This window comes from Rattus norvegicus, chromosome X (genome assembly GCF_021556685.1).
Source record: "Rattus norvegicus strain SHRSP/BbbUtx chromosome X, alternate assembly SHRSP_T2T, whole genome shotgun sequence".
Taxonomy (NCBI): domain Eukaryota; kingdom Metazoa; phylum Chordata; class Mammalia; order Rodentia; family Muridae; genus Rattus; species Rattus norvegicus.
In genome coordinates, this window is record NC_141554.1 from 63,375,621 (window position 1) to 63,519,799 (window position 144,179).

A 144,179-nucleotide genomic window follows, 5' to 3' on the forward strand; every position below is an offset into this window, starting at 1 on the left:
TACAATATTGGTTGGTTTATTGTTACAAATATACTCTAGTAGTGTAAGATGTTAATAGGAAAAATTGGGGATAGGAGATATGGAAAGCCTGTACAATCTTTGTAATTTTGTCTAACCTTTAAAGTGCTTTAAATTAAATATTTACATGAAAAATATCAGAAATATATATTTATATATACTGAATATATATATATATATACATATACACTGAATATTACATATACACTGAATATTACATATACACTGAATACATTTAATTGGATATAGTCTAGGTCCTTCAAGTAAATATTGATTCATATCTATTATTCACTTACCTTTCATATACTGAATGTGCCCTTAATTAAATATAAAGTATTACTCATATATTTTTGTTGGGGACCAGACGTCCAAACTAAACAAAGCTAGAGCCCTGCCATGAGCACAGATTCCTGAGAAGGGCTTGACCTTTTCAAAGAACTTGTCCCTGGAAGACTGTTGCCTCAGTGTCTAAGGAGGATATCTTGCATTTTAGTGATTTACCTTATATCCTTGGGCACTTCCCAGTACTTCCCCCGCCCTAAGCTTCAGTTCCTGCTTCAATTCCTGCTTCAGAGCTTTAAATGCTGTACATTCCTCTCAATAAACAGACCTTGACAAGGACACTGCTTGGTCTCGCTCCTCTTTCTCGCCCGTTCTCCCGAAGGTATGGGTCCCCCTCGACCCCCACAAATACCTGGGTCCCCGCTGGTGGGGGCATATTTTTTCTTTCATTTTCTTGGCCATTTGAGACAGAATACCATATATCCTAGACTGGCCTTGGATTCACTATGAAGTGGAAGACAATTTTCAACTCTTACCACTGAGTCCTTTTTGCTGTGATTACAGGCATGTACTTTTACTCAAGTATTTTTTAATAGTTTTATAATGTGTGAAATAATATTGGAAATATTTTATTATATTATGGTATATTATGTTTTGTATACTCTATGTTGTATACTGTTACTACAGATTATGTAATATATTATGATTTATATGTCATATATTATATATGTACATGTGTATATATATATGTGTCTGTGTGTGTAATGTATATATAATTATAATTAGTTGATATAGCGTCTCATTCTAGCACTTTCTATCTGGAACTTGCTATATGTGAGGCTGACCTCACACATGCAGAGGTCCTTATGATTCAAATTCATTAGAGCTGAGAACAGGGGTGTATGTCCCCATACCTGCGAAGTAATGTCATAAAGATACTGTCTTAAAGATATAAAGTGGAAAGCATTATAGGAAGCTACCCAACATCTATTTCTGGTCTTCATAAGCTCCTAGAGGTGTAAAGGCACATGAACTCAAACATATATCATATACACACCACCAACACCATCACTATCATCACACAAGTTACCCAACTACTGACTTTATTGTAGGAATTTTTCCTTCTCCTTTGGATACATAACAGATCACTATTTCTAGATTCTTCTGGCCTATAAAGCAATCTATTTAATGTAAAACAAAGAAGAACATTGTGCTAGTATATCTTACTAAGTTTGTATAATACTTCAAAAATACTCAAAATCAATGATGCTTTTCTATTTTATTGTTAAAGGCACAGAAAACAGGAATGTATTTTTGTTTTCAGACAATGAAAGCTTTTGTTTTGTTACAAATTACTGCTGACTGGCTGAGGAGAAAGGACTTCAAAATCACCTTTTCACTACTGCTAATCACCTTTTGAAGTAAATGTCAGTTAGGATGATAATTATTAAACCACTTTCATTAATTGGTCAAAGTAAGGGACATTTCTTTCACCAAAGACAATTAAAATTATACCTTCTTAAAAGCTGTCTACAGATTAGTTTCCTTAAGGAAACACCTACTTGTGACTTGTGATTATCTTGCAGAACACATTATTAGAACCTGCAAACATTAAAGAGTAGGAAGTTTTCTGTTTCTTCAAGGTATTTTTTACATTGAATGAAATTAACAAGAAGCATAACGCTCAAGCTCTAATATCTTTAAAGTTTCTGCTGAGAATCATTTTGATCAACGTGACTTTGTATGTGACCTGAGCCTTTTCCTTTGCAGCTTTTCTTTTAATACCCTTTATTAATTATGGATATTTAGTGTTTTAACCATAATATAATGCAGAATGTTTCTTTTCTGATCCTACTTATTTTATTTTCTACAGGCTTCCTGTACTGAAATGGGTATCTCCTTCTTTATATTTGAGAAATTATCTCCTATGACTTTCTTGAAAATATTATCTATGCCTTTGTGCGACAGGGCAAAACAGCGCAAAGGTTCCTGCATTTTGGACTTATGCTTGAAGCCTTTTTAAGTTTGACTAGAATTTGATCGCCTTGATAGAAAGTCCTTTGGAAAAGGACTAATCTAGGAACCTGAGGTAAAGATGTCCCAGCTAATTTATGTCAGCTTCTGTTAAACTGCCTGCTCCTGCAAAACCTCTCCCTCCAGCTAGCTACAATGGTTTTGCTAATCTGCTTGCTTTCTTTTTTTCCTTTTTTCCATCTTTATTAACTTGGGAATTTCTTATTTACATTTCGATTGTTATTCCCTTTCCCAGTTTCTGGGCCAACATCCCCCTAACCCCTCCCCCTCCCCTTCTATATCAATGTTGCCCTCCCCATCCTCCCCCCATTACTGCCCTCCCATCAACAATCACGTTCACTGGGGGTTCAGTCTTGGCAGGACCAAGGGCTTCCCCTTCCACTGGTGCTCTTACTAGGATATTCATTGCTATGCAGTTGGAGTCCAGGGTCAGTCCATGTATAGTCTTTGGGTAGTGGCTTAGTCCCTGGAAGCTCTGGTTGTTTGGCATTGTTGTTCATATGGGGTCTCAAGCACCTTCAAGCTCTTTCAGTCCTTTCTATGATTCCTTCAACGAGGGTCCCGTTCTCAGTTCAGTGGTTTGCTGCTGGCATTCGCCTATGTATTTGCTGTATTCTGGCTGATCTCTCAGGAGAGATCTACATCCAGTTCCTGCTGGCCTGCACTTCTTTGCTTCATCCATCTTATCTAGTTTGGTGGCTGTATATGTATGTGCCACATGTGGGGCAGGCACTGAATGGGTGTTCCTTCTGCCTCTGTTCTAAACTTTGCCTCCCTATTTCCTCCCAAGGGTATTCTTTTTCCCCTTTTAAAGAAGGAGTGAAGCATTTGTATTTTGATCATCTGTCTTGAGTTTCATGTGTTCTAGGCATCTAGGGTAATTCAAGCATTTGGGCTAATAGCCACTTATCAATGAGTGCATACCATGTGTGTTTTTCTGTGATTGGGTTACCTTACTCAGGATGATATTTTCCAGTTCCATCCATTTGCCTACGAACTTCATAAAGTCATTGTTTTTGATAGCTGAGTAATATTCCATTGTTTAGATGTACCACATTTTCTGTATGCATTCCTCTGTTGAAGGTCATCAGGGTTCTTTCCAGCTTCTGGCTATTATAAATAAGGCAGCTATGAACATAGTGGAGCATGTGGCTTTGTTATATGCTGAATGGCTGAGAAACACCTAAAGAAATGTTCAACATGTTTAGTTATAAGGGAAATACAAATCAAAACAACCCTGAGATTTCACCTCATGCCAGTGAGAATGGCTAAGATCAAAAACTCAGGTGACAGCAAATGCTGGGGAGGATGTAGAGAAAGAGGAACACTCCTCCATTGTTGGTGGGATTGCAGATTGGTACAACCATTCTGGAAATCAGTCTGTAGGGTCCTCAGAAAATTGGATATTGAACTACCTGAGGACCTAGCTATACCTCTCTTGGGCATATCTGCTTGCTTTCTTAAAAGCTTCCCCTTCAGCTGGTGAGATAGCAGGATGTGGTTTTTGCCTTTAAAATTTCTTCCTCTAAACACTCAGTGCTGTATTTTGGTCCTAAATACCTGAGTTGGAGTTGGGTAAAATAAGACTTTTAATTGGCTATAGTCTGTATCTGAGTGGTGGGCTTCCTATAACATCTGGCCTAGAATTCTTTTCCTTTGTTCCCAATTTCCAAGTCTGAACTTTTCATAAAGCCCCACAAATCTGTCCTGTTTCATTCATATGCTTTAAAAATTGTCATTGACTATAATTAAATGATCTAAATTCTTTTACATTATTCTCAAGCCCTGATAAACTGTCCTTTCAAGGCTTGATTTTATTGGATGAAATTTTATGCTGAAATTTTTACTTGGCTTATTATTTTTTCATTTCTAATTTCATTTCAGTTTGTATTTTCTTTGATATTTTTGTCTCTTGTTGAACTCTGAAGGATTCATAACCTAAAAGCCTCAGGTGGGCTGAGAAACTCCTGAAAGGAGAGTTAACTTAGCTGATAATACTGTGTGGGCTGTTAGGATCCAGGCTTAGCATAAGAACTTCTTCTGTCTACTACTTTGAGACTGCAGGGCAATTGATCATCAGATGGAATCTCCCATCCCCAAATTCTCCCTTTCATTCCTATAAAACATCAAACCCCCTATCCTACATGAGCACAGACTACCCTCCTCCTGACAGACTAGGGTCCTTCATTGTTCTGACTAAAGACAATCTGCTTCTGGAGATGAATGTATCCTTTATTTTATTTTCATGTTTTCCTCCACTTGTCTGAATCTTACAAAGTTCATTTTCTTTTTTTTTTTTTTTTTTTTTTTTTTTTTTTTTTGGTTCTTTTTTTCGGAGCTGGGGACCGAACCCCGGGCCTTGCGCTTCCTAGGTAAGCGCTCTACCACTGAGCTAAATCCCCAGCCCCTACAAAGTTCATTTTCATATCGAGAATTGGCTTTTCTATACCATTAAGCTGCTGGTATTTTCTGAGAATTCAATACAGCTATTAATTGTATCCTCTTTGAACATATTCACATGCTACTTTACATGTCCTCTTTGTGATGCAAGATGTGCAGGATCTTTGTTGTATTTATGATTATTCCTTTGATTTCTTTTTTCTAAAATCTCAGCTACATCATTGGTGTTAGCAGAAGTTATTAAATAAGAACGTACATTTTTGGAAGACACATCTTGCTTTGACTTTTCATATTACTTCAATTGACCTAGCAGATATCAAGATATAATTTAAAAAACAATGTCTCCAACTCTGACTAGACTAGCAGACTATTAAAACAATGTGTCTCGAAGAAATCAGAAATTCTCCTGGAATTTCTTACTGAGAGAAGAAAAAGTGCCTACCAAGAGAGAGAACTTGTCTCATACAAAGAGATTCCACATAGTTCTAACAATGTGTAAGGCCATCTTGCAGGATGAGACTGGAGCCTAGAAAATGTGGGTAGGAATATAACTTGACTGAAACTGCGTAGATATTTATATTATTGGTCCTTTATTTAAATTATAATCTCACTTCAGAATCCCTATGGACTTTGCAGTGTAGGTGGACTTCTCTGGCCCTCTTTGTACCACGAAACATTGAATAAATTTCCTTTTTCTGCTTTCCACCATTAGTTTGGTTTCTTTTAATAGCTTATTGAGGATGAGTGACAACTCCATAATATTATTAGTTGTTTTACATTGGAATTTGCCCTTTTTGAGTTAGATAACACTTTCTGGTATACTTAAGTTTCTCATGAAAGTTGTGTGTCACTTTTTCTTGTCATCTATCCTCAATAAGGCAATTAAAAGAGCCAAGCTGAATGTATTTCGTATGCTTTTACTTTGAATTCTTTCCCTTTGTTCTATCCTATTCTGCTTTGTTTATTTTTATCTTATTGTATGATTGTCCCTTAGTTGAGTCTCTGTTTACTAATGTGAGACAAAAAAGGTATGGAATCTTATGGGCGGGAAGATGGGAAGGATCTCAGAGAGGTTGGAAAAGGGATAACAATAATCAGAATATATGTTTGGAAAATAATCTACTTTTGTTGAAAAAAGAATTATAAAACCCCACAATGTTCAATTTTAAAAAGTACGAAGCAGAGGCTGAAGTGGTGGCTCAAAGGTTAAAAGGAATGGCTGCCCTTCTAGAGGACCTAGGTTTGATCCCCAACATCCGCACAACTCACAACTGACTTTAACTGCAGTTGCAGGGTGTCCAGTATCCTCTTATGGCCTCTATAAGCACTAGGCACTCACCAGGTACACAGACATACACGCAGGCAAAAGAGCCACATGCATAATCAAAACTAATAAAGGAGAAAACAGAAAAACGGTGAATTATTTAGTGAGGACACATTGGGAAGGGGAATAAAAAAAAATACAAACTCCTCATGTAGTACTGAAGTGAGATTCAAGTTTAAATAGAGATGGTGAAGAATATTCACATCCAAGCAGTCCAGTGTCAAATTGTGCTCCCCACCTTTTAACCACACCCTTTTTTGTATGTGTGTACTTATCATTGCCTGTTCTATGTATGTCCCAATCCTCTATTACTTACCCAACAACTTAATAATACTAATCACTCATCTCACTGTAATTTTTGCTTTCTTTCTCTTGAATATTTTACATTTAACTACAATAACTATTTTTTGAGACCACAATGTATTATTGGTATGCTTTCATTCTCTAAAACTGGAAAAAGTGGCTGTTTTGTAGCAAAATGCTATTATTTATTTCAGCTATGAAATTTTAAAAATCAGATATTTTATTTATTTACATTTCAAATGTTATCCCTTTTCCAAGTTTCTGCTCTAGAAATTCCCTATCCAATCCCCCTCTCCCTGCTTCTATGAAGACACTCCCCCACACACCCAAACACTCCTGCTTCCCTGTCATGGCACCTCCCTACACTGGGGCATCTAACCGTCATAGTACCAAGTACCTGTCCTCTCACTGATGCCCAACAAGGCCATCCTCTGCTACATATGCAGCTGGAGCCATGGGTCACCCCATGTGTACTCTTTGGTTGGTGTTTTAGTCCCTGGGAGCTCTGGTGTGTCTGGTTGGTTGATATTGTTGTTCTTCCTTTGGGATTGCAAACCCCTTCATCTCCTTCAGTCCTTTCTCTAACTCCTCCATTGGGGTATCCATGCTCAATCCAATGGTTGGCTGCATGCATCTGCCACTGTATTTTTCAGGATCTGGCAAAACCTCTCAAGAAAGAGCTATATCAGTCTCCTGTCAGCAAGCACTTCTTGGCATCCACAATAGTGTCTGGTTTTGCTGTCTGTATATGGGATGGATCCCCAGGTGGGGCTGGCTCTGGATGGCCTTTCCTTAAGTCTCTGCTCCATACTTTGTTTCTGTATTTCCTTTATACAGGAGCAATTCTGGGTTAAAAATTTGGAGATAAGTGAGTGGTCTTCCAACCAGGAACCATGCCTAACCACTGGATATGGTCTCTATAGGTTTGCCCTTCCCTTTCTTGGGCATTTCGGCTAATGTCATCCCCACTGGGCGCTGCGAGCTTACTGCTTTCCTAGCATCTGGAACTTGTTGGTAGCTTCCCTCAGTTCCCCATCCCCCATTGCTACACACCTCTTTCAAATTCCTGACCCTCTGTATAGCATTCCAGTCTCCTCCCATACCTGATCCTGCCCCCCTTTTCCAACTTCCCATCCTCTCTTACTCCAAAGTCCCTCACACCCTCTATTTCCCACAGGTATTTTGTTCCCCCTTCTAAGAAAGTTTGAAGCATCTACACTTTGGTCTTCTTTCTTCTTGAGATTCATATGGTCTATGAACTATATCTTGGGTATTCCAAGCTTTGGTGCTAATATTCATTTATCAGTGAGTACATACCATGTGTTTTCTTTTTTGACTGAGCTATCTCACTTAGGATGACATTTTCCAGTTCCATCATTTGTCTAAGAATTTCATGTAGTTATTGTTCTTAATAACTGAGTAGTACTCCATTATGTAAATGTACCACATTTTCTGTATCCATTCCTCTGTTGAAGGACATCTGGATTCTTTACAGTCACTGGCTATGATAAATAAGACTGCAATGAACATAGTGGAGCATGTTCCTTGTTATGTGTTACAGCATCTTTTTGGGTATATGCCCAGGAATGGTATAGCTGGGTTCCCAGGTAATACGATATCCAATTTTTCTGAGGAAACACTAGACTGATTTCCAGAGTAGTTATGACAGCTTGCAATCTCATCAAAAATAGAGGAGTGTTCCTCTTTCTCCACATCCTCACCAGCATCTATTCTCACCTGAGTTTTTGATCTTAGCCATTCTCACTGGTGTGAGGTGAAATCTCAGGGTTGTTTTGATTTGCATTTCCCTTATGACTAAAGATGTTGAACATTTATTTAGGTGTTTCTCAGCAATTCGGCATTCCTCGGCTGTGAATTGTTTGTTTAGCTCTGAACCCCATTTTTTAATAGGGTTATTTGTCTCCCTGCGATTTAACTTCTTGAGTTCTTTGTATATTTTAGATATAAGGCCTCTATCTGTTGTAGGATTGGTAAAGATCTTTTCCCAATCTGTTGGTTGCCATTTTGTCCTAACCACAATGTCCTTTGCCTTACAGAAGCTTTGCAGTTTTATGAGATCCCATTTGTCGATTCTTGATCCTAGAGCATAAGATATTGGTGTTTTGTTCAGGAAATTTTTTCCAGTGCCCATGTGTTCCAGATGCTTCCCTAGTTTTTCTTCTATTAGTTTGAGTGTGTCTGGTTTGATGTGGAGGTCCTTGATCCACTTGGACTTAAGCATTGTACAGGGTGATAAGCATGGATCGATCTGCATTCTTCTACATTTTGACCTCCAGTTGAACCAGCACCATTTGCTGAAAATGCTATCTTTTTTCCATTTGATGGTTTTGGCTCCTTTGTCAAAAATCAAGTGCCCATAGGTGTGTGGGTTCATTTCTGGGTCTTCAATTCTGTTCCCTTGGTCTATCTGTCTCTGTACCAATACCATACAGTTTTTATCACTATTGCTCTGTAATACTGCTTGAGTTCAAGGAGAGTGATTCCCCCTGAAGTACTTTTATTGTTGAGGATAGTTTTAGCTATCCTGGGTTTTTTGTTATTCCAGATGAATTTGCAAATTGTTCTGTCTACTCTTTGAAGAATTGGATTGGTATTTTGATGGGGATTGCATTGAATCTGTAGATCGCTTTTGGTAAAATGGCCATTTTTACTATATTGATCCTGCCAATCCATGAGCATGGGAGATCTTTCCATCTTCTGAGGTCTTCTTCAATTTCTTTCTTCAGAGTTTGGAAGTTGTTATTGAATAAATCTCTTACTTGCTTGGTTAAAGTCACACCGAGGTACTTTATATTATTTGGGTCTATTATGAAGGGTGTTGTTTCCCTAATTTCTTTCTCAGCTTGTTTCTCTTTTGTGTAGAGGAAGCCTAGTGATTTATTTGAGTTAATTTTATACCCAGCCACTTTGCTGAAGTTGTTTATCACCTTTAGTAGTTCTCCAGTGGAACTTTTGGGATCACTTAAATATACTATCATATCATCTTCAAATAGTGATATTTTGACTTCTTCTTTTCCGATCTGTATCCCCTTGACCTCCTTTTGTTGTCTGATTACTCTGGCTAGAACTTCAAGAACTATATTGAATAAGTAGGGAGAGAGTGAGCAGCCTTGTCTAGTCCCTGATTTTAGTGGGATTGCTTCAAGTTTCTCTCCATTTGATTTAATGTTAGCAACTGGTTTGCTGTATATGGCTTTTACTATGTTTAGGTATGGGCCTTGAATTCCTATTCTTTCCAGGCCTTTTATCATGAAGGGGTGTTGAATTTTGTCAAATGTTTTCTCAGCATCTAAGGAAATGATCATGTGGTTTTGTTCTTTCAGTTTGTTTATATAATGGATCACGTTGATGGTTTTCCATATATTAAACCATCCCTGCATGCCTGGGATGAAGCCGACATGATCATGTTGGATGATTGTTTTGATGTGCTCTTGGATTCGGTTTGCCAGAATTTTATTGAGTATTTTTGCGTTGATATTCATAAGGGAAATTGTTCTGAAGTTCTCTTTCTTTGTTGGGTTTTTGTGTGGTTTAGGTATAAGAGTAATTTTGGCTTCATAGAAGGAATTCGTTAGTGCTCCATCTGTTTCAATTTTGTGGAATATTTTGGATAATATTGGTATGAGGTCTTCTATGAAGGTCTGACAGAATTGTGCACTAAACCTGTCTGGACCTGGGCTCTTTTTGGTTGGGAGACCTTTAATGACTGCTTCTATATCCTTAGGAGTTATGGAGTTGCTTAACTGGTTTATCTGTTCCTGATTTAACTTCGGTACCTGGTATCTCTCTAGGAAATTGTCCATTTCCTGCAGATTTTCAAGTTTTGTTGAATATAGGCTTTTGTAGTAGGATCTGATGATTTTTTTGAATTTCCTCTGAATCTGTAGTTATGTCTCTCTTTTCATTTCTGATTTTGTTAATTTGGACGCACTCTCTGTGTCCTCTCGTTAGTCTGGCTAAGGGTTTATCTATCTTGTTGATTTTCTCAAAGAACCAACTTTTGGTTCTGTTGATTCTTTCTATGGTCCTTTTTGTTTCTACTTGGTTGATTTCAGCTCTGAGTTTGATTATTTCCTGCCTTCTACTCCTCCTGGGTGTATTTGCTTCTTTTTGTTCTAGAGATTTTAGGTGTGCTGTCAAGCTGCTGACATATGCTTTTCCTATTTCTTTCTGCAGGCACTCAGCTCTATGAGTTTTCCTCCTAGCACAGCTTTCATTGTGTCCCATAAGTTTGGGTATGTTGTACCTTCATTTTCATTAAATTCTAAAAAGTCTTTAATTTCTTTCTTTATTTCTTCCTTGACCAGGTTATCATTGAGTAGAGCATTCTTCAATTTCCACGTACGTTTGGGCATTCTTCCCTTATTGTTATTGAAGACCAGTTTTAGGCCGTGGTGTTCCGATAGCACGCATGGGATTATTTCTCCCTGGGATCATTTCTACCTTTCTGTACCTGTTGAGGCCCGTTTTTTGACCAATTATATGGTCAATTGTTGAGAAAGTACCATGAGGAGCTGAGAAGAAGGTATATCCTTTTGCTTTAGGGTAGAATGTTCTATAAATATCTGTTAAGTCCATTTGGCTCATGACTTCTCTTAGTCTGTCTACATCTCTGTTTAATTTCTGTTTCCATGATCTGTCAATTGATGAGAGTGGGGTGTTGAAGTCTTCTACTATTATTGTGTGAGGTTCAATGTGTGTTTTGAGCTTTAGTAAGGTTTCTTTTACGTATGTAGGTGCCCTTCTATTTGCAGCATAGATATTTAGGATTGAGAGTTCATCTTGGTGGATTTTTCCTTTGATGAATATGAAGTGTCCTTCCTTATATTTTGATGACTTTTAGTTGAAAATTGATTTTATTTGATATTAGAATGGCTACTCCAGCTTGCTTCTTCTGACCATATGCTTGGAAAGTTGTTTTCCAGCCTTTCACTCTGAGGTAGTGTCTGTCTTTGTCTCTGAGGTGTGTTTCCTGTAGGCAGCAGAATGCAGGGTCCTCGTTGCATATACAGTTTGTTAATCTATGTCTTTTTATTGGGGAGTTGAGGCCATTGATGTTGAGAGATATTAACGAATAGTGATTATTGCTTCCCTTTATATTCATATTTGGATGTGAGGTTATGTTTGTGTGCTTTCATTCTCTTTGTTTTGTTGCCAAGACGATTAGTTTCTTGCTTCTTCTAGGGTATAGCTTGCCTCCTTATGTTGGGCTTTACCATTTATTATCCTTTCTAGTGCTGCATTTGTAGAAAGATATTGTGTAAATTTGTTTTTGTCATGGAATATCTTGGTTTCTCCATCTATGTTAATTGAGAGGTTTGCAGGATACAGTAACCTGGGCTGGCATTTGTGTTCTCTTAGGGTCTGTATGACATCTGTCCAGGATCTTCTGGCTTTCTCAGTCTCTAGTGAGAAGTCCGTTGTAATTCTGATAGGTATGCCCTTATATGTTACTTGACCTTTTTCCCTTACTGCTTTTAATATTCTTTCTTTATTTTGTGCATTTGGTGTTTTGACTATTATGTGACGGGAGGTGTTTCTTTTCTGGTCCAATCTATTTGGAGTTCTGTAGGCTTCTTGTATGCCTATAGGTATCTCTTTTTTAGGTTAGGGAAGTTTTCTTCTATGATTTTGTTGAAGATATTTACTGCTCCTTTGAGCTGGGAGTCTTCACTCTCTTCTATACCTATTATCCTTAGGTTTGATCTTCTCAATGAGTCCTGGATTTCCTCTATGTTTTGGACCAGTAGCTTTTTCCGCTTTACATTATCTTTGACAGCTGAGTCAACGATTTCTATGGAATCTTCTGCTCCTGAGATTCTCTCTTCCATCTCTTGTATTCTGTTGGTGAAGCTCGTATCTACAGCTCCTTGTCTCTTCTTTTGGTTTTCTATATCCAGGGATGTTTCTATGTGTTCTTTCTTGATTGCTTCTATTTCCATTTTTAATCCCTTCAACTGTTTGTTTGTGTTTTCCTGGAATTCTTTCAGGGATTTTTGGGATTCCTCTCTGTAGGCTTCTACTTGTTCTCTAAGGGAGTTCTTCATGTCTTTCTTGAAGTCCTCCAGCATCCTGATCAAATATGATTTTGAAACTAGATCTTGCTTTTCTGGTTTGTTTGGATATTCCGTGTTTGCTTTGGTGGGAGAATTGGGGTCCGATGATGCCATGTAGTCTTGGTTTCTGTTGCTTGGGTTCCTGTGCTTGCCTCTCGCCATCAGATTGTCTCTGGTGTTACTTTGTTCTGCTATTTCTGACAGTGGCTAGACTGTCCCTATAAGCCTGTTTGTCAGGAGTGCTGTAGACCTGTTTTCCTGCTTTCTTTCACCCAGTTATGGGCACAGAGTGTTCTGCTTTCGGGCGTGTAGTTTTTCCTATCTACAGGCCTTCAGCTGTTCCTGTGGGCCTGTGTCTGGTGTTCACCAGGCAGGTTACTTTCAGCAGAAAAGTTGGTCTTACCTGTGGTCCCGAGGTTCAAGTTTGCTTGTGGGGTGCTGCCTACGAGCTCTCCGGGGCGGCAGCAACCAGGAAGATCTGCGCCACCCTTTCCGGGAGCTTCCGTGCACCAGGGTTCCAGATGGCGTTTGGTATTTTCCTCTGGCGTCAGAGATGTGTGCAGAGTGCAGTCTCTTCTGGTTTCCCAGGCGTGTCTGCCTCTCTGTAGGTTTAGCTCTCCCTCCCATGGGATTTGGGTGCAGAGAACTGTTTATCTGGTCTGTCCCTTCAGGTTCCGGCGGTGTCTCAGGCGCAGGGGTCCTGCCGCTCCTGGGTCCTCCCTCACGGGAACCCAGAGGCCGTATACAGTTTCCTCTTGGGCCAGTCATGTGGGCAGGGGTGGGCAGTGTTGGTGGTCTCTTCCGCTCTGCAGCCTCAGGAGTGCCCAGCTGACCAGGCGGTGAGGTCTCTCTCCCATGGGGTTTGGGAGCAGAGAACTGCTGCGGGCCGGGATCTGCGGGTTTGAGAATATCTATTTATTTTGAGGTAGGTTCTTCTTATATAATTTTGGATTAGTTTCAAACTTGCTACATCCCTGCCTCTGCTTGATGAATGTTAGAATTATAGACCCGCTCTAACGTGGCTCTCTTAAATTTTATTCTCAATTGAAGAAAATAACATTTAGAATAAATTAATTTTTTCTTTTAAATTTAAGTTGCTTTTGTTTTCATGTGTATGGTTTGGGTACAGAAGTCAGAAAACAACTCACCTCACTGGATCTCGATTTTCCTAGTGCTATGACCCTTTCATATAGTTCCTAAAGTTATGGTGACCTCCATCAATAAAATTATTTTTGATTTTACTTCACAACTGTAATTTTCCTTTTGTTATGAATCATAATGTAAATGTCTCATATATAAGATATATAATACGTGACACCTGAAGAGGTTGTGACACACAGATTGAGGACCACTGACTTATTCTCTTTCTACCATGTGAGTTCTGAGGACTGAACTCATGTATTCAGACTTAGTCACATGTGCTTTTACTCTCTAAACCACCTTGCCATACTTTTATCCATTTTAAACCACAGGCATTAGACCTTTCCTATTCTGATCTACCTTATATAGACCTTACCTGTGAGTATTCCAAATTTTAATTATCCGGAAAACTAATATAATTATTTGAGATACTGGCTTATTTCAATATTTTCTGGCATTCTAACCAGAATAACATAACAAAAATGAGTCATACAAAATTGTATCTGAAGGCGAGCAAACTCATTTAGCTATTTTTCCTCCCAGGCACAAGCTGAACAGATATTCACATAGTAAACAACCTTCTGAATATTTAAGAAAATCTTAGTACTTTTGTTTAGTATATCAAATTAAATATCTTACTAAGGAAGACAAGAAGGAAAGAGATATTGCAGCACTCAATTTCAAATAGTCCAAAAAAAAGAGAGAATCAAATCCAGGTTTTAGATATAAACCTGGTGCTGGCCAATGGGTCATTGCTCTTGATATGAGAAAACAACAAAGTAAGCGAGTAAACTTCTAAGCCAGGTAGGTTGCAGAGGAGAAAGTAGAACTCTACTCAGTTGGTAGTAGGGTATGAAAAAATTCATGAGGCTTTGCCTGCCCTGTCTTTCTGAAACATCACATCCAGTAGAAGTAAAGATCCTGCATACAGCTTGGAGCTCACAAAGGAGCCTCGTCTTGGAGTGGGTATGGAAGACAAATGACCTCTTTCTGAGAATGCAGCCTCTATACTAGCACTAGTTTTGAGGCCAGAGGACTATCTTTACTACCTATCCCCCAATTCACTTCATGGCTATGAAGGGTGCTATGACCCTTTCATATAGTTCCTAAAGTTATGGTGACCTCCATCAATAAAATTATTTTTGATTTTACTTCACAACTGTAATTTTCCTTTTGTTATGAATCATAATGTAAATGTCTCATATATAAGATATATAATACGTGACACCTGAAGAGGTTGTGACACACAGATTGAGGACCACTGACTTATTCTCTTTCTACCATGTGAGTTCTGAGGACTGAACTCATGTATTCAGACTTAGTCACATGTGCTTTTACTCTCTAAACCACCTTGCCATACTTTTATCCATTTTAAACCACAGGCATTAGACCTTTCCTATTCTGATCTACCTTATATAGACCTTACCTGTGAGTATTCCAAATTTTAATTATCCGGAAAACTAATATAATTATTTGAGATACTGGCTTATTTCAATATTTTCTGGCATTCTAACCAGAATAACATAACAAAAATGAGTCATACAAAATTGTATCTGAAGGCGAGCAAACTCATTTAGCTATTTTTCCTCCCAGGCACAAGCTGAACAGATATTCACATAGTAAACAACCTTCTGAATATTTAAGAAAATCTTAGTACTTTTGTTTAGTATATCAAATTAAATATCTTACTAAGGAAGACAAGAAGGAAAGAGATATTGCAGCACTCAATTTCAAATAGTCCAAAAAAAAGAGAGAATCAAATCCAGGTTTTAGATATAAACCTGGTGCTGGCCAATGGGTCATTGCTCTTGATATGAGAAAACAACAAAGTAAGCGAGTAAACTTCTAAGCCAGGTAGGTTGCAGAGGAGAAAGTAGAACTCTACTCAGTTGGTAGTAGGGTATGAAAAAATTCATGAGGCTTTGCCTGCCCTGTCTTTCTGAAACATCACATCCAGTAGAAGTAAAGATCCTGCATACAGCTTGGAGCTCACAAAGGAGCCTCGTCTTGGAGTGGGTATGGAAGACAAATGACCTCTTTCTGAGAATGCAGCCTCTATACTAGCACTAGTTTTGAGGCCAGAGGACTATCTTTACTACCTATCCCCCAATTCACTTCATGGCTACTTTTTTTTTCTTTTTTTCGGAGCTGGGGACTGAACCCAGGGCTTTGCGGTTGCTAGGCAAGTGCTCTACCACTGAGCCAAATCCCCAACCCCTGATGGCTACTTCTTACAGAGACATTTTCTTTGCTCTAAGGAGATAATAACATGTTTCTGCATCAATTTATCCTTTCCTTGAACAGAAAATATGGCTTAGTCAGTAATAAAGTTTGCAAGACAAATTCTCTAAACATATAAATAACAATAAAATCATGCAAAATAAGTACAGTGGAATCATTAACAGTAAATCATGCTGGGAAAAATTAAGGTGTTTTTGAGAGGTTATGAAATTATCATATGAAGGAAATACTACAGATGATAAAATGTATAAGCTTCAATAAGGTGTTTAGTGGTGCAAGTACATGTATAAAAATTATCAAATAAGTTTTGATAAGATTAAAAAACCTTTTGTTAAAAACAAACTGAGATATAAATGCGGAGAATGAAAGATGAAAACGAGCCCCTTGAAATACCACAAAATGATTCTCGTCTCTATTAAATATATTTCTGACCATAAATAGAGGACAAATAGGGCTTGAATTAAACTGGCAGATTTTATCAGTTCATAATGCACCATAAATGTGCCTTGGAAAGAGAAATTTATAGCTGATTTTAAATAAGTATGTGGGCAAAAGAGAATATATGAGATTCAGTTTATAAAAGAGCAAGCAGGAGAAATATTATGAAACAGCTCTATAAGGATATCATCTTTTACTAATAAAAGTGATAATAAAATTTTGCAGTATATAGCATGGGCAGTAAATGCTTATTTTTATAAGCTTATTGTGTAGCTAGTGTAAGTGAATACATTATGTTCTGGAATAATGTTGATTATCCAAAGGTAGTTGTTAAGTTTTACTCAGACTGCACACTCATACTAGTGTACTTTGCAAGTGGAACAGATGCATATATAGCTAAGACCTCCATCTGCCTCTTTCTGATTCTTACAGTCTTTTCTGTGAGTTATAAAATAGGCTGCAAATATTATTTTAGTAGAGTAACATTCCCTCTGATATTCAGACAGATTTTATGTTATATATTATGTCTTAATATATAGTCAATATACCACAATCATAATATCAGATTATGATTTTATAGAAAAAATACACAATGTTTTTCCTACTCTATACTCTGAAGGAGAAATAAAAGACAAACAGAATGTCCTCTTTTTTGTGGATTGGGTACCATTGATATTATTAAGAAATGCTACTGTGGTAGGTATATTTCCTCCATGTAAAATCATGTTTGTAGGGTTGTGGGTCCCCATGTGGGGCAGTGAGAGGTAGCCTGTTCCATCGTTGAGCTAAAGGCTTTAAAACCCCAGAGACCCTGAAGGGACAGTAGGAGCTTCGCCTGCTACTGGGCACCAGTTTCCAGCACAGGGCAGGGCCACTTGGGGAAACAGGATGCAGGGAGTTTAACCATGTTTATCCCATGTCACGGGTGGGGGGGCTAGGTGGGGGTGCGTGAGGGTAGGGGATTGTTGAACTGTAGGGAAGAAGGCACCTCTTGGTGGGGAAGCCTGGTATCTCTGAAGCTGGTTCAGGGGACCAACAGCATTCAACAAGACTGGAGCACTCTGGTTTTCAGACTCTTGGACATTCAGTCGCCACTGAGAACCATTGGAAGGGCTGAGTACAGAGTTTGGGCCCAAGGGCTGTGTGTCTTGCCTAGGGCAGGGCGGGGAGGGGAGCTCAGGCTAGTCCCATGGTGAGAGTCTTTGGCTTGACTGTAACCAGACTTGGTGGTGATTGTGACTAAAGTACAGAGAGGCTGTCTGCAGGAGACTAGACTGCAGCTCTCTTAGGCAAAGGCCTTCTCCATGGCTCCCCATGGCAGATCTCAATGAAGAGAGACAATCATTATTCTTTTTTTTTTCTTTTTTTTTCATCCTCCTCCACCCTCCCCTTCCTTATGGGTGTTCCCCTCCCAACCCTCCCCCCATTGCCGCCCTCCCCCCACCAGTCTAGTTCGACAGTCATTATTCTAAGGCATTTATTGTCATGGCAGAAAGTAGATACTTAAAACCATACCCCACTTCTCAGGTTGGGCCTGAGATTACATACCTTTACAGTGAGGAATATATGGGAAGGGAAGTTTATTGGCTATGTCCTACAGGCCTCTGTATACCTTGTTGTAATGGAGATCTGTCTTGAGCCTACATGACCACAAGTCATGTCTCTTTTCCTATTGTCTTGGTTTGAGATGTTAGGGATGCCTTATCTACATGTAGAAGGTCTTGGGGCATTGCCCTTAAGTGACTGGTGGCCATAAATCTATTGGGGGCTGTGGCTAGTGACAGAGGCCTGGTGCCAGGGAGCAGGTAAAGCTTCTGTTATCCATTCAGAGTTACCAGAGCTTCAAAGCCTTTAGCTCAACTGAGGAGCAGTCTCTCACTACCCCACAAATGTTATTTTTTTTCATTAAAAAGAAAAAGAACCTAAAGCTGGAGTGATACCTAGCAATCACAAGGTGACTCAAAATATCACTAAATCCAGTCCCAGAGAATCTCATACCCTCTTTTGTCCTCTGTGGTTACTGATTGCATATAGTATATGGACATGCATGCAGACAAAACACTTATATACAGAAAAAAAACAAAATTAAGGAAAATATCTTTAAAAAATAAGAAAAATTTAAAGTAAGAAAATATAAGAAAACCTATACTATTGAAAGGAAAGCATGTGTTATGTCGGAAATTAAGCTTTACTGTCCCAAGGCACAAAAGCATGACTTTATATACAGGAAACATAAAGGTAAATAAGCAAAGCAATTTCCTGCTTTTCATAGAAAAATATGATTTATTAGCTAAAACCTTTGTGGGATAAAGCTTTTACATAGCTTTTTTAAATTTCTCTGTAAATGTCAAAATGTAGCACATTTCTTTACATATGCTTATCAAAATTATTAGTTCACGGTCCTCCCCTAATTACTTCTTTTTGTTTTTCAACGAATCAATTACTTAGCTGTTAAAAATGACATCATGAGATATTCAGAGAAATGAATCTAGTGCATGACAATAGACAAAAATCATCTTGAACAAAGTAACCCATAGCCCCCCAAACATAGTATACATTCACTTACAATTGCATATTAGCTATTAATTAAATGATAATCAAGCTACAATCCTTAGACTCACAGAAGTAGAGAGGCCTAGGGAGACTGCATGGATCTCCCTGGAAGGGGGAAATAGAACAGAATTTGTAGGCAAACTGGTTTGAGATATTTACAGGAATGGAGGATAAGTTGGGGGGAAAGGGTGGAAGGAAAGAGACAGGGTGATGTCAAAGCCTACTGCAGTGGAAACTTCCTGGAATCTATTAAGGTGATCCTAATGAGGACTCTTAGTAATGGGCAATACTAAGTCTCAGCTGGACATCTCTTGTAGCCAGGCAAAGTTTCCAGTGGTGGGACTAGGGTACATTCATCTATGTTGTTAGCCAAGTGGTCCCATGAAAATCTCTAAACAACCCAGGCTGATGCTAAGACAAATGGTTGTTCCTGACAGTAGGCTTCCATTGCTGAGGAAAATACCACATAACAGATTGAACGTGCAAAAGTCAAGCCTAAATGGAATCTTCAGACCTATATTCTTGTCTTTGGTGTGGAAGGGTACTCTGAGGCTACAACAAGAGAAGCATGGAACCAAACTAGCCACAAAACCTTTGATTTACAATCTGTTCTGTCTGCAAAATATGTGAGGGCAATTGTGGCACAGAACTTGTGGGAATAGGCAACTACTGTATGATTTGACATATGTTAAACTGCATAATAACCCAGAGCCAGAGACGAGAGAATCCACAGAACTAGTATAAAACCAAACACTGCTGGTGTTAAAAAAAAAAGAAGAGTATCAATAAAATGACTACTTATGATATGCTGCTAGAAACACAGATCAATGCCTTATTTAATCATCCGAGTCATCAGAGAGGCTTTCTCCTACAGTAGGTTGGAACACATGTAGAGATCCACATACAGAGAGAGAGTCTAAATGGGATGTCACCATCATTTCCTGTTGGGATGTCATGTCCAACTTCTGTATGATTTTTTTTGCTTCATCTTAATTATATTTTATTTTGTAATGTTAGGCTTTTATGTCTTACTAGTCCATCTCTTAGTAGTCTGGGAGACAGAAAGGGAGTGGAGAGGAACTGAGGTGAGTAGAGGAATGGGAAACTATAATCACGACATATCGTATAAGAAAAAAAATGATTTTCAATAAAAGGAAAAATGGAAAACTAAAGAAAGGAGAGATGACGTTTATGTCTTGGAATGCCAGTTGACAACAAAGAAAAATGCTTATAGAAATAGTTAACAGGACCATATGTAAAGTGTTACATGGGAATTGAGTAACAAAGAAGAGTAGTCATTAAGTCTGATAAAATCAATTTGTATTTACAAAGATGGTAAACAATTCCCACAGAGAGAACACCATGCAGAAACATTATGAATACAAACTTCTTTTTCCCACGTCTGAACTGATGGTAATTGTTGGACTTTAGAAGTATTCAGAGCTCATGAATGAATACTAGAGAGGACCCAAATATGATTCCTAGAACCCATACCAGTTGGTTGACAATCTTCTGTAACTCTAGCTATAGGTATTCCAATGCCACTGGATTGCATAGGCACACATATATGTATGTTCTCTCTCTCTCTCTCTCTCTCTCTCTCTCTCTCTCTCTCTCTCTCTCTCTCTCTCTCTTCCCCCCTCTCTCATATATACCACCACAAAATTAGTTTCTACATGAAATAAATCTTAAAAAATAAAGAAAAATTTAAAGGGTGGTATGTGACAAATTTCAATGCTCTTTTTGTTTGTTTCTTATACAAGATAATTTAAACATCTTTAGAGTTTTTGCAATATTTTGAGTATTTGCAAATCACCTTTGGCATCAGATTGGAAAAATATCTTAAGGGAAGACTGGAGGCCAGATAAATGGAGTTAAGCATTCCAGTGTCAGTTAAGAATAGGGATTGGCAATTTTAGTTAGGATATAATTTCTTACAAAGCTGTATTTGTCAAGAAGAAATGAGAATATTCAGCCATCCAAAATTTGCATTCAGATTCTCTGTTGGCCAAAATTGTTATGAAAAGTCATGAATAATGAGATTGAAAGATCACAGTTTGAATAATAATTGTCAACCCCAACAGAAAATAATAAAATCAGGGATAGACAACTCTCACATGACCAAATGAAACATTCAGTATTGATGACATAATTCTAGTTCATTTTCATACCATTCTGTTAACTGATCTTCGACAGTGGGAGGAGATAATCATACTTTAGACAAGAATTAAAAATGGTTTACAGAGTATAGTTTAGTGGGTTAAGCATCAATATATTACTACCTGTAATTAGGGCAATTCACCGAAGGAGAATAAAGATGTCTCCATTTTGGACATAGACTTTTTAATTTAAAGTAAGTTTCTTTAATTGTAGTATCCTGGCAATTATACATAGCATATGAACAAGAGCGTTACAGATTGTCTTACATACAGTTCTGGGAAGTTACCATGAGTCATGGTGCACCTAATTTCTAGTTATGCATCAATCTTATGAAAATGAAGACCTTAGAAATAACAGCAAGCCTGGTTGACCAAAATTGGTTCTTGGTCAAAGGTTCTGGTCACAGAATAAGGTTGTAAGTCTGTGTTGTTAGGTTATAGCATTCTGAAGGAGGCAATTTTGGGTTTCAGGATCATGCTTGTGAAAATTACCTAATTCTGGCAATGCTCCATTGTTTGATTTAATCCATCTCTGTCTTTGTCTCTCTGTTCCTGCATCTCTTTGACTCTATGTTTCTGTTTCTCTCTTTCTATCTCTCTTCATATGATGCTTGTATATTTTCTGTTTGGGGTACGTGTGTGTGTGTGTGTGTGTGTGTGTGTGTGTGTGTGTGTGTGTGTGCGTGTGTATAGGCAAGAGAATGACTCCGGTGTCTTCCTTTATTTTTTCTACCCCTTAGTCCCTTTAGGTAGACTATTGGCAAATCCAGATCATCCCTTTTTCTGTCTCTTAGATTATTACAGAAAAGCTCGATATATGAAAATAAAGATGAGAATTCTTTGAATTGACCACAGATGAATAATAAAGGATGAATGAAGATACCTCACCAAGACCAAAGAAAAGGCTCATTTTTCTCTGTGCCAGTTTTGTATTATTCTCATTAGTTTGTTCAGCTTAATTTTCTCTTTTAGAAATTAAGAAAAGGTGGTATTCAGAATTTTTCTATTTCAGTTTTTATTCTGTTTCCAGTACTACTCATGGCCATCTAAAATAGAAACTTCAGAGTTAAAACTGAACAGGCATTATAGTATGAGAGAATTTGTGTTCATCATTGTTACAAGATGTACTGTTTCTCAAACCTGGATAGTGCTATTCAGCTCTGATTCCTGAAAGCAGGTCTTTTCTGTTTGGCCCATTCACATCAGATTTTCTCTTTCTCGTAGGTCAGTTAACAAATGGAATTTCTTAACAGGTAATTTGTCTGATACCATGGACAATCTTATGTAAGTTTACCTTTACAAACTCATTCCTTTTTATTATTGCTTATATAAAAACTCTTCTATTCATTATTCTATGTAAATGTACTGAATGTCATGTATGTGCTGGGTGGTCTTTGAATAAATAATATAGTAAATAATAAGTCTTAAAATTAGTATCTTCCCAGAATTTACATTCTAAAAAGAAAACAAAAAAAATCACTTAGGTAAATGATTGAATCTAAAGAACCTTCTATAGCTCAAGGCATGTAAGTAAAGGATGTAAGAAGCAGTCAAAATTAAATATAGCAAATAAAGACGATAAAGAAGGGCAGCATTACTAATTTTGGTAAAAATAGTCAGGAAAACTGATTAGAGAGCATAATTAGATATGACTCAAGTAAGAAGTGAGAGATGTATCTCTGTAACCTCCTGAGAGGAGAGAGAGTCTAGGACTGCAAATGAATTCCTTATTAGGAGGAAATGTTTGGCATCTTCAAATAGTGACTAAAATACAGTGATTAGTGAGCAAAGCAAAACAAAAACAAAAACAAAAACAAACAAACAAAAAAAACAAGTCAAGAAATAAGCTTAAGTGTAATTTTTCCTAATATAAAACAATCATTTTTATCATTTCCAGAATCTCATTTCAGTATCCCATTAAACTCCCCTCTCATAACTTCCCTACCTTTTATATTTCATCCTTTCTTGCTATGGACTATGATGTTTATTCCCTTATCCATTACTTTATTGAAGCATGGATACCCAACATGAAAATATTTCAGTGGGAGTCTTGGGAGGTAATTAGTTTTACACAAGCTTATAAAGGTAACAATCTCATGATGGAATTAGCACAACAGTAAGAATATGAAGAATTCAGAGTTTTCAGCCTTATGGTGATATATAAGATGATACAAGTCTGTAAACCAGAAAGGGGTCACTGAGGAGACAGACAGGAAATCTGGGGATAACTAGATCTTAGATTCCTGACTTCCAGAAGTATGAGAAATATGTCTGTTTTTAAGCTGCATGGTGTAGGATATTTTATTAAACAAACAGTCTAAACTAAGGCATGTATTTTCTAGTCCTTACCATATAGATAGTTATAATAATAATCATGCCACTCCTCACTCAGCATGCCTAGGCTTCCCTTTTCTGTCTATATAAAGAAACAGAGGGCTGGAGAGATGGTTCAGTGGCTAAAAAAAAACTTGGTTCTTTTGCAGAGGACCTGGTTTCTTTCCCAGATCCCATGTAGTAGCTTACAGCCTCCATAGTTCCATTTTCAGTGTATCTGATGTTCTATTCTTGCCTATACAGATGCTGCATATATGTGGTGCACCTATGTAGATTTGTGTATTTTAAATAAAATGAATAAATAATCTAAAAAATAAAGAGCAAATATATTTGTATTTGTTAAAAGAATTTATGTGTCATTTAATGATACTGCTTTTTTATGTTTGTCTGTAAATTGTGTATGATAAAGATGTAGAAGAGTGTTAGGAATAATTTGAAGTGTTATATACTATGTATAAAATAACCAGTATCTCTAACAATGAATACAGCATTAATTATGAACATATACTTTTAGTAACTATATTTACAAAGAATGTGGTCAAATTACCATTACCTGGTGAGACAGAGTGGCAGCAGTTTGGTCAGTTCAGTGGTTAGCCTCTCTGTGTTCACTATGGAATCTCCCTAAAAACTTGTAAGACACAATTTTTATATTATTCACTTTTTGAACTAGGCTCTCTCATTCTGTAGCCAATACTGACCTGGAATTCACTATGCAACCCAGATTTTAACATTTTACATGTTAGCCATTTAGTTAAGCTTAAAAATAACAAATAGTTTTTAAGTCGTAAAAAAACCCCTAGTGATTCTAATATCTTTAATAGAACATAAAATGAAAATAGACTTGAAAAACCAGTAATCTGAATCTAGGAAATCTCAATTCCTCATTGACATGAGCCAAGTAGAAGGTGGACTGAAATAGCTTCTGTTGATGCCCACACTGACAAGGCACCGAGAATCAGGCATAAGCCTGCAGGATTAAAAAACACACACACTCTGGTTATTCCTGTTAAGAAAGAATGCCCATTCTGTCACTTTATTTTCCAAATATATACCCCAAGTTGACCAGGTGGAAAAATCTGGGAAGCACAGCAGGAAAGCCAGGCTCAATACTTCGGTAACAAAAGACCAAATACTTGCCCCCAATTTACTGGGAAGAAATCCAGGAAGACCAGCCTAAATCTCAAAAACAAAAGACTGGGAAGACAAAAGACAGGAAGGAATTGACCATTGCCCAGGTGTATCCTTACTGGGCCAGACGGCTCCTTTGTTAGGAACAAAAGGCTTCCACATGCATCAGCAGGGCTCAGCAGGGGTCAAACCCTGCAAGGGACCCAGAATGGTCAGACAGGGGGGATGAAACACTGCAAGGGACCCAGGAGGCTTTGAAAAGTCCCCCTATTTTTTTTTATTAAGCAAGTCCCCCTATATTAATTTTTAAGCAGTGCCTGTCTTAGGACACTTTGAGATATCAACCCTCTTTCCCATCTCTGGAAAATTCTGCCAGTCTCAGAATTTCCTGTCTTAGGCAAGGCCTGGTCCCAAAGAGTTGCCTGTCCTTAGCTAACTGCTTTTCGTGAAGGCTGAGCCCAATTTGGGCAGAAGGTTTGTCTCCTACCAAGGAGAACAACACCTGTTTAGTTGCTGCCCAGGACTGGGAGTACTGTTTGCACATGTGATAAGAAGCACAAAACCGACTACTGCCGCACCCTAGGGCCAAAACTCAGAGGGCCATAACACCGAGGGTCATTGTCAAGCTGTTCCTGTATTAAAATTTAGAATTCTCAATCCTCAGCAACTACTCCAGAAAGTTTACCCACTGTGCTTGCCTAACAATAGATTGGGGGAGGGTAACTCCAGACACTGCAAACCCAGTGGCTGCAGCAGCAATGGCTGCTACGATAGCAGCAAAAATGCCAAAGTCTTTCCCAAAACAGTTCAGGATCGGCCATCCTTCTCTGGAACAACCAGCAGGCAATGGAGAAAATTTGCCTCCAATAAAGCATTAAGTAATTGTAGTAGTATTTAAAAAAGGGAAAACATTTCAATCAATTGTAAACCATAAGCCACATATTGGCTATCAGTATATGAATAAAAAGCTTGATTTTTTCAACATTTAAAAAACAGTGGCTACAGCACATAATTCAATAATCTGTGCTGAAGCAAGGGGAAACTCAAGAGAATAAACATGTGATCCCAGTATATATGCTGCCTCCTCATTAGATGACCAATTTATAAATACAGTAAACACATTTTCTATGAGCTGCACGTACAAATTTACAGGAACTACAAAAGCATGTATAGAGTAAATTATCAATTTTGCCTGAAAAATTTGTATGTGTAATAGGCCAAATATCAGTATTTTGTAATAACCAGTTTGATTGCTGTTTGGAATAAAATATGTTTCACCAGGTTTCTTTTTAAAATACTTCCATGACTCTAGCCTACAATTCTGTATTAACACAACAAAAGCTTTATCTCCAATGAGGATATCAACCAAAGGCTTAAGTCTTCTGATAAGGTGAGGTACTTAGCAAATTAAAATATCTTTAGAAGCTTAAAATTAGTTTTGAATATTAAAGAGTAATATTGAATCTTTTCTGGAGCAACAGCTACTCCCCAAAATTTAAAACTCATTTTGAGAGTAAAGGTTTATAGTAAAAATTTCCATATACACTGAAAGATTCAAACTTCTAACTTCTTACATTGAAGCAGTGACAAAATTACATAATGCAGGGTTATTAACCATTTTTTGTAAAAATTTTTAATGATATCAGTTTATGGGCTCTCTATAAGAAAACTCACTAAATGAAAACTCCTCACAATCTCCAGGACATAAACAAACTGTATAAAAACAATCTTCTAAATCTATCTTGAAATGGCAGTTAGAGTAAGCAAACAGTCTGTAATGCTCTCACAAGTTCTAAAACCTCATCAATCCTTCGTAAATCCTGTAACAATTTCTACCTGTTTGATTTTTTTCTTAATTACAAGTAAGTTTGAGTTAGTCAATGCAACACTAGCAATCCTTAACCACCATCTTTAAGTTCTCCTTGTAACACCAGAGGACAACCACAACTTCGGAAAGCAAAACTCAACCTCCAACAATCTAGCCTCCAAAATCCAGTCTCCAAGATACCGAGTCTATCCTTCATGCTGCAAAGTTTGACTGCCAATTCCTACATATGAACGCACGATGGTGAAGTCTCCAAAACCTCAACAAAGAGACATTGCCTTACATTCTTTTAGAAGCCTGGTTTCTAGGATAAGAATTCCATAAAAATATTATCTCAATTTAGACCTATTTCCCTAGGTTGGCTCATGCCACATGTTGTCTAGAATGACTATATTCAAATTACCAGTTTTAAGCCAACTTTCTGTTACCAATGTTACAATTTTTTAGCCATATTCAATAACTGAGAAGCCAATAGTCCATAACCAAGGCATGTAGAGAAAATTTGTACATTTAAAATCAACCAGGAACAAAATTGAAGTGGCTACACATATCTTTAATATTTGGACCAAACACCATTTTTACTTTTCTAGTTGTGATTTTAAGAGAAGCACCTTGTCACCTGCTAAGTCCAGTAATAAGTCAGGGATTTTTCTAAGGGAAACAGCCATCAGCTCCCTTAACATAGAAGCTGAGGAGCTGCTGGTGCCTTTAAGATCAGCGCTTGCAGACACTTGGCCCCTGGGCAGCTTCTCCAGCTGACCTCCGCTCCTAGCTACAGGTGCAGGGCTCTGAAGGCTGACTGAAACTGCTTTTTATTCATTTGTTCCTTCTTTGAAACCAAAATCAAGGTGTGGACGACCGGAATATAAAGTTTTTACCATTTTTTTTCTTTTGAACATGAAACATAAAACTTTTAAGCAAAAAGAAACAAAAACCACAAACATAAACTGAACCGGCATGGACAGCTTGGTGCACCAAGGGAAGACAACAGACATAGAGGGAAAAAAACTAGATGGTGTCCCAGTGAAGGGCCCCAGATATCCTACCTATGGAACCCAGATCCAGAAATAAGCATTTCTCCAATAGGAGCCTGCAGAGAGATAGGACGTCTCCTGTCTTCTGTTCCTAGGAGAGCTCTGAAAAAGTTTCCTTTTCTTTCTCCACAGAATTCGCTGAGAGTCCAGGAGGACTCTTTTTCCCAAAACCATTCTCTCTCATGTCTAGGGTGTAAACGTTTTCTAGTCAGTGTCCAAAGACTAAAACATAACTGTAAAAGAACACATACGCAAAAATACTTTACCTTGTCCCTTTTTTATTACAAGTTTTACTCACACTAACCCAAATCATTGAGGCCTTTTTTAGCCCATCTTACCCCAATATGTCCCTGCTTCTTTGCCAGCCAGCTACCCAGGACGTCCCGTCAGGAGACCTTCTCTTGCCCAATCTCGTTGGGACCTCCATTTTTCCATGCCCACACCAACAAGGCACCGAGAATGGGGCATAAGCCTGCAGGATTAAAACACACACACACTCCGGTTATACCTGTTAAGAAAGAATGCCCATTCTGTCACTTTATTTTCCAAATATATACCCCAAGTTGACCAGGTGGAAAAATCTGGGAAGCACAGTGGGAAACCCTGGCTCAATACTTTGGTAACAAAAGACCAAATACTTGCCCCCAATTTACTGGGGAGTAATCCAGGAATACCAGGCTAAATCTCAAAAAAATAAAAAAAAAGACTGGGAAGATAAAAGACAGGAACAAATTGACCATCTTCCAGGTGTGTTGCTACCAGGCCAGACTGCTCCTTTGTTAAGAACAAAAGGCTTCCACATGCATCAGCAGGGCTCAGCAGGGGTCAAACCCTGCTAGGGACACAGAAGCATAAGACAAGGAGGGTGAAAAACTGCAGGGGATCCAGGAGGGTCTGACAACTTCTTATCTGATAAATCTAATTACTGCATTTTACTTCTATATTTCCCTGCACTTGGTGTAAATGTATATCATTGATTTTTTTTTAATTTTTAAAATTTTATTGGATTTTTTTATTTACATTTCAAATGTTATTACCTTTCCTGGGTTCCCTGACAAAAGGTCCTATCTCCTCCCCCTCCCCTTCTTCTTTTTTATTTTAATTTATATTAGGTGTATTACTTCTTTTTCACATTTAGCATACACTTTATTCTTTTTTCCATGTTTATTAAATTGGGTATTTCTTATTTACATTTCAAATATTATTCCATTTCCCAGATTCCAGGCCAACATTCCCCTCCCCTTCTATATGAGTATCCTGCTCCCCATCCTCCCCCCATTAACGCCCTCTCCCCAATAATCATGTTCACTGGAGGTTCAGTCTTGGCAGGACCAAGGGCTTCCCCTTCCACTGGTGCTCTTACTAGGCTATTCATTGCTAACTATGAGGTTGGAGCCCAGGGTCATTCCTGGTATAGTCTTTGGGTAGTGCCTTAGTCCCTGGAAGCCCTGGTTGGTTGGCATTGTTGTTCATATGGGGTCTCAAGCCCCTTCAAGCTCTTTCACTCCTTTCTAAGATTACTTCAATGGGAGTCCCATTCTCAGTTCAGTGGTTTAATGATGGTATTCGCCTATGTATTTGCCATATTCTGGCTGTGACTCTCACGAGAGATCTACATCCGATTTTTGACACCCTGCACTTCTTTGCTTCATTCATCTTTTTTTTTTATTAACTTGAGTATTTCTTATTTACATTTTGAATGTTGTTCCCTTTCCTGATTTCCAGGCCTACATCCCTCCAACCCCTCCCCCTCCCCTTCTTTATGGGTGTTCCCCTCTCAATCCTCCCCCCATTACCACCCTCCCCCCATCAATCATGTTCACTGGGGGTTCAGTCTTAGCAGGACCAAGGGCTACCCCTTCCACTGGTGCCCTTACTAGGGTATTCATTGCTAATTATGAGGTTAGAGTCCCGGGTCAGTCCATGTACAGTCTTTGGGTAGTGGCTTAGTCCCTGGAAGCTCTGGTTGCTTGGCACTGTTGTTCATATGGGGTCTCGAGCCCCTTCAAGCTCTTCCAGTCCTTTCTCTGATTCCTTCAATGGGGGTCCTGTTCTTAGTTCAGTGAGAATAGAAGACCTAGAAATGAAACCACTCATCTATGGTCACTTGATTTTTGACAAAGGTGCCAAAACCATCCAATGGATAAAAGATAGCATTTTCAGCAAATGGTGCTGGTTCAACTGGAGCTCAACATGTAGAAGAAATCCATGCTTATCACCCTGTACAAAGCTTAAGTCCAAGTGGATCAAGGACCTCCACGTCAAACCAGATACACTCAAACTAGTAGAAGAAAAAGTGGGGAAGCATCTCAAATACATGGAAACTGGAAAAAAATTTCCTAAACAAAACATCAATGTTTTATGCTCTAAGATCAAGAATCAACAAATGGGATCTCATAAAACTGCAAAGCTTCTGTAAGGCAAAGGACACTGTGGTTAGGACAAAATGGCAACCAACAGATTGGGAAAAGATCTTTATCAATCCTACAACGGATAGAGGGCTTATATCCAAAATATACAAAGAACTCAAGAAGTTAGACCGCAGGGAGACAAATAACCCTATTAAAAATGGGGTTCAGAGCTAAACAAAGAATTCACAGCTGAGGAATGCCGAATGGCTGAGAAACACCTAAAGAAGTGCTCAACATCTTTAGTCACAAGGGAAATGCAAATCAAAACAACCCTGATATTTCACCTCAAACCAGTGAGAATGGCTAAGATCAAAAAGTCAGGTGACAGCAGATGCTGGTGAGGATGTGGAGAAAGAGGAACACTCCTCCATTGTTGGTGGGATTGCAGACTGGTACAACCATTCTGGAAATCAGTCTGGAGGTTCCTCAGAAAATTGGACATTGAATACCTGAGGACCCAGATATACCTCTCTTGGGCATATAGCCAAAAGATGCCCCAACATATAAAAAAGACACGTGCTTACTATGTCCATAGCAGCCTTATTTATAATAGCCAGAAGTTGGAAAGACCCCAGATGCCCTTCAACAGAGGAATGGATACAGAGAATGTGGTACATCTACACAATGGAATATTACTCAGCTATCAAAAACAATGACTTTATGAAATTCGTAGGCAAATGTTTGGAACTGGAAAATATCATCCTGAGTGAGGTAACCTAATCACAGAAAAACACCCATGGTATGCACTCATTGATAAGTGGCTATTAGGCCAAATGCTTGAATTACCCTAGATGCACAGAACACATAAAATTCAAGACATATGATCAAAATGCGAATGCTTCACTCCTTCTTTAAAAGGGGAACAAGCATACCCTTGGCAGGGAATAGGGAGGCAAAGATTAAAACAGAGGCAGAAGGAACAGCCATTCAGAGTCTGCCCCACATGTGGCCCATACATATACAGCCACCCAATTAGACAAGATGGATGAAGCAAAGAAGTGCAGGCAGAGAGGAACGGCATGTAGCTCTTCTGAGAGACACAGCCAGAATATGGCTTCATCCATCTTATCTAGTTTTGGTGGATATATATATATATATATATATATATATATATATATATATATATATATATATATATATGGGCCACATGTGGGTCAGGCTCTGAATGAACATTCTTTAAGTCACTGCTCTGAACTTTGCTTCCATATCCCCTCCTACAGATACTTTTTTCCACTTTTAAGAAGGAGTAGAATCCACATTTTGGTCATCCTTCTTCTTGAGCTTCCATGGTGTGTGGATTCCATCTTGCGTAATTTGAGCTTTTATCAATGAGTGTATACCAAGTGTATTTTTCTGTGATTGAGTAACCTTACTCAGGATGATAATTTCTAGTTCATTCCATTTGCCTATGGATTTCATGAAGTCATTGTTTTTGATAGCTGAGTAGTACTCAATTGTGTAGATGTACCACATTCTTCAAATCCATTCCTCTGTTGAAGGTCATCTGGGTTCTTTCCAGCTTCTGGCTATTATAAATAAGGCTGTCATGAACATAGTGGAGCATGTGTCTTTGTTGTATGTTGGGGCATCTTTTGGGTATATGCCAAAGAGGGGTATAGCTGGGTTCTCAGGTAGTAGAATGGCAAATTTTCTGAGGAACCTCCAGACTGATTTCCAGAGAGCCTGTACCAGTTTGCAATCCCACCAAGAATGAAGCAGTGTTCCTCTTTCTCCACATCCTCACCAGGATCTGCTGTCACCTGAGTGTTTTATCTTAGCCATTCTGACTGGTGTGAGGTGGAATTTCAGGGTTGTTTTGATTTTCATTTCCATGATGACTAAGGATGTTGAACATTTCTTTAGGTGCTTTTTGGCCATTCAATAATCCTCAGCTGAGAATGTTTTGTTTAGCTCTGTACCACATTTTTTAATAGGGTTATTCGGCTCTCTGTAGTCTGACTTCTAGAGTTCTTTGTATATTTTGGATATTAGCCCTCTATCACATGTAGAATTGGTCAAGTTCCTTTCCCAATCTGTTGGTTGCCATTTTGTCCTCATGACTGTTTCTTTTACCTTTTTTGCAGTTTTATGAGGTCCCATTTGTTGATTCTTGATCTTACAGCATGAGTCATTGGTGTTTTGTTCAGGTATTTTTCCCCAGTGCCCATGTATTCGAGACTCTTCTCCACTTATTATTCTATTAGTTTGAATGTATCTGGTTTGATGTGAAGGTCCTTGATCCACTTGGACTTAAGCTTTGTACAGGGTGATAAGAATGGATCAATCGCGGGGTTGGGGATTTAGCTCAGTTGTAGAGTGCTTGCCTAGCGAGTGCAAGGCCCTGGGTTCTGTTCCCAGCCCTGAAAAAAGGAAAGAAAAAAAAAAGAATTGATCGATCACATTCTTCTACATGCTGATCTCCAGTTGAACCAGCACCATTTGTTGAAAATGCTGTCTTTCTTCCATTGGGTGGTTTTAGTCCTTTGTCAAAGATCAAGTGACCATAGGTGTGTGGGTTCATTTGTGGGTCTTCAATTCTGTTCTACTGATTTATCTGCCTGTCTCTGTACCAATACCATACAGTTTTTATGACTATGCTTCTTTAATCCTGCTTGAAATCAGGGAAGTGTTTCTCCCAGAAGTTCTTTTATTGTTGAATATAGTTTTTGCTATCCCAGGATTTTTGTTATTCCAAATGATTTTGCAGATTTCTCTTTCTATCTCTATAAAGAAATGAGTAGGAATTTTGATGGGCATTGAATCTGTAGATTCCTTTTGGCAAAATGGCCACTTTTACTATATTAATCCTGCCAATCTATGAGCATGGAAGTTCTTTCCATCTTCTGACATCTTCCTCAATTTCTTTCTTCAGAGACTTGAGGTACTTGTCATACAGAACTTTCACTTGCTTGGTTAAAATCACACCAAGATTCTTTATATTATTTGGGACTATTGTGAATGGTGTCCTTTCTTTACTTTCTTTCTCAGCCTGTTTATCCATTGAGAAAAGGAAGACTACTGATTTGTTTGAGTTAATTTTATACCCCAACACTTTGCTGAAGTTGTTGATCAGGCTAAGTATTTCTCTGGTGGAACTTTTGGGGTCACTTAAGTATACTATCATATCATCTGCAAATAGTGATATTTTGATTTCTTCCCTTCTGGTTTGTATTCATTTGACCTCCTTTACTGTTTGATTGCTCTGACTAGTACTCCAGGTCCTATATTGAATAAGTAGTGAGAGAGTGGGCAGCCTTGTCTAGTCCCTGATTTTAGTGGGATTGCTTCAAGTTTCTCTCCATTTAGTTTGATGTTAGCTCCTGGTTTGCTGTATATTGATTTTATTATGTTTAGATATGGGCCTTGAATTGCTAATCTTTCCAAGACTTTTGTCATAAAGGGGTGTTGAATTTTGTCAGAGAAATCAGAAAACAAAAGGAGGTCAATTGGATACAAATTGGAAGGGAAGAAATCAAAAAAGCACTATTTGCAGATGATATGATAGTGTACTTAAGTGACCCCAAAAGATCCACCAGAGAACTACTAAGCCTGATATACAACTCCAGCAAATTGTCTCGGTATAAAATTATCTCAAACAAATCAGTAGTGTTCCTTTACTCAAAGGATAAACAGGTTGTGAAAGAAATTAGGAAAATGACACCATTTACAATAGCCCGAAATAATGTAAAATACATCAATGTGACTTTAACCAAGCAAGTGAAAGTTCTGTATGACAAGAATTTCAAGTCTCTGAAGAAAGAAATTGAAGAAGATCTCAGCAGATGGAAAGACTTCCCCTGCTCATGGATTGGTAGGATTAATATAGTAAAAATGGCCATTTTGCCTAAAGCAATCTTTAGATTCAATACAATCTCCTCCAAAATTCCAACTCAATTCTTCATAGAATTAGAAAGAGCAATTTGCAAATTCATTTGGAGTAATAAAATCCCCAGGATAGCGTAAACTATCTTCAACAATAAAACAAATTCTTGGGGAATCACCATCTCTGACCTTAAGCAGTATTGCAGAGCAATAGTTATAAAAACTGTATGGTATTGGTACGATCAGTGGAATAGAATTGAATACCCAGAAATGAACCCACATACCTATGGTCTCTTGATCTTTGACAAAGGAGATAAATCCATCCAATGGAAAAAAAAGATAGCATTTTCAACAAATGGTGTTGGTTCAACTGGAGATCAGCATGTAGAAAAATGTAAATCAATCCATTCATATCACTCTGTACAAAGCTTAAGTCCCAGTGGATCAAGGACCTCCACATCAAACCAGAGACACTCAAACTAATAGAAGAAAAAGTGGGGAATAACCTTGAACACATGGGCACTGGGGAAAATTTCCTGAACAAAACACCAATGGCTTATGCTCTAATATCAAGAATTGAGAAATGGGACCTCATAAAACTGTAAGGAAAAGGACACTGTAATTAATACACAATGGCAGCCAACAGATCAAGAAAAAATCTTTCCCAATAATCTATCTGATAGATTGCTCTAATCCAAAATATACAAAGAACTCAAGAAGTTCTACTCAAGAGAGCCAACTAACCCTATTAAAAACTGGGGTACAGAGGTAAACAAAGATTTCTCAGCTGAGGAATATGGAATGTCTGAGAAGTACCTAAGGAAATGCTCAACATCCTTAGTCATCAGGGAAATGCTAATCAAAACAACACTGAGTTTCCACCTCATGCCTGTCAAAATGGCTAAGATAAAAATCTTAAGTGACAACAGATACTCGCAAGGATGTGGAAAAAGAGGAACACTCATGCTTTGTTGATGGGATTGGAAACTGGTACAACCACTCTGGAAATCAGTCTGGAGGCCACTCAGAAAACTAGATATTCCACTACCTCAGGACCCAGCTATACCTCTTCTGGGCATATACCCAAAAGATGCTCCAACATACAACAAAGTCACATGCTCCACTATGTTCATAGCAGCCTTATTTATAATAGCCAGAAGCTGGAAAGAACCCAGATGACCTTCAAGAGAGGAATGGATTTGAAGATGTGGTACATCTATACAATGGAGTACTACTCAGCTATCAAAAACAATGACTTCATGAAATTCCTAGGCAAATGAATTAAACTAGAAAATATCATCCTGAATGAGGTAACCAAAAACAAACAAACAAACAAAAAAACAAAAAACAAAAACAACAAAAACAACAAAAAACAAAAACAAAAACAAAACAAAATAAAACAAAAAACAAAAACAAAAAAAAAAACTACACACGGTATGCACTTACTGATAAGTGGATATTAGCCCAAAAGCTCGAATTACCCAAGATGCATTCCACACACCACAGGAAGCTCAAGAATAAGGATGAACAAAGTGCAGATGCTTCATTCGTTCTTAAAAGGGGGAACAAAATATTCATAGGAGGGGATATAGAGGAAAAGTTTAGAGCAGAGTCTGAAGGAATGGCCTTTCAGAGCCTGCCCCACACACCTGTGACCATATATGTACACAGCCACCAAAACTAGATAAGATTGATGAAGAAGTGCATGCTGACAGGAACTGGATCTTGGTATCTCCTGAGAGACACAACCAGAGCTTGTCAAATACAGAGGCAAATGCTAGCATCAAACCACTGAACTGAGAATGGGATCCCTGTTGGATGAATTGGAGAAAGGATTAAAAGAGCTGAAGGGGCTTCCAACCCTATAAGAACAATAACACCAACCAACCATAGCTCTCAGCCACTAAACCACTACCCTAAGACTATGCATAGACTGTCCCATGGCTCCAACTGCATATGTAGCAGAGGATAGCCTTGTTGGGCAACAGTGGAAGAAGAAGCCTTTGGTCCTGCCAAGGCTGGACCCCCAGTGTTGGGGAATGTTGGTGGAGTGGTGGTAAGGGGGGGTGGGTATGGAAGGGAACAAAGAAGGGGGGGATGGGAAGGGGGCTGATGTCTGGGAAACCTGGAAAGGGAATAACTTTTGAAATGTAATTAAAATAATATCCAATAAAAATAAATTATAAATTTTAAAAAGAAAATATTAGTGCACATTCCTCAAACTTTCCGTTATGTATGTATTCCAGTAGCCCTCATACTGTCTATAGTTAAGATATATCTATCCCTTAGATCACTCAAACGAATTGTTACAGAAACTACAATCTTCCAGTCATTAGTTTCTGGTTCATAGAAATAAAGTGATAAACTTTTCCTTTATTATTACTGAAGTTTTGCAGAATTTCTACTGCTTACAACATAAAGTAGCTAGGTTTACATTCTTGTCTGTGTTTGGTCAGGTAATTCCAGTGGGTATAAAATCAATCTAGGACATTGTTATACACTTTAAAGTTACTTAACATTTTACATCCTCAAAAATAGTATTTGTACCACAAATATTTTTCTAAGAGTTTTAGTAAAATTTTAATCCAGCAATCATGTATAGAGTTGTTAATATACATTTCCATGACGGTAAATATAAATGATAATATATATTTAATCGTTTTCACATAGAAAGAAAATATTAACCCAAAATGAAAACCCATAACGTGTCCTAAGAAAATTAAGCTAAGTTTTTTATAAATATGCAGCATAGTATCCATGTATTCCAGACACTATAAAACATTTACTTCTACAGATTCACTGTTATCTTTTATTGACAAATTATAAAAATTGGCTTGTAAGAAGTAAAAGTCAATTTTATTAGCTTTTTATGTAAAACTTTAAAATGGTTTAAGCAACCACTTAAAAGCAAAAGCAATATTTCAACCTATTATATTACCAAATTTATCATAAAATACTCTACAATGTGCTTATGCAGTAATTAATATTATAAAGAGCTCTGTATAAAAAATCTGCCTCTAATTTTCATCTCAAATACCAAAATATGTTAATTTATTCTACAAACAATAATTATTTTCAAACGTTGTATTTTTCTGAAATATTAGGAAAGATAAGCAATGACAAAGAAGAAAAAATGGAGACAAATAAAAAATTCTATTTAACCCAAAAGGAAAGTTAATGTTTTATAATTCACCTTGAAATCATCATGAAAGTATATATATGAACAAGAAATAAATAAAATGATAGGAAATTGGGTAAAAGCAGCTGATATAAGGGGATGTGATTAGATCTAAATGTCTTATGAGGCAGGAAGGATTGTCCAGCAGTGGAGAAGAATGTATATTGCTCTCTCAGAAGAATCGATTTTGTTTTCCAGTGCCCACAAAAATTTGAAACTCCAGCCCCATGGGAAATGGCCTCCTTTTCTTGCCAGTTCAACAATGCATTGATATATGTATCACCCAGACAAACACCTAATAAAATAAAAGTAGTCTTGTAAAATATAGTGAAAATTTGGAATATTCAATCATATAGTTTAATGAAATGATTAGGAGACAATTGAAAATTGATGAATAAATAATTCTCTGGGGGTTCAGTCTTGGGGGGACCAAGGGCTTCCCCTTCCACTGGTGTCATTTCTAGGCTACTCATTGCTACCTATGCAGTTGGAGCCCAGGGTCCATGTATAGTCTTTGGGTAGTGGCTTAGTTCCTCGAAGCTCTTGTTGGATGGCATTGCTGTTCATATGGGGTCTCTTTCAGTCCTTTTTCTGAATCCTTCAATGGCGGTCCCGTTCTCAGTTCCGTGGTTTGCTGCTTGCATTCGCCTATGTATTTGCTGTATTCTGGCTCTGTCTTCTCAGGAGAGATCTATATCCGGTTCCTGAATGGGAATGTTGGGGGGACGGCAGTAATGGGGGGATGATGATGAGGGGAACACCCATATAGAAGGGGAGGGGTAGGGGTGAGGGGGATGTTGGCCTGGAAACCAGGAAAGGGAATAACAATTGAAATGTAAATAAGAAATACCCAATTTAATAAAGATGGAGGAAAAAATTCTCAAAGCATTTTTATATTTTTTCATTTAAAGTAGCATATTCATTAACACACATGTCTTTAGAACTCACAAATAATGCATATATAATATCGTTATTATTATACTATATATATTAAAGATTTACTTTATACAATATGAGGAATAAAATAAGCTTTAACTTAAAACTTTCAAGCTAAACTTAGAATTAAATATGATATTATATCTTAATAGTCTCATTTAAAGTAGAATAATGAAATGCATGGGAAAACATAAATATTCAAAACACAATATGACAATATATAATACAGCAATCTCTATATACATATTTAATAGAGCGAATAATTGTCTTAGTTCCTATTCCATGGCTGTGCTATAGAATCATGATGAAGGCACTTGCTGAACTTGGTGTGTTCTTGGTGGGTAAAGAGTGAACTACCTGAGGACCCAGCTATACCTCTCTTGGGCATATACCCAAAAGATGCCCCAACATATAACAAAGACACATGCTCGACTATGTTCATGACAGCCTTATTTATAATAGCCAGAAGCTGGAAAGAACCCAGATGCCCTTCAACAGAGGAATGGGTACAGAAAATGTGGTACATCTACACAATGGAATATTACTCAGCTATAAAAAACAATGACTTTATGAAATTCACAAGCAAATGGATGGAACTGGAAAATATCATCCTGAGTGAGGTCACCCAATCACAGAAAAACACACATGGTATGCACTCATTGATAAGTGGATATTAGCCCAAATGTTCGAATTACTCTAGATGCACAGAACACATGAAACTCAAGAAGGATGACCAAAATGCAAATGCTTCACTCCTTTAAAAGGGGAACAAGAATACCCTTGGGATGCAAACTTTAAAACAGAGACTGAAGGAATGCCCATCTAGAGCCTGCCCCACATGTGGCCCATACATATACAGCCACCAAACTAGATAAGATGGATGAAGCAAAGAAGTGCAGGCTGACAGGATATGGATGTAGATTTCTCCTGAGAGACACAGCCAGAAAATGGCAAATACATAAGCGAATGCCAGCAGCAAACCACTGAACTGAGAATGGGACCCCCATTGAAGGAATCAGAAAAAGGACTGAAAGAGCTTGAAGGGGCTTGAGACCCCATAAGAACAACAATGCCAAACAATCAGAGCTTCCAGGGACTAAGCCACTACCCAAAGACTGTACATGGACTGACCCTGGGCTCCAACTGCATAGGTAGCAATGAATAGCCTAGTAACAACACTAGTGGAATGGGAAGCCCTTGGTCCTGCCAAAACTGAACCCCTAGTGAACGTGATTGTTGCAGGGAGGGTGGTAATGGGGGGAGGATGGGGAGGAGAACACCCATATAGAAGGGGAGGGGGAGGGGTTAGGGGGATGTTGGCTGGGAAACCGGGAAAGGGAATAACAATCGAAATGTAAATAAGAAATACTCAAGTTAATAAAGAAAAAAAAAGAATAAGTAGAGGAACAGAGAAGCCAAACCAATAAAAAAAAAGAAAGAAAGAAAGAAAAAGAAAGAAAGAAAGAAAGAAAGAAAGAAAGGCTCTTGTCACTCCTTCTGAGTACAAAGTCTGTTTGCCTGTTTGATTTTTTCACTTTTCAGCAACTTCAAAGTTTAGGGAGTTATTTGCATCAGTTAGTATACATTTAAAGCTTCTTACAGATAAAATTGTGAAATCAATGTTTTATGTAATGAAGTTTCTTGATGTTATTACTGCTTTAAATTTATTTCTGATAGAATAAATTGAAGAAGAATAAAAATAAAAGAGTGAAATGTTTCCTCCCCCTGGGACAGGGCCCCAGAGTAAGCCTCTACAAGTGCCAATGGCTGCTGGGGTCATAAGTCTTGTTTGTGTAGTAATATCCATATTTTCTGGACCCACCAGCTGGGGAGAACTCTTTCCTTCTGAGGAATGTCCTCCCTGTTAACATTAATCACTCCATGATATTTAGAGCATCCAGGAGTCAAGGGTGTGGCTATGTTTCAGCAAAATGGTGAACACTGGGACCTTAGAACAGCCCTTAAGACTGTGGGAAATAGCTCTAAATACATGAATTCAAAAATATATAATTTCTCAACTATGCAAAAAATAAGGCAATATGAATTATATGAGTATCTTCATGAATCTAAAGAAACAAAAGCAGCTACACTGTGAGCCAACTTGTCAGAAAATTACTAAGGAAGTAAATGAAAAGATTTAGGGAGTGTTGATTACAAGAAATCTCATCCAGCTTTTTTTTTTTTTTGTTTGCTTGTTTATGCTTACAAAATCATATTCCTGAGTTCAAGATCAGCCTACGACAGAGCAAGGCTAGGCTGAGGTATGGTGAAAATGGTAATTTCAGGGCAAGGTCCCACCCAACTAGCTTATTGTCAGTGCTTTATAAAGGCAAACAGATTTCTGAATTCTTTTGCAATGTTTGGGAAAAAAATGTATGTTTGCTCTTTCCTAAGAATCAAAGGGCTGCTGTCAGAGGATGCTGATTCATAAGATAATCAAAAGGAAAAACCGAGACTAAATGACTGGGTTGATATGTAAAATAAAAGACTGAAATTGTGCTCTGCTGGAGGTAAGCTATCCAGAGAATTATCTTAGTATGAAAAGTGAGAACTGCTTGAAGAACAGACATGCGCAGAGACAAGCAGCACATGGACAGAGAGATCGCTTAGAATAGCAGGCAGAACATGGACAGGGAGTTATCTTAGAATAGCAAGCAGAATTTAGACAGAAATCTCCAGAGACAAAGCGGAACATAGAAGCAGCCTGGAAAGGCTTTATCAACAAAACACAGGTTGTCAGCTTAGGCCCACAATTTGCCTTTGAGTCATTTCTTTCCACTACTGCCAGAGACCCCTTTTCTCAGATCCCCTCTCCAAGATGAGGCTGGTCCTTGGCAGGTACTTATAAATGAAAAATAATTATTTGGTTTAAAGTTTCAATGGTTTAAAATCCATGGTAGTCGGATGAAGAACAGCTGAGAGCTCACATTTTGAGTCAGTCATGAAGCAGGGAGAGAGAATACTGGGAATTTCAGGAGTCTTCAAAGCTTCAAACTTCCCTAGTGACACACCTCCAACAGCAGGTACACTCCTTCTAGCACTTTCCAAATAGTCCCCACAAATAGGTGATTAAGTATATTTAAGTAAATGAGCCTAGAGAAAGCATTCTTGTTCAAACTACCACAGTAGCATAAACAGAATAACTTCACTTATCAGTACATATTAACGTAATGAGATGGGCTGTTTACCACTCTAGTTGTAGGCAGGCATCTGGGAGAACAGGGCCTAAAAATGTGGTGCATTAAAGTCTCCTCTGATAGCAAACTTCATTCAGAGCATCAGGCAATTTATACTCAACTCCTTGGGTTAAGAAGAATCACATAAGTAAGGTGTTCAATCACAATCAAAATACACATAGCAAAAGCTTGCTTTTCCATAGAGGTATACGAATAACAACAGCTGAAGTAAATTCAATCCTATTCCCTATACATGCAAGGAACACAAAAACACATTCCAAGGACAATAACAGGTTTGAAGAAACTGAGGTCACAAAACTCTTTTTTAGTTTTCTTGGAGTAGACTCACATGCACTCACAATTTTCAGCAACACCATCCTTGTACTGTGTTCCAACAATATGCTAAAGAGATGCTTGCTTAGCAGTTAACAACACTTGCTGGCTGACCTCACAAAGGACTTGGTTCCAACTCTCACACACTGGGTAGTTCACAGCTACCCATAACTGTAGATCCAGGAATCTAATGCTCAGTTCTAGCCTTTGTGGGCATCTGTATTCACGCACGCGCGCGCGCGCACACACACACACACACACACAAAAGTAAAAATAGAATGCATTTTAAAAATTAATGTCTAAATGAGGTTTAGACAAATTGGAAAATCAGACAAAGATTTGACAGAATGAGTCAAAGCTAAGATATGTTCAACTCTCATGAGAACAGCACAGGAAAGAGAGGTCACTTAAAAGAACAATGAGGGAAAGAGTAGGGCAACTTCAGAAATCGGGGGGGGGGGGGGGGAGGGAGAGAGAGAGAGAGAGAGAGAGAGCGCTTTCAGAGACAAGTTGCCAAAGTAAGGTAGAATGAGCCAGAAGATTAGAACAGATACCAAGATTTAGACTGAGAACAAGTTGAGCAATTCGTTGAGAAAGTAAAAGAGGCTGGTTTGAATGGAGAGGAGTTTGGGCCAGAACAGCTGAGTTGAGTCAACCAATCAGAGTTCAGAAAGGGCTAGAAAATGTGAGTTTATTCAGCAGTAAGCCTCCAATACAACAACTACATCTGGCGAATAAATGCTGCATGTACATTGCATAATCAAACTTCAGTTCTTTGAAGAAGGAAAGATGGTACTCCAAACGCAGTGTTTCCAACAGTGTCCTATATGAAATCTTGTGCTCAAGTCTGGTTCAACTTTGACTGCGTAAATAGAAGGATTGCGACTAAGTAAATGAAAAACCTAAACTCAGCATTTGTTAGAAATATTCTGAATTAGGATTGTCAGGAAAAGTCATTATTTCCATCAGGAAAAGCCATTATTTCCCTTATTTATCACCAATGGTAAACTACTTCAGCCAAATGGTACCACATACCTGGTACCCGATTAACCCAAATAGCCTGCAACAGATCCAAGTGCCCATGCTAAATCCCAGGCTGTTCAGGTCTGGGATATTGCTCACATTGCTACGTGTCCCCATAAAACTGATAAGGCTTTTTTTTTTTCTGACCAATTTTCTGCTACATGATTTGAGCCAAGCAATTTGACTCCCATATAAAACTTTCATATGCTTTCTACCCATAGAGTAGTCTGGCTCGTGGTTTCTCTGTACCCTTCTTATACACATTACTAAAAATACTAATACCTGTCATAGCCTTAGAGGAGAACAACATAAAATACCAGATGTGCTACTATTCCTAGAAAGATGTAACTACATGTAACTACATGTCTACTCATCTCTGATAGGGAACTTAGGACAGAAGAAAACTGGTACCACCAGCGTCAAACCTGATGAACCCAAGAGTTTTATTGAGGCTATATATAAGATAAAGGATTAGCTATTCGGTGTAGAGGCAGAAATTACAGAAACACAGCTGCACCATGGAAACTCTACCTTAGTATTGGTAAGAACTCATAATAGCTAGAATTCTGAATTGCATTGGATAACCTGTAGGTTTCCAAAAATACACAAGCCATCTGAAATTCTTACAGTCCGACTGGCTTAGCTGAAAGAACTTCTTATCAGTTCTCTACTGCATATATATGAGTAAGGATGAAAGGAGTTAGTAAATCTGGTCAATTTGAGGGACTTCCTGAAGCTGCTGAGTTATTTATTTTCTGAGTTTAACGTGATTCCATGAAAGATGGAATATTTTATCTCCCTATAGTAAATCCTTTGTTTAAGGAGCTTCCTTTTGAGATTGGATGCTTTATCTCAGAAGAAATTGCTGTACACCAATAGAAAAATATATAAAAATATTATCACACAAAAATAACAAGATCTGACATTTCAAGGAAAAAATGTATATTACAAAGAAAATAGGGCATTTTAAGAACACATTCATATTCACACATATGCCATTTGAGAAGGTCCTACTATTTGAATTTCAAGTAGCAACTGATTTTTCCTTTGTAAAGGAGAAATTAAAACACTTCAGTCATATGACCATTAACGTTGTTCCATAAGGACATGGATGTGTTGTCAGAGACTGTAACACAGTACTCAGTGATGAGCATCAGTGGGATATTTTGTGGGTAAAAATGTGGTCTGCCACAGAAAAACTTTAAGTAGAGGTAAGGGAATGCTGTACAAGAAGGGAAGGAAGGAGACAGAGAGGTCCAGAACACTGTAATAAAACCCACGAATCAACTAACCTGGGCTCATAGAGCCTCACAGAGACTGAAAGGATAATCAGGGAGTCTTCATGGATTTGACCTAGGCTCTATGCTTATATGTTATAGTTGCATAGTTTGGTCTTGTTGTGGGACTCCTAACAGTGAGAACAGGTACTCTCCTTGACTCCTTTGCCTGCCTTGGTGATTCTTTTCCTCCTGCTTAGTTGCCTCATCTAGCCTTGATATGAGGGGAGGTGCCTAGATATATTGGAACTTGATATTCCATGGTTGTTTGATATGCCTGGGAGGCCTTCTTTTTCTGAAGGAAAAGGGGAACTGGGAGTGGGAGGGATGGGACAAGAGAGAAGAAACTGATATGATCACACTTACACTGGTTGGGTAACTTAAGAAGAGGGGGAAAGAGATTTTAGCAGTAGTTTCATTCTATTCAGTGATTTCAAGGTTTCTGATATCAGTAGGATAAAATAATATATATCAATAGGAGAAAATGACAACAAAGTAAACTTTATCTCAAAATATTGAGCACGATTTTTAGAATCATTGCTGAGATAACTTGCGTGTGTTTACGTGTCTGTGCGTGTGTGTGTGTGTGTGTGCGCGCGCGCGTGAGCGTGCGCCCACGTGCGCATGCATATCAGATCGAGAATTGAGAAATAAAAGCGTGAAACACACTGTCATTTATTATTGGATCACAATTTACCAGTAAGAGTATAGCCTAGAAACTTCATATGCACAGAGTGCTATCCAATAATGCAAGTTTATTGTGCAATTGAAATGTGGTAAGTATGACAGAGAAACAGAATTTTAAATAGTATGTGATGTTAAGTAATTTATTTTTTTTTTTGTTTCACTGAATACAATTGGCTTTTGGTTATCCTATCATGCAATAGAGACTCTACTTACAAGAGAATTAATAGACTATCTTTCAGCATTACTTATGTTGGAAATGTAATAGCAAAGTAAATAATATTTATTTGCATTCTCAAAAATCACACCTATTATGTAGCTTCTGGACAGCATGTCCAGAAGTTTCTATAAAAGACATATATTATTATAAATCTTATACATACAGATTTCTAAAATGTCCAAAATATTTCCTTTTCTAGGTGTAAAACAAACTATCATTGTACATGTTATTCACAAAAGACCTTATGTTAGAATATAGTAGTCTCATGATGAAAACTACTTACTTGACCACCAAATCTTTTGTGGATGTGGCCCCTTGGAACAACCATAAAGAAACTTAGTCTCTTAAATGGCAGGAAAAACCTAACTGCAGATTTTGGACACTTAAACACAGAGAGGCATTCTGAGTATTACAGGACACAGCTGCTAAAATGCTTCATATAAGATCCTGTCTCTAAACAGGAGCCACACCGATCCAAAAAATAACTGCAACTTTCTTGGTTCTTTCAAGTCTAATTTCCTCCCTAATGGGGCTCAATATTACCTCTTATTTCAGTGAAGTTTATAATTTGTACAAAAATTGTTGTATTATACAGTTATTATAAGTCATTAAAATAATTTTAATTGCTACAAAACAGAGCCCTACTGATACAGATGAGGATGTTTGCAGCTAATCATGGGACTGAACAACGTAACTCCAGGGGAGGAACTAGAGAAAAGACTGAAGGAGCTGAAGGTGTTTGCGATACTATAGGAAAAACAACAATATCAACTAACCAGACTCCACCAGAGTTCACAGGGAAAAAAAATCTACCAACCAATGAGTTCAGTTGGAGGGACTCGTGACTCCAGCCACATATGTAGCAGAAGATGGGCATTGTCTATCATCAATAGGAAGAAAAGCCATTGGTCCTATGAAGGCTCATTTCCCCCATGTAGGGTAATGCCAGGGTGTTGAGTTGGGAGTGGCTGGATGGGATAGGGAACATCGTCATAGAAGCAGGGGAAAAGGAGAGGGGGTATGTGAGAGGGGGTAAAGGGAATAACATTTGAAATATAAATACATAAAATATCCAAGAAAAATAAGATTTTAAAAAAACAATCTTAGGAATTTAATGGCTTAAAATATCATATACTTATTATTTTACACATTATTTAGTAAGAGGTTCAGGAATGATATGGTTTTTCTGTTCTGTGATTCTTTGGGTTGATAGACAAATATCCTGTGAGGGCTATGTTATGTGAGCTTTTCAATTTGTCCTTGCTCAAATTCACTAGTTGTTATAATTAATTTCCTTGTGGTTATAAGAATGAGATCCTCTATTTCCTGAAAGCTCTATGTCAAGGATTACCCTACAATGAAGAAGCTATCTGTGCTTTCTTTCTGTATTGTTTCTATAGCAGCTTACAGATATATTTTCTTTCTAGGTTAAGTGGAGAAAGAGAGGAAAGGAATAAAAGAAACTGCAGCTGAATCTTGGTAGTTATGACACCTGAACTTCAGAATGCCACTCATTGGATTGGCTAGAAAAGAATCTCATTTTAAGGAACGTATGCGAATGAGTCATTTGTACTCAGAAAAGCACCAAGACTTAATGTCAAATAATTTGAAACCCCAATTATATTAGTAAAATCCAGTGGTACTTATATTTGTGTTTAAGCGATCATTTGGGACAAGGCATGCATATACCAGTTGATAGATTAAGCATATTTTTAATTCACTCTGAGTCTCCAATAATGCACTGGTGTTACATTAAGAAAAGAATAACATTAGTTTCTTTGGAGTTGTTTAACCGAAGGAGAGCCCAGATTTGAATTATCTACTTTTTTTTCTCCCTACGCCTTCTTTCCTATGCCTGTCTGTTAAATGAGTCTGAATAAGTGCCTCCCTGAAGATTGTCTTGTGACTTCTTCCCTGTGGAAGCATTGGTGTATACCTGTTTGTTATGTTTATTATCTGTCCCTTTAAGTCTGTGTGTGTCTACCCCTAACAAAAGGCTTTTTCTGTCTTTACTAAATGGTATAGAAAGTATCACATGGAGAAGGATTAAAGGATATTTTACAGAAATCTTTAAGAGAGTTTTAAACAGAATTAAGTCACTGCTCCAACATATCCAGATGTTAAACAGTACTACAAATGTCATTGTTTATAAACTGTCAGATCATATAGAAAGTCCATTTCACACAAATCTGGAGTTTATACAAAATCCAGTATTCCACATGAACTCCTGAGTCTGTTTCCTATCTATCAAAAAAGCTATTTTGCTTACCATTTGTCAGAAGGTACAAATGACTATCTGTGGTGTTTATTAGCATACCAGCAAGCATCCAGGCCTCCAGTCTGACTCAGTTACATGAGTACCTGTTATACATTTCAGAGTCCAGAATAACATCCTGTCTCTTCTCACCTCTTCTCTTATCCTAAACTTTTTGGGCTCATGGGTTTCAATCCAATACGGTGATCATTTCTCATTATAGATATGACATTTTAGCTATTAGTCTTCCTGATGGTCTTCATCTCTCTCTTCACCTCCCTCTAATCTCCTACTGTTTTTCTCCTGGCCAGGTCCTGTCTGTTGACCATGTTAAGTCTACTGTGTTCTCTCTTAGCTCAGTATTCTTCCAGATTCCTATGGATGTTCTCTCCCTCATATCTAAAATAAAAACCTCCCCTTAAATATAGCCTGAAGAAGTCATGTCATTAGCTTATACAAAAGCTAATAACACTTGTTGTGTTCAATATTTATTGTGGGTATTGATTTTAGAAGAATGTTTTCCCAATCTGTTGGTTGCCAGTTTGTCCTAATGACAGTGTCCTTTGCATTAAGAAACATTGCAGTGTTATGAGGTCCCATTTGTCAATTCTTGATCTTAGAGCATAAGCCATTGGTGTTCTGTTTAGGAAATTTCACCAGTGCCCAGGTGTTCAAGACATGTCCCCAATTTTTCTTCTGTTAGTTTGAGTGCATCTGGTTATATGTAGAGGTCCCTGATTCATTTGAACTTAAGCTTTGTACAGGGAAATAAGAACAGATCAATTTGCATTCCTCTACATGCTGACCTCAAGTTGAACCAGCAACATTTGTTGAAAATGCTATCTTTTTTCCACTGGATTGTTTTAGCTCCCTTTTCAAAGATTAAGTGACCATAGGTGTGTGGGTTCATTTCTGGGTCTTCAATTCTATTCCACTAACATACCTCCCTGTTTCTGTACCAATAACATACAGTTTTTATCACTCTCAGGGATGGTGATTCTCCCAGAAGTTCTTTTATTGTTGAGGATAGTTTTGGCTGACCTGGAATTTTTTGTTATTCTATATGACTATGCAAATTGCTCTTTCTAACTCTATGAAGAATTGAGTTGGAATTTTGATGGGGATTGCATTGAATCATTAGATTGCTTTTGGCAAAATGGCCACTTTTACTATATTAATCCTGTCAGTCCATGAGCATAGGAGATCTTTCCATCTTCTGAGATCTCCTTCAATTACTTTCTTCAGAGACCTGAAGTTCTTGACATACAGATCTTTCACTTGCTTGGTTAGAGTCACACCATGGTAGTTTATGTTATTTGTGACTATTGTGAAGGGTGTCATTTTCCTAATTTCTTTTTCAGCCTGTTTATCATTTTAGAAGAGGAAGGATACTTATTTGTTTGAGTTAATTTTATACCCAGCCACTTTGCTGAAGTCGTTTATCAGACTTAGTAGTTCTCTGGTGGAACTTTTGGGGTCACTTAAGTACCAATCCTACATCTGATAGCAGGCTAATATCCAATATATACAAAGAACACAAGAAGTTAGACCCAAGAGAGCCAAATAACCCTATTAAAAATTAAGGTACAGAGCTCAATAAGGAATTATGAGCTGAGGACTAGCAAATGGCTGAGAAGTACCTAAAGAAATGTTCAACATCTTTAGTCATCAGGGAGATGCAGATCAAAACAACCCTGAGATTACACCTCACACCAGTCAGAATGGCTAAGATCAAAAACTCGGGTAATAGCAGATGCTGGCAAGGAGGTAGAGAAACAGGAGCACTCTTCCACTGATGGTGGTATTGCAAGCTGGTACAATCACTCTGGAAATCAGTCTGGGGGTTCCTCAGAAAATTGGACATTGCACTACCTGAGGATCCAGCTATACCTCTCCTGTGCGTATACCCAAAAGATACTCCAATATATAACAAGGGCACATGCTCCACTATGTTCGTAGCAGCCATATTTATAATAGCCAGAAGCTGGATAGAGCCCAGATGCCCTTCAACAGAGGAAAGGATACAGAAAACGTGGTACATCTATACAATGGAGTAGTACTCAGCTATCAAAATCAAGGACTTCATGAAATTCATAGGCAAATGGATGGAACTGGAAAATATCCTCCTGAGTGAGGTAACCCAACCACAAAAAAAAAAAAAACATACATGGTATGCACTTACTGACAAGTGGATATTAGATCCGAAGCTCGAATTACCCAAGATACATTCCAAAGACCACATGAACATGAAACTCAAGAAGAAGGACAGCCAAAGTGCAAATATATTAGTCCTTCTTAAAAAGAGGAATAAAAATATTCATAGGAGGGGATATGGAAGCAAAATTTGGAGCAGAGACTGAAGGTATGGCCTTTCAGAGCCTGTCCCACCTGGGGATCTGGCCTATATACATAGAGCCACCAAACCCAGAAAATATTGCTGATGCCAAGAAGTTCATGCTGACAGAAGGCTGATACAGTTGTCTCCTGAGAGGCACTGTCAGATCATGACAGATACAGAGGCAAATGCTCACAGCCAACCATTGAACTGAGAACAGGGTACCCATTTCAGGAGTTAGAGATAGGATTGAAACAGCTGTAGAGGTTTTGCAACACAATAAGAACAATACCAACCATCCTGATCTCCCATGGACTAAACCACCATCCAAAGAGTCACATGAACAGATCCATGGCTACAGCTGCATATGTAGCAGAGGATGGCCTTTTGGGGGCACCAATGGGAGGAGAATCCCTTGGTCCTGCCAAGACTGTACCCTCCAGTGTAGGTGAATGTCAGGGCGGAGAAGTGGGAAGGGGTGGATTGTTGAGGAGGAGGAGGAACACCCTCATAGAAGGGCAAGAGGGGATGAAATAGGGGGTTTATTGACGGGAAACTTGGAAATGGGATAACATTTGAAATGTAAATAAAAATAAGTTTAACATTTTAAATTAATGCCTAATCCAACCCTATGAAGTGCTAGCCAAGTCTTTCCTAAATAGATAATGTTTTTGTCACTGGCACACCATTGGAGAAGTGAATGGTATAAGGAAGAAAGTTTGGTAGATGAAAGATAGTAGAAAATGATATATCTAATAGTATTTTGATTTAACACTGCCTTTCTTTTTTTCTGCCCAGATCCTGACCAGAGGAAATCCAAATCTTCAATTTTACCATGCTTTTAAATATGAATTCAAGTGTTGAATTCAAGCAGATCATCTCTGAATGTACTATGAAATGTTTGGTCATGGTTATTCACATAACCAACCTGAAAATAAAAATTTGTGCTCATGTTGCTGAGTTGGTTTTATACACAGAAAGTAGATATAACTGTTATACACACCTGTAATCCTAGCATTCTGGAATCTAATACAAGAGGATCACAAACTTGAGGACACTGGGAGCTATAGAGTGAGATAATCTCTGAAAGGCACAGACGAAGGTTAATGTTTTCTAGTATAACCTGACAACCCAGTGTTTTATGAGAAAGCACTTATGCTTTATATCATCCAGTCATGCTAGACATATTAGATTATAAAGATTTCTAGGTCTATTTTACTGTAGTTGTATAACACTCAACTAAGAAAGCCTCATTTCTAAAGAAAATGTTGATTAAGACTGATTAGACAGACTACACAAAAACAAGTTATGTCAAATTTAAATCACCTTTATTTGATAATCTCATTAGTCTAGGAGAGGAACACACACATACACACACACACACACACACACACACACACACATCAGGAAAGCATGTGACATTTTCTCCTCTGTTATTTATATGAAAGAGAGTGGGTACATGTCCTGGATACAAATTGAATTATGTAAAATTTTGCACAGAAAGGAAACCTTATCCAGTTGAACATTGCCAAACATTTTGCAGACAAATTCTGAAAAACATGATTTTTAAAATTTAACTGATATATAAGTAGAAAGAATGAATTTTCCAGATAACAAATTATATATTTTAAAATGCTGACATGCTAGGATACTAGGTCTGAGAAAACAAGGGAAAAGTTGATATGAAGCATATAAACTTCCAGTGTACATGCTCCGAAATTATTATGTCCATAGCCACCTATTTCAGAAAGCCATGGTAATTATTACTTGAACATATATTTTAATATATTTTAGGTATAACACTGAGTATTTAAATTATACCACCTAATATAGTTCAATCACACTCTTGTATGAAATTTTTTTGATTATACTATTAGCAGAATTTCAGAGAGTTTACATATTTTGGGGCATGCCACAAATGGTGACCATAATTTCCTCACACATATAAGACTAATTCTGATTCACACACATAAAATAGTTCTTGTGTGTAAAGTGGAACATCAGCTGTCATTCTTATTGACATCAAACTTTCATTTTCTTACATTTGCTAAAATTTAAAGTTTTATCTCATGCATGTAAATTATCTATACACATAAGTGTTTGTCTACATATCTACTGAGGGATCATGAAAATATTCATATTAGAAACTGATTAAAGTAGATCAACTTATAATTTACTGTGTTTCTAAAAATTTAAGTTAAAGGTAAAGGCCATTAATATACACAACTGCAGTGTATTCAACAGGGTCTAAATTACCTTGATCTTATGATATATCAAGTGATTATTTATTACCAATAATAGGAAATTATTTTACCATCAAATAATTCTTTTGAAATTTTCCATGCAGTAAGGAAATCTTTACAAGATTTTCTTCACTTGCAATGCTTTATGTTATCTTCTCCTCTTAGGAGCACATTATAATTAGAGATGAAAGTGAAAAGGGAAAAACAACATGAAGAAAATCCACTTCATACAGTTCCCAATTAGAGATTTCTTCATAACTGTTCTCTCCTACGTATTTTTGATATAGTTTTCTAGAATATTTCAGAACTTATTATAAAATTATCTTACTATTGTGTGAATATCCATATGCTCATTAAACTTAAGTAGTGGTATTTGATAAAATATAATGGTTTTGTATCAAATCTGTAGATGTATTGGGAATAGAAGATAAATCTGACACTTGAAATATTATGCTGCATTTATTCTAAGTTGGTATAATTAGTTATTGATAATGTCATTTATGGTGGCATACAGTTATTTTGGGCTAGAGGTTTCTTTGACTTTATTTCATTTTTAATTCTTTTTTATTTACTTTTACACCCCAGATTTTATTCCCCTCGTTGTCCACCCTCCAACTGTTCCACATTCCATACCTCCAACCCCTGACCTCCGGTCTCCACAAGTATGTCTCCATCCCCACCCCATCAGTCTTGTAAGCTTCCTGGGGCCTCCAGTCTCTCAACAGGTTAGGTGTATCTTCTCTGATTGAACCCAGCTCGGGCAGACCTCTGCTGTATATGTGTTGGGGGGCTCATATCAGCTGGTGTATGCTGCCTGGTTGGTGATCCAGTGTCTGAGAGTTCTCGGGGGTCCAGTTTAATTGAGCCTGCTGGTCCTACTACATGGTTGCCCTCCTCTTCAGCTTTCTTCAGCTTTTACCTAATTCAACCAGAGGGGTAAGCAGCTTCTGTTCATTGGTTGGGTGTACATATCTGCACCTGACTCTTTCAGCTGCTTATTGGGGTCTTTTTTGGAGGGCAGTCATGATAGATGCTTTGCTTTTTGAACATACCATAGCCTCTGTAATGGTGTCAAGTCTTGCGGCCTCCCCTTGAGCTGGATACCACTTTGGTTTTGTTGCTGGACCTTTTTTCTCCTCAGGCTCTTCTCCATTTCCATCCCTGCATTTCTCTCAGTCAGGAAGAAATATGGGTCATAACTTTGACTGTGGGATAGCAATCCCACCCTCACTTGATGCCCTGTCTTTTTGCTGGAGGAGGGAACAAGTTCCCTCTCTCCACTGTAGGGCATTTAATCTAAGGTCCTCCACCTCTTTGAGTCCTCAGAATTTCTTACTTCCCAGGTCTCTGGTACATTCTGGAAGGTCCTCACAACCTCCTTCCTCCTGAGGTTGCCTATTTCCATTCTTTCTGATGGCCCTCAGAGCTTCAGTAATTTTCCCTCACTCAATACCAGACCATGTTCCCCTCTTCTTCCAACCTCATGCCCTTTCCATCCCTAGTCCCATCCCCCTTGTGGTTGCTTTTTTCCTCCCTCCCAAGGGGAACTGGAGCGTCCTTCTGCTTGTTGCCATTTTTGAGTTCTGTGGACTGTACCTTGAGTATTCTGTACATTTTGTTTGTTTGTTTGTATGTTTTTGTTTTTCTTTTTTCTTTCTTCTTTTTTTTGGCTAATATCCATTTGTTAGTGAGAACATATCATGCATGTCCTTTTGGGTGTGAGTTATCTCATTCAGGACGGTATTTTCTAGTTCCATTCATTTGCCTGCAAACCTCAGATGTCCTTGTCTTAATAGCTGAGCAGTATTCCATTGTGTAAATGAACCACATTTTCTGTATCCATTCCTCTGTGATTGGACATGTGGGTTGTGTCCAGCTTCTGGCTGTCACAAATAAGGCTACTATGAACATAGTGGAGCATGTATCTTTGTTGTACGTTGGAGCATTATTTGGGTATAAGCCCAGGAGTGATATAGCTAGGTCCTCAGGTAGTACAATGTCCAATTTTCTGAGGAACCTCCAGACTGATTTCCAGAGTGGTTATACCAGTTCGCAATCCCAGCAACAATGGAGTAGTGTTCCTCTTTCTCCACATCCTTGCCAACACGTGTTGTCACCTGAGGTTTTGATCTTACTCTTTCTGATTGGTGTAAGGTAGAATCTCAGGGTCACCTTGATTTGCACTTCTTTAACCACTAAGGACTTTGTACATTTCTTTAGGTGCTTCTCAGCCATTTGATGTTCCTCTGTTGTGAACTCTTGGTTTAGTTCTATACCCTGTTTTTTGATTGGGTCATTTGGTTTTTTGGTGCTTAGTTTCTTGAGTTCTTTATATATTTTGGATATTAGCGCTCTATTGGGTGTGGGGTTAGTGAAGATTTTTTTCCCAATCTGTTGGTAGCTCATTTGTCTTATTGACTATGTCCTTTGCCTTACAGAAGCTTTCCACTTTCATCAGGTCCCATTTATCAATTCTTAATCTTAGAGTGTGGACCATTGGAGTTCTGTTTAGGAAATTTCCCCATGCCAATGAGTTCAAGGCTCTTTCCCACTTTTTCCTCTATTAGATTGACTGTATCTGGTTTTATGTTGAGGTTCTTGATCCACTTTGACTTGAGCTTTGTGCAAGGTGAGAAATATGGGTTTATTTTCATTTTCTACATTAATATAGCTAGTTAGACCAGCATCATTTATTGAAGATGCTTTCTTTTTTTCCACTGTATCACTATAAATCTTATATGCCTGCCTCTGCCTCTCAAGTGTTGGGATTAAAGACATATTCTTCCCAAGTGTTGGGATTAAAGGTGCAAACCACCTGGTTATATATTTCTTATTATAATCATTCACATAGGGTTGTCCTTGTTTACTGTGGTTCTCCATTTCTGCTTATGTTTTATTGTTAGTGTAAAACTTTCAGGTTGTTTGAATATATAATCTGTCATTCTTGGTGATTTATTTTAAATTTGTTCCTTGGGAAATAGTAATATTCTTGTCTTAATTATACTTAATGACAATTTGTTCACTATTTCATTGTTGTCAGACATTTTGTCTACCTTGCCTGTATGAGCTACATAAAATTTAATGTCTTTGTTAAGTTTGTCATGTCCATTCATGTCTCTTATGATCAAATATCTTTTGCATTTATTTGCCCATTAGTGATTTTTTTATTTTGATGACCATATAGGTATACCACTGAACATGCACCATGAATTGGAAAAGATGGAGAATTTCCTTTTGCTTTTCTAGTTGTTTGTTTTATAGCCAATAATGCTGTGCTAATCTTGTGGTTCCTTCTTTAGTTTTGGCCATTCCAACCCCCAGTCTGTAGTTTTCTTCTTTCCACTAGTTTTAGTTTCATTAGTGGTTGATGAACTATCAGTAAACCATGCTTAACAAAATGTTGTTCCCCAGTTCAGTAAGTGTCTTTCTTGGGGGAGGAATTATAAGTTTCATGATAAGGATTATAGGCAACTGCATTATTTCCTCAGTGAAGGAAGGCACAGACCCCTTTGATACCACATCCTGATAACAAAGGAATTTAAATAGCAGTTTAATACCTTTCCTTTCATGGCTAAGCCTGTGAAGGACTTTTCCTTCAAGTGGATCTATAAATCACTCTAAGGGGTTTCTTTAATACCATAGGATGTTTGGCAGTGACTGAGTATAAGGCTTTCCTTGTCTCATAAAATTGTCCAGATTTGTTTCTCGAAGAGAGGGTATTTATTTTTCACATAGGGAAAGTGATTGTAATAGATACCAACAGGCAAATGTTTGTAAAGACTCCACAGTTATAAATTCACCAAGAAATCCGATATTCATAATTTGGGGATCATCTGGTTCAATATTGGTCAGTGTTGTATGCATGGAGATGGAATTACTGGCAGTCACAAAAATTTCTCTTTGTCCCTGTCAACATTGGAAATTAGATGCTTTTCTAATAAACCTGTAGAGGGTTTCTTTTAAAAAGAGCAATCTGTAGATATCGTGTGTGATTTCAATAATGTGTAAACATGCCAATTAGTAGGTCTGGTGTGATTAAAAGCTTGTACCACTACCATATTGTTCACTGTAAGTCCAAAATTTAGGAAACAACTAATTTATAGAGATCCAGCTGTCTCTGCTGGAATTAAAGACAAAACTTATCACTTTCCTACCCAAACATTTTATTTTAGGTCCAAATCACTCTAACTCTTAGAGACTTAAAGAACAATTTGAAATTACTTAAAAATATTTTAAATTTCTCAACTGTGTTTTTAATACCAAACAGGAACAGTATATATTTAGGTGTGAGGCACAGGATCCACAGGCAATCAGGTAACAGTCACAGGCACAGCCCCTGCTCCAACTGTTGGGGAACCCATATGAAGACTAAGCTCCTCATCTGCTACATATGTACTGGGAGGCCTATGTCCAGCTCATGCTTACTTTTTGGTTGCTGATTCAGTCTCTGGGAGCCCAAAAAGGTTCAAGTTTGTTTACTATGTTCACATTCCTATGGACTCCCTGTCCTGTTTGTGTCCCACAATCCTCCTAATTCTTCTATAAGATTCCATGAACTCCATCTAATCTTCTGGTGTGAGTATACTTATTTATTTCCATTGGATGCTGGGTGGAGACTCTCACAGGACAGTTACGCTAGGCTTCTATCCGCATGGATTACAGAGCATCACTAATAGTGTCAGGGATTGGTTCTTGCCCATGGGTCTCAGTTTGGGGCATTCATTGTTTGGTCATTCCCCCATTTACTTCTCTGTCTTTGTCCCTGGACATCATATAGAAAGGGCATATTTTAGACTGAAGGTTTTGTGGGTTGGTTGCTGTCCTTATCCCTCCACTGGGAGTCCTGTCTAGCTACAGGAAGGGGCCACTTCAGCATTCATATCTCGCAGTGCTAGGAGTCTCAGTTAGAGTCTTCCCCATAGACACTCAGCCTACTCACCACCACCCCAGGTCTCTGACCTATAGATTGCCCTCCACCGGCAATCTCTCTTCTTTCTCACCTGCTCTCCCTACATTTGTTCTCCACCCCCCAGCCCTACTCACCTCCCCATCCCCTCTTCCATCCAGTTCCCTCCTTATATTGACCTCCAATATTTATTTGTTTCCCCTTCTGAGAAAGATTCAACCATTCTTCCTCGGGCCCTCCTTGCTTCTGGCTTCTTTGGGTGTGCTGATTATAGCATGGTTATCCTGTACTTTATGACTAATATCCATTTATAAATTAGTACACGCTAAGTATGTCCTCTTGGATCTGGGCTACCTCACTCAGAATGATATCTAATAGTCTCATCCATTTGCCTGTAAAATTCATGATGTCCTCATTTTATTTTGTTTGGTTTTGTTGTTGTTTAGTTTTATATATTTTTATTTTGAATTTTTTATTACTCTTATTTTCTTTACAGTCCAGCTATTGTTCCCATTCCAGTAGCCCCTCTCACAGTTCCTCATCCCATTCCTCCACCCCACTGTCTCAAAGAGGATGTCCTCACACCTTCATCCCCACCAGGCCTCGCACTCCTTGGGGTTTCAAGTCTCTTCAGGGTTAGCCATGTCTTCTTTCACCTAGGCCAGAAGAGGCAGTCCTATGTTTTATATTTGTTGGAGGCCTCAGAGCAGCTAGTGTATGCTTCCTGGTTGGTGGCTTCATGTCTGAGAGATATTAGGGGTCTGGGTTACTTGAGATTGCTGGTCTTCATATGGGGGTCACTCTCCTCCTTAGCTTCTTCCAGCCTTTCCCTAATTCAACCACAGGGTTCCCAGACTTCAGTCCAATGGTTAGGTATAAGTATTTGTGTTTGTCTCAGTCAACTGTTTGTTGGGCCTGTCTGAGGCAGCCATGCTAGGCTTCTGTTTATAAGCACAGGATGCCATCAATAATAGTGTCAGGCCTTGGAGCCTCCCCTTGAGATAGATCCCAATTTGGGCTGGTCACTGGACCTCCTTTTTCTTATTCTCTTCTCCATTTTTGTCCCTCCAGTTTTTTAGACAGAAAACATTTTGTGTCAGAATATTTGACTGTGGAATGGCAACATGCCATATCTTTCTACTGAATGTAATATAAGAGAATGTAGGAAAGAAGCTCAAACTCATTGGCACGTTGCAGGGGGAAAGGGGGTGTACTAAACAGAATGCCAATGGCTCAGGCTCTAAAATCAAAGATCAAGAATTGATAAACGGGACCTCATGAAAATTAAAAACTTCTGTAAGTTAAAAGCCACAGTCAATAGGACAAAATGACAACCTAAAGATTGAGAAAAACTCTTCACTAACCTCACATCTGATAGAGGGCTAATATCCAAAATATATAAAGAACTCAAGAAGCTCACTTTCCAAAAAAACCAAACAACCCAAACAAAAAAAAATATGCTATAGAGCTAAACAGAGAATTTACAGCAGAGAATTCTCCAATGGCCTAGAAGTACTTAAAGAAATGTTCAAAGTCCTTATTCATCAGGGAAATGCAAATCAAAATGTGCCTGAGATATCCTCATTTTTAATGTCTGAGTAGTATTCCATTGTATAGGTATACTACATTTCCTGCATCCATTCTTCAGTTGAAAGACATCTAGGTTGTTTTCCATTTCTGGCTATTACAAATTAATCTTCTATGAACATAGTTGGGCAAGTGTCTTTGTGGGATAGTGGAACATTTTTGGGAATATACCCAGGAGTGGTATAGCTGGGTATTGAGGTAGAACTATTCCTAGTCTCTGAGAATCTGGTAATTTGATTTCCAGAGTCGTACTTAATACTTTTAGAAATTACTTTTCCTATCAGAGCAGTATAATAAAATGATATTCAAATCATTAACCTTATTTAATCCTGTTTGAAATAAACATAATGTTCTTGGTTTAAAATGTTTGTTTTCATTGAGCCACTGCACAAGTTTTATCAGTAAAAAAAAATCTCAGTGTTCATAGTATGATCAAATATCCTGAAATATATTCTAAGACTTTCTTCCTTCTTTCATTCCGTCTTCCCTGCGTCCATCCCTACCACCTTTCCTTCCTGTTTTTATTTTTTTTAGAGATTTAAATTTAGTCAACATTATTCTTGCTGTTTTACTTTTCATTTCAGTTTCAGGTATGCACCTTAAAATTTCTATACTTTTATAAATATCATCCTTCTTTTGTCGTATCTGTGTTTTTATACTCCAAATTCCATGGTTCATTAATATTAATTACTATGAACATCCCTTTCTAAATCACTATTTTGCCCAGCATTGAAAATCTCGTCTTCAGGATTCTAGAGCTTAGTGAGTATCTTAAGGTTTGCACTGCTCTAAAGAGATAGCAAGATCAAGACAACTTTTTTTTTTTATTAACTTGAGTATTTCTTATATACATTTCGAGTGTTATTCCCTTTCCCAGTTTCCGGGCAAACATCTCCCTCCCTCCTCCCCTTCCTTATGGGTGTTCCCCTCCCAACCCTCCCCCCATTGCCGCCCTCCCCCCATAGACTAGTTCACTGGGGGTTCAGTCTTAGCAGGACCCAGGGCTTCCCCTTCCACTGGTGCTCTTACTAGGATATTCATTGCTACCTATGGGGTCAGAGTCCAGGGTCAGTCCATGTATAGTCTTTAGGTAGTGGCTTAGTCCCTGGAAGCTCTGGTTGCTTGGCATTGTTGTACTTTTGGGGTCTCGAGCCCCTTCAAGCTCTTCCAGTTCTTTCTCTGATTCCTTCAATAGGGGACCTATTCTCAGTTCAGTGGTTTGCTGCTGGCATTCGCCTCTGTATTTGCTGTATTCTGGCTGTGTCTCTTAGGAGCGATCTACATCCGGCTCCTGTCGGTCTGCACTTCTTTGCTTCATCCATCTTGTCTAATAGGGTGGCTGTATATGTATGGGCCACATGTGGGGCAGGCTCTGAATGGGTGTTCCTTCAGTCTCTGTTTTAATCTTTGCCTCTCCCTTCCCTGCCAAGGGTATTCTTTTTCCTCATTTAAAGAAGCAGTGAAGCATTCACATTTTGATCATCCGTCTTGAGTTTCATTTGTTCTAGGGATCTAGGGTAATTCAAGCATTTGGGCTAATAGCCACTTACCAATGAGTGCATACCATGTATGTCTTTCTGTGATTGGGTTAGCTCACTCAGGATGATATTTTCCAGTTCCAACCATTTGCCTACGAATTTCATAAACTCGTTGTTTTTGATAGCTGAGTAATATTCCATTGTGTAGATGTACCACATTTTCTGTATCCATTCCTCTGTTGAAGGGCATCTGGGTTCTTTCCATTTTCTGGCTATTATAAATAAGGCTGCGATGAACATAGTGGAGCACCTGTCTCTTTTATATGTTGAGGCATCTTTTGGGTATATGCCCAAGAGAGGTATAGCTGGATCCTCAGGCAGTTCAATGTCCAATTTTCTGAGGAACCTCCAGACTGATTTCCAGAATGGTTTTACCAGTCTGCAATCCCACCAACAATGGAGGAGTGTTCCTCTTTCTCCACATCCTCGCCAGCATCTGCTGTCACCTGAGATTTTGATCTTAGCCAATCGCACTGGTGTGAGGTGAAATCTCAGGGTTGTTTTGATTTGCATTTACCTTATGACTAAAGATGTTGAACATTTCTTTAGGTGTTTCTCAGCCATTCGCCATTCCTCAGCTGTGAATTCTTTGTTTAGCTCTGAACCCCATTTTTTAATAGGGTTATTTGTTTCCCTGCGGTCTAACTTCTTGAGTTCTTTGTATATTTTGGATATAAGGCCTCTATCTGTTGTAGGACTGGTAAAGATCTTTTCCCAATCTGTTGGTTGCCGTTTTGTCCTAACCACAGTGTCCTTTGCCTTACAGAAGCTTTGCAGTTTTATGAGATCCCATTTGTCGATTCTTGATCTTAGAGCATAAGCCATTGGTGTTTTGTTCAGGAAATTTTTTCCAGTGCCCATGTGTTCCAGATGCTTCCCTAGTTTTTCTTCTATTAGTTTGAGTGTGTCTGGTTTGATGTGGAGGTCCTTGATCCACTTGGACTTTAGCTTTGTATAGGGTGATAAGCATGGATCGATCTGCATTCTTCTACATGTTGCCCTCCAGTTGAACCAGCACCATTTGCTGAAAATGCTATCTTTTTTCCATTGGATGGTTTTGGCTCCTTTGTCAAAAATCAAGTGACCATAGGTGTGTGGGTTCATTTCTGGGTCTTCAATTCTATTCCATTGGTCTATCTGTCTGTCTCTGTTCCAATACCATGCAGTTTTTATCACTATTGCTCTGTAATACTGCTTGAGTTCAGGGATAGTGATTCCCCCTGAAGTCCTTTTATTGTTGAGGATAGCTTTAGCTATCCTGGGTTTTTTGTTATTCCAGATGAATTTGCAAATTGTTCTGTCTAACTCTTTGAAGAATTGGATTGGTATTTTGATGGGGATTGCATTGAATCTGTAGATTGCTTTTGGTAAAATGGCCATTTTTACTATATTAATCCTGCCAATCCATGAGCATGGGAGATCTTTCCATCTTCTGAGGTCTTCTTCAATTTCTTTCCTCAGTGTCTTGAAGTTCTTATTGTACAGATCTTTTACTTGCTTGGTTAAAGTCACACCGAGGTACTTTATATTATTTGGGTCTATTATGGAGGGTGTTGGTTCCCTAATTTCTTTCTCGGCTTGTTTCTCTTTTGTATAGAGGAAGGCAACTGATTTATTTGAGTTAATTTTATACCCAGCCACTTTTGCTGAAGTTTCTTTATCAGCTTTATTAGTTCTCTGGTGGAACTTTTGGGATCACTTAAATATACTATCATGTCATCTGCAAATAGTGATATTTTGACCTCTTCTTTTCCGATCTGTATCCCTTTGATCTCCTTTTGTTGTCTGATTGCTCTGGCTAGAATTTCAAGAACTATATTGAATAAGTAGGGAGAGAGTGGGCAGCCTTGTCTAGTCCCTGATTTTAGTGGGATTGCTTCAAGTTTCTCTCCATTTAGTTTAATGTTAGCAACTGGTTTGCTGTATATGGCTTTTACTATGTTTAGGTATGGGCCTTGAATTCCTATTCTTTCCAGGACTTTTATCATGAAGGGGTGTTGAATTTTGTCAAATGCTTTCTCAGCATCTAATGAAATGATCATGTGGTTCTGTTCTTTCAGTTTGTTTATATAATGGATCACGTTGATGGTTTTCCGTATATTAAACCATCCCTGCATGCCTGGGATGAAGCCTACTTGATCATGGTGGATGATTGTTTTGATGTGCTTTTGAATTCGGTTTGCCAGAATTTTATTGAGTATTTTTGCGTCGATATTCATAAGGGAAATTGGTCTGAAGTTCTCTTTCTTTGTTGGGTCTTTGTGTGGTTTAGGTATAAGAGTAATTGTGGCTTCGTAGAAGGAATTCGGTAGGGCTCCATCTGTTTCAATTTTGTGGAATAGTTTGGATAATATTGGTATGAGGTCTTCTATGATGGTTTGATAGAATTCTGCACTAAACCCGTCTGGACCTGGGCTCTTTTTGGTTGGGAGACCTTTAATGACTGCTTCTATTTCCTTAGGAGTTATGGGGTTGTTTAACTGGTTTATCTGTTCCTGATTTAACTTCGATACCTGGTATCTGTCTAGGAAATTGTCCATTTCCTGAAGATTTTCAAATTTTGTTGAATATAGGTTTTTATAGTAAGATCTGATGATTTTTTGAATTTCCTCTGAATCTGTAGTTATGTCTACCTTTTCATTTCTGATTTTGTTAATTTGGACGCACTCTCTGTGTCCTCTCGTTAGTCTGGCTAAGGGTTTATCTATCTTGTTGATTTTCTCAAAGAACCAACTTTTGGTCCTGTTGATTCTTTCTCTGGTCCTTTTTGTTTCTACTTGGTTGATTTCAGCTCTGAGTTGGATTATTTCCTGCCTTCTACTCCTCCTGGGTGTATTTGCTTCTTTTTGTTCTAGAGCTTTTAGGTGTGCTGTCAAGCTGCTGACATATGCTCTCTCCTGTTTCTTTCTGCATGCACTCAGTGCTATGAGTTTTCCTCTTAGCACAGCTTTCATTGTGTCCCATAAGTTTGAGTATGTTGTATCTTCATTTTCATTAAATTCTAAAAAGTTTTTAATTTCTTTCTTTATTTCTTCCTTGACCAGGTTATCATTGAGTAGAGCGTTGTTCAATTTCCACGTATATGTGGGCATTCTTCCCTTATTGTTATTGAAGACCAGTTTTAGGCCGTGGTGGTCCGATAGCACGCATGGGATTATTTCTGTCTTTCTGTACCTGTTGAGGTCCGTTTTTTGACCAATTATATGGTCAATTTTGGAGAAAGTACCATGAGGAGCTGAGAAGAAGGTATATCCTTTTGCTTTAGGATAGAATGTTCTATAACTATCCGTTAAGTCCATTTGGCTCATGACTTCTCTTAGTCTGTCGACATCACTGTTTAATTTCTGTTTCCATGATCTGTCCATTGATGAGAGTGGGGTGTTGAAATCTCCCACTATTATTGTGTGAAGTGCAATGTGTGTTTTGAGCTTTAGTAAGGTTTCTTTTACGTATGTAGGTGCCCTTGTATTTGGGGCATAGATATTTAGGATTGAGAGTTCATCTTGGTGGATTTTTCCTTTGATGAATATGAAGTGTCCTTCCTTATCTTTTTTGATGTCTTTTAGTTGGAAATTGATTTTATTTGATATTAGAATGGCTACTCCAGCTTGCTTCTTCTGACCATTTGCTTGGAAAGTTGTTTTCCAGCCTTTCACTCTGAGGTAGTGTCTGTCTTTGTCTCTGAGGTGTGTTTTTCCTGTAGGCAGCAGAATGCAGGGTCCTCGTTGCGTATCCAGTTTGTTAATCTATGCCTTTTTATTGGGGAGTTGAGGCCATTGACATTCAGAGATATTAAGGAATAGTGATTATTGTTTCCCTTTATATTCATATTTGGATGTGAGGTTATGTTTGTGTGCTTTCATTCTCTTTGTTTTGTTGCCAAGACGATTAGTTTCTTGCTTCTTCTAGGGTATAGCTTGCCTCCATATGTTGGGCTTTACCATTTATTATCCTTTGTAGTGCTGGATTTGTAGAAAGATATTGTGTAAATTTGGTTTTGTCATGGAATATCTTGGTTTCTCCATCAATGTTAATTGAGAGTTTTGCTGGATACAGTAACCTGGGCTAGCATTTGTGTTCTCTTAGGGTCTGTATGACATCAGTCCAGGATCTTCTGGCCTTCATAGTTTCTGGCGAGAAGTCTGGTGTGATTCTGATAGATCTCCCTTTATATGTTACTTGACCTTTTTCCCTTACTGCTTTTAATATTCTTTCTTTATTTTGTGCGTTTGGTGTTCTGACTATTATGTGACGGGAGGTGTTTCTTTTCTGGTCCAATCTATTTGGAGTTCTGTAGGCTTCTTGTATGTCTATCGGTATCTCTTTTTTTAGGTTAGGGAAGTTTTCTTCTATGATTTTGTTGAAGATATTTACTGGTCCTTTGAGCTGGGAGTCTTCACTCTCGTCTATACCTATTATCCTTAGGTTTGATCTTCTCATTGAGTCCTGGATTTCCTGTATGTTTTGGACCAGTAGCTTTATCTGCTTTACATTATCTTTGACATTTGAGTCAATGACTTCTATGGAATCTTCTGCTCCTGAGATTCTCTCTTCCATCTCTTGTATTCTGTTGGTGAAGCTTGTATCTACAGCTCCTTGTCTCTTCTTTTGGTTTTCTATATCCAGGGTTGTTTCCATGTGTTCTTTCTTGATTGCTTCTATTTCCATTTTTAATTCCTTCAACTGTTTGATTGTGTTTTCCTGGAATTCTTTCAGGGATTTTTGCGATTCCTCTCTGTAGGCTTCTACTTGTTTATTAATGTTTTCCTGTGTTTCCCTAAGTGTGTTCATGTCTTTCTTGAAGTCCTCCAGCATCATGATCAAATATGATTTTGAAACTAGATCTTGCTTTTCTGGTGTGTTTGGATATTCCATGTTTGTTTTGGTGGGAGAATTGGGCTCCGATGATGGCATGTAGTCTTGGTTTCTGTTGCTTGTGTTCCTGCGCTTGCCTCTCGCCATCAGATTATCTCTAGTGTTACTTTGTTCTGCTATTTCTGACAGTGGCTAGACTGTCCTATAAGCCTGTGTGTCAGGAGTGCTGTAGACCTGTTTTCCTCTCTTTCAGTCAGTTATGGGGACAGTGTGTTCTGCTTTCGGGCGTGTAGTTTTTCCTCTCTACAGGTCTTCAGCTGTTCCTGTGGGCCTGTGTCTTGAGTTCACCAGGCAGCTTTCTTGCAGCCGAAAATTTGGTCTTACCTGTGGTCCCGAGGCTCAGGTTCGCTCCTGGGGTGCTGCCCAGGGGCTCTCTGCAGCGGCAGCAACCAGGAAGACCTGTGCCGCCCCTTCCGGGAGCTTCAGTGCACCAGGGTTCCAGATGGTCTTTGGCTTTTTCCTCTGGCGTCCGAGATGTGTGTGCAGGGAGCAGTCTCTTCTGGTTTCCCAGGCTTGTCTGCCCCTCTGAAGGTTTAGCTCTCCCTCCCACGGGATTTGGGTGCAGAGAACTGTTTATCCGGTCTGTTTCTTTCAGGTTCTGGTGGTGTCTCAGGCAGGTGTCCTGCCGCTCCTGGGCCCTCCCCCACGGGAGCCCAGAGGCCTTATACAGTTTCCTCTTGGGCCAGGGATGTGGGCAGGGGTGAGCAGTGTTGGTGGTCTCTTCCGCTCTGCAGCCTCAGGAGTGCCCCCAAGACAACTTTATAAAGGACAACATTTAAATAGCTTACAGATTCAGAGTTTCAGTCCATTATCATCATGGCCTGAAGCACAGCAGTATTCAGTCAGGAATGATGCTGGAGGAGTTGAGAGTACTCCATCTTCATCTAAAAGTAGCAGAAAAATAGATCCAACTTGGTTAGGAAGAGGATCTCACCCCACTCCGCCATAATGGCGCACGTTGTCCAACAAGGCCATTGCTAATAATGCCTCTCCTTGGGCCAAGCAAATTTAAACTATCAAAGTGAAATAATAATAATAATTCAGTATCTGTCTTCTTTGTTTGAGTTATTTCACTTAAAATGATATCCTCCAGGTTCATTCATATTAGTACAAAAAAAGTAAGATTTTGTTCTAAGGAGAGTTTTGTTATATGATGACAGAGTAGCTCAGGGGCCTGGAGAACCTGTCCTTCACTTATTGCCATCTCTCACAGGCAGACTTGAATTACCTGCTCCATTGCATGAGCATTTGTGAGCTTAAACATCTGAACTTTATCATTGTTCTTTTATGTACAACTTAAGCCTCTTGAACTTCCCCTGCAAACCCTAAAAATTTCAGCACTGTTGACTAGACAGTCCTAGGTTAGTGTCTTTCTGCCTACGATGAGCCAATGCTCTCATAGCTTTTCAATGTCAATTTCTATGGCAATAAACTCTCTCTACTTTTCTGAAGCAACTCCTGCATCACCAAGCCCTGTTGTTGTAAAAATATATAAAATAAAATACTGTCTTTTACTCCCTCCAGATCAGGCACTGCAGTGCCCCAAGATATTTGCTAGATATCTTTTTTTTTATCTTTATTAAATTGGGTATTTCTTATTTCCATTTCAAATTTTATTCCCTTTCCCGCTTTCTGGGCCAATATCCCCCTAACACCTCCCCCTCCCCTTCTCTATGAGTGATCCCCTCCCCATCCTCCCCCCATTATCGTCCTCCCCCCAAAAATCACATTCACTGGGGGTTCAGTCTTGGCAGGACCAAGGGCTTCCCCTTCAACTGGTACTCTTACTAAGCTATTCATTGCTACCTATGAGTTTGGAGTCCAGGATCAGTCCATGTATACTTTGGGAAGTAGCTTAGTCACTGGAAGCTTTGGTTGATTGCCATTGTTGTTCATATGGGGTCTCAAGCCCCTTCAAGCTCTTTCAGTCCTTTCTAAGATTCCTTCAACTGGGGTACCATTCTTAGTTCAGTGGTTTAATGATGGCATTCACCTATGTATTTGCTGTATTCTGGCTGTGTCTCTCAGGAGAGATCTACATCCGGTTCCTGTTGGCCTGCACTGCTTTGTTTCATCCATCTTATCTAGTTTGGTGGCTGATATGTATGGGCCACATGTGGGGCAGGCTCTGAATGGGTGTTCCTTCTGCCTCTGTTGTAAACTTTGCCTCCCTATTCCATCCCAAGGGTATTCTTGTTCCCCTTTTAAAGAAAGAGTGAAGCATAAACATTTTGGTCATCCTTCTTGAGTTTCATGTGTTCTGTGCATCTAAGGTAATTCGAGCATTTGGGCTAATATCCACACATCAATGAGTGTGTGTTTTTCTGTGATTGGGTTACCTCACTCAGGATGATATTTTCCAGTTCCATCCATTTGCCTATGAATTTCATAAAGTCATTGTTTTGATAGCTGAGTAGTATTCCATTGTGTAGACATACCATTCTCTGTATCCATTTTCATACCATTTTCTGTATCCATTCCTCTGTTGAAGGGCATCTGGGTTCTTTCCTGCTTCTGGCTATTATGAATAAGGCTGCTTTGAACCTAGTGGAGTATGTGTCTTTGTTATATGTTGGGGAATCTTTTGGGTATATGCCCAAGAGAGATATAGCTGGGACCTCAGGTAGTTCAATGTCCAATTTTCTCTGGAACCTCCAGACTGATTTCAAGAATGGTTGTACCAGTCTGCAATCCCACCAACAATGGAGGAGTGTTCCTCTTTCTCCACATCCTCACCAGCATTTGCTGTCACCTAAGTTTTAGATCTTTGCCATTCTCACTGGTGTGAGGTGAAATCTCAGGGTTGTTTTGATTGACATTTCCCTTATGACTAAAGATGTTGAACATTTCTTTAGGTGTTTCTCAGTCGTTCAGCATTCCTCAGCTGTGAATTTTTGTTTAACTCTCAACCCCATTTTTTAATAGGATTCTTTGTCTTTCTGAGGTCTTACTTCTTGAGTTCTATGTATATTTTGGATATAAGCCCTCTATCAGTTGTAGGATTGGTAAAGATCTTTTCCCAATCTCTTGCTTGCCGTTTTATCCTAACAACAGTGTCCTTTGTCTTACAAAGCTTTGCAGTTTTATGAGATCCCATTTGTCATTTTTTTTCCTGAGCTGGGGACCAAACCCAGGGCCTTGCTACCACTGAGCTAAGTCTCCAACACCCCATTTGTTGATTTTTGGTCTTAGAGCATAAGCCATTGGTGTTTTGTTCAGGAAATTCTCTCCAGTGTCCATGTGTTCCAGATTCTTCCCCACTTTTTCTTCTATTAGTTTGAGTGTATCTGGTTGGATGTGGATGTCCTTGATCCACTTGGACTTAAGCTTTGTATAGGGTGATAAGCATGGATCGATATGCATTCTTCTACATGCTGACCTCCAGTTGAAACAGCACCATTTGCTGAAAATGCTATCTTTTTTCCATTGGATGGTTTTGGCTGCTTTTTCAAAAATCAAGTGACCATAGGTGTGTGGGTTCTTTTTCTGGTCTTCAATTCTATTCCACTGCTCTATCTGTCTGGCTCTGTACCAATACCATGCAGTTTTTATCACTATTGCTCTATAATACTGCTTGAGTCCAGGGATAGTGATTCTCCTGGAAGTCCTTTTATGGTTGAGGATAGTTTTAGATATACTGGGTTTTTTGTTATTCCAAATTAATTTGCAAATTGTTCTGTCTAACTCTCTGAAGAATTAGATTGGTATTTTGATAGGGATTGCATTGAATCTGTAGATCGCTTTTGGTAAAATGGCCATTTTTACTATGTTAATCCTGCCAATCCATGAGCATGGGAGATTTTTCCACCTTCTGAGATCTTCTTCAATTTCTTCCTTCAGAGGCTTGAAGTTCTTATCATACAGATCTTTCACTTGCTTGGTTAAAATCACACCGAAGTATTTTATATTACTTGGACTATTATGAAAGGTATTGTTTCCCTAATTTCTTTCTCGGCTTGTTTCTCTTTTGTGTAGAGGAATGCTACTGATTTATTTGAGTTAATTTTATACCCAGCCACTTTGCTGAAGGTGTTTATCAGGTTTAGTAGTTCCTTGGTTGAACATTTGGGATCACTTAAATATACTATGATATTATCTGCAAGTAGTGATATTTTGACTTCTTCTTTTCCAAACTGTATCTCTTTGATCTCCTTTTGTTGTCTGATTGCTCTGGCTAAGACTTTGAGAAGTATATTGAATAAGTAGGGCGAGAGTGGACTGCCTTTTCCGATCTGTATCCCCTTGACCTCCTTTTGTTGTCTGATTGCTCTGGCTAGAACTTCAGGAATATATTGAATAAGTAGGGAGAGAGTGGGCAGCCTTGTCTAGTCCCTGATTTAGTGGGATTGCTTCAAGTTTCTCTCCATTTAGTTTAATGTTAGCTACTGGTTTGCTGTATATGGCTTTTACTATATTTAGTTATGGGCCTTGAATTCCTATTCTTTCTAGGACGTTTATCATGAAGAGTTGTTGAATTTTTTCAACTGCTTTCTCAGCACCTAATGAAATGAGAATGTGGTTTTTATCTTTCAGTTTGTTTACATAGCGGATTATGTTGATGGTTTTCCATGTATTAAACCATCCCTGCATGCCAGGGTGAAGCCTACTTTATCATGATGGATGTTTGTTTTGATGTGCATTTTGATTCCATTTGCCAGAATTTTATTGAGTATTTTTGTGTCGATATTCATAAGGGAAGTTGGTCTGAAGTCCTCTTTCTTTGTTGGGTCCTTGTGTGGTTTAGGTATAAGGGTAAATGTGGCTTCATAGAAGGAATTCGGTAGCGATCCATCTGTTTCAATTTTGTGGAATATTTTGGATAGTATTGGTATGAGGTCTTCTATGAAGGTCTGATAGAATTCTGCACTGAGCCCATCTGGACCTGGCTTCTTTTTGGTTGGGAGACCTTTAATGGCTGCTTCCATTTCTTTAGGAGTTATGGGGTTGTTTAACTGGTTTATCTGTTCCTGATTTAACTTCGGTACCTGGTATCTGTCTAGGAAATTGTCCATTTCCTGCAGATTTTCAAGTTTTTTGAATATAGGCTTTTGTAGTAGGATCTGATGATTTTTTGAATTTCCTCTGCTTCTGTAGTTATGTCTCCCTTTTCATTTCTGATTTTGTTAGTTTGGACACACCCTCTGTGCCCTCTCATTAGTCTGGGTAAGGATTTATCTATCTTGTTGATTTTCTCAAAGAACCAACTTTTGGTTCTGTTGATTCTTTGTATAGACCTTTTTGTTTCTACTTGGTTGATTTCAGCTCTATGTTTGATTATTTCCTGCCTTCTACTCTTCCTAACTGTATTTGCTTCTTTTTGTACTAGAGCTTTTAGGTGTGCTGTCAATCTGCTGACATATGCTCTCCTCTGTTGATTTCTGCAGGCACTCAGAGCTATGTGTTTTCCTCTTAGCACAGCTTTCATTGTTTCCAATAATTTTGGGTATATTGTATGTTCATTTTCATTAAATTCTAAGAAGTCTTTAATTTCTTTCTTTATTTCTTCCTTGATCAGGATATCATTGAGTAGAGCATTGTTCAACTTCCATGTATATGTGGGCGTTCTTCCCTTATTGTTGTTGAAGACCAACTTTAGCCCTTGGTGGTCTGATAGGATGCATGGGATTATTTCTATATCAATTGAGGCCTGTTTTATGACAGATTATATGGTCATTTTTGGAGAAAGTATCATGAGGTGGTGAGTAGAAGGTATATCCATTTGTTTTAGGATAAAATGTTCTATAAATATCTGTTAAGTACATTTTCTTCATGACTTCTCTTAGTCTGTCTATGTCTGTTTAATTTCTGTTTCCATTATCTGTCCATTGATGAGAGTGGGGTTTTAAATGTCCTACTATTATTGTGTGAGGTACAATGTGTGCTTTGAGCTTTAGTAAGGTTTCTTTTATGTATGTAGGTGCCCTTGTATTTGGAGCATAGATATTTAGAATTGAGAGTTCATCTTGGTGGATTTTTCCTTTGATGAATATGAAGAGTCCTTCCTTATCTTTTTTGATGACTTTTGGTTGAAAGTAGATTTTATTCAATATTAGAATGGCTACTGGAGCTTGCTTCTTCAGACCATTTTCTTGGAAAGTTGTTTTCCATCCTTTCACTCTGAGCTAGTGTCTGTCTTTGTCTCTGAGGTGTGTTTCCTGTAGGCAGCAGAATGCAGGGTCCTCATTGCATATCCAATTCGTCAATCTATATCTTTTTATTGGGGAATTGAGTCCATTGATGTTGAGAGATATTAAGGAATAGTGATTGTTGTTTCCTGTTATATTCGTATTTGGATGTGAGGTTATGTTTTTCTGCTTTTCTTCTCTTTGTTTTGTTGCCAAGACGATAAGTTTCTTGCTTTTTCTAGGGTGTAGCTTGCCTCCTTGTGTTGGGCTTTACCATTTATTATCCTTTCTAGGGCTGGATTTGTAGAAAAATATTGTGTAAATTTAGTTTTGTCATGGAATATTTTGGTTTCTCCATCTATGCTAATTGAGAGTTTTGCTGGATACAGTAACCTGGGCTGGCATTTGTGTTCTCTTAGAGTCTGTATGACATCTGTCCAGGATCTTCTGGCTTTCTCAGTCTCTAGTGAGAAGTCTGGTGTAATTCTGATAGGTCTGCCTTTATATGTTACTTGACCTTTTTCCCTTACTGCTTTTAATATTCTTTTTTGGTTTGTGCATTTCGTGTTTTGACTATTATGTGACTGGAGGAGTTTCTTTTCTGGTCCAATCTATTTGGAATTTTGTATGCTTCTTGTATTTTTATGAGAATCTCTTTCTTTAGGTTAGGGAAGTTTTCTTCTATGATTTTGTTGAAGATATTTTCTGATCCTTTGAGATGGGAATCTCACTCTTTCTATACCTATTATCCTTAGGTTTGATCTTCTCATTTTGTCCTGGATTTCCTGTATGTTTTAGACCAGTAGCTTTTTCCATTTTCCATTTTCTTTGACCGTTGGTGTCAATGATTTCTATGGAATCTTCTGCTCCTGAGATTCTCTCTTCTATCTTTTTTATTCTGTTGGTGATGCATGTATCTATGGCTCCTAGTTTCTTCCTTTGTTTTTCTATATTCTGGGTTTTCTCCCTTTGTTTTCTTGCATTTCTCTAAGGGAGTTCTTTATGTCTTTCTTGAAGTCCTCCACCATCATGATCAAATGTGATTTAAAATCAAGATCTTGCTTTTCAGGTGTGTTCGGATATTCAGTGTTTGCTTTGGTGGGAGAATTGGACTCTGATGATGCCATATAGTCTTGGTTTCTGTTGTTTGGGTTCCTGTGCTTTCCTCTTGCCACCAGGTTGTATCTGGTGTTACCTTGTTCTGCTATTTCTGACAGTGGCTAGATAGTCCTATAGTTCTGTGTGTCAGGAGTGCTGTAGACATGATTTCCTGTTTTCTTTCAGCCCATCATGGGAACAGAGTGTTCTGCTTTCAGGCGTGTTGTCTTTCCTGTCTACTGGTTTTTAGTTATTCCTGTTGGTGTGTGTCCTAAGTCCACCAGGAAGGTCACTTAGAGCAGAAAAGTTTTTCTTACCTGTGGTTCCGTGGCTCAAGTTGCTCATGGGGGGGGGGCTGCTTTTGAGCTCTCTGTGAGGGCAGCAACCACAAGGGCCTGCCCCACCTTTTCCCGGGGCCCCTGTGCACTGGGGTCCCAGATGGTGTTAGGTGTTTTCCTCTGGAGTCAGAAATGTGGGCAGAGTGTAGTCTCTTCTGGCTTCCCAGGCATGTCTCCCCCTCTGAAGGTTTAGCTCTGCTTCCTCGGGATTTGTGTGCAGGGAGCTGTTGTCCGGGTCCCTTCAGGTCTGTACGGTGTCTGGACTGAACAGGACCTGCAGCTTTAGTGCCCCTATCTTCCTGTTCCCAGAGGCCCTACACAATATCCTCTTGGGCCAGGGATGTGGGCAGGGGTGGGCAGTATTGGTGGTCTCTCCCACTCTGCACTCTCAGGAGCACCCAACTGTCTAGGCGGTGTGCTCTCTCTCCCACAGGTTTTGGAAGCAGGGAGCTCTCTGCTAGATATCTTAAGTCTCAGTCAGCAAAGCCTATCACCAGCTTTGCTCCATCCCATATCACACTGCTGAAGGACTCTCTCTGAGCCTGGCAGAAATGTCTCTACCATTCTAGTTTCCAAGGCAGATTTCCATGCCAGAAACACAACCCAATTCCACTGTGGCCCAGTGTCTCCAGCTGGTGCACACTTTCTTACACTTAAATAGCTATATGAAAGAACACACAACACAATAACCTTTGATCCAATTGATAAGATATAATTGCTCACCTAAGCATACAAAGCCTTGTACACATCCATTCCTTAAGAACATTTATGACAACCTGTACGGGTACAGCATGGAATTTTAACGTCAGCTTCCATGTTGTCTCCACCGTGGTTTCTCTCTCTCCTCTCCTCTTCCGTTCCAGTCTCCTCCTCTTTCTTCAAACTTTCCTCCTGCCCATCCTTCCTTCTCGTCCAATGACAGGCCTCACCTGTAACATCATCCCACACAGCCCATCAGGGCCAGCTGATCCAAGAGATGTATGCTGCTCTTCTAGAATGCTGACGACACAGATAAATATCTGTAGAAAGTTGCTTCTTAGGATTGAGCTACAGAAATAGAGTGTGGGAAATCCTCAGTGAGTGAACATTGCTGATATATCCATAGACATTTCAAGTGCTACAATCCTTGAGACCTTCTGGAAAAGCAAAATCTGGTCAAAGGATGGATTTTCATCATTAAATGTAGTATCCCTTACTGCTCTGTTTTCTAGGGTTCTTTCAGCTTGAAACTTTTTCTACTAGAAATCTCCTATCATGATTAGTTAGACTCCTCCACCCTTCTAGAATGCATATAATAAAGGTGCTGTTTGTGGGTTCCAGGTATCAGAATGCACAGCTCACTTATTCCCAGCATTTCTATAAACAAAACAGCAACAACAAAAACTGATGGCTGTGATTTCTTGACATTTTCATATATCATCAATATGTTTTGAAATGATGATGCTACAAGTATCTTCAGGGATATGATCCCTGGTTTATTGCCTATGCATCACTCATGTACAATATTTGTTGAACTTATCAGGTTACATATAAATAAATAGAAAACATGAAATCCCCACAGACATGTGGGGAAGGACTTAAGTATTTGTGGGAAAGAATGAGGTATGAATATGTTAAAAATCTACTTTATTTGTATATGGCATTCTCAAAGAATTAAAAAACAATTTAAAGAGAAATAAATAATGACTCTTCTTTAAGAAAAAATTGTGGCAAATATAAATTTAGAAATTATTAGTATAATGTTGAAAGATGAAGCTATATTGTAGGAAATAAATACCATAGCATGCAGAATGTGGCAAAGGCAATATTAAAGTTTTAGTGCTATTAAAACTAATGTAGAGATCTAATGTATCACTTACAAGTCATTGGTTGCTCTGAGAAACATACTTACAGCAATAACTGTCGCCATTGTCATCATCATCATTGTCATCATCGTCATGAACAACAATAAGGAGGACAACAACAACAACAACAACAACAACCACTCTTCTGGGCTAGTGGGCTATTTGCATGAATAGTGCTTTGGCATGGTTGCTTCTGTGACTCAGTCTTAGTCTAACTCGAGCACTGCTGTGACCTGCACAACTTTGGGATTAACCTAACTAGGGTAACAAGAGTGATGAAAAAAATGACAGACTCATGTCCAAAAAAAAAAAAAAGTTGTCATCAGATGTGCCATGAGATTTTATAGAGACCCAACAAGAACCAGGGAACTCAGAGCATATATTGTATATAGCACCAATGAGGAAGAAGGGGTTACCTAATTGGTAGGTAGTCTCTGTAGGAGAGCAGTCTCATGTTGAAGTCATCTTAGTAGACAATGTTGCAGTTGATAGTTTTGCATATACCGGTTTAAGCTAAAGGATAATTGTTGATAAACAAGAGGAAGATTTTGCCATTCTTGTGGTTCTAAGGTAAGGTCATGATTATGCCAATAATATACTCAGGAATTCAGCTCCACACTGCAAGACTGTGTGTTTATATGTAGCATTGTGGTGTGGCAAATATTTCCTGGGGAGAAGCAACACACATTCATTTCATAGTGTCAATCCATGATAACCTAAACTAACAATTATACTAATATGGAAACTTTGTGAACCAATATATTTTTATTGGGGTTACCAATAAAGTATGGCTGAGGGTTTCCTTACAAGATTTAGAGTTAACTCCAAAGCAGGTGTCTTGGTCAGGGTTTCTATTTCTGCACAAACATCATGAACAAGAAACAATTTGGGGAGGAAAGGGATTATTCAGCTTACACATTCAGCTTACACATTCTACTTACACATTCAGCTTACACATTTATTTGCAGTTCATCACCAAAGGAAGTCAGGACTGGAAATCATATAGTGTAGGAAGCTGGAGCTAATGCAGAAGTCATGGAGAGATGTTAATTCCGGGATTGCTTCCCCTGGCTTGCTCAGCTTGCTCTCTTATAGAACCCAAAGCTATCAGCCCAGGGGCAGCACCACCCACAATGGGCTGAGTCCTGCCCCCTTGAACACTAGTTGAGAAAATGCCTTACAGCTGGGTCTCCTGGAGGCATTTCCTCAACTCAGGCTCCTTTCTCTGTGATAACTCCAGCTTGTGTCAAGGTGACACACAAATTCTGACAGTACAAAGAGGTGTATATGCAGCAGCATATGGAAACAGATGCAGAGATACACAGCTAAAGTGGAGGTTGTGGAGTCTTGTGGAAGAATTAGGTTTAGGATTAAGATGCCCAAAGGTGATAGGGACTTCACAAGAAAACTGATGGAGTCAACTAACTTGGAACCTTGGGGGCTCCCAGAGACTGAATGACCAACCAAAAAGCAAGCATAGGATGGACCTAGCCCTCTAACCCTGCACATATGTACCAGATGTGCAGGTCAAACTCTATGTGGGTCCCCCAACAACTGGAGTGAGGGCTGTACCTAAAATTATTGCCTGTCTGTGGATCCTGATCCCATAACTGAGCTGCCTTATCTGGCCTCAGTAGGAGAGGACGTTCCTAGTCTTTCAGTGATGTGAGGAGCCAGGGTTGGGTGATATGGGGATAGAAGAAGGGGTGGGGATCCCCCTTCTCAGAGGTGAAGGTGGTTGGAGATGGGAAAGTGGCTGTATTAGGGGGGGATTCAAGGAGGATAGAAGGGTGTTGTAATTGGGGTGTAAAGTCAATAAATAAATTAATTAATGAAAAAGTAATGTGCATTATGAAAATGCCCTCTTAATACAGGTGATGACTCACAAAAGCAAGAAGTAGAGTGAAACGTTTTACTTTCAAAACCTGTCTGTAGTGGCATTTTATTTTTTCTGCAGCAAAACCTTACCTTCTAAACCTTCCCAAACAGTACTATACACTGGGAAACAAATATACAAATAATGAAGCCTATGGGGGACACACTTCTTTAAATCATCACATTATGTATTCCTCAAAAATACATGGAGGAACTGGTGCAGATCATGACACTGAAGACACATCATAACTAAAAGTTTTTTGTGTGTCTGTGTGTGTGGTGTTAAGCAATGCCAGGAAGTTTGGTAAGGTAGAGCAGGTTGAGATCTTGAAACTCAGTGGGCCAAAACTAAGGCTTAGGCTACTCTCACCTCCCTGCCAGATACCTGACTGCGAAAACATGCCATGCTTTTCATATAAAAGAAACGTGTCCTGTGGTCACAGAGGTCCAAAACAGTTTTCCATGCTATCGAGAAAATAAATAAAATTCTTCAACATGTGACACTGGGAATGGTAGCACAGAAATTGAAAAAGTCTAGGCATAGAATAAAAATACCTTATGACTTGCTTAGACGTACACTCTAAAATAATTTATACTTATGGAAGCAAAGAACAAGATAGCAATTAACAAGGAATGGGAGGTGAGAATCAATGAAAAAATGTTGACCAAAGTATCCCAATTTTGAATTATTATTTTTAATATAAAATTATTTTTATGAATGAGTGTTTTGCCCCTATACATGGATACGATATGTGAGTCTGCTGCCCAGTGGAGGCCAGAAAATGATGTTTGATTCTCTGAAAATGGAATTGCAGAAGGCTTTGAGCCAGTCTATGGGTGTGTGAACTTGAACCTATATTCTCTGGAAGTGTAGCAAGTGTACTCATTGGTTGGTGGTTTATTCCCTGGGAGCTCTGGGAGGTCTCGTTGGTTGATATTATTGTTCTTCCTATGGGGTTGCAAACAGCTTCAGCTCCTTCAGTCCTTTCTCTAACTGCTCAGTTGGTGTCCCTGTGCTCAGTCTGATGGTTAGCCGCAAGTATCTTCATCTGTATCAGTAAGACATCTCTCAGGAGACATCTATATCAGACTCCTGTCAGCGAGCATTGGCATGAGCCATAGTGACAGGGTTTGGTGGCTGCATATGGGATGGATCCCCAGGGTGGGCAGTATCTGGATGACCTTTTCTTTCAGTCTTTTTTGCATCTGAAAATTAACAATGCAGCAAATCCTCTTAATGCCTCAGGTGCATTGACTCAAGAACTGAGTCAGAGAATGCTTGTAAAGTATCAATCAAATAGTTGACCACAGCAGACAGGCAATTCTAAATAATCTTAACAGTTATATCTTGCTATTAATTGTTGTCTCGTTCATTCATCTTTAGGAAAGAAATATGGAACTTTTGGCAATCTTGATACTTACTAAATTTAGAATTAGCTTAAGATAATAGTTAAAATGCGATTTTTATCAATAGTTTATTTGACATCTCCATAATTTTTCTTTAATTTTCATGAATAATGTGATTGTGAAGACAACTAATTTTACTTATATAAATTATCTTACAGAGAGAGAAAGAGAAAGAGAGAGAGAGAGAGAGAAAGAGAGAGAGAGAGAGAGAGAGAGAGAGAGAGAGAGAGAGAGAGAGAGAGAGAGAGAGAGGGAGGAGGAGAGGGGAGAGAGTCCAGAAAGCACACTAGTGATAAAATTTATATTATTTGTTGTACAAAGTATTTTATATATTTATTGGTCTTGATTCCTTAAAGTATCAATGTTGATGTTGATAACCTAACTCCCATTATTAATTTAATCAAATAGGCTCATATCACAATTGCTATTTCATGTACTCTAAAGTGAAAATATCCTGAGTGAGGTAAACCAGTCACAATAGAAGACACATGGTGTGTACTCACTGATAAGAGGATATTAGCCAAAAAGAAGCTCATACTACCCACTATACAACTCACAGACCATATGAAACCCAAGAAGAAGATAACAGCAAAGTGTGGATACTAGAGTACTACTCAGTAAGGGGAAGAGAATAATCTCTGGAAAATAGAAGGAGAGAGTGAGATCTGGGAGGGAGAGAGGAGGTGGAGGGAAAAGAAGGGCCAGTTCAGATATGGGTAGAGATGTGCAAGAAGTACAGAGGGTCAGGAATTTGAAAGTAGGTATGTAGCGGTTGGGGGGGGGCAGCGTAGGCACTAGAAAGTTCCAGATGCTGGGGACCCAAGAGGGTCCCAGGATCCAACATGGAGGACTTTAACCAAATTACCCAACAAAGGGGAGATATAACCTACAGAAACCACATCCAGTGGGTAGGCATGGCTCCCAGTTGAGGGAGAGGACCACATACCTACATCAAAATTATTAATCCAGAATGCCTCCTGTCAAAAGGAAATGCAGGAATGAAGAGAGGAGCAGACTCTAAAGGAAAGGCCGTCCAGAGACTACCCCACCTGGAAATCCATCCCATCTGCTTACACCAAACCCAGACACTATTGCTGATGCCAAGTGTTTACTGAGAGGAGCCTAGTATAGCTGTCCCCCAAGAGGCTCTACCAAAGCCAGACCAATACAGATATGAAGTGCACAGCCACACATTTGACTGAGCATGGGGTCCCCAATATGGAAGTTAGCACAAGGACTGTAGGAGCTGGAGGGGTTTGCAACTTCATAGGAAGAACAACAATATCAACCAAACAGTTTGATCAACTCAGATCAGTTTGTAATGGCATTAATAGGAGGACTGGGTCCAAATCTTACAGTTGTGTAAAAATAGAGAAAATTTATATCAGTGAAAATCTCACTCTTGTATCTAAAATTTCTATACCAATGTAAAGATTATAACTTTACCTTAGTAACAAATATATGGATTTCTACCAAATGATATTATGGCTGTATAATTTTAGCTAATTCCTCCCTGTTAAATGATGACCATTTCTAAATTCTCTATAAAGGACACCTTAGAATAACCACTTCCAGCCTCCCAAAGATTAGGGAATTGGGGTGATGATTCTTCAGTAACTTCTTGAAGCTATACATGGGTGTTGAGATATCTTTGGGGGGATGGAAAATAGGGGACTTGTTTGACGTTATTAAGGGCACCCAAAGATTGTTGTATTCTCCGATGTCTGTCTTGACTGGATACGGCTGAAAGTCCCTGAGATAAGGAATCCAAGCAGGCCAGTTCAGCATTCTGATGACTAGCTTCACCAAATATTTTGTAATATATAAATCTCAAAACAAAATTTTAGTATCATCAAGATATCTTTTTGTTTGATACCTTGAATCTAGTTTTTCAGGAGATCTACCTCTATCAAATCTGATCAATATAACTCTGGAAGGTGTCCAGAGCCTAATCACCCTTTTTAAATACCACAAAGACAAAATCTTTCTCCCAAAATAGCATGTCATTTAGTCAGCAACCAGAAAAGCTTGTACCTTGCATGTTGAAAATTAAACTCTCTTAGGCTGTAAATCTTAATTTTTAGTGGATTCTTGCCTAAGACATTGGCTCACCACCTGCTGAAGTAATTATTAAATAATTGGTATCTTTTTACCCATGCTAGTGCTGGCACCTTAGTTCTGCATGGCATCTGTTGAGTATCTTCATCTCAACAACAGCCAGTTCCAGTGCATCACTGCTCCAGGCTGGCCCCCTGGTTCTCTCTGACTTGGGCGCTTGCTCCCTGGTGTTAGTTCCAGCACTGTAGGGCCATAAAAAAACCTAACAATAATTTATCTCAGCAGCTCCATGTTGCCCCCAAGTACTCTCTGACCCGAGTGGTTTGTGCACTGTTCCAGCACGGCACTTTGCCATGCTGCTCCTTAGAGTTAGTTCCAGCACCAGAAGGCCATATGGAACTAACCTAATTTATCTCTGGTTAGTATCACTCTTGGCTGCCTCTCTGCAAGCAGCAAACTCTGCCCATACACCAACAAGCCGGACAAATTCAAAACTCCAGAAACTTGTAGTTTTTTTGTTTTTTTTTCCGGAGCTGGGGACCAAACCCAGGGCCTTGCCCTTCCTAGGCAAGGGCTCTACTACTGAGCTAAATCCCCAACCCCAGAAACTTGTAGTTTAACAATGGCTTTATGTCAGATTTACTTAGCAAATTTTATATCCCACAGAATGTCCACACCATAAACTCAGCCAAATGATAAAGATATTAACTGCCCACCTAGATAAGCTAAATTGTCCTATAAAAATCCATCCCTTAAGAAATATTCATAACCACCTAAGGCCATTTAAGACTACATGGATCTGGGTTGTCCTTCTCTGTCTCTATCTTGTTTCTGTTTACCCTTCCCCTTCTCTCCTACCTTACAAATCTTTGTCCCCACCTTACATTTTACTGTCTGATCATGGGTCTTGACCTAATTTGTGCCAGCCCTCACCTGCATATAGACATCAACCTATATGGGGGTGGGGGAGCATCCTCATACAGGCAGAGAGGAGGGAAGTGGGCATACGGGGTTTGTGGAGGGGAAACTGGGAAGGAGGATAACATTTGAAATGTAAATAAATTAAATAACCAATGAATACAGAAAAAAACTTGAATCATATAGACTTCTGAAAATGTACTTACATTAAGCAAAATACATAAAACTGTTAGGTTCTTTAGGGATGACTCAATCTTATTTTGGGCACATTTAAATGTAAAAATAAAACCGTAAAATCTAGCGACAGATGATAATAAGCTGGAAAGAGCGTGGAACATACAGAAGTTCAATATCAGGACAGCAGGAGCTCTGTGATGTGATTTGTGAAGGAGATAACCTATACACTTTCCTGAACTGAAAACACAAATAAACAACTTAACCGTTTTTGTGCAATTAGCAAATTATTTGCATAATTATTTATTTTTCCTCAATTTTACAAAATAAAGATAAAGCATGAGAGAAGAATATAGTTTTATATTTTGAAAAAGACATTATGTTTGTATGATTACATTTTATCAAAGAAGGGTATCATTACCCGGTGATATTTCCTTTATGGACTTCTTTATACCTAAAGAAGTCTTTCAAAATTTCATCATCAAATACTTCATTTTCTTCACTAGTATAAGGATACTGTTTTGGGTTTACATCAATTCTAAACAGATGCATTAAATCTCACCATTTTAGTAGGTACCAGCCCTTCCTCCCTTCCTTCCTTCCTTCCTTCCTTCCTTCCTTCCTTCCTTCTTTCTTTCTTTCTTTCTTTCTTTCTTTCTCTCTCTCTTTCTCTCTCTCCCTCTCTTTCTCTCTCTCCCTCTCTTTCTCTCTCCCTCTCTCTTTCTCTTTCCCTCTCTCTCCCTCTTTTGTTCTCTTAATTTTTATCTATTCCCATTTTGATTACTTTTTCAAATAGCACATGCTGTAAACCAAACATGAGAAATACTTTATACATTACAGTTCACATAACAAAACACATTTAGAAATATTTATAGGTGTTATTATGGCATATACTAATAACATAAAAATATAAATTAATATATCCCAAGTTTTTCAAAATTAGAGTAGATAAAGGTGATAAATATAAAAAAATAGAAAAAATAAGGATTAACTTAGAATGTGCCCAATTGTTGTCTGGCTGCTCTGTCATATCCATCTCTATGAGACAATTTGAATTCATCATCTGGTTCCAGTAAATGCTACTCCAGATATTCCCTGTTCCATTATTGAGGTATAATTGTGGTATGTTGGCTTGGTTTTACTTGCTTTCCTTTAGCTGCCAGGAAACCATTTGTTGTAGTTATTGCTACTGTTATTCCTTGGCCAAAGAAACATGCCAAGGTTTTCTCAAATCCCATGACAATTGTTTCAAGAAAAAAATAATAACAGAAATCGATTTTATTCTCAGATTTGTTTTTTTTCCTTTGGAAAACACAATGTTATATTTATTTCTCTGTGGCTTTGTGTGCGGGGAATAATTATCATATTAAACTTTATTGGTATAACGTGGTTAGGAGTGGGGATTGAGCCTCTAAATTTTTCTTTTGCACAGACTTAATAGGACTGGGTTCTTCAGCATAAACTCAGCTATTTTCCTTCCTCTGTGGTCTATTCTTTTCTTTTTTTTTTCTTTTTGTAATTGGATATTTTATGTACATTTCAAATGTTATTCCCTTTCCTAGTTTCCTGGCCATAAGCCCCCTAGCCCATCCCCTTCCCCTTTTCCTATAAGGGTGTTCTCCCTCACCAACCACCCCCACTTCCTGCCTCCCCACCCTGACATTCCCCTACACTGGGGGGTCCAGCCTTGGTGCCCAACAAGGCCATCCTCTGCTACATATGCAGCTGGAGCAATGGATCTGTCCATGGGTACTCTTTGGTTGGTGGTTTAGTTCCTAGGAGCTCTGGTTGGTTGGTATTGTTCTTATGTGTTTGCAAGCCACTTCAACTCCTTTAATCCTTTCTCTAACTCCTCTAACAGGGACCTCGTTCTCAGTTCAATTTTTTGTTTGTTTGTTTTTGTTTTGTCTAGTTCTAGATCTGTTGTAGATTTTTTCAGTTTTGGTGGTGGATGAATGCATGAAGATATATTTGATAATGAAGTATAAAATTGAATGTACATCTCCATAGCTTCAGAATGGCTATTCTAACTGCATCAAGTTCATTGAGATGTTTAGATGTTGGATCTGGCTAAATTTAGTGTGTGATATTTTTTGCAAGTTTTTTATAATAAAGTTTATTACATTTTTAGAGGAAATATTAAACCTAGAAAAATCCATGTGCATCATATATTTTTATCTAAATGGTCTACCCTTTTCTAACTTCAATCTAAAATCAAATATTCATAATGTAGGCTGAGTGTGTATACATGTAAGAAAGATACGTTGTTAGCTTCTTACTGCCTCCTTATTTTCAAAATGAGCAAATGTGATTTTCAGTATTCTACTTTAGCTGATGACTGTTGATAACACTGGTTTTCATATTTGCACATGTGGAATATGCTTAATTTTAACTGAAGAATATGTATGACAGTGATCTTTATGGTCTCAAGTGACAACTGATATAACAGATGTACAGGATATTTTGTGAAATTAACTCACCCTTCTTGAGAATGAGCCAAATAATAAATACCCATTAAAGCAAGGACCTGCTGCTTCAGGACACTTTAATAGACAAAACAGTTCACACCTCCCTGTAGCCTGGATCTCTATTGTTAATAACAATATGCTAACAAATGTCCTTTCTCATATTTGCCTCTGAAAGCAAGCCGAGTGTTTTTCTTTGCTTTCCAGGACAAAGAAAATTTAAAATATGCTCCCTCCTTCTGATCTACATTTCTGTCTTGTAAATAAAGTTATATATTCTAGGCCAGACTAGATCACAGTGTATAAGCCTTTCTATCCCCACTGAAAATGCTAAGAGTTAGAAATCCTCTTTCTCTAGCTTAGGCAAAGCTCTCTCTGTCACTCCAAGGCCCCTTTTTGATTGCCTATGCCCCTGATGCTATATCTCACTTGATATCCTGGACAATGAAGAATTCATCTCTCATTTCAGTCTCTCCATCATGCTATACACAGTAGTTGTCTCTTCTAATGTTCTCGTACTTCAAAATTAATTACAGCTTTAAATGTTTTTAAGACTCTTTTGTTCTATAAATTCCTGTTGGCAGATAATTTTGGATCAACTCCTTTCTCCTTACCTCCTCTCTTCTTCCTTTTCAACAAAATGTTTTGATCTTTTGGATTATTATTAGATTTTAGAATTTTTTAATCCAATTGTTTCTTCATTGAGGTTAGATTTAGACAGATTCACTTAAAAAAGTCACTTGTTTGTCCTTCCTTCCTTCTTTCCTTTCTTTCTTTCTTTCTTTCTTTCTTTCTTCCCTTCTTTCTTTCTTTCTTTCTTTCTTTCTTCTTTCTTTCTTTCTTTCTTTCTTTCTTTCTTTCTTTCTTTCTTTCTTTCTTTCTTCTTGGTTTGGAAGCTCCAGATTGACTTTCACAGTGGCAATACAAGACTGCCACCAATAGTCTTTAAGAGGTCCCTTTTATCTTCACCATCTCTAGCATTTGCTATTTATTATTATTTCTACTATTCTTTTAAAGTTCAGTAGTCTGACTTGGGAGAGGTGGAATCTCAATGTACTTTGTCTACTTCAACATTGTCATGCCTGAGCACCACTGACAAGCCACTCAGGAGAGGCAGAACACAGTCCTTAATAGGAGTCCAGGTCTGTGTTTCCCAAGGTGAGAAACTGCAGAGTCTAGGATGAATGCTGTAGTTCCTGTTCTCCTGTGAACCCAGACTCTGCCCAGAACAGGAATACTTTGGTCTACACTTCCCCTCAGGGCACCTATGTGCCAGGCAGAAAGAGGAGGACTGAACTTGTGACAAAAGTAGAATCCAGCTTGGTTCTGAGTGAGTGCCTAGACTACCAAGGGGCTGCAAAAAAGAAGGCTTTCTCTGAGAGATTTAGGCACAACTCTTTACATATTCCAAGCCCCCATGGTGATCTTTGATGAAGAATATGATACTTGTTTGTCCAAACTGTTTTATTTGCTGGCAGATATAACTGTATACACAATACTAAGGATAAACCAGAGATTAAATACCTTTTGCAGTAAGGAATGCCCAGAAAGGGAAAATCATTAGCTAAATACTAGGGGCATGTGTAGATAGCTCATTAGCATGGAAAACTCCAGGGTTTTATGCTGTGTGACTGAGTGTCATAGTCCTTTTACTGGGATTTTATGGTGACATGTTCTTGATCACATAGTTTGGCAAAGATCTGGCTCCATGCCTACCGTACTAAATTCTGAGATTCCCTGGGGTTTGAGCCTGCTCAACCTTACCAGTTCTGTCCGGTGGCATGGTACATACACTTGCCCCACAGTAGTTTGAATTCATATTTCTCTGATGGCTAATATTGTTGAACATTATTTCATGTTTATTGGCAATTTGTATTTCATCTTTTGAAAACTATATGTATTTCATTAATGATCTACACCTTTTCTTAATATTTATCAGAATGACTCCAAGAGAACACATAATAGAGATATTTGTAGATATAACATGAATAATTTTCAGACACTATTCATAATAACTCAGTGATTAAAACAACTTTGGTGTCCATCATTAGAATAAGGGAATTAGAAAAAAGAATAAGAGAAATGAAAAATAGAAAACTGGAAATATATACATATATATATGTATATATACATAGATAGGTAGGTAGATAGATAGATAGATAGATAGATAGATAGATAGATAGATATAGGTATAGATATATAGTTGGAAAGAGAGAGAAAGAGATAGAGACAGAGACAGAGACAGAAACAGATACAGAAAGGGAGAGTGAAGCACCTTAAAAATAAGAGAATGACAATGATGTTACATCATTTGCAGAAAAACAGATACAATTGGGTAAAATTATACTAAGTTGAGGTAGTCTCAAAAGGAAACATGTACATTTCTCTTCATTTGTGGGTCTTAGGTTTTTGCACATACATAAAATCATACATGTATGTAGGATCTGAATGCAGAGGGTGAATTTATCTAAGAGGGAAAAAAGAGACTAATGGAAGAGAAGAGAAAAAAGTAAATGTAGACAAGTAGAGGGAAAATTTGATTCACAGTAAATCTTATATTCCTATGTACTTATATAACCTAGTATCATGTACAATGAATACAGAAAATAAATAAATAAAAAACAAAAGGTATAATTTCCTATTTAAATAGTATTTACATTCAAAATTATAAAATACCACACACACTAAGAATTGGTCAAGCTTGAGGTGCTATATATTTTATATATAAAATTGCTGAAATCTAATAACTTAAATAACTTTCAATAACTTAAATCTAACATAAAGTTATATATTTATATTTTATTTATGTACGTTGGGCCAACACCAGTTTATTTACATCATATGTATACAGGTATCCATAGAGAACAGAAGGAGATTCTGGATGTCCTGTAAATGTAGCTCTAAGAGTGGTTGTTAGTTGCCTGGTGTGGGTTCTGGAAACAGAATCTGAGTCTTCTGTAGAAGACACCTCTCCAGCCTCCACTAAATCTAGTTTACATAGAAAGATTTATTTTTAGCTATAAACACATGTAAGAGTACATCTATAAAACATAATGACGATCAATGTTGATTATGATAGAATCTATCTGAAATTTTCTCATTATTTATAGGTTCTAAACCCACAAGGACCTCTGTACACTTGACACAGAATGAGTAATATATATATATATATATATATATATATACATATATATATATATATATGTATGTGATACATGTGAAAGAAACAAATGACTGGCTGTGTGAATGAGGATGGAGAGCCATGTTTTTTACTGTTGGAATATGATTGAAGATAGGCAAAAAAAGTGTGTTCCTATTAATTAGAACTGGAGACATCAGTTACATATAAAATAATAATTATATTTACATGTGGTTTATATTTAAATGTAATATACTATTTTAGTTGTTGTTAAGAGATTCTAAGAAAATCAAAGCTTAATTACCAACTGGAACCTCTAGCATGAAGAACCTGTTTTCTTTTTTGCTTTTAAATGTCATTTTACTCTTATTAATATAAATGTTTATCAATTAAATGATTTTTAAATCACCAAGCTGGGATAATTTAAACATTAAAGCTTTTATTTTTTTGGAGCTGAGTACCAAACCCAGGGCCTTGTGCTTGCTAGGCAAGCGCTCTACCACTGAGCTAAATTCCCAACCCACATTAAAGCTTTTTAACATTGTCTTAACACCAATAGCATAAAAGATAGGGCAATGTGTCAATGTCAAAATGAATATTTAGTTTAATAAAGAAGAAAACATAAACAAAGGCCCCTTGTAGACACATTATTTGTAATTAAAAAATATCATGCAAGAGAATGAACACATGATAAGTTCTAAGCATATGTTTTCAGGCAATTTCAATGGGATTCTTCCCTGTGAATTCATAAAGAGGTAGTGGTAAAACCAAGAGTGGAGTTGGATGAAGGAGGGACAGATGAAAAAATGATATAAATACAGTGTACTGATGTATGAGATTCTGAAAAATTTAATTAAAAGTAAAACGTTCCAATTCTTTAAAAAAAAATAAACAAAACAGAATGCATCAAGAACGCTAAAGGCCTTCAGATGAAAACAATTAACAAAAGCGAGGGCAATATGACATATCCAAAGCATGGCTCCTGAACTACAGCAAGCCCTGGATATCCTAATATAACAAAAACACAAGAAAATAACCTGAATCCACCCTTATAAGTATGATAGATTTTTTCTTCTATTTTTATTAAATTGGGTATTTCTTATTTACATTTCAAATGTTATTCCCTTTCCCAGTTTCCAGGCCAACATCCCCCTAACCTCTCCCCCTCCCCTCGGATATGAGTGTTCTCCTCCCCATCCACCCTTCATTACTGCCCCACAACAATCCCATACCCTGGGGGGCCAGCCTTGGCAGAACCGAGGGCTTCCCCTTCCACTGGTGCCCCTACTAGGCTACTCATTGCTACCTATGAATTGGGAGCCCAGGATCAGTCCATGTATAGTCTTTTGGTAGTGGCCTAGTCGGTGGAAGCTCTGGTTGATTGACATTGTTGTTCTTATGGGGTCTCGAGCCCCTTCAAGCTCTTTCAGTCCTGTCTCTGATTCCTTCAGTGGGGTCCATTCTCAGGTCACTGGTTTGCTGCTGGCATTCTCCTCTGTATTTGACATATTCTGGCTGTGTCTCTCAAGAGAGAACTACATCCGGTTTTTGTTAGTCTGCACTTCTTAGCTTCATCCATCTTATCTAGTTTAGTGACTGTATATGTATGAGCCACATGTTGTGCAGGTTCTGAATGGCAGTTCCTTCAGTCTCTGTTCTAAACTTTGCCTCCCTATCCCTTCCTATGAGTATTTTTGTTCCCCTTTTAAACGGGTGAAGCATCTGCATTTTGATCATCCTTCTTGAGTTTCATGTGGTCTGTGCATCTTGCTTCATTCGAGCATTTGGGCTAATATCCACTTATAAATGAGTGCATACCATGTGTGTTTTTCTGTGATTTGGTTACCTCAGGCAGAATGATATTTTCTAGATCCATCCATTTGCCTAGGAATTTCATGAAGTCATTGTTTTTGATAGTTGAGTAGTACTCCATAGAGTACTCCATTATGTAAATGTACCAAATTTTCTGTATCCATTCCTCTGTTGAAGGGCATCTGGGTTCTTTCCAGCTTCTGGCTATTATAAATAAGGCTGCTATGAACATAGTGGAGCACGTGTCTTTGTTATATGTTGGAGCATCTTTTGGGTATATGCCCAAGAGAAGTATAGCTGGGTCCTCAGGTAGTGCAATGTTCAATTTTCTGAATTTGGTACCACATCCTGAGGCATCCCAGATTTGCTGCACCCAAGGCATTTGACACTACAACTGGTAACATCCTAGGAGATCCACTGTACCAAGGACTCCAAGCTTGAAGGCATCCCAGGAGAACCTCTCTACACAGGGCAACTGAGCAATGGACCCCACAGTCTGAAGGCCTCCCAGGAGGCTTTGTGGCATTCAGGGCAACTGACCCAAAATACTAAAAGGCTCTCTAGAGTTCTGCTGCAAACAGGAAAACAGCAACCAGAGTTCATAGGACCCCTGAAGAACAGGACAGCAGTTTGATTATTCCTCTGAAGACTGAACAGTCTGAAACCTTCTCAAGAGATCTACTGCAGACAGCACAATAAATCAGCAGTTTCTCTTCCCCTCTGAAGACCCTTTAGTTGGAAGACCCCACAGGAAGTCTGCTATAGCCAGACTTCCTCAGGTCTACCAGAAGACCTGTTGGAAACCAAGGGACAAAAGAGGCAGATTCCAGACAGAGACACCCAGACCAATAAACACCAGGGATTATCAGATGGCTAGAAGGAAGTACAAGACCATAAACAACAGAAGTGAATATACATTATCATTAGAACCAAGTTCTTCCACCACAGCAAGCCCTGAATACACCAACACACCTGAAAATGAGGAAGCTGACCTAAATCTTGTCTCATGAAGATAACAGAGTCCTTTAAAAATGATTTAAATAAACTGCTGAAAGAAATACAAGAAAACACAGATAATAGGTAGAAGCCCTTAAATGGGAAACAAATAAATCCCTTAAAGAATTACAGGAAAACACAACCAAAGAGGTGAAGGAATTGTATAAAGGGGTCCAAGACAAATAAAAATAGTCCATATTTGTCACCTTGGAAAAAGCTCAAGTCCAAGTGTATCAGGGACCTCAACACAAAACTAGATACACTGAATCTAATAAAATAGAAAGTGGGAAAGTGCCTTGAACTCATTGCCACAGGGGGAGATTTCATAAACAGAACTCAAATGGCTCACACTCAAAGATCAAGAATTAATAAATGTGACTTCATGAAACTAGATAGACTCTGTAAGGCAAAAGCCATAGTCATTAAGATAAATCGGCAACCTACAGACTGGGAAAAAAACTAACCCCACATTTGATAGAGGGCTATTATCTAAAGAACTCAAGAAGCTAACTACAAAAAAACCAAAACCAAACCAAAACAAACAAACAAACAAAAAACAAAACAACCCAATCAAAAAGTGGAGTATAGAATGAACCAAACCGAGATTTCATAGCAGAGGAATCTTGAATGGCTGAGAAGCACTAAAAGAAATATTCAAGGGGTTGGGGATTTAGCTCAGCGGTAGAGCGCTTGCCTAGCGAATGCAAGGCCCTGGGTTCGGTCCCCAGCTCTGAAAAAAAGAGAGAAAAAAAGAGAGAAAAAAGAAATATTCAAAATCTTTAGTGATCAGAGAAATGCAAATCAAAACATCATTGAGATTCCACCTTTCCCCAATCAGAATGGCTAAGATAAAACCCTCAGGTGACAACACATGTTGGCAAGGATGTAGAGCAAGAAGAACACTACTCCATTGTTGGCGGGAATGCAAACTGGCATAACCACTTTGAAAACATTCTGGAGGTTCATCAGAAAATTGGAAATAGATCTACCAGAAGACCCAGCATTACCACTCTTCAGAATATACCCAAAAGGTGCCCCATCATGCTATAGGGTCATGCGTTCCACTATGATCATAGTGGCCTTATTTATGATAGCCAGAAGCTGGAAACAACCTAGATGTCCCACGACAGAAGAATGGATACAGAAAATGTGCTTTATTTACACAATAGAATACTATTCATCCATTAAGAATGAGGATATCCTGAGTATTGCAGGCAAATGGATGGAATGAGAAAATAGCATCCTGAGTGAGGTAACACAGATCCAAAATTACATGCATACTAATATGTACTAATATGTGGATATTGGCCAAAAACTAAGTACAGAATACCCACGATACAGTCTAAAGACTCATAAAGTTCAACAAGCTGAAGGACCTAAGTGAGGATGCCTCAGTCCTACTTGGGAGGAAGAAGGAAGCAAGCATAAGTGGGGAATGGAGGGAGAGACTATGGCGGAAAAGGGAACAGTGGAGGAGAGGGGAATATGATCCGGTATTGTGTGGGGGAACAGGACTGAAGCCCTGAGTGCCAGCAGAAAGGAAACAGGTGACCTCAGGAGGTAGGGGGTTGGGCGGAACCTCCAGAATGCACCAGAGACTTGGGAGTTGAGAAACCCTCAAGACTCAAAGGGGGGTAGAAGAAATGTGCTACAATGGGGAGAGGGAACTTTTAGAGCCTGCCTCCAGCAGAAAGACAGGGCATTAAAAGAGAAATGGGGTTGCTATCCCACAGTCAAAACTCTGACCTATTATTGTTCCTCTCTGAAACAATGCATGGACAGAAATGGATAAGAATCTGAGGAAAAGAATGTCCAGCACTAGGCCCAATGTGTAATCCAACTCAAGGTAAGGCCCCAAGGCCTGATACCATTACTGAGGCTATGGAATGGTCACAAAAGGGGACCTATTTTGACTGACTTTCGAAAGACACAAAAAGCAGCCAAAAGAGTCAGATGCAGATATTTGCATCCAACCAATCAACAGATGCTGTTGACCCCTGTGGTTGAAACAGGGAAAAGCTGGGGGAAGCTGTAGAGGAGGGCAACTCTGTAGAAGAACCTGCAGCCTCAATTAACTTGGACTCTGGAGATCTCTCAGACACTGGATCATCAACTAGGCAGCACACACCAGCTGATATGAGGGCTCCAACACGTACAGCAAAGTACTCTAGGTCTGGGTTCAGTCAGAGAAAATGCATCTAACCCTCAAGGGACTGGAGACACCAGGGAACTTAGAGGTCTGCCAGAGTTGGTGGTGTCTGGATATTCTAGTGGAGACAGGAGGCTAGGAATAAGGTATGGGATGTGGAACAGTCAGAGTGTGGATGAGGAGAGGAATAAGATCTGGAGCATAAAAATACATACATACATACATACATACATACATACATACATACATACATACATATTAAAGGAAAATACAATTAACCAGTGAAGGAAATAAATAAATCTGCAAAAAGATCTGAAAGTGGAAATAGAGGCAATAAAGAAAACACAAACTGAGGAAATCCTTGGGATGGAAAACCTAGGGAGGAGAACAAAAACTTTACTAGCCTATAGAAAGAGATGTCTATAAACACACAAAAAGCTTATAGAATACCAATTAGCCTGGACCATAAGAGAAAATTCTCCTGACACATAATAATCAAAACACAAAATCTACAGAACAAAGAAAGAATATTAAGAGCAGCATCAGAAAAAGGCCAAGTAACATACAAAGAAGGACCTATCAGAATTACACTCAACTTCTCAACAGACTGTAAAAACTGAAAGGGCCAGGAAAGGTATCTTGAAACCTCTAAAAAAGAAAACACACAGTTGCCAACCAAGACTACTACACCCAGAAAAAAGAATCTCAAACAACATAAATGCAGAAATAATATATTTCAGGACAAATCAAAATTCAAACAATATCTTTCCGCAAATCCAGAACTACAGAAAAATACTAGAAAGAAAACTCCAACACAAGATGGATAATTATGTTCAAGAAAACACAGGAAATAAGTAATTCCAAACGAGCAAAACAAGGAAAGCATATGTATGCACACATGTATACACACACACACACACACACACACACACACACACACACACGCAACCAACATCAAAATAACAGGAAATAAAATCACTAATTATTGATATCTCTCAACATCAATGGACTCAACTACCCAATAAAAACACACAGATGAACAGAATGGATGTAAAACAGGATATATCATTCTGCTGTATACAAGAAATATATCTCAGCAATAAAGATAAACTAACTCAGAGTAAAGGGGAGGGGAGGGAACTTTTCCAAACAAATCGATACAAGTAGCTGTTCTAATACTAAAAACAAAAACTTAAACCAAAATTCATCAAAAGCTACAGGGAAGGACACTTAATACTCATCAAAGGAAAATTCACCAAGATGATATCTCAATTCTGAACATCTATGTCCCAAACAAAAGGGAAACCACATTTGTAAAACAAACATTGCTTAGGCTTAAATCACACATTGAATCCTACACATTAAGAGTGGGAGTCCCCAGTGGAGAAGTTAGAGAAAGGACTGAAGGAGCCGAAAGTATTTGCCACCCCATAGGAAGAACAAGAGTTTCAACTAACCATATCTCCCAGAATTCCCAGGGACTAAACCACCAACCAAAGAATATATATGGAGTGACCCATGGCTCCAGAAGCATATGTAGTAGAGGATGGCCTTGTTGGACATCAATGGGAGGAGAGGCCCTTGGTCCTGTGAAGGCTTGATGCCCCAGTGTAGGGGAATACCAGGATGGGGAGATAGGAGGGAGTGGATGGGTAGGTGGTGAGGCACCCTCATAGAAGCAGGGAGAGGGGGGATGGGATAGGGTGTTCCGAGGGAGGAAACAGGGAGGGGGGATAACATCCAAAATATAAATTTAAAAAATATCCAATAAAAGAAGAGGAAAAAAGAGTGGGAGACTTTAACACCCCATTCAATTGACAGGTAATTTAGAAAAAAAACAGAAATAATGAAACTCATTGATATTATGTAGCAAATGGATTTAACAAATATCTATCGAATATTTCACCCAAACAAAGAAGACTATACCTTCTTCTCAGCACCTCATGGACCTTCTCCAAAATTGATCATATAGTCATTCAAAAAGGAAGCCTCAACAGATAGAAAAAAAAATAGAAATAACTCCTTGTATCTTATTAGGCACCCATGTACTAAAGGTGGACTTCAAAAACAACAGAAATACTAGAAAGAATACACACTCATGGAAATTGCAGGGCACACTACACTGTGGTCTCTGGGTCAGGGAAGAAATGCAGAAAGAAATTAGAGAATTTCTTGAAGTCAAAGAAAACAAAAATACAACATACCCAAACTTATGGGACACAATGAAAGCATTGCTAAGAGAAAAGTTCATAGCATTTACTGCCCCCATAAAAAATTAAAAAGTTTTCACATACCTGATTGCTCAGAAGCAACCATGCCAAAGAGGAGTTCAATGCAGGAAACAATCAAAATCAGTGTGGATATCAATCAGAAACAAGGAAATTAATAAAAAGTATCAACAGAACCAAGAGCTGGTTCTAGAGAAAATCAGCAAGACATACAAAGAGTCAAACTAAACAAAAGACAGAGCTATAGTATCAAATAAACAATATCAGAAAGGAAACAGGAAACAAAGCAACAGACACTAAGGAAATGAAAGAATCATTAAGTCTTATTTCAAAAGACTCTACTCAACAAAAGTGGAAAATCTTGACAAAGCAGTTGATTTTTCTAGACAGGTCTCACTGACTGTACATTGGTACAGTAGACAATTTCAGGAACAGAATACCAATGGCTCAGACTCTAAAATTTACAATTGATAAATGGGACTTCATGAAACTAAAAAGCTTCTGTAAAGCAAAAGATAATCTCAATATTACAAAACAGCACCCTGCAGATTGGGAAAGCTTGTTCACCAACCCTACAACTGACAGAGGGCTAAAATCCAAACTTTATAAATAACTCAAGTAGTTAGATACCAACAACCCAAATAACCCAATTTTTAAAATGCAGTTCAGTGCTAAAGAGAGAATTTTCAACATAGGAATCTCAAATGATAGAGAAACAATTAAAGAAGTATTCAAACTCCTTAGTCATCAAGGAAATGCAAATGAAAACAACTCTGAAGTTCCATCTCGCACACATCAGATTGGCTAAAATCAAAAACTCAAGAGAAAGCACATGAAGGCCAGGATGTGGAACAGGGGGAAAACTTCTCCATTGTTAGTTGGAGTGCAAATTTGTACAACCACTTTGTAAATCAACTTGGCACTTTCTCAGAAAATCTGGAATATTTCTACCTCAAGACCCAAGTACACCACTCCAGGCCAAAAAACTAAAAGATGCTCCTCCATCCCACAGTAACACTTGCTTAACTATGTTCATATAGCAACTTTATTCATAGTAGCCAGAAGCTGAAAACAACCTAGATATTTCTCAGCTGCTGAATGGATAAACAAAGTGTGGTACATCCACAAAATACAATTCAGGTATTATAAATACACATTTTAAATTGCACAGGCAGACACACGAGTGGAACTTGAGAATATGATCTTTAGTGAGGTAATCCAGATTTGAAATAACATGCATGGTATGTCATCACTTATAAGTGGATATTAGCCATCATGTATATGATATCCACATTTCATTTCACAGATTCAAAGAAGCTAAACAAGAAGGAAGGCTCAAGCAAGGATGTTTGAATCTCACTTAGAAGGGGATACAAAATAGTCATTGGAGGCAGATGGAGGGAGGTAATTGAGTCTGAGCAGTACTGGCATGTAATTGGTGATCAGGTTTGCAGAAAAAGAGGACAGAGGGTTATAGGGCCAGGAGAATGAAAGGAGATATATGGCTTGTGGGGCTGGAGAGTGGTGGGGCATCTAAAGGACATGCTAGAGATCTTGTGTGTGGGGAATTCCCTAAGAATCAATGGGGTAACCTTAGCTTCAACTCTAAGCAGTGGGAATATGGAACTTGAAGAGACTTCCTCCTATAGACAGGCAGGAACACCATTGAAGACATAGGGATACCAACCCACCCACCAAACTTTCAACACCAAATGTGTCCTGTCTACAAGAAATGCAGGGAGAGGGAATGGAGCAGAGATTGAAGGAATGGCCAACTAATTACCTGCCCCACTTGAGCCTCATCCCTGGGTATAGCACAAATCTCTGATAGTACAAATTATTCTCTATTATGCTTGCATACAGGTGTCAAGCATGGATTTCCGCTGAAAGATTCCACCATGCAGCTTATTCACACAGATGCAGATTCCCACATCAAAACAGTGGATCACGCTTGGGGACTCTTGTGGAGGAAGAGGAGAAAGGATTGCTGCCACTAAGCAGATAGGAACTATATAGACAGAACAATAGAGTCAGTGAATCTGTACCCTCATGGCCCTCAGAGACTAAACTACCAACCAAAGAGCATACATGTTCTGGACATAGACTTCCTTGTGTATATATAGCATATTGCAGCTTGGTCTTCGTGTGGGCCCAAAAATATTGGAACGTGGGTTATTCAAAAAGCTATTGCTGTTTATGGAATATGTTCTTCTAGGTGAATTGCCTTGTCTTGTCTCAGTGAGAGAAGATGCACCTAAACTTGAAGATTTGATGTGCCAGGGTGAGGGTATACAGAGGAGGGAGCACAACTGTTCAGAGGAGAAGGGGATAATGTGTGGAGGAAAGGATATGGGGAGATTAATGGGAGGCAGTAGTGAGTGGGATGTAAAATGAATGATTAAAATAAATCAATCAATAATTAAACACAACAGGCCAAGGAAACAAATAAATAAATGCAGGAAAATAAAGCAGCAGTCCACCAAATTGGAAAATCTAGAAGGATGAGATATTTTTCTCCACAGACGCCACTTATCAATGTTAAAAAAGATCTAGTAGGTAAATTAAATATATCTATAATCTCTAAGGATTATAATCCCCAAAACTGTTTTTAAAAGGCTACCAACCAAACAAAACAAACAGAGCATAAAGAAAAACAAAGAAAAAGTTATAGCTTCACATTTTGTTCAGATATCAACCAGGCTTTCAAAGAATTAATGGCAATATTCCTCAAAATACTCCACAAAATAGAAACAGAAGGCAAATTACCAAACTCAATTTTATTTGTTCACAGTCACCCTGAAACCCACATCACAAAAGATTCAACTAAGAAAGAGAATTACAGACTAACTTCCTTCATTAACATAGAGGTAACATCATTCAATAATTACTTGCAAACTGAATCAAAAACACATCAAGAATGTTATCTACCATGATGAAATATGTTTTATGCTAGAAATGCAACATATTTCAAACTATCAAATTCTGTCAATCTAATCCACCATAAAAACAAATGAAAGAGTAAAATATGATGATCTAATTAGATAATATTCTACAAAATCTAACATTCTTTCTAAACAAATATTTTGGAGAGATTAGGGATGCAAGTGACATCTTTAAACACAATAAAGGCAATCTACTACAAGCCAATAGCCAATATCACATTAAACTGGAAGAAACTCTAAGCCATCCCACTAAAATTAAGGACAGAACAAGACCTTCAAACCTCTCTATATCTATTCAATATCAAAATTAAAGTTATAGCTAGAACAATAAGAAAATTGACAAATATGAAGGGGAACAAACTTGGAAAGAAAGAAGACATTATTATTGCAGATGATATGCTGGTATACCCCGAAATTTCACCAAGAAAATCCTGAAGGTAAACACCTCTAAGTGAATGGCTGAATAAAGGATTAACATACACAAATATCAACTGAACTGAAAAAGAAATAATGGAAACAATCACCTTCACAATATCAAGGAATCATATAAAATGTTGAAGTAATTGTAACAAAGCAAGTGAAAATATGCCAAAACTTCGTGTTTGAACAAGGAAATTGAAGACAATATCAAAAGATAGAAAAATCTTCCATGATCATGAATCAGTAGTATTAAGAAAGAAAAATGGCCGCCCAAACAAAAGCAAACTGCACATTCAATTTAATCATCAACCTTTGAATATTGTACTTTAAAGAACTTGAAAAGACAAGAGTCAACTTCTTATAGAAAACCAGAATAGCCAGGTTAGTAATAAAAATCCTGTACAATAAAAGAACTTCTGAGCCCATACTCAGAGGCAGCTTGATCCCTAGGATTTCTGACATACCCAAGATGTTGGATGAAACCCCAATCTCTACTACAATACCCAAGGTAACTGGTACATGCCCCTGGACCCAGGGGACGCAGGAACCATTGCACAGCCATAGGCATACATTGCTTCCAGTTTGCATCTCTTCCAGAGAACAGACACTGGAGTCAAGCTCTACAACCACTCTGCCCAACCACAGAGGCAGTTTAACCCTCAACAACTCTGACACAGCCATGAATCTCAGGATCACAGGATCACAGGATCACCGGATCACATGATCACTGGATCACAGGATCACAGAGACAAGTGGATACTGAGGAGCTCTGACACAAAGAGGATCACAGGCTCACAGCTCAAAGGCTTACTGGAGGGATAGGCCACTCAGGGACAGTAAGGCCAGTTGGAACCAGAGATAACCAGACTGCAAGAGGCAAGCACAAGAGCATAAGTAACACAAACCAATGCTATATGGCAACATCAGAACACAGATCTCCCACCATAGCAAGCCCTGAAAATACCAAGAAACAAGAAAAGCAAAGTTCAGATCTAAATTAGAAACTCACAAAGATGACAGAGGACATTAAGACAGACATAAATAAGTCCCTTAAAGATATGCATGACATTGATTCTCAGCCTTTTGCCTAAGAAAAAGTGAAGAAATACAGGAAAACACAGGTAAACAAGTAGAAGCCCTTAAAGTGGAAACACATGAATCTTTTAAAGAAATAGAGGGAAGCAAAACCAAAAAGATAATGGAATTGAACAAAACCACCCAGAATCAAAAATAGAAGTAGAAACATTAAAGAAAAACAAAGGGAGACAAACCTGGAGATGAAAATCCTATGAAAGAGATCAGGAGTCATAGATACAAGCATCACCAACAGAATACAAGAGATAAAAGAGACAATCTTGGGGGCAGAACATACCATAGAAAACAATGACACAACAGTCAAAGAAACTGCAAAATGCAAAAGGATCCTAATCCAAAACATCCAGGAAATCCATGAGACAATGAGAAGATCAAACCTAAGGATAATAAGTATAGAGAAGAGTGACGATTCCCAACTTAAAGGGCAAATAAATATCTTCAACAAAATTATAGAAGAAAAACTTCCCTAACCTAAAAAAAGTGATGCCCATAAATACGCAAGGAGCCTACAGAACTCGAAATAGATTGGATGAGAAAAAACTTCCTCCTTTCACGTAATAGTCAAAACAACAAATACACTAAACAAACAGAATATAAAAAGCGGTAAGGGAAAAATGTCAAGTAACATATAAAAGTAGATCTATCCGAATTATACCAGACTTCTCAGCAGAGATTATGAAAGCTAGAAGAACCTGGGAAGATGTCATATAAACCCTAAGAGAACACAAATGCCAGTCTAGGTTACTATATCCAGCAAAACTCTCAATTACCATAAATGGAGAAACCAAGATATTCCATGACATGACCAAATTTGTATAATATCTTGCAAGAAATCCAGGGCTACAAAGGATAGTAGATGGAAAGCTCCAACACAAGGAAGGAAACTACACCCTAGAAAAAGCAAGAAAGTAATTTTCTATCAACTAACCCAAAAGAATATAGTCACATAAACCTAATTTCTTCTCTAATAACAAAATAGGCAAAAACAATCATTGACCCCTAATATCTATCAGCATCAATTGACTCAATTCTCCAATAAAAAGACATAGACTTACAGACTGGATACATAAAGAAGACCTGGCATTTTGCTGCATATGGGAAACACACCTCAGTAACAAAGGCAGGCACTTCCTCAGTATAAAAGGCTGGAAAAAATTTCCAAGCAAATGTTTCCAAGAAACGAGTTGGACTAGCCATTCAAATATTGAATAAAATTTCTTGTGGTTTCTGTTTGTGCCTGGAGCTGACCTGGTCCCATAGCTCTCTGTCCCCAAATCCCATGGGGGAGAGAGGTGTTCTCTCAAAAGTGAAGACAATCTTGAGAGCTCAGAGGAGGCAACTACTTCTGCCCACATTCCTGGCCCAAGAGGAACCTGCCTAGTGCCCTCTGGGCACAGGAATCTAGGAGCAGACAGTGGTAGGACCCTTACAGTTTCTGCCTCTCCCCAGGGCTGAAAGCCAGTTGCAAGAAGCATTGGCACATCTGAGAGCAAAGGGGAGATCAAATATTCTGCTTTAAGGGACCTGCCTGGAGTCCTCAGAACACACTAGACCAGATTCAATCTGGGACAGAATTCTTCCAGTTTCTGCCTGTGCCCAGAGCTGACCCAGGCCCACAGATCTCTAGACCCAGATCCTGTTGAAAGAAAATGGGTCTACAGGAGTGCTGACACACAGGCTTACAGGAAGGTCAAGCCACTGTCAGAGATAGCAAGAAAAGCTAACACCAGAGTCAACCTGATGGCAGGAACCTAAGTAACATAAACATGACTACTTGGCATCATCAGAAGCCAGGTCTATCGCCAAAGTAAATACTGGATATCAAAACACAACACAAAAGCAATATTTAGATTTAAATTCACACATCTCATTACAATGACAGAGGACATTAAGAAGGACATAGATAACTCCAGTGAAAAAATAGAGGACAACACAGGTAAATAAGCAGAAGCCCTTAAAAAGGAAACACAAAAATCACTTAAAGAATTACAGGGAAACATAACCAAACAGGTGAAGGAATTGAACAAAACTGTCCAGGATATAAAAATGGAAATAGAATCAATAAAGAAATCACAAAAAGAGACAATAATGGAGATAGAAAACCTAGGAAAGAGAAGAGGAGTCATAGATGCAAGAACCAAAATGATGCTCCAATATATAGCAAGAACATGTGCTCCATTGCATTCATAGCAGCAGTATTTATAAGAGCTGGAAGTTGAAACAACCCAGATGTCCTTCAAGAGGGAAATGGAAATAGAAAATATGGTAAATCTACACAAGGGAGTACTATTCAGCTATCAAAAACAATGACTTCATGAAATTCATAGGCAAATGGATGGAACTAAGAAATATCCTGCATGGGGTAGCCCAATCACAAAAAAACAAAACAAAAAAAAAACAAAAACAAAAAAAAACATATATGGTATACACTCACTTATAAGTGGATATTAGCCCAAATGTTCAAATTACTCAAGATATAATCCATAGATCACATTAAGCTCATGAATAAAGAAGACAAAAATATAGATGCTTCAGTCCTTCTTCAACTGGGGAATAAAAATATTTATAAAAGGAGATATGGAGAAAAAGTTTATGGCAGAAACTGAAGGAATGGTCTTTCAGAACCTGCCCACCTGGGGATCCATCCCATATACATAGAGCCACCAAACCTAGACAATATTGCTGATGCCACGAAGTGCTTGCTGACAGGAGCCTAATATTGCTGTCTCCTGAGAGGTTCTGTCAGAGCATGACAAATACAGAGGCCAATGCTAGCAGCAAACCATTGAACTGAGAACAGGGTCCCCATTGGAAGAGTTAGAGAAAGGATTGAAAGAGATAAACGTGTTTGCAGTGTTATAAGGACAACATTACCAACCAACCAGAGCTTCCAGGGTACATGTTTACAGGCACATGGCTCCAGGTGCATATGTAGCAGAGGATTTCCTTTTTGGGCACCAATGGTGGGAGAAGCCCTTTGTCCTGCCAAGGCTGTACCCCCTACTCCCACCCCTCCTAGGGTTTATCAGGGCAGGAAGGCAGGAAGTGGTGAGTGGTTTTATGAGGGGAACACCCTCAGAGAAGGTGGGGGAGAGGGAGGGGATAGGGGGTTTATGGTCAGGAAACTGGAAAAGGGTTTAAAATGTAAATAAAATATATCCAATATATATGAATAAAACTGACTTTGAACCAAAAGTTATCAAAAAAGATAAAGAAAGACACTTAATCAAAGGAAAAATCCCCCAAGATGTACTCTCAATTCTGAATATCTATGAGCCAAATGCAAGGGCACCAACATTCAGAAAAGAGAATTTACTATAGCTCAAAGTACACAATGCACCTCACACAATAATTGTGGGAGACGTCAACACCCAACTCTCATCAATGGACTGATCCTGCAAACAGAAACTAAATAGAGACACAGTGAAACTAGCAGAAGTTTTGAATCAAATGGATTTAACAGATATCTAAGAATATTTCATCTTAAAATAAAAGATTATATCTTCTTATCAGCACCTCATGGTACTGTCTCCAAAATTTGCCATATAATCTGTCACAAAACCGGTATCAACACGTGCCTGTACATAGAAAGAATGCCATGCATCCTCTCAGATGGAAGAGTGTGGGGTGGCTGCTCTGAGCCTCCTCAGAATTGGGTTTCTGGCATGGAAACCTGTGTTGGGAGCTAGATAGGTAGAGAAGTTGCTGCCAGGCTCAGAGAGAGGCCTTTAGCAGTATGATAAGGGATGGAGCAAAGGAGGTGAGATGTTTTGGTGACTGATACTTAACATATCTAGCAGATATCTTGGGGCACTGTGTTGCTAGAACTAGTGAGAAATAAAAGACAGCTTTTATTTCTATATTTTTACAACAACCAGCGTGATGGGTAAAAGTCCACTACAAATCCTAAAAGTTGACAGAAAGTTTATTTTCTTTTTTTTTTTTTTAAGCAACTTTTATCATTTTATTACAATGCCAATTCCAATGCCAGATGCCACAAAATGCCTTAAAGTGTGTGTTGTCTTCCAAGGTTTGCTTTTGCATTTCAACAATTTTAATGAGAAATGTATAATAAATGTATAATAAATGTATAATAATATAATGCCTAAAAAAGGTACAGTTGCAGATCTGGTCGATGAGTTGGCTTGCTGACTTGAGTTCAGGATTTTTTTTTTTTTTTTTTTTTTATTAACTTGAGTATTTCTTATATACATTTCGAGTGTTATTCCCTTTCCCGGTTTCCGGGCAAACATCCCCCTCCCCCCTCCCCTTCCTTATGGGTGTTCCCCTCCCAACCCTCCCACCATTGCCGCCCTCCCCCCATAGACTAGTTCACTGGGGGTTCAGTCTTAGCAGGACCCAGGGCTTCCCCTTCCACTGGTGCTCTTACTAGGATATTCATTGCTACCTATGGGGTCAGAGTCCAGGGTCAGTCCATGTATAGTCTTTAGGTAGTGGCTTAGTCCCTGGAAGCTCTGGTTGCTTGGCATTGTTGTACTTTTGGGGTCTCGAGCCCCTTCAAGCTCTTCCAGTTCTTTCTCTGATTCCTTCAATAGGGGACCTATTCTCAGTTCAGTGGTTTGCTGCTGGCATTCGCCTCTGTATTTGCTGTATTCTGGCTGTGTCTCTCAGGAGCGATCTACATCCGGCTCCTGTCGGCCTTCACTTCTTTGCTTCATCCATCTAGTCCAATTGGGTGGCTGTATATGTATGGGCCAAATGTGGGACAGGCTCTGAATGGGTGTTCCTTCAGTCTCTGTTTTAATCTTTGCCTCTCCCTTCCCTGCCAAGGGTATTCTTTTTCCTCATTTAAAGAAGGAGTGAAGCATTCACATTTTGATCATCCGTCTTGAGTTTCGTTTGTTCTAGGGATCTAGGGTAATTCAAGCATTTGGGCTAATAGCCACTTATCAATGAGTGCATACCATGTATGTCTTTCTGTGATTGGGTTAGTTCACTCAGGATGATATTTTCCAGTTCCAACCATTTGCCTACGAATTTCATAAACTCGTTGTTTTTGATAGCTGAGTAGTATTCCATTGTGTAGATGTACCACATTTTCTGTATCCATTCCTCTGTTGAAGGGCATCTGGGTTCTTTCCATTTTCTGGCTATTATAAATAAGGCTGCGATGAACATAGTGGAGCACGTGTCTCTTTTATATGTTGAGGCATCTTTTGGGTATATGCCCAAGAGAGGTATAGCTGGATCCTCAGGCAGTTCAATGTCCAATTTTCTGAGGAACGTCCAGACTGATTTCCAGAATGGTTTTACCAGTCTGCAATCCCACCAACAATGGAGGAGTGTTCCTCTTTCTCCACAACCTCGCCAGCATCTGCTGTCACCTGAGTTTTTGATCTTAGCCAATCGCACTGGTGTGAGGTGAAATCTCAGGGTTGTTTTGATTTGCATTTCCCTTATGACTAAAGATGTTGAACATTTCTTTAGGTGTTTCTCAGCCATTCGGCATTCCTCAGCTGTGAATTATTTGTTTAGCTCTGAACCCCATTTTTTAATAGGGTTATTTGTTTCCCTGCGGTCTAACTTCTTGAGTTCTTTGTATATTTTGGATATAAGGCCTCTATCTGTTGTAGGGTTGGTAAAGATCTTTTCCCAATCTGTTGGTTGCCGTTTTGTCCTAACCACAGTGTCCTTTGCCTTACAGAAGCTTTGCAGTTTTATGAGATCCCATTTGTCAATTCTTGATCTTAGAGCATAAGCCATTGGTGTTTTGTTCAGGAAATTTTTTCCAGTGCCCATGTGTTCCAGATGCTTCCCTAGTTTTTCTTCTATTAGTTTGAGTGTGTCTGGTTTGATGTGGAGGTCCTTGATCCACTTCGACTTAAGCTTTGTACAGGGTGATAAGCATGGATCGATCTGCATTCTTCTACATGTTGCCCTCCAGTTGAACCAGCACCATTTGCTGAAAATGCTATCTTTTTTCCATTGGATGGTTTTGGCTCCTTTGTCAAAAATCAAGTGACCATAGGTGTGTGGGTTCATTTCTGGGTCTTCAATTCTATTCCATTGGTCTATCTGTCTGTCTCTGTACCAATACCATGCAGTTTTTATCACTATTGCTCTGTAATACTGCTTGAGTTCAGGGATAGTGATTCCCCCTGAAGTCCTTTTATTGTTGAGGATAGCTTTAGCTATCCTGGGTTTTTTGTTATTCCAGATGAATTTGCAAATTGTTCTGTCTAACTCTTTGAAGAATTGGATTGGTATTTTGATGGGGATTGCATTGAATCTGTAGATTGCTTTTGGTAAAATGGCCATTTTTACTATATTAATCCTGCCAATCCATGAGCATGGGAGATCTTTCCATCTTCTGAGGTCTTCTTCAATTTCTTTCTTCAGTGTCTTGAAGTTCTTATTGTACAGATCTTTTACTTGCTTGGTTAAAGTCACACCGAGGTACTTTATATTATTTGGGTCTATTATGAAGGGTGTCGTTTCCCTAATTTCTTTCTCGCCTTGTTTCTCTTTTGTATAGAGGAAGGCAACTGATTTATTTGAGTTAATTTTATACCCAGCCACTTTGCTGAAGTTGTTTATCAGCTTTAGTAGTTCTCTGGTGGAACTTTTGGGATCACTTAAATATACTATCATATCATCTGCAAATAGTGATATTTTGACCTCTTCTTTTCCGATCTGTATCCCTTTGATCTCCTTTTGTTGTCTGATTGCTCTGGCTAGAACTTCAAGAACTATATTGAATAAGTAGGGAGAGAGTGGGCAGCCTTGTCTAGTCCCTGATTTTAGTGGGATTGCTTCAAGTTTCTCTCCATTTAGTTTAATGTTAGCAACTGGTTTGCTGTATATGGCTTTTACTATGTTTAGGTATGGGCCTTGAATTCCTATTCTTTCCAGGACTTTTATCATGAAGGGGTGTTGAATTTTGTCAAATGCTTTCTCAGCATCTAATGAAATGATCATGTGGTTCTGTTCTTTCAGTTTGTTTATATAATGGATCACGTTGATGGTTTTCCGTATATTAAACCATCCCTGCATGCCTGGGATGAAGCCTACTTGATCATGGTGGATGATTGTTTTGATGTGCTCTTGAATTCGGTTTGCCAGAATTTTATTGAGTATTTTTGCGTCGATATTCATAAGGGAAATTGGTCTGAAGTTCTCTTTCTTTGTTGTGTCTTTGTGTGGTTTAGGTATAAGAGTAATTGTAGATTCGTAGAAGGAATTCGGTAGGGCTCCATCTGTTTCAATTTTGTGGAATAGTTTGGATAATATTGGTATGAGGTCTTCTATGAAGGTTTGATAGAATTCTGCACTAAACCCATCTGGACCTGGGCTCTTTTTGGTTGGGAGACCTTTAATGACTGCTTCTATTTCCTTAGGAGTTATGGGGTTGTTTAACTGGTTTATCTGTTCCTGATTTAACTTTGATACCTGGTATCTGTCTAGGAAATTGTCCATTTCCTGAAGATTTTCAAATTTTGTTGAATATAGGTTTTTATAGTAAGATCTGATGATTTTTTGAATTTCCTCTGAATCTGTAGTTATGTCTCCCTTTTCATTTCTGATTTTGTTAATTTGGACGCACTCTCTGTGTCCTCTCGTTAGTCTGGCTAAGGGTTTATCTATCTTGTTGATTTTCTCAAAGAACCAACTTTTGGTCCTGTTGATTCTTTCTATGGTCCTTTTTGTTTCTACTTGGTTGATTTCAGCTCTGAGTTGGATTATTTCCTGCCTTCTACTCCTCCTGGGTGTATTTGCTTCTTTTTGTTCTAGAGCTTTTAGGTGTGCTGTCAAGCTGCTGACATATGCTCTTTCCTGTTTCTTTCTGCAGGCACTCAGCGCTATGAGTTTTCCTCTTAGCACAGCTTTCATTGTGTCCCATAAGTTTGAGTATGTTGTATCTTCATTTTCATTAAATTCTAAAAAGTTTTTAATTTCTTTCTTTATTTCTTCCTTGACCAGGTTATCATTGAGTAGAGCATTGTTCAATTTCCACGTATATGTGGGCATTCTTCCCTTATTGTTATTGAAGACCATTTTTAGGCCGTGGTGGTCCGATAGCACGCATGGGATTATTTCTATCTTTCTGTACCTGTTGAGGCCCGTTTTTTGACCAATTATATGGTCAATTTTGGAGAAAGTACCATGAGGAGCTGAGAAGAAGGTATATCCTTTTGCTTTAGGATAGAATGTTCTATAAATATCCGTTAAGTCCATTTGGCTCATGACTTCTCTTAGTCTGTCGACATCACTGTTTAATTTCTGTTTCCATGATCTGTCCATTGATGAGAGTGGGGTGTTGAAATCTCCCACTATTATTGTGTGAGGTGCAATGTGTGTTTTGAGCTTTAGTAAGGTTTCTTTTACGTATGTAGGTGCCCTTGTATTTGGGGCATAGATATTTAGGATTGAGAGTTCATCTTGGTGGATTTTTCCTTTGATGAATATGAAGTGTCCTTCCTTATCTTTTTTGATGACTTTTAGTTGGAAATTGATTTTATTTGATATTAGAATGGCTACTCCAGCTTGCTTCTTCTGACCATTTGCTTGGAAAGTTGTTTTCCAGCCTTTCACTCTGAGGTAGTGTCTGTCTTTGTCTCTGAGGTGTGTTTCCTGTAGGCAGCAGAATGCAGGGTCCTCGTTGCGTATCCAGTTTGTTAATCTATGTCTTTTTATTGGGGAGTTGAGGCCATTGATATTGAGAGATATTAAGGAATAGTGATTATTGTTTCCCTTTATATTCATATTTGGATGTGAGGTTATGTTTGTGTGCTTTCATTCTCTTTGTTTTGTTGCCAAGACGATTAGTTTCTTGCTTCTTCTAGGGTATAGCTTGCCTCCTTATGTTGGGCTTTACCATTTATTATCCTTTGTAGTGCTGGATTTGTAGAAAGATATTGTGTAAATTTGGTTTTGTCATGGAATATCTTGGTTTCTCCATCAATGTTAATTGAGAGTTTTGCTGGATACAGTAACCTGGGCTGGCATTTGTGTTCTCTTAGGGTCTGTATGACATCAGTCCAGGATCTTCTGGCCTTCATAGTTTCTGGCGAGAAGTCTGGTGTGATTCTGATAGGTCTCCCTTTATATGTTACTTGACCTTTTTCCCTTACTGCTTTTAATATTCTTTCTTTATTTTGTGCGTTTGGTGTTTTGACAATTATGTGACGGGAGGTGTTTCTTTTCTGGTCCAATCTATTTGGAGTTCTGTAGGCTTCTTGTATGCCTATGGGTATCTCTTTTTTTAGGTTAGGGAAGTTTTCTTCTATGATTTTGTTGAAGATATTTACTGGTCCTTTGAGCTGGGAGTCTTCACTCTCTTCTATACCTATTATCCTTAGGTTTGATCTTCTCATTGAGTCCTGGATTTCCTGTATGTTTTGGACCAGTAGCTTTTTCCGCTTTACATTATCTTTGACAGTTGAGTCAATGATTTCTATGGAATCTTCTGCTCCTGAGATTCTCCCTTCCATCTCTTGTATTCTGTTGGTGAAGCTTGTATCTACAGCTCCTTGTCTCTTCTTTTGGTTTTCTATATCCAGGGTTGTTTCCATGTGTTCTTTCTTGATTGCTTCTATTTCCATTTTTAATTCCTTCATCTGTTTGATTGTGTTTTCCTGGAATTCTTTCAGGGATTTTTGCCATTCCTCTCTTTAGGCCTCTACTTGTTTATTAATGATTTCCTGTGTTTCCCTAAGTGTGTTCATGTCTTTCTTGAAGTCCTCCAGCATCATGATCAAATATGATTTTGAAACTAGATCTTGCTTTTCTGGTGTGTTTGGATATTCCATGTTTGTTTTGGCGGGAGAATTGGGCTCCGATGATGGCATGCAGTCTTGGTTTCTGTTGCTTGGGTTCCTGCGCTTGCCTCTCGCCATCAGATTATCTCTAGTGTTACTTTGTTCTGCTATTTCTGACAGTGGCTAGACTGACCTATAAGCCTGTGTGTCAGGAGTGCTGTAGACCTGTTTTCCTCTCTTTCAGTCAGTTATGGGGACAGTGTGTTCTGCTTTCGGGCGTGTAGTTTTTCCTCTCTACAGGTCTTCAGCTGTTCCTGTGGGCCTGTGTCTTGAGTTCACCAGGCAGCTTTCTTGCAGCCGAAAATTTGGTCTTACCTGTGGTCCCGAGGCTCAGGTTCGCTCGTGGGGTGCTGCCCAGGGGCTCTCTGCAGCGGCAGCAACCAGGGACACCTGTGCCGCACCTTCCGGGAGCTTCAGTGCACCAGGGTTCCAGATGGTCTTTGGCTTTTTCCTCTGGCGTCCGAGATGTGTGTGCAGGGAGCAGTCTCTTCTGGTTTCCCAGGCTTGTCTGCCTCTCTGAAGGTTTAGCTCTCCCTCCCACGGGATTTGGGTGCAGAGAACTGTTTATCCGGTCTGTTTCTTTCAGGTTCCGGCGGTGTCTCAGGCGCAGAAGTCCTGCAGCTCCTGGGCCCTCCCCCACGGGAGCCCAAAGGCCTTATACAGTTTCCTCTTGGGCCAGGGATGTGGGCAGGGGTGAGCAGTGTTGGTGGTCTCTTCCGCTCTGCAGCCTCAGGAGTGCCCACCTGACCAGGCGGTTGGGTCTCTCTCTCACCGGGTCTGGGAGCAGAGAGCTGCTGCCGAAAGTTTATTTTCTAAGTAAGAGGATGTCAGCGCCATGTTGAGTCACATGATGTATCAAGTGAGGGAACTTTGAACAAAGAAAGTCAGAAGCAGCCTGGGCTGGCAGGCTGTAGGTCCCCTGCTGTGTGGTAAGTAATGGCAACTCGGAGAGTTAGACATAAAGTTAGTTTTTAAAGAAAGTTGTTTCGAAAGTTTTTCAGGATACTCATTCCTTCTAATGTGGACTCTGTAGGAACTTTGGATTGAAATCCTAGTTAGACAAGCTACTTCATAATGACAGGTATTACTAGAAGGAAGAAGTATGATTAAATTTGTTTTAAGGAGTAAGTACAGAGATTACCCAAATCATCTGGGGATTTTCACCCATGGTTCAGGAACTTAAGGAGAATTAGTCACTGACTCCAAGTAGAGAATTGTGATAAATGTCTGCAACACAAAGCAGAGTGAATATAGACTTATATTATTGAAGCTATTAATAAATAAAAATCTGTGACTCCGGGTAGGTAGAGAGCTTAACAGACGGATATATTTTGGGCTAAAGTCCTGGTTTGATATGTTGCTTATTGATATTGCAATTGATAGGTGTTTAGTTTTATCAATTATCCAGTTAAAGGCCATACAGCTTGTTGATGCTGGCTAGCGAGGACCTGCGGTTATTTTTGATATTTACCTCAACAAGAAGCTCAGATTCTCTTAACATGGGCTCCATGGGAATTTTTGGTTAATTTCATGATGGCAACGAGTACAAAATCCTATCAAGCTCATTTTTTAACACTATTGTTCAGCTTACTTCCTTTTAAAAAATTGCTTAATCTTTATAATGACTGTGATTTTGGGTTTTATGGTGATATTATTACTCTGGGAGGGTGCAAGATGCAAGGTTTTCTGGTTACAGACTAAGGAAAACAGTGTTTTTGAGAGAAATGTTGAAATATTTTGTCTTTGTGTTTTAAAAAAAGTGTGATTAGGCTCTGGAAACCTCACAGAGCCATACTGATCAGATTTGAGAGAGGTAGACCACCTGAAAAACTAGATCCAGGAGAATCAAACAAAAAGATATCTCTATTCTAAACTATTGTCTTGAGAGTTATATTTTGTAGAGTATGCCTACTTGGGATTCCTGGTCTCGAGGACTTTCAGCTGGGTCCAGTCAGGACACATCCTGCAACAGCATTTGCTTCATTCTTCCTATCCCCCTACTCCCAAGGATATCTAAACACCCATGTACAGCTTGAAGAAATTATGGAGGAGTTGTCCCCCCCATTCCCTGGACTTTTGGGGGACTGAAAGTGGTTATTTTAAAATTGGTTTTATGAGGAATTTAGAACTGGTTGTAATTTAACAGGGAGGAATTAGCTAGATTGAGTTATACAGTCATAATCTCATTTGGTAGCTAGGCTGGGATATCTTTGCTTTGGTATAGAATTTACTTGTCAAAAAAGTTTAAGAGTACAAAGTTTAGAGCTATTCCTTCTATTGATGTCATTATAAACTTCTGAGTTGATTATGTGAGTTGAGGGCCAAAAGGCAAATTCATTGGCTCTGAGTTTGTGAGAGTACTTTCACGATAATATTTAAGATATGGAGACAACAGTCTATCTTACCTTATATAGATGGATGGTTTTCAAAACGCAGAAATCCACAAAATATGATATTTAAAGTTATTTACCTTTGGTTGAGACTTATATGCTCCTAACAGTTCCCCTTTGGTGGATTTCATGAAGAAGTTGAACATCTCTACCTCCAGGTGAGGCAATACTTTGTGTCTAGGCAGACACTGGACAAAACTGCCTGTTTCATCTGCAGACTAATGCTGTCCAGAAAAGGGCAAATTATGCAGAATAGTTGACTGATAAGCCCTGCCAAGCCAGGGTAATCAGCCCTTCAAAAATCTGTATTTCAAGAGTCTGTCAGTTGATTTTGGGCCAGAAGGCTGAAGACTTGCACTCACATGTTGCTAACAGAGGACTGTGCTAGTGGAGATTTGTCTCTACAACCTCTCAGTTCTGGAAGCTGTGTTAAGCTTCCTATGTGTATAGATATTTGGTCATTCTTAGATTTCTGATGGGGTTGGAGACTGATTATAGTCTCATAGCCTATCAGGCTGTTTAACTCTGAAAATACCTATTGTATTAGATAGTTATCAGGTAGTATACAAGCTATCCAGGATATAACATAGATTTTATGTCTTTTTTAAGCTGGAATAGATAACTAAATGTTCTGTCTAACTGATAAAGTGTTGGACTGGGTGTTAGACATATTTTATGCTTTTAATTACAAAACGATAATAGTTGTACTCATCTTATACTTGAGAGAAAAGTTTTTTTTTAATTAGACAAAAGGGGTGAAATATGGAATGATGTCACAGGTGAGGCAGGCACAAGATAGAATGAGGCCTGTCAATGAACGAGAAGGAAGGATGGGCAGGAGAAAAGTTTGAAAGAAGTAGATGAGATGGGAATGGGAGGGAGGAAGTGACTGGGGAGTAGCTGTGGGACAACATGGAACCTGACGTTAAGATTCCATTCTGTACATTTACAGGTTGTTATGAATGTTCTTAAGAGATGGATGTGTACTGGGCTTTGTATGTTTATGTGGGCAATTATATCTTATCAGTTGGATCAAAGGTTATTGTGTTGTGTGTTATTTCATGTAGCAATTTAAGTGTAAGAAAGCATGTGGCCACTAAAGACACTGGGCTGCCACAGAATTGGGTTGTGTGTTTCTGTCATGGAAACCTGCCTTGGGAAGTAGATAGGTAGAGAGATTACTGCTAGGCTCAGAGAGAGGCCTTTGGCAGTGTGATATGTGATGGAGCACAGCGGGTGAGAGGCTTTGCTGACTGAGACTTAAGATATCTAGCAGATGTTGGTAAGGTGAGGTCCAGCTTGTCTCCACTAGATCATCTTCATGTGAATCCGGTGGTTATACGGTTTTGTTGTAGGGATATTTCATTTTTTTAATAACGGTTTTAGCTGACATTCATGGAGAGAATGAATCCTTAGAAGTGTGCCACTAGTGAAAGGAAATCCTGTCTAGAGTATGTTTCTTTACAAAGCTGTGTCACACCATCCTTTGGGCCCTCTGCTGGAAAAGTAGAATCAAGTCTCAAATAATGCCTTTTAAATTGTATCCTCTAGTATTATAGATGTAGGACAGTACTGTATCATACCTCTGTGGATGTAAAATAGCTTGTACCTGCTTTATGATACGTAGTAGTGACCGTGCTTTATCAGAGCTGTTTTTAATAATGTTGCTCAGAATGTTTTCTTTCCAGATGATGATTGAGAAGCTAATTTTAAAAAAAAAATGGTGCCAGGTACCACAAGAGTAACAGAACTGTGCTGTTTTCTCGGGTTTTGTTTTTTTTACTTTTTTTTTTTTTAATGGAGTGTGCTGGATGTCTCTACAGTTTTGTTCAGATGACTGCAGAACCTGGAAAAGCTGTTGCTGCTGTTGATGCATAACACACTGCTATTATTGGTCTTTTTATATAAATATAAATATATATATACAGATATATAATTTGAATTTTTTGAAACTTTACCTGTGCTGTCAACTTTCGAAAAAAGTATCCCCGTTTACTGTGTTGAGTTGGCACTGTACAGAAATTAACAGCCATATTGGTCTAGAAATGTTGAACTTAAGTTTTTTCCATTTGTACAGGGGTAACACACTGTATTAAATATGTAAGGTCTTATCTACGTCGGTTTGATTACAAAAACTAATAAAGTATTCTCTAAATTAAAGAAAATAGCATAAAAAAAGAAAAATAAAACTCAAAGGAACAGAGTCAGTAGAAAAAAAAAAAGAAACATGTAACTAAAATGACTCCAAATGGCATACTACTGTACCCTTAGATCAAAGCACTGCTTAGGACTTATCAGAGAAATGTCTTCGTGTAATTCATGGTAATTGACTGAGACCTACAACTGGACAGTGTGCAGATAAAGAGAGATTTTGGGTCATTCAGCCTTAAATGAGATGTCATTATCAATCTTTTCCTCTCAAGGCTTAGGAATATATACAGAAAAGGAGGTATAAGAGCCAGAGTTGGTGTATGACTCCAAAGAAACAGTATCTTCAAAACACAACAGGATCAATACTCAAACTCATAGAGACTCACTTAAATTCACAGAGAATGTATGCACAAGACCTGCAGAGATTCAAACCAAACAAGAACTTAAAGCTGAGGAGTGGACACAAAGTCCTATCCCTAACCATGAAGGTATTTGATACCAGTTAGGAAATGGAAAACCAGTTTTCTAGAGTAGAATGTCACTAGGTAAATGAAACAAAGTCCAGGAAAGGTCCCATGCCCAGGAGTAGTTGATCAACACAAAATAAACTGATAGTTTTGTTTTATGGTTTGCGTGTAAACTTTATTTTGTTTCACAAGAGAAAGATAGAGAGAAATAGGAGAGAGATAAAGAAAGGAGAAGAGGAGAGGAGTAGAGAGGAGAGGAGATGGGAGGAGAGACTGGGAGAGAGAATGGAGAAAGAGAGAACATTGTTGGGTCGGGTAGGGAGATTAAGAAGATTTTGGAAAAGCTAGAGGAAGAGAAAGAATATGATCAACATACATTGTACATAAAAATAATAAAAAGACAGACATAAAAAATAAGCAGAAAATAGGAAAGATGGTTTTTTTAAGAGTTCTAGAAATTAGGGGTTACACCACTGTCTAGAAGGAAAAGTTGCTGTTCCAAAAACATTTGTAACAAATTTTTTTGCTATTTTGCTTGCTGTGAAACTCTGCTATCTGTCACAAGCTTGAAAGAATTTTACTCTTGTGCTTTTGCTGCCCCTCTAATGTGTACTCCCTAGCTGTAATAAGTCTTCAGATGAGTTTCTGCCATGAGTTCAACACCACTCCACATAACTACAGAAGGAATACGAAGAGCCCCTAATTGTTGTTTCCTGAATGTGTTGAGATTTCCTTCTCAGCGGTCCTTAGAAAAATATAGTCTAGAGTCGAGAACAGAAAAAGAGTTCAGCGCTTAATGCTTAATAGACAGATGACTTAGGAACTTACACTCCTGCTTCACTGTCTGTGAATGTATTGAGAGATTCATAGGCAGCCCAAGGCTTAGAAGCAATTAATGCCTTTTCCTATATAAATTATAGTGAGTATCACTTGTGGTGATATGAGGTCATATGAGGACAGAAAAATATTCTTCTTCTTTAGTTAACTAAAGAGGAAATCATTTTTGATAAGCAGCCCTATGCCTTGAATCAACCTTAGGAAATGAGCAGTTTTCTAAGGGACATTTGCAATGAAATGTATATACTCTTTGTCTAGAGTTCCAAAGATGGGAGTACATATGGGGAAATTGGGTGCTTTTTCTCAGAGGCAGATTGAGTTACTGTCCATTGAACCTAAGGGCTCCAAGAGTGTAGTACTTAACCACTTACTTATTGAGTAGTACATTGAGTTTCTGACCCAAGTTCACATCTACTTTTCATTTTTAACTTATATTTTCTGCTGAGTCAGACAGAAGAAGATTCTCTCACAACATCCCAGTCTAATGGGCAAGTACTAGTGAGATGCTTTTACATGTGGTGTGTCTTCAGGGATAGTTGTAGTTGATGGGACTTGAGCATCTTTGGGTTGACTTCTCTACTTGAGGGAGATAATATGCTGATGGCTCCTTCTTACTTATCCTCCTACTTTTCTCTCTTTTTCTGTCTATCTTGGACCTGATTTTGGACTTCCAGTCTCTATGCCATAAACAGACTCAACAGGACCTGCACATGGTGGACCCATCCAACACCAGTTCTCCACATTCCAACCTCTCTCTCTCTGACTGGGTGGATAAATTTGTGAGCCAACCAAGAGGGCTTAGCTGTCATCACTTCAGAGAGGAAGAAACTTCACTTAGCCTCAGACTTCAGGTGCACTGACCCATCCATTAGTAAAGCTGATTTGAACCATCAAAAAAAAAAAGATATCTAGCAGATATCTTGGGGGCACTGTGGTGCCAGATCTAGTGAGAAATAAAAGACAGCTTTTATTTTTTATATTTTTACAACAACATTCAATAACAACAAAAACAACGGAAAGCCAACATACACATGGTAGCTAAACAATGCTCTACTTAATGACAACTTGGTCAAGGAAGAAATAAAGAATGAATTTTTAGAATTTAATAAAAAAGAAGAAACAGCATGCCAAAACTTATGTGATACAATGAAAGCAGTGCTGTGAGGAAAACTCATAGGTCTGAGTGCCTCCAAAAAGAACCTGGAGAGAGCATACATTAAGAGCTTGACAGTATGCACGAAAGCTCTAGAACAAAAAGAAGCAAATAAACACAAAAAGACTGGACAGTAGGAAATATTCACACTTAGGGCTGAAATCAACCAAATAGAAACAAAAATAATTATGCAAAGTATCAACAAAACCAGGAGCTGGTTCTTTCAGAAAATCAACATGTTATCTAAATCCTTGGCCAGACTAAGCACAGGGCACAGAGACAGTATCCGAATGAACAAAATCAGAAATGAAAAGGGAGAAACAAAAACAGAAACTGAGGACATTAAAAAAAATGAGATCTTACTACAGAAGCCTGTATGCAACAAAATTGGAAAATCTGGAGGAAATAGACAGTTTTCTAGACAGATACCAGGTACCATAGTTAAATCAGGATCAGATAAACCATATAAACAGTCCCGTTTCCCCTAAGAAATAGAGAGAAGTGAAGTGCAGGTTATTTCTGACTCCTTCTTAATATAACATTTTATTGTTTATTAGGAAATTTGCCTTAATATACTACAATTACATTCACTTCCCAGTCCTCCCTGGTCCACCGCAACAATTTTGTACCCCCTCAGTACCAAGGAAAAATAAAAGAAGATAAAAGAAAGAACATAATAGCAAGTTAAATTTGCTTTGCTTATATACTCAGTGGAGCATGATCTAACTCTCAGTTCTCAGGCCCTTATAGAAAACTGAGTCTTTCCCTACTCCCAACTCTGCCTCCCACAGAAATCTGCCCACTGTAAAGAGCTGTACCTCAGCATTCCAATGACTATTTTAAAGATCTTTATGGCATTCTATCTAGGATGTTCAACTTGAGGGTTAGTATGTGGAAGTAAGGTGGACACAGAATTGTCCCTCTTTCTCTCATTCTCCACTGTGAGTCTTGAGTCACTGATACCACTGCCAATGAAGCTTCCTAGTCCTTCATAGCCAGTGGCATCATGTCTTCCACATAGTTTCTGGTGACAGCAAGGTTCACAGTCATCAATATATCTTCAGGTTGTACAACAGACAATGGGTATCTCCATATTCTTTGGTGGTAAGAAGGGACTTGGTCATCAACACTGCCCTTGATGCAGCAAGACCATAAACAAGAACATGGACACAAGTAGCAGCAGATATCAATAGGACCTCAGGAAGCATTCCAGACCATGCACACCAACATGATTCCTGGTACCAGCTTGGCCCTCTAACCTCAACATGTCTTCAGGTGGTGCATTGATGATGGATATACACATGACCTTCAGTCATAACATAGGACACAGAAAACCACATGGTCTTCAGCTACAATAGGACCAAGAACTAAAACAAGGTCCTCAACTGCAGTACAGACCATGAGGCATCACAGGACACCTCCATGAGAACCAGGATATTGTCCATGGTCTGCTTTGTGCTTAAGGGCTTGATGTCTATGGTCCATGTTATTACTAGAGGTCATGGCAATTTCAATGGTCTGTGTTTCCACCTAAATAGATCTTGATTTTTGTGGACTATGATGCTGCTCATTGGTGTTTGGATGTTCTTGGTCTCTGCTTCTTCTAGAGGCTATAGTGATGTTCATAGAAACACATCTATGTAGAAGTCTGTGATTATATCTTAGACTCTTTGCCTTTGTTAGGGCCTCTTTTCTTCTTACTAGCTAGTGTTCTCCAACCTTGATATGAGGTGTAGGCCTTGTCTTATTGTAACATATTATGTCGTGTTCAGTTGATATCCCTGGGAAGTCAGCTTGTTTTTTGAAAGGAAATGGAGGTGGGGTGGAATTAGAGCAGACGTGAGATAGGGAAGGATACTCAGAGAGTGGAAGTGGGGCAAAATTCAGTCAGGATGTTATGTACGTAAAGAATAAAAAACAATATGCAATAAGATTTTGTTAAGAGTCTCTCTCAGAAAAGACAACCTGATAAAAAAGTGACACCAATTCTGCTGCCTGCAAGAAACACAAACCAGACAAGCTGCCTGAAAGAGTTTAGGACCAACTGAATTGCATGAAAATAATGCTTGCAATCTACTGTACTGCTTTCATGTGTGTGTGTGTGTGTGTGTGTGTGTGTGTGTGTGTGTGTGTGTGTGTGACCAAGTATGTAAATACTACCTCTGGGAAAATGACAAAACTTCATTAACTTTTAAAAACTGCATATTTGATGCATCATGTTTTATCCTCTGAAAGTCCTCCAGAAACCACATTGTGAATTATACTATATTGATGCCGATAGTTGATATTACTTACCCAAAAAGAACTAACTACATTAACCACAGCTCATTTAATATCCAGTCTAGCATTTTCTTTATGAAAATAAGTACTAAAATGCACTGAACATTGTTTCCCTATAATTTCCCTATAATTATGTTTCATAATGTTGGGGTTCTGCTAAATCTTCACCAAAATGCCAAAAATCTCAGTTTAATTTTGCATTTATATGACTTTGTCTTCCATACAAACAAAAGATACTTTATACAAACTTCAATTTATGGAAAGAATTCAAGCTATACCTTTTCAGAGAGTCATTTTTGCAGTAAAAACTTTGTAGTCACTTCTATTATAAAGACATTAGTAAAAATTGTATTACTTTATCAAATTCTTTCCTCCTTCCAAACCATGCTGCTAAAGTAAGTTGTTCTTGATTTGAAGTTATGACTCAGTTGCTCTTTATTTTATATTATATATCTATTTTATGGGAACTTTTCCTTATATAAAATTGAGGCCACTTATTCATTCATTTACACTACATTCTACCATATGTAAAAGTCCATAGGAGAAGTTTTTTTAAGTAGGATTTTTCAATTTGTGCTATTTATAGATTTTAATTGATTTAGGAATTGAGGGCCTCATATGATTTTATGAAATAAGATTAGATCATTTTTGGGGAAGTTCTTCATCTTCATTTTCATCATTAGATTAAGGATCATCATCATTCTCACCATCATTATCATATGGGTAGTCTACTAAGGAAACCAGGCTGCTACAATGTGACCTACTCATTCTTTTAACAGAAGCATCATCATGAGATGCACAGCATTTAGAGGCTTCAGATGACTTTCTTTTGAGGTTTTCTATTTTATTTTCACTTTCGTTTGTTTCTTTAATTTTCATAAACATGTCATAATGACTTGGGAAATCATTTTCCATTGGTAAAATAGCAGCTTCTTCTGTTATTCCTCTACAACATATGTTTCCATTTACTTTTACCTTCATAACTTTGATACATCCACAACATGTTTTTGGGTAGATTACTTTATGTAAATACCTTCTTATTCAACTTTCTTCTTCTCCTCTTCATATTTAGTTTTCAACTTTTTAAAGGTCTGGACATACTCAATTGATTCAAAGCTATAAAATTTTTTTCCATGATGTTGCAATAAGAGACTTGATGTTTTCTTCTTTCACAAATTTAAAGAGTTCAACAATGGCTGAATTTAACATATTTTATTGAGTTCCATTGTGCATAAAAGCATTTGCAACTGGTTTAAAAAGAATTTCCTTTATGTAAAGATTATAAATTTCATCTTTAACGCCAATCATATTTCTCATAAACCGGACACCACTCAAAATTAGAAAGGTGTGCTTTAACTCATCAGCACCAAGATTCTGCTGAGTACGTTGTTACTCAAAATAAGACATTATATATACCTCGAGTGGCATTGTATACAAAGTGTGGATATTTCTAAAGCTGCTCCAAGCAACTGTGGATTTTGATAATCATCAGGGTAGATGTTAGCCTAATATAATCACTGCCATTTTCTACTGTGGTGGACAAAATCGGTTCTATAAGGTTATTCATGCAACATTTATAAAAGAAATTCAGAAATGTTCTTCTTTCAGATCCCTCATATGTAACATACATATTTTCTGGATCAAGAAGAACATGCAGAACTGTTTTCAAAATGGAGCTTTGTGAAAATTCAGGATCAAAATAACAGGTCATTTTTTCAATCATTATATCAGTGATAAGGTCATCATTATCTTCACTTTCCTGAGTTTCTTCCAGTGAATAAGCTTAGACTAGGCGTGGACTATATTTTACTAAATAAGCAAATATTGCTAGAGCAGCTACTTTTATTTGGTAATCATGCATGCATACTACAGCTTTCAGAGCACTCATGATTCAAAGCTTCAACAGTGATTTTGGTAATGCATTTTTCTTTTCAGACTGTAATATTTTAGCAAATGTACAGAATTCCTTGAATAATAATAATAATTCATATCATCTCTCATTATGTACAGTGTTATCTTTTAGCTGAGCAAAAATTTCAAGGAAAAAGTTTTCATCTTCATGCATCATGGTAATTATTTCAATTTTATTGAAAAAATCATAGCGGTAAGATCAGAAAGACAATTTATCTCAAGTATGGATAGGGTAGGCAACATAATATCATGAACATATTGCATTCTATAGGTCTGGTATACTTTTTACCTAAGTTGGGAGTGTGTTATTGGCATACATTGCTTGAATTAGTAATTTTGAATCAGGACTTTTCTGTACCACTTTGGCTGATCTAAACCATGGCCATATTCTTGGCATCCTATCACATCCATGATGAATTCATCAGAAAACATGATCTTAAACAAGCGAGTATCATTTAGAAACAGAATTCCTCTAATGATGCTATTCAAATAGAGCAAGCCTTCCATGTTACGATGTTTTTCACAGGTGTGAAACAACTGTAGCAATTTTTTAATGTAACCTTCATTTTCTAAGTCCAGCACCAGTCTTTTTTTCTGGCTTGGCATTCCATCTATGCAACAAAGTAAATTTGGAATGTTTTGAAGGGTACAGGGTCCACACTTTGACCTCTCAATCAGACTCCTGATTGGTGGCAGTTCTTCAAAACTTTCCAGATTATTAGTAAGTTCCTGTGTGATTTCTACACTTGGAGCTTTACCGTGGACTTTGCAGATACCTTCCCATATCTCTTGACAGCCATTTGGGTCCTGGAAGTATATTTCCATACTGTGGTTCTTGCCTTCAGACCAAATAATTACTTCCCCTTGATGTTTCTGAAAGGGCACATTAGGATGCATCTTATACTCCATAAACAATGGACTATTTTATTCTGGGTAAACAACTAGGCATATGTCCTGGAGCTGTTTGATGTGTTTGGATGAAATTTGTCCTGAACCTATGTCTTTCCACTGCTTGTCTTCCACCATGGCATAGACTTTATGGTATAAAGTTTATAGTCCATTTTGGTCTCTGGCATTGCCTTGCTTGGCCACATCCTTGTGTAGATCTCGGTTTTCATATTCTTCGCAGAGGTAACTATCCCTTGCTACCTTGACCAGGAATGTCACTGTGCTTGCAATTCTGAATATTATATGAGAACAGATTACTGATGGTTAAATGAAGGGCAGGGCTAAGTGAGAAACCAAAGTCATTAGAATTACTAGAGGAGAAGGCCCTGATATTTCTCAATTCTCCCTCACTGAACTATCACCAACAAATCCCCCTCCCGGGGCACTTGAGACTTTGAGCCTGCTATAGGTCTGGAAGAATCTTGTTATTCACCTAAGCGTCTACCTAAAAGAATGTGCTTATATAACAATCACTGTTAAAGGGACCTGCCTGTGCTACCTTAAAAGTGGAAGCCTAGAAAATAATATATATGCTTTCTGTGATATATTTCATTTCACAGAAGTATTTTAACTTGTAATAAGTGTGGTACTTAGGACCTTAAGCAAAAGGAAATATAGTTACCTAAGTTTTGTTCAAGTCTGTCCTTCACACTGCATGTTAATGAAAGGCTCAGGCACATAAGCACAAGTATGTCATCTACAAACAATAATCCATCCCCAGAATCAGAGAAATATAATTAGGTTTCTCTACAAAAAGTACTCTTGTTGATCTTGCATTCTTTATCATATGTCTATATATTTAGTGATCTTTTTCTGAAAGTAAAACTGTCAGCTCAATTATTCCATTCTGTTCAGCCTGAATTTTCAGCTTCTAGTGGGTAAAATATTTCATTACATATTGGCTTTTGCCTAATCTTAAAATTACTGAAAAGAATTGGGTCAAAAAGGAACTGCGTTTTAATTTTGCTAAGATTGAGAATTGAGACATATAAGTTGTTTCATTTTCTTCCTTTTTAAAAAAATTTTTTTACTGTTCTATGATGCTTTGAACTTGCTCTTCTGGCCATCAGAAGTGTAGTGTCTAACTCAAATGGAGATCCTCTACTCAACCAGAGTCCACACTGGCTATAATACTAGAGAGCAGATGGAAATCAAGAACAAAATTGTCCTCCAAAAAACTAAAAATCAAAAAACAAAGAAACAAAACAAGCCAAAGCAGAACTCAGAAATAAGTACCTAGATCAAATATCACACAAACTCAGATACTTAGACACTAGTGTAAGAACACATCCATAACATTCAGGGCAGTAGGTCAGCACCAGAGTCGAAATATCCTTCTATAGCAAATCCTTCATATTCCAACACAGCTGAAGACTAAGAATGTATTATTAAAATCAACTTTATGAAGATGATAGAGATATTTAAAGAGGAAATTAATTAATCCCTAAAATAAATCAAGGAAAACACAAAAATTGGATGGAATGAATAATTTACTCAAAGAAAGCCAGGAAAACATAAATAATTGGATAATATAAATACTCTCTCAAAAACTCAGAAAAAAGTAAAGAATTAAAGGAAATTAATAAAATAATTCAAGACCAGAAAATGAAATGGAAGTAATCAGTGAAGAACAAAAACAGGGAATTCTGGAAATGAAAGGAACTAGGAAAAAAGAAAACACAACCTACAAATGCTAGCATCACTGATACAATATAAGAGACAGAAAAGAGAACCTCAGTCATTGACATTTCATTAGAAGTAACAGATTTGTCAAAGAAAGTGTTTAATCTAAACAATTCCTGACACAAAACATCTAGAAAATTTGGGACATTATGAAAAGACCAAATGGAAAAAAAAAGAATAAAGGGAGAAGAAGATTCAGAGCTGTAAGGTCAAGAAATATTTTTGATCAAGTCATAGATTTTCCTAACCTAAAGTAAGACATGCCTATAAAGGTACAAAAAGTTTGCACAATACAAATCAAACAGAACCAAAAAACAAAAACCTTCTTACAAATAATAATCAAAACAAAAAATTTACAGAACCAAGACACAATATTCCAAGCAGCAAAGGACAAAGGCCAGGAGACATACAAAGGTAGCTGTGTTGGAAGTACACACAACACCTTAACAGAGACTTGGAAAGCTAAAAGGGCCAAGACAGATAACTTGAATGTTCTAAAAAATAAAAATAAAAAACCACATAAGCCAAATTAAACTACTATACCCAGAAAATCTCTCAATCAACATAGAAGGAGAAAAGAAGTCATTTCAAGACACATACAAACTCAAGCAATAGCTATCAAAAAAACAGTACTACAAAAATACTAGATGGAAAACTACAACTGAAGAATCATAACTATTTCCAAGAAAAACAGGGAATAAGTAATTCAATATCACCAAAACAATTTCTCTCTCTCTCTTTCTCTCTTTCTCTTTCTCTCAATCTCTCTCTCTCTCTCTCTCTCTCTCTCTCTCTCTCTCTCTCATACACACACACACACACACACACACACACACACACACACACACACTTTAATACCACTAACATAAAAATAACAGCAAATGACAATCACTGGTCATTAATGTCACTCAAAATCAATAGACTTAATTCTTCAGTAAGAAGACACAGGATCACAGAGTAGATGCAAAAAATACTATCCATCATTCTGTTACATATAGGAAACATACTCAGCCATACCAAAAGGCATCACCTAAGAGCAAAGGGCTGGAATAAAGATATCCAAGTGAATGAACCCAAGAAGCAGGCTGTAATAATGATTATACTATCCAATATAATAGATTTTCAATCAAAAGTACTCAAAGTACACTAGGAAGAACCCTTCCTATTCTTGAAAGGATAAATGTACCAAGATGATGTCTCAATTCTAAATATCAATGTCCCAAACACAATGACATCCAAATTTGTGAAAGAAATATTACTAAAGAATAAATCACACATCAAACCCTGTACAATAATTTGGGAGACTTCACCACTATCACATCCTCACTAATTCTCAGGTCATCTGGAAAAAAACTAAACAAAGAAATAACCAAATTAATAGACATATGCATCAAATGAACCTAACAGATATCTATACAATATTTTACAAAAAACAAAAAGAATATACCTTCTTCTTTGCATCTCATGGATCCTTCTCCAAAGTTATGTTTATAGTTGCTCAAAAAGCAAGCCTCAAGAGAGGCAAGAAAATTGAAATAATTAATTGTCTTATCAGATCATATGAATTAAAGCTTACCTTCAACAACAAGAGAAACACCAGAAAAACTACACACACATGGAAACTGAACAGCTCTCTACTCAATAGTCTCTGGGTCAAGAAAGAAATACTGAAAGAAATTATAGAATTTCATGAATTCAATGAAAATTAAAGAACAGCATTCCATAAATTATGGGACACAATTAAAATCATGCTAAGAGGCAATTTAGTGTATTAACTACCTCCATAAAGAAATTACAAAGTTCTCATGCCAGCAATGTAAAAGTATACCTTAATGCTCTTGAAACATAAGAAGCAACCACTCCAAAGAAGAATACAATCGCTTCTCGGCCTTTTGGCTAAGATCAAGTGTAGAAGAATACAATGGAGAAAATAATCAAAATCAGTACTGATATCAATCAGTTAGACACAAGGAAAACAATACAAAGAATCAATGAAACCAAGAGCTGGTTCTAAGAGAAAATCAGTAAGATACATAAACACTTAGCCAAACTAAACATAAGAGAGAGATAAACTATATAATTAAACAAATCAGAAATGAAAATGTAGATATTACAACAGACACTGAAAAAATTGAAAGACTCATCAGGTCTTACTTAAAAAGCCTCTACTCCACAAAATTTCAAAATCTTGACAAAGTGGACAATTTCTAGACAGGTACCACTTACCAAAGTTAAGTCAAGATAAGGTAAACTATAATAAGCGCCCCTAAAGAAATAGAAGTATTCATTAAAGTCTCCCAGGCAATATAAACCCAGAATCAGATGGTTTTAATAAAGAATTGTCCCAGACATTCACAAAGAGATAATACCAATACTTCTCAAACTATTCCACAAAATAAAAACAGAAGGAATGCTGTTTAACTCATTTTATGAAGCCACAGTCACCCTGATACGTAAATCACACAAAAATTCAAAAAAGAAGGAGAATTTCCAGCCAATTAATTTCTCTTATGACAATTGATGTAAAAATAGTCAATAAAATACCTGCAAATTGAATCAAGAACTGCAAGGAAAACATGATCAATCATCACCAAGTAAACTTCATCCCAGGTATGGTTCAATATATGAAAATCATTTTACGGAATCCACCATATATAAAAATTGGGAAAAAATGTCACACGATAATCTCACTAGATGCTGAAAATGCCTTTGACAAAATCCAAAACTACTCCATGTTGAAAGTATTAGAGAAATCAGAGATACAGGACACATACATAAACATAATCAAAGTGACATACAGCAAGCCAATAGACATTAAACTAAAACATTAAACTTAAAACATTTCCACTACCAAGAATACCAACATACACATATGTTTCAATAGAGTTGACATTTCTCGGTGAGAACCATACTGTGAGCCAGAGTCAAATCTCAATAAATTAAAAATATTTTTGTATCCAAAAAAAATTCCACTAAAATCAAAGACAGTACAAAGCTGCCCACTTTCTCCCTCTCTATTTGAAAGAGTACTTGAATATCTACCCAGAGCAATAATACAATTAAAAGAGATCAAGGAGATACAAATTGGAAAGGAAGAAGGGGTAATATTGCTAATTGTGGATGATACGATAGTATACATAAGTAAACCCAAGAATTCTACTAGAAAACTCCTACAGCAGAAAAACACGTTCAGCAAAGTGCCTGGATACAAAATTAACTCAAAGAAATCAGTAGCCCTCATTTATATAAATGAAAAACAAGCTGAGAAAGAAACTAGGGAAATAATGGCCTCTATAACAGACATGATTAATTTAATATATCTTCGTGTAAATTTATCCAATGAAGAAAGATCTGTACGACAAGAACTTCAAGTCCTTGAATAAAGAAACTGAAGAAAATATCAGAAGATGAAAAGATCTCTCATGCTCATCATTAGGTAGGACTTAAATGGTGAAAATTGCCATTTTACCAAAGGCATCTACAAATTCAATGCAATCCCCAACACAATTTTAATAATCTTTTTAGACTCTGAAATATCATTTTTCAACTCCATATTGAAAAATAAAAACCCAGGACAGCCAAAACAATCCTGAACCATAAAGACTTTAGGAGAAATAATCATCTCTGACCTCAATCTGTACTGCAGAAAAATAGTGATAAAAATTGTATGGCATTGGTACAGATACAGATATGATGATCAATGAAATTGAATCAACAGCACAGATATAAATCTACACAACTATGGACAATTGAATTTTGGTAAAGAAGCCAAAACCATTCAATGGACAGAAGAAACCATGTTCAACAAATGGTGCTAGATGAAGTGGATATCTATATATAGAGGAATGAAAATAAATTTATACTTAGCACCCTGCACAAAACTCAATTTCACGTGGATCAAAAACCTCTACATAAACTTAATACACAAGAAACTGTGAAATACCTTGAACTCATTTGCAGGAGAAGATTTCTTGAACAGAATAGCAATGACTCAGGCTATAAAATTGATAAAATGGGACTTCATGAAAGTACAAAGATTCTCTAAGACAAAGGCCCTCTCAATTGGACAAATAGGATGCTTAAAGATTGGAAATCGATATTTACAAACCCTATATATGATAGAGGCTAATACCCAAAATTTATGAAGAACTCAGGTAGTTAGAAACAACTTGAATAACCCAGTTAAAAATGTGGTATAGAGCTAAACAGAGAATACTCCGTAGATGAAATCACAAATGGTAGAAAAGCACTTTAAGGGGAGGCCCCAAGGCCTGACACTATTACTGATGCTATGGTTTTCTTACAAACAACTGACTGAGACAGATGTAGTTACTTATGCCCAACCAATGGACTGAAGTCTGAGACCACTATGGTTGAATAAAGGAAAGGTCAAAGAAGCTAAGTTGGAGGGCAACCCCATAGAAAGAACAGCAGTCTCAAGTAACCTGGGACCCTGATATCTCTGACACTAAGTTACCAACCAGGCAGCACACAGTAGCTGCTCTGAGGCCTCCAATACATGTAAAAGAGAGGACTGCCTGGTGTGGCCTCAGTGAGAGAAGACATACCTAACCCTGGAGATACTTGAAGCCACAGGGAGTGGGGAGGCCTGGTAAAGATGGAGGTGTGAGGACATCCTCTTGGAGACAGTGATGAGGAGGGATGGGATGAGCACTTATATTAAAAGTAATAAAATAATGTTCAAAGTCCTTCGCAATCAGGGGTTGCAAACCAAAACACCTCTGAAGTCCCATCTAACACACATAAAAATGGGCTAGGAACAAAATTTCAAGAGATAGCATATACTGGTAAGGATGTTGAGCAAGAGGAACACTTCTTCATTGCTAGGCTTAGTGCACACTTGTACAACCACTTTGGAAATTAATTTGGATATTTCTCAGAAAATTGGAATAGTTCTATCTCAATACTCAACTGTATCATTCCTGGGAATATACCCAAAGATGCTCCAACATCCCACAAAGACACTTGCTTAACTATGTTCATAACAGCTTTATTAATAATATCCACAAAAGGAAAAAAAAACTTAGTTTTTCCTCAGTTGAAGAATGATAAATAAAATGTGATACATCCACATCATGTAATGCTATTCAAGTATTAAAATCCAAGAAATCATGATTTTTTTCAGGCATTTGGATGGAACTTGAGAATATCATCATGAGCGAGGTAATCCAGTACTAAAATGATACACACGGTATCTACTTACCTAAAAGTATATACTCACCATAAAATATAGGTACCATGTCACACTCCACAAACCCAAACAAGCCAAAAATGAAGGAAGGCCCAAGCAAGTAATCTTGGGTCTCACTTAGAAGGGGGAATATAATAGTCATAAGATGCTGATAGAGAGAGGGAACTAGAAGGGAGAGGAGATTCAAAGGGGAATGGTTTTTTTTTCAGTATCAGATATGGGGAAGGACCATAGAAATGGCTAGTTGACTTTGAAAATGAGGGGAAATCTACAACTGATGGTGGTAAGGAGGTGGAGATCATCCCAAGGACCAGACAGAGACCTTGGTTAAGGAAGATACTGAAGAATCCATGGCGGTGACTTTAGCTGTGATTCACTACACTGATGATATGGAAACTGAAGAAGTTACCTCCTGTATCTAGGCAAGAACTGCTGTGGAGTGATAGATACTAATGTATCTACAAAACTTCCAACCCAAAATTATCCTGTCTACAGGAAAAACAGGCAGGGTGGATGGATCAGAACATGAGGGTGTGTCCAACCAATAATCAGCACATGGGCAAGTACTAATTCCTAACATTATTAATTATATTATGTTATGCATGCAGATAGTAGCATGTTTTCCTCTGTGAGGCCCCACAAGCAGCTGAATCAGATAGATACAGACACCCACAGGCAAAAATTTGGATGGAACTTTGGCACGCTTATGGAAGAACAGGAGGAAGGATTGTGGACCCAAAAGGAATAAGAACTCTACAAGAAGAATAATAGTGTCAGCTAACCTGGATCTTTGGTGCTCACAGAAACCGAATATACATGAGCTGGATATAGGCTTCCTTGTACATATGTAGCAGATGTACAATTTGGTCTTCATGTGGGTCCAAAACAACTTGAAAGATGGCTATCCCAAAAGCTGTTACCTGTAAGTGGAATATATTCTTCTAGCTGGGATGTCTTGGTGGCAGGAGAGGAACTGCCAATCCTAGAAAAGAATTGAATTGCCAAGGTGGAGGTATACCCAGTCAGCGCCCCACACATTCAGAGAAGGAGAGGAGGGTGGTAAAAGGATTGTGTGTGAGGGGTTACCAGGAGTGGTAGTGTTGTGGTTTGCCCTGGAGTTAGCTGTATTTTGATGCTAATTCCACTGCCTCTAGGACAGCTGCCTAGTCACTAGTCAGGAGTTAGGTGACTACATCAGATCCTTCTCCTCATTGAATTTTTAAAATACAGGTGAGAGGCAGGTAGAGGATAGAAGGAGGCCTGCCCATGGAGGATAAGGAAGGATGGGTGGGAGAGAAGTTTGAAAGAAGAGGAGGAGACTGAAATGGAAAGGAAGAGAGAGGAGGGAGAGGGAGAGAAGCCATTGCAGCTGATGTTAAGATTCCGCTCTGTGTATTTACAGGTTGTTATTAATGTTCTTAAGGGATGGATGGTACTGGGCTTTGTATGTTTAGGTGGGCAATTATATCTCATCAATTGGGCTAAAGGTTATTGTGTTATGTGTTGTTTTATGTGATGGTTTGAGTGTAGGAAACTGTGCGGTGGCAGGAGACACTGGGCCACCAGAGAGTTGGGATGTGTTCCTGCCAAGAAATCTAGCAGGTATATTGGGGCACTGGGATGCCGGACCTAGCAACGTAAAAGATTTTTTTTATTTTTATATTTTACAACAACACGGAGCAGTGAGTGTGATATAAAAAGTATAAGTAAAAAATTAAATGAATAAAAATTTTAAAATGTGGATTATCAATATTTACTTGCTTTGCTGTTCATTCTTCTGTGTCAAGAAGACATCAGTGTCTGGATAACTCTCCTATTAGTCCTAGAGTGTTTCAAATCACATGAGAATATCAAAATCTACACTGTAACTTGAGGTAAAGCCTTTCTTACCTCAATATAAAGAGGTTGATGAGGTCAAATGAGATTTGTCATCAGACATTTTTTGGGAGGCAATAGTCAACACTATCATTGCATAAATAGATTACAATAATGTCATTTTCCCCTCCCCGACCCCCCCAATAATGTCATTTTTATTGGACATTTTATTTATTTACATTTCAAATGCTGCACTCTTTCCTGATCTCCCCTCTGGAACTCCCTGAACCCTATCCCTCTTCTCCCTTGCTTCTATGAGGGTTTTTCTCTTCCCACCCACCCACTCCTACCTCATTGCCCTGGCATTCTCTTACACTGGAGAATTTAGCCTTCACAGGAACAAGGACCTCTCATCCTTCCGATGCTAGAAAATGTCACCCTCTACTAGATATATAGCTGGAGCCATGCCTCCCTTCTTATGTACTCTTTGGTTGGTGGTTTAATCCCTGGAAGCTCTGGGGAGTCTGGTTGGTTGATACTGCTTTTCTTCCTATGGGATTGCAAACCCCTTCAGCTCCTTCAGTCCTTTCTCGAACTCCTACATTTGAGGTACCAATGCTCATTCCAATGGTTGGATGTGAGCATCAGCCTCTGTACTTGTCAGGCTCTGTCAGAGCCTCTCAGGAGACAGCTATATCAGGTTCTTGTCAACAAGAACTTGATGGCATCAGCAATAGTGACTGGGTTTCTTGGATACATGCGGGATGGGTTCCCAGGTATGTCAGTATCTGGATGGTCTTTCCTTCAGTTTCTGCTTTAAACTTTGTTTCTGTATTTCCTTTATACAGGAGCAATTATGTGTTAAAAAATTTGGAGATGAACGGGTGGCCCCATACCCCAACTGGGAACCATAACCTTTGTATATGGTCTCTATAGGTTCTCCTTCCCTTTTGTTGGGCATTTCAACCAATCTCATTTTTGTTGGCTCCTGGTAGTCTCTTGCTTTCCTGGCCTCTGGGACTTGCTAATGGCTACCCCTCATTGCTACACACCTTTGTTCAAATTGCAGACATTCTGTTTATCATCTCTGTCTCCTCTGATACCTGATCATGCCTCCCTTTACCCTCTCCCGCTTCTCTCTCCCTCCCAAGTCCTTCTTACCTTCTACCTCCCATGAGTATTTTGTTCTCCTCTCTAAGAAGGACTGAAGCATACACATTTTGGTCTTCATATTTCTTGAAATTCAGATGGTCTTTGAATTGTGTCTTGCGTATTCTGAGTTTTTGTTTAAACTATGATAAATATAAAATCCCTAATTGAAGGAACATCATTAATGTTGTGCTATACACCCTACATCCAGATATTATAATGCTAATTATTTCTAGGAATCATATGAAAGATACTATTAACAAACCTAAGTCATGACAAATTTAATACTATCCAAACTGAGGAATGATGTCAGTAACTATGGAGCTATATTCTATTGAAGCAAGCATGAACAAAGAAAAAAGAGAGCATATTTCTCATAATTAGCCAAGAATCAAGAAGTCATTTCAGTCTGTCTCAAATGGACTCAATAAAGAATTCTTATATCTAGATGTTCAGAGCAGAGAAATTTTTAAGATAACCCCGGAATGTTTTTCAAATGGGTTTCTACAGTTCCATGTATGCCATTTTTAAAGCATGCCATTCATATTACTAACTATTAAAAGAACAGACATGTAAGTTGATAAGCAAGAGAAAGAAATGTGTGGAGTTTTCTGTTCTTTTTTGAGTCTTAGAAAATAGTTTCATAGTGTTACTTTTATAACACTGGCTTTTACTGAGTTGACTGGTAGATTTAACTGATATTTAAAATGTCATAAACTGGTTATATGAAACCAATGTACATACATCAGTTTTGCAAGAAATACTTGGACTAGAATATGAAGTTTTCTTACTAAAAATACATGGACAACCTAATGATTATCTAAATTCCTACCATAATTGTCATGCTTTCAAAATTTTTTACCATTCTGCCTATCAGTCTATCTATCTACTTATCTATCTATCTACAGTCTATCTATCCATTTATCTAATATGCCGGGACCCATCTAGGAGAAGCTAAAAACTAGCAACTGATCTTTTTGAGACGGTTTCACCCTGGACTTTAAAGCCATGATCGATGTGCCCTTGTAGACAGAGCTTCAGGGACTGCATTTTAGGAAATATTCCTGCTATTAATATGCTTTTCCTGTTATTATTAAATATATATAACAATAACTAACTATTAGCCCACACTATTGAGTAAATTTCTATAGAACAACAAAGGTGTACTGCATAGTAGTGATGGTATATAAACAAATAGATGAGTTTTTAATTCTTAAACATGATTCTATAAGAATTCCTAAAATTATACTAGTTATTACTAAGCTGTTTATAATAGGACTACTATTAAATCATCCCTGATATTAAAACTGTAATGAGAACTCTACAGGCCTTCATGAGTCACCAGTTAATTATTTCTGAGATAGGAATCAAACATTTACAACTTGGAAAACATTCTAAGAGGCTGAAAAACAAATAAATGGCATAAACAGGAATTCATGATTTATTGTAGGTACAAGGACAGAAGATAAAATATTAACTGAGTTTATCTATACAAAACTGAAATGCTGACTTAACTATAATCTTTAACTCTCCATCTCTGGTTTAAATGTCTTATTTAATTTATGATTAAAATTTATGTGTGAAATTTTGTTAAAAAAAGGATACTTGGAACAACCATGTGATCTACTCCCCTAGAAAAGGTACAAAAAATTAGGAACATTACACCAAAGGGCAATATTAATTCAGAGCAAAAGGAGAGAGTAAGATAAAGAAGACAGCAGAGTAGAATAACATAGAAATTTAAAGGTGACACAGATATTTAGAAAGTAATGTGAAGAAGGCAGAGAAAATGAGGGACAAAAAGTGAAGCTGAAGAGAAAGCAAATAGAACAGGCAGGTTTTTCCTAGCCTTGGAATGGAAAAGGTCTATTTCTTTATCTTTTTTTCCCCTCCATTAACTTGGGTATTTCTTATTTACATTTCAATTGTTATTGTCTTTCCTGGTTTCCAGGCCAACATCCCCCTAATCCCTCCCTCTCCCCTTCTATATGAGTGTTCCCCTCCCCATCCTCCCCCCATTACAGCCCTCCGCCAAGCACTCACTTTCACTCCTGGTTCAGTCTTGGCAAGACCAAGGTCTTCCCCTTCCACTGGTGCTCCTACTAGGCTATTCATTGCTATCTATGCAGGTGGAGCCCAGGGTCAATCCACATATAGTCTTTGGGTAGAGTCTTAGTCCCTGGAAGCTCTGGTTGGTTGGCATTGTTGTTCATATGGAGTCTCACACCCCTTCAAGCTCTTTCAGTCCTTTCTCTGATTCCTTTAAAGGGGGTCCCATTCTCAGTTCAGTGGTTTGCTGCTGGCCTTCCCCTATGTATTTGCTGTATTCTGGCTGTGTCTCACAGGAGAGATCTACATCTGGTTCCTGTCAGCCTGCACTTCTTTGCTTCATCCATCTTATCTAGTTTGGTGGCTGTATATTTATGGGCCACATGTGGGGCAGGCTCTGAATGGACATTCCTTCAGCCTCTGTTCTAAACTTTGCTTCCCTATTCCCTCCCAAGGGTATTGTTGTTCCCCTTTTAAAGAAGGAGTGAAGCATTCACATTTTGGTCATCCTTCTTGAGTTTCATGTGTTCTGTGCATATAGGGTAATTCCAGCATTTAGGTAATATCTACTTAAACTGTATGGTATTGGTACAGAGACAGACAGATAGACCAGTGGAATAGAATTGAAGACCCAAAAATGAACCCACACACCTATGGTCACTTGATTTTTGACAAAGGAGCCAAAACCATCCAATGGAAAAAAGATGGCATTTTCAGCAATTGGTGCTGGTTCCACTGGAGGTCAGCAAGTAGAAGAATGCAGATCGATCCATTCTTATCACCCTGTATAAAGCTTAAGTCCAAGTGGATCAAGGACCTCCACATCAAACCAGATACACTCAAACTAATAGAAGAAAAAGTGAGGAAGAATCTCGAACATATAGGCACTGGAGAAAATTTCCTGAACAAAACACCAATGACTTATGCTCTAAATCAAGAATCCACAAATAGGATCTCATAAAACTGCAAAGCTTCTGTAAGGCAAAGGACACTGTAGTTAGGACAAAATGGCAACCATCAGATTGGGAAGAGATCTTTACCAGTCCTACAACTGATAGAGGGACTATATCCAAAATGTACAAAGAACTGACAAAGTTAGACTGCAGGGAGACAAATAACCCTATTAAAAATGGGGTTCAAAGCTAAACAAAGAATTCACAGCTGACGAATATCGAATGGCTGAGAAACACCTAAAGAAATGTTCAACATCTTTAGTCATAAAGGAAATGCAAATCAAAACAACCCTGAGATTTCACCTCATACCAGTTAGAAGGGCTAAGATCAATAACTCTGGCTACAGCAGATGCTGGCGAGGATATGGAGAAAGGGGAACACTCCTCCATTGTTGGTGGGATTGCAGACTAGTACAACCATTCTGGAAATCAGTCTGGAGGTTCCTCAGAAAATTGGACATTGAACTACCTGAGGACTCAGCCATACCTCTCTTGGGCATATACCCAAAAGATGCTCCAACATATAACAAAGACACATGCTCCACTATGTTCATAGCAGCCTTATTTATAATAGCCAGAAGCTGGAAAGAACCCAGATGCCCTTCAACAGAGGAATGAATACAGAAAATGTGGTACATCTACACAATGGAATATTACTCAGCTATCAAAAACAATAACTTTATGAAATTCATAGGCAAATGGATGGAACTGGAAAATATCATCCTGAGTGAGGTAACCCAATCACAGAAAAACACACATGGTATGCACTCATTGATAAGTGTATATGAGCCCAAAGGTCTTTTTCCTAACAGCAAGTCAAACTTATTGTTACTACAGAGGACAAAGCTTCTTTCTTACAGACTTGGATTTAATTCATTTAGCAATAAAAAAGTAGAAGCACTTTCTTTCTCCATGCAATAAAGATTGTAGCTTACTTTTCCTCCAGAATAAGTGCATTCTTTCTGCACTTGGACTTGGTCATTTGCTTCATATGTATATGTAAGTATGAATGTGTGTGTGTGTGTGTGTGTGTGTGTGTGTGTGTTAAGTATGTAATTATGAGATAAATGTGTAGTTGGAGCCAATTGGTTGGCATGAAGTTGTATGAGTATGTATGAATTTGTATATGAATATGTGTGTTTACACATTTTTGCTTCTGTAAAAGCTTTTCCTTCTATGAACATAACTCTTCTCCTGGTCAATAAAAGTTTATTCCTCCAAACCTCCCTCCCACTTGACAAACTAGAGGTGAGGCTTCTGAGTAAGAGAGAAAAAATGCCCTAGCAATTATCCTTTATTTAATCTCCTGACTGATGTTAGAATGCAAGTGTTAAACACCCAAGCCAGTGATTTTTAATCCTCAGAATGCATAAGAAGTGGTATATTGATTTGTTTGTTTTTAGGATTTTTAAGAAGCTATGAGCAAGCATTCAGTATAGTTACTGAACTATAAGGCCAAAGACCATCAGTTGCTATAGCTACATCTGAGACCATCAGTCCTCAAAATTTTGTCCAGAAATTATCAGTCTTTAAAGCTACTGTACCTTCAATTCTGTGTCCAGCTTCACCCCATTTCAGCCCAGGCAAGTTCTCTGCCCTAATCTATAGTATGTGATTGTCTGTGTGTATAGGTCAAAGGACACTTCTGTGGAGTTGGTTCTTTCCTGCAAAGTTTTGCATTCTGGGAATCAAATGGTGTCAAGTGCCTTTATCCATTGTGCCTTTTCACTTACCTTCATACTATCAATTTTTAAGAAAACAATAAAACAAAACATTGGACTGGGGATGTAAGTCAATGGTAGAACATATTGACTATCATGCATAGGGCCTGAGTTGAACATCTATTACTATAAATAAAGTGAATAAAAAAGATTTTCGTTCATGAGTGGACTTGAGAATTTATTTAGAGTACTGACAAAAATTTTAAGTATTATTATAATATAATATTATTATAGTATAGTATTATAGTATTTTATATATAGAATAATATTATAGCATAATTATTATAGCATAATTATATAGAGAATGTTATAGTATAAATACTAGTATTGTAGTATATTATAATATGAGTCATAACAAAATAGAACAATTCTCATGAAAATCCATATTATGTTTGATAGTTATTACATACCTACTATATTTTAGATGTGTGAAAGTAAAAATACAAACCTGAAATTATGCTTAATACAATTAGTAGAAGAACTAGAATGTCACAGACTAGTAGATGGCAAACTGGTGGTTCGTGATCTATATTTGGATGTTACTGTTTTTACTAATCAAGTTAATTGAGATATTATTAGCATATATTTAATGATTTTCTATGGCTAAGATCACAGTGCAAAGACAGAGATCTACCAAGGTCTACCAAGCTGCAATCATTTGTTGTATGGCTCTTTATTTAATGTTTTCTAATCTACAGGTTAGAGGTTTCTGATACTGAAGTGTCCAGTAGATGAATTGCAAGCACAAATTAGTGCTATCTCATCTGATGTACCCAACCCATTCATGGAGTCAATTTGCAAAGCAAAAGAAATAGAAAGTTTATATTTGTATGATATTTGTTGTAAATATAGCAGGGTTTTGCATATGGACAGGCCATTCTGAATAGCAATAGAGCCTATGAGACAGATTTGTATAGATGCCAGCCTGATACAAGTTCTAATCATACCTCTGTTTATCTGTAAATTATATTTATATCTTTCAATTATAAATACAATTAAATAATGAGCAACTGTGATTAAGACAATCATATTTAAAATAAAGATTTCTGAGTGAGATTTTAAAATAAACGCTATTATTATTCAGTTTCATTGGCATGGTTTGTCGCTTAAAATTGTTTTTTCTTAGTAATCTCTTTCCTGAGATAAGGGGTTTTATAAATCTTGATTTTTTTCCGTGATTTACCTTTGTTTTTCATACTGTTTTATTTTTATTGGAAGCCTCACATAGCCTTAAGTTACCTGGGAAAAGGAACATCAATTGAAATATTATTCAGATGATATTGACCTGTGCCCATGTTTGTGGGAGGTCATCTTGATAGATGGGTGATGTGAAGGGATCCACTGTAAGAAAGATCATTCCCGTGTGTGTGTGTGTGTGTGTGTGTGTGTGTGTGTGTGTGTGTGTTTATGTGTGTGTATCTGTAAGTGATCCAGTAAGCAATATTCCTCTTTGACTTCTGCTTGTAGTACCGACATAAGAGTTTGTCTTGATTCTCCTAAATGAGGGACTATGTTCTAGCAGAGTAAGCTGAAATAAAAGCTTTCCTGTCTTAGTGGCATTTGTTAATGTTTTTTATCAGAGCCACATTAGGCAAATCCTCATTTCTATGGATGAATATATTCATACATGTGTCTTTTTAAATACTTGAACATACCTATATAGTGTCATTTCATCATTTATTTGAGAAATACTAAGTATTTCTGATATTAGTTCTAGAAAGGAGTCAATGAGTTTCTATTTCTTCAATAACAAGTCATTTTTAATGTATATTAAATTGATACATAAAGAAGAATCGTATAAACCAGTGGTTCTCTATCTCTATAATGTTGCAGTCCTTTGACACAGATAGTTCCTCTTGTTGAGGTGAACCCCATCAATAAAATTATTTTGTTGCTACTATTATGAATCATACTGTAAATATCTGATATCCAACCTCTGTGAAAAGGTCATTCAATTCTCTGAAGGGATCAGCACATACATGTTGAGAACCACTGGTTAAAACTGTTTTTCAGAGAAATATTCAGTTATCCAGATTCTTCTGGGTAATGCTACTTTTCTCCTAACTTCAAACCATGACTGTATCTTTACTGTGACTTCTATAAGAAAATACAAACAGGGTGGCTTACATCCAACAGAAACCTATTTCTCATTTATTCCTATAGCTATCTGTTCCAGGATCAGTGTTCTAGAAGATTCACTATTCACCAAAACCCCATTCATCCTGAGTGAGTTAACACAATCACAGAAAAACACACATGGTATGCACTCATTGAAAAATGGATATTAGCCCAAATGCTCGAATTACCCTAGATGCACAGAACACATAAAAATCAAGAAGGATGACCAAAATGCGAATGCTTCACTATTTTCCAAAAGGGGAACAAGAATACCCTTGGAAGGGAATAAGGAGGCAAAGTTTACAACGGAGGCAGAAGGAACACCCATTCAGAGCCTGCCCCACATGTGGCCCATACATATACAGTCACCAAATTAGATAAGATGGATGAAGCAAAGAAGTGCAGGCTGACAGGAACCAGATGTAGATCTCTCCCGAGAAGACACAGCCAGAATACAGCAAATACATAGGCGAAGGCCAGCAGCAAACCACTGAACTGAGAACGGGACCCCCGTTGAAGGAATCTTAGAAAGGACTAAAAGAGCTTGAAGGGGCCTGAGACCCCATATGAACAACAATGCCAACCACTCAGAGCTTCCAGGGACTAAGCAACTACCCAAAGAATATACACGGACTGACCCTGGGCTCCAACCTCATAGGTAGCAATGAATAGCCTAGTAAGAGCACCAGTGGAAGGGGAAGCCCTTGGTCCTGTCAAGACTGAACCCCCAGCTAATGTGATTGTTGGGGGGAGGGCAGTAATTGGGGGAGGATGGGGAGGGGAACACCCATAGAGAAGGGTCAGGAAACCATGAAAGGGAATAACAATTGAAATGTAAATAAGAAATACCCCAGTTAATAAAGATGAAAAAAATTAATTGACAGGAAAAAAAAATCATGAGTGAGTCTGTGGGGTCCAAACCTATTCAAACAACCACATACCCATGTAGTGGATTCAGAGATGTGATTCGTACAAGTTGTCCTCTGATCTCTACAGATGGGCCATGGCACACGTGTGCACACATGCACATATACACAACAGACACATATACATTAACTTTAAAAACCGTAAAAAAAAAAAATAAAAAGGAGAGATGATTTTAGGTCAAAATCCTCTGTTAAACCGCCGGAACCTGAAAGAAACAGACCGGATAAACAGTTCTCTGCACCCAAATCCCGTGGGAGGGAGAGCTAAACCTTCAGAGAGGCAGACAAGCCTGGGAAACCAGAAGAGACTGCTCCCTGCACACACATCTCGGACGCCAGAGGAAAAAGCCAAAGACCATCTGGAACCCTGGTGCACTGAAGCTCCCGGAAGGGGCGGCACAGGTATTCCTGGTTGCTGCCGCTGCAGAGAGCCCCTGGGCAGCACCCCAAAAGCGAACCTGAGCCTCTGGACCACAGGTAAGACCAAATTTTCTGCTGCAAGAAAGCTGCCGGTGAGCTTGGGACACACGGAAGCAGAATTTCTCTAAGACTGGGCACGTTCTGTGTTTACCGGAAGTCCCACACCCACGGATCCCGGCCCGCAGCAGCTCTCTGCTCCCAGACCCGGTGAGAGAGAGACCCAACCGCCTGGTCAGGTGGGCACTCCTGAGGCTGCAGAGCGGAAGAGACCACCAACACTGCTCACCCCTGCCCACATCCCTGGCCCAAGAGGAAACTGTATAAGGCCTCTGGGCTACCGTGGGGGAGGGCCCAGGAGCGGCAGGACCCCTGCCTGAGACACCGCCACCTGAAAGAAACAGACCGGATAAACAGTTCTCTGCACCAAAACCCCGTGGGAGGGAGAGCTGAACCTTCAGAGAGGCAGACAAGCCTGGGAAACCAGAAGAGACTGCTCCCTGCACACACATCTCAGACGCCAGAGGAAAAAGCCAAAGACCATCTGGAACCCTGGTGCACTGAAGCTCCCGGAAGGGGCGGCACAGGTCTTCCTGGTTGCTGCCGCTGCAGAGAGCCCCTGGGCAGCACCCCACGAGCGAACTTGAGCCTCAGGACCACAGGTAAGACCAAATTTTCTGCTGCAAGAAAGCTGCCTGGTGAACTCAAGACACAGGCCCACAGGAACAGCTGAAGACCTGTAGAGAGGAAAAACTACACGCCTGAAAGCAGAACACTCTGTCCCCATAACTGAATGAAAGAGAGGAAAACAGGTCTACAGCACTCCTGACACACAGGCTTATAGGACAGTCTAGCCACTGTCAGAAATAGCAGAACAAAGTAACACTAGAGATAATCTGATGGCGAGAGGCAAGCGCAGGAACACAAGCAACAAAAACAAAGACTACATGGCATCATCGGAGCCCAATTCTCCCACCAAAGCAAACACGGAATATCCAAACACACCAGAAAAGCAAGATCTAGTTTCAAAATCATATTTGATCATGATGCTGGAGGACTTCAAGAAAGACATGAAGAACTCCCTTAGAGAACAAGTAGAAGCCTACAGAGAGGAATCGCAAAAATGCCTGAAAGAATCGCAAAAATCCCTGAAAGAATTCCAGGAAAACACAATCAAACAGTTGAAGGAATTAAAAATGGAAATAGAAGCAATCAAGAAAGAACACATGGAAACAACCCTGGATATAGAAAACCAAAAGAAGAGACAAGGAGCTGTAGATACAAGCTTCACCAACAGAATACAAGAGATGGAAGAGAGAATCTCAGGAGCAGAAGATTCCATAGAAATCATTGACTCAACTGTCAAAGATAATGTAAAGCAGAAAAAGCTACTGGTCCAAAACATACAGGAAATCCAGGACTCAATGAGAAGATCAAACCTAAGGATAATAGGTATAGAAGAGAGTGAAGACTCCCAGCTCAAAGGACCAGTAAATATCTTCAACAAAATCATAGAAGAAAACTTCCCTAACCTAAAAAAAGAGATACCCATAGACATACAAGAAGACTACAGAACTCCAAATAGATTGGACCAGAAAAGAAACACCTCCCGTCACATAATTGTCAAAACACCAAACGCACAAAATAAAGAAAGAATATTAAAAGCAGTAAGGGAAAAAGGTCAAGTAACATATAAAGGGAGACCTATCAGAATCACACCAGACTTTTCGCCAGAAACTATGAAGGCCAGAAGATCCTGGACTATTGTCATACAGACCCTAAGAGAACACAAATGCCAGCCCAGGTTACTGTATCCAGCAAAACTCTCAATTAACATTGATGGAGAAACCAAGATATTCCATGACAAAACCAAATTTACACAATATCTTTCTACAAATCCAGCACTACAAAGGATAATAAATGGTAAAGCCCAACATAAGGAGGCAAGCTATACCCTAGAAGAAGCAAGAAACTAATCGTTTTGGCAACAAAACAAAGAGAATGAAAGCACACAAACATAACCTCACATCCAAATATGAATATAAAGGGAAACAATAATCACTATTCCTTAATATCTCTCAATATCAATGGCCTCAACTCCCCAATAAAAAGACATAGATTAACAAACAGGATACACAACGAGGACCCTGCATTCTGCTGCCTACAGGAAACACACCTCAGAGACAAAGACAGAAACTACCTCAGAGTGAAAGGTTGGAAAACAACTTTCCAAGCAAATGGTCAGAAGAAGCAAGTTGGAGTAGCCATTCTAATATCAAATAAAATCAATTTCCAACTAAAAGTCATCAAAAAAAGATAAGGAAGGACACTTCATATTCATCAAAGGAAAAATCCACCAAGATGAACTCTCAATCCTAAATATCTATGCCCCAAATACAAGGGCACCTACATATGTAAAAGAAACCTTACTAAAGCTCAAAACATACATTGCACCTCACACAATAATAGTGTGAGATTTCAACACCCCACTCTCATCAATGGATAGATCATGGAAACAGAAATTAAACAGGGATGTCGAAGACTAAGAGAAGTCATGAGCCAAATGGACTTAACGGATATTTATAGAACATTCTATCCTAAAGCAAAAGGATATACCTTCTTCTCAGCTCCTCATGGTACTTTCTCCAAAATTGACCATATAATTGGTCAAAAAACGGGCCTCAACAGGTACAGAAAGATAGAAATAATCCCATGCGTGCTATCGGACCACCACGGCCTAAAACTGGTCTTCAATAAAAATAGGGGAAGAATGCCCACATATACATGGAAATTGAACAATGCTCTACTCAATGATAACCTGGTCAAGAAAGAAATAAAGAAAGAAATTAAAAACTTTTTAGAATTTAATGAAAATGAAGATACAACATACTCAAACTTATGGGACACAATGAAAGCTGAGCTAAGAGGAAAACTCATAGCGCTGAGTGCCTGCAGAAAGAAACAGGAAAGAGCATATGTCAGCAGCTTGACAGCACACCTAAAAGCTCTAGAACAAAAAGAAGCAAATACACCCAGGAGGAGTAGAAGGCAGGAAATAATCAAACTCAGAGCTGAAATCAACCGAGTAGAAACAAAAAGGACCATAGAAAGAATCAACAGAACCAAAACTTGGTTCTTCGAGAAAATCAACAAGATAGATAAACCCTTAGCCAGACTAACGAGAGGACACAGAGAGTGTGTCCAAATTAACAAAATCAGAAATGAAAAGGGAGACATAACTACAGATCCAGAGGAAATTAAAAAAATCATCAGATCATATTAAAAAGCATATATTCAACAAAACTTGAAAATCTTCAGGAAATGGACAATTTCCTAGACAGATAGCAGGTACTGAAGTTAAATCAGGAACAGATAAACCAGTTTAACAACCCCATAACTCCTAAGGAAATAGAAGCAGTCATTAAAGGTCTCCCAACCAAAAAGAGCCCAGGTCCAGATGGGTTTAGTGCAGAATTCTATCAAACCTTCATAGAAGACCTCATACCAATATTATCCAAACTATTCCACAACATTGAAACAGATGGATCACTCCCGAATTCCTTCTATGAAGCCACAATTACTCTTATACCTAAACCACACAAAGACCCAACAAAGAAAGAGAACTTCAGACCAATTTCCCTTATGAATATCGACGCAAAAATACTCAATAAAATTCTGGCAAACCGAATTCAAAAGCATATCAAAACAATCATCCACCATGATCAAGTAGGCTTCATCCCAGGCATGCAGGGATGGTTTAATATACGGAAAACCATCAACGTGATCCATTATATAAACAAACTGAAAGAACAGAACCACATGATCATTTCATTAGATGCTGAGAAAGCATTTGACAAAATTCAACACCCCTTCATGATAAAAGTCCTGGAAAGAATAGGAATTCAAGGCCCATACCTAAACACAGTAAAAGCCATATACAGCAAACCAGTTGCTAACATTAAACTAAATGGAGAGAAACTTGAAGCAATCCCACTAAAATCAGGGACTAGACAAGGCTGCCCACTCTCTCCCTACTTATTCAATATAGTTCTTGAAGTTTTAGCCAGAGTAATCAGACAACAAAAGGCGGTCAAGGGGATACAGATCGGAAAAGAAGAGGTCAAAATATCACTATTTGCAGATGACATGATAGTATATTTAAGTGATCCCAAAAGTTCCACCAGAGAACTACTAAAGCTGATAAAAAAACTTCAGCAAAGTGGCTGGGTATAAAATTAACTCAAATAAATCAGTTGCCTTCCTCTATACAAAAGAGAAAAAAGCCGAGAAAGAAATTAGGGAAACGACACCCTCCATAATAGACCCAAATAATATAAAGTACCTCGGTGTGACTTTAACCAAGCAAGTAAAAGATCTGTACAATAAGAACTTCAAGACACTGAGGAAAGAAATTGAAGAAGACCTCAGAAGATGGAAAGATCTCCCATGCTCATGGATTGGCAGGATTAATATAGTAAAAATGGCCATTTTACCAAAAGCAATCTACAGATTCAATGCAATCCCCATCAAAATACCAATCCAATTCTTCAAAGAGTTAGACAGAACAATTTGCAAATTCATCTGGAATAACAAAAAACCCAGGATAGCTAAAGCTATCCTCCACAATAAAAGGACTTCAGGGGGAATCACTATCCCTGAACTCAAGCAGTATTACAGAGCAATAGTGATAAAAACTGCATGGTATTGGTACAGAGACAGACAGATAGACCAATGGAATAGAATTGAAGACCCAGAAATGAACCCACACACCTATGGTCACTTGATTTTTGACAAAGGAGCCAAAACCATCCAATGGAAAAAAGATAGCATTTTCAGCAAATGGTGCTGGTTCAACTGGAGGGCAACATGTAGAAGAATGCAGATCGATCCATGCTTATCACCCTGTACAAAGCTTAAGTCCAAGTGGATCAAGGACCTCCACATCAAACCAGACACACTCAAACTAATAGAAGAAAAACTAGGGAAGCATCTTGAACACATGGGCACTGGAAAAAATTTCCTGAACAAAACACCACTGGCTTATGCTCTAAGATCAAGAATCGACAAATGGGATCTCATAAAACTGCAAAGCTTCTGTAAGGCAAAGGACACTGTGGTTAGGACAAAACGGCAACCAACAGATTGGGAAAAGATCTTTACCAGTCCTACAACAGATAGAGGCCTTATATCCAAAATATACAAAGAACTCAAGAAGTTAGACCGCAGGGAAACAAATAACCCTATTAAAAAATGGGGTTCAGAGCTAAACAAAGAATTCACAGCTGAGGAATGGCGAATGGCTGAGAAACACCTAAAGAAATGTTCAACATCTTTAGTCATAAGGGAAATGCAAATCAAAACAACCCTGAGATTTCACCTCACACCAGTGCGATTGGCTAAGATCAAAATCTCAGGTGACAGCAGATGCTGGCAAGGATGTGGAGAAAGAGGAACACTCCTCCATTGTTGGTGGGATTGCAGACTGGTACAACCATTCTGGAAATCAGTCTGGAGGTTCCTCAGAAAATTGGACATTGAACTGCCTGAGGATCCAGCTATACCTCTCTTGGGCATATACCCAAAAGATGCCTCAACATATAAAAGAGACACGTGCTCCACTATGTTCATCGCAGCCTTATTTATAATAGCCAGAAAATGGAAAGAACCCAGATGCCCTTCAACAGAGGAATGGATACAGAAAATGTGGTACATCTACACAATGGAATATTACTCAGCTATCAAAAACAACGAGTTTATGAAATTCGTAGGCAAATGGTTGGAACTGGAAAATATCATCCTGAGTGAGCTAACCCAATCACAGAAAGACATACATGGTATGCACTCATTGATAAGTGGCTATTAGCCCAAATGCTTGAATTACCCTAGATCCCTAGAACAAACGAAACTCAAGACGGATGATCAAAATGTGAATGCTTCACTCCTTCTTTAAATGAGGAAAAAGAATACCCTTGGCAGGGAAGGGAGAGGCAAAGATTAAAACAGAGACTGAAGGAACACCCATTCAGAGCCTGCCCCACATTTGGCCCATACATATACAGCCACCCAATTAGACAAGATGGATGAAGCAAAGAAGTGCAGACCGACAGGAGCCGGATGTAGATCTCTCCTGAGAGACACAGCCAGAATACAGCAAATACAGAGGCGAATGCCAGCAGCAAACCACTGAACTGAGAATAGGTCCCCTATTGAAGGAATCAGAGAAAGAACTGGAAGAGCTTGAAGGGGCTCGAGACCCCAAAAGTACAACAATGCCAAGCAACCAGAGTTTCCAGGGACTAAGCCACTACCTAAAGACTATACATGGACTGACCCTGGATTCTGACCCCATAGGTAGCAATGAATATCCTAGTAAGAGCACCAGTGGAAGGGGAAGCCCTGGGTCCTGCTAAGACTGAACCCCCAGTGAACTAGTCTATGGGGGGAGGGCGGCAATGGGGGGAGGGTTGGGAGGGGAACACCCATAAGGAAGGGGAGGGGGGGAGGGGGATGTTTGCCCGGAAACCGGGAAAGGGAATAACACTCGAAATGTATATAAGAAATACTCAAGTTAATAAAAAAAAATAAAAAAAATAAAAAAAATCCTCTGTTAAATGTTCACTTGATAATAAGGTGAATTATTGTGAAATAATACATAAAACTCAGTCTTAGTCCAAAGCTAGACATTTTATATCCATGTAATATTGAATCCTCAAGAGGGTACCAATTTTTTTGCTGAGCAATGATAAGCTAATAACTTTAAAAATAAATCTCTTTGATCCAGATCAATCCAAATCAATTCTGAGTAGATACAGCATAAAAAGAAATGACAGGTTGGAAGTACTATCCAACTACCCGATTACCTGTTTAGAATGTGCTTACATGACTGGAAGTCTTGCAAAGGAAGGCTCAGGTCCCCCAAACATTAGTACGTAAGAAATAAAGACAATGTATTAGGCTGGAGGCCACAGGTTTTGCAGAAAGGGAAGTCGCAGAACAATACATATAGATTGGTCTGACTTTTGCAAAATTAATATATGTTTCCAAAG

At 38.3% G+C, this 144,179-nt stretch overlaps 1 pseudogene; it reads right to left on the bottom strand.

Moving 5' to 3' along the window:
• Positions 1 to 116,915: 116,915 nt before the first annotated feature.
• Positions 116,916 to 119,260, bottom strand: Ppp4r3c-ps1 (protein phosphatase 4 regulatory subunit 3C, pseudogene 1; annotated as a pseudogene).
• Positions 119,261 to 144,179: the final 24,919 nt, after the last annotated feature.